This window comes from Hemitrygon akajei, chromosome 4 (genome assembly GCF_048418815.1).
Source record: "Hemitrygon akajei chromosome 4, sHemAka1.3, whole genome shotgun sequence".
Lineage (NCBI taxonomy): Eukaryota > Metazoa > Chordata > Chondrichthyes > Myliobatiformes > Dasyatidae > Hemitrygon > Hemitrygon akajei.
This window is the reverse complement of record NC_133127.1, coordinates 38626280-38737661: the sequence shown is the minus strand read 5'-3', so window position 1 is coordinate 38737661 and position 111382 is coordinate 38626280. Positions and strand designations below refer to the sequence as shown.

General features: G+C 42.3%; 2 protein-coding genes across 9 annotated transcripts; one reads left to right on the top strand and one right to left on the bottom strand.

The window, feature by feature from the left end:
• The first annotated feature begins 8315 nt into the window (after positions 1-8315).
• mttp (microsomal triglyceride transfer protein) lies at positions 8316-55563 on the top strand. The gene is made up of 18 exons (XM_073042409.1): positions 8316-8517; positions 13179-13366; positions 15934-16077; positions 27739-27846; positions 29747-29863; positions 31916-32055; positions 33034-33184; positions 33352-33509; positions 35435-35603; positions 37588-37695; positions 41310-41522; positions 42643-42854; positions 43566-43663; positions 45622-45743; positions 46713-46940; positions 48283-48407; positions 52178-52348; positions 53282-55563. Exons 1-18 carry the CDS (start codon positions 8457-8459, stop codon positions 53445-53447), a joined length of 2679 nt encoding a protein of 892 aa, XP_072898510.1. The 5' UTR covers positions 8316-8456; the 3' UTR covers positions 53448-55563.
• Positions 46866-107907, bottom strand: LOC140726264 (uncharacterized protein C4orf54 homolog). 8 transcript variants are annotated; one of them, XM_073042406.1, is made up of 3 exons: positions 102252-102323; positions 96905-101197; positions 46866-46964 (listed from the first exon to the last, which is right to left on the bottom strand). In XM_073042406.1, exon 2 carries the CDS (start codon positions 101091-101093, stop codon positions 96927-96929), a length of 4167 nt encoding a protein of 1388 aa, XP_072898507.1. In that variant the 5' UTR covers positions 101094-101197; positions 102252-102323; the 3' UTR covers positions 46866-46964; positions 96905-96926. The 8 variants fall into 8 exon arrangements, with proteins under 8 accessions (XP_072898507.1, XP_072898506.1, XP_072898505.1 ...); XM_073042405.1 differs by lacking the exon at positions 46866-46964 and adding an exon at positions 52257-52371; XM_073042404.1 differs by lacking the exons at positions 46866-46964; positions 102252-102323 and adding exons at positions 68752-74319; positions 107768-107907.
• Between the last annotated feature and the right edge of the window lie 3475 nt (positions 107908-111382).

Sequence of the window (111382 nt, the reverse complement as noted above, 5' to 3'; positions counted from 1 at the left end):
TTCATTTGCATTATCCACAGCCCTCCATTCCCTTCATATTCATGTGTCTTTGTAAAAGCCTTTAAGCTCCATCAAACTGTCTGCTTCCACTACTAACCCTGAAAACCCATCCCAGGTATTTACCACACACTGTAAAAAAAAAATTGCCCCTCAGGTCACCTTTAAACTTCTCCTCTCTAACCTTAAAAGTGTGTCCGCTGATGTTTGACATTTCTACCCTGGGGAGAAGATAATGACTGTCTACCCCATATATGTCTCTCAATTTAAAAAAAAACCTCTATTAGGTCTCCCTCAGTCTCCAACACTCTAGAGAGAACAACCCAAGTTTGTCAAAACTTTCCTTATAGTTTATGCTCAAATCCAGTCAGCATTCTGGAAACCTTTTCTCACAGTCTGCTCTCTCCACAGTCTCCAAACTTGCCTATAAGAGGTGCCCAGAACTGCACACAATACTCCAAGTGTGGTCTGAGTAAAGTTTTATTTAGCTGCAGCATGACTTTCTTACTCTCACCAATAAAGGCAAGCATGCCATGTGCCTTCTTTACCAACTTATGTAGCCAGTACAATATCGGATGACCAGTGACTCAAGAAATAATGTGTTGGAAACACTGATGAGCACAATGACCAAATTAGAAGAAACTTCAAAGGACTTTGGAGGCTTTAAAATACGTACATCAAATGGGATATTTTTCCTTGAAGCCCTCCGTTGGTTGGGATCGACAATGGATGTTGCATCCCAGCTGTCTAACTGATAATGCAAACCAATACGTACGCCAGGGCAGTACAACGTGGAGAGCAAGCAGTTGCCCACGTAGAAGGCTCCCCCTCTCCATGCAGCTGATGAATTCAAAGAAATGGCAGAAACCAATACAGTTTGGCACCAGTGGCTTCACAGGACTTGCCAGTCAGTGTTGAACTCAACATACGTCTGCCTTAGGGACTTCAGTTCCTGACTTTCCTTGGGGTTCACTCCCAAAGCCTTCCCCATGAATGGGTATAGCCACAAGGGTTTGATACCACAGTGTTCCTTCTCCTAGATGAGCTGCCTGTCATGGCTGACGAGCCCCATTTGCCCAGAGTGACTGGTTTTTTGCCGCCTGTAACCTGCCTTTGTCCCTTCTCCTGTCAGTTCAAATGGTTCTGCCAGGCTTAATAGCTAAGCCATGTGTGAAGGCCAGGAGCTGGACTTGGTTATCAGAGGCTATTTGAGATGGACACCATTGGGAGCATTTAATAGGTAGTGGGAGTTTATTCTACAGGAGTCAGTAAATACAGATTCTGTCTGTGCCTAACGGGTCATTATTCTTGAGAGTTAATACTTGTAACTGGATGGTTGTCAGTTAACAACTTGGAAAATTAGAATTACTGCAGGCATCACCACTGCCTGTTGTGGATATTTCAGAATCAGAATCAGAGGACAACGGTCTTAACACTGTAAACAGTTATCGGAATCAGTTCTGACAGTGGTACTGGGTAGTGAGAATCACTATACAATTTTGAAAGAAATACAAGTACAATACACTATAACTATCACGACATTCCCTTGATCCTGTGGCTCAGAAAGTCATGCAAACCTTAGCCATTATGATAAAGGAAACATGACTGGTTTGCAAATTCTACAAAATGATTGACAGCATACAAATAGTTATATCAAAAGTTAGATGAAAATTCACATTTAATGATCTCTCTGCACTCAGCAGATTGAGTTGAATGGATCTTGCAGATGTTAATACACACTGGTTATATGGAGCAGCACTATTTCACTGGAGTGTTGAATAAAATAATCCAGAACAAAGCCAGTTTTCTTCACCATTTTCTTGAATTCCAAACCGCCTGTAATTAAAGCAATACCCAATCAGTAAACCATTTGCAACAGATTCCTTGTTTTACTGCCACAATCAAACCAGGAGATCAATCATGCTTTAAAGAACAATGCGAGGGGGTTGGCTGAGAGCAGTAGCAGACATATCTAAAACTGAGGTGCCAACCTGGTGTTATTTAATCAGATTGAAGAATCCTTAACAAGTCTCACAAAGTTTGACTTAAGAATTGTAGGTTGGAATTACAACCCTTCCCACTAATGAGGGGATTTCCTAGAGGTGTTGCCTCAAGAAGGTGTCATCCATCAATAAGGACCCTTATCATCTGGAACATGCCCTCTTCTCTTTACTACCATCGTGGAGGAGGTACAAGAGTCTGAAGACCACATTTAACAATTCAGGAACAGCTTATTCCCCACTGCCATCAGATTTTTGAATAGTCCAAGAACCCATGAACACTACCTTGTTATTCCTTTTCTCTGTGCTATCTATTTTTTTGTTTTTCAACCTAAGGAAACTTTGCTGTACTTCTGTTTGAGGAATTGTAGTCTGGCTCACCAGACTGATTCCTGGCATGGTGGGTTTGGTACAAAAGTTTGCACTCTCAGGTTTAGAAGAAGGAGAGGCAATCAATATTGAAACCTATAATTCCCTTGGAATTATCTGTTGCGCTGACGTTTTTCCAATCTGGTGTGTCTAGAACCAGGGATAGCAATCTCAAAGTAAGGAGCTGACCATTCTGTGAAGAGATGACGAAATATTTCTATATACAGCAATACTCTCTTCTTTTTCTCTGTCTGTCTGTCTCTCTCACTCATCTCCTTTTTCTCCTCAATTCATTCTTTAAAATATTCACACAATCATTTGCAATTTATCAAGTCATGTGACACCCCTAATAATGATAAGATGTGAAAGATCTCCATTATAACATTACATAATATTGTAAAATCAGTGTGCGAACAATACACAGCAAATGACAAAATATATTTCTGCTGAAATCAATAAATTGATTGAAATTCTGTATTTTATGGTATTCTATATGATGATTTTACATTATTATATTATGAAATTTGTTTCTCAAGTCACAGCTGGAGGAGCTGAAACCTGTTTAAAAGCTGAACTATGAGAATTGGTTCCAGCTGATTCTGTCCTTTAGAAAGAAACCCAAAAGAACCCATAAAAGGAAAGGCTGTCAAACACCCAGTATTCAGAAAAACAAATAGTGCCAACAACAAAAGCAATCAAGTAAGCAACTGAAGATCACGAAAATGAGTCCACCGCCTCGAAGCCAGTCACCACTGCAGCTGATCCAGTAGCTCGTTAGTTGCAGGCCACAGCCTCGGTTCAGCGCAGAGATGAGTAAACTTCATGGAGTATCGAGTTGAACCGGCCCATCTCTCGCCTCTGGCCCCGATCTTTTCAATTTGACCCAGCGCATAAATTGTCCAGACCTAGGGTCATTCCTTGCTTTCGGATCTGGACCCTGCCACTTCACTATGCTCTCTGGCCCGGGCCCTGCCGCCCCATACCCGACATTTTCAATTCAGCCTGGCACTTAAATTGATCAAACCTCGGGTTGCTTCTCACTCTCGGACCCTTGCCCCTCTGCCTCACCTCTGCTCACCCTCCCTTGGTTCTGCTGCATCAAATCGCCTCCAAGCCTGCTCCAGCAATGGCCAAACATGGGCTCGTTCCCCGCTCTCAGGCCCAGACCCGCCACCTCAATTTGGCCCACACAATCCATGCTGTAACCATCCCGCACCTTCGGCACTTTACAAAAGAGTCCAGCAAGCCTGACATGAGTTGAGTTGGCAGGTCCGTGAGAGAGTTGGCTGTTCCACAGTAGGCTCACAAGTTGCTTCTCCACCGATGCTCGTGCCCTTGGGGTGTTAAGGGAGCTCTCCCAAGCTGCCTAGGTTCTGGAGCATTGCTGAGGAGATTCCTGCAGCCTGAAATGGTTCTGGGAACGGAACTGGGGACGTGGCTGATGATTTGGAGGGTTCTTGCATAAGATACTTGACAATACAGGGGGCCAGAGTGAAGAGGCTTTTGAGGTCAGTAGCATATCCTGGGTAGACAGCTTCTCTTTCAAGCTCTCTGAGAGGCGGTGATGGTAATGGGACAGCAGCACTTTCACATTCCAGCAGCAGTCTGCCATAAGGGTCTTGAATTCCACAGAGTCATGCTGCACTGAGCGTGAGCCTTGACACAGCAAAGTATCTGAATGCTGTCTCCCTTCTACTTCCAGGATGGTCGAAAACAAAGGTGCATCTCAGTGGTGAAATCCTCATAACTGTTACAAACAGGGTCTTACTGTCCTAGTTAGTGGCGGCACAAGTCAGAGCTCACCAAGTCAAGAGCGAGATGATGAAGGCAACCTTAGCTTAGTCCATAAAATACACAGACGGTTTGAGTTTGAAGTGCAAGACAGGCTGGGTAGGAAGTTGTGGCATCAGGTTTGGGATCGGTCAAAGTGTTTGGGCACTGTAATTGAGGGCTGTGAGGGAGAATGTTGACTGGAGCACAGTTGCTGTATTGAGATGGAGAGCTGGTTGAGAGTGGGTAGCAGATAGTCAATAGTTTCCTGCTGCTTCTGGATCTGTGCTCATTTTGACAGATGAATTCCTTTAGGCAACAAACTCTGCTGGGCCAATCACTGATTCACTCAGCCTGTCAGGAAATGTAGAGGAGGCTTGCCCAAAGCAGAGCAGTGGAGATAATTTAGCGATGAGTGATAACTTTAATAATAAACTGCAAAATAATAAGCCATGAGGGGCCATGGATCAAGAGAGAAGAGGTACTAAACGCCACAGGCAACAAGGTAACTGATGTCTAGGAGCAACTGGTTGAGGCATAAGATACTTGACACTCCAGGGGGCCAGAGTGAAGAGGCTTTTAAGCTGGTTCTATGAGTGAAGAAGGGCTGTGGATGAGAGCTAGGTTTAAGTAGGCTGCAGGTGATGAGTTGGAAACGCACGAGTTGGTGATTCCTGTTAGCTGTGTGAAGACTGGGAAGTGCCTGCCTGTGCAGGCCTGACATGAACTGCAATGTTGACATTTTTTCCCCCATACATGTTGTCTAACCTGATGGTATTTCCCAAATCTGAATTAGCTAAGAGCTGGTGAAGCTGAAAACACACCTGGCAGTGAACATAGAACACAGACAGTATAGCACAGGAATAGGCCCTTTGGCCCACAGTGTCTGTGTTGACCATGATGCCAGTCCAAGCTAATACAGTTGCCTGTATATGGTCTATGTCCCTCCATTTCAAATGGCTTGTTCAAATGCCTGTCTAAATACCTCTTAAACATTGCTATCCTGTACTGGTTCTGCAATCTAAATTTCATAGAATTGTCACATTGAAGGAAGCCATTCAATCCATTGAGCCTTTGCCAGTTCCTTGTAATCTGGTTATACTCTTATCTGTATTCTTTTGCCAGAGCATGCAATTACTTTCAAATGCTTGCCTTCCTTTTCAAATCTTTGTTTGACTCTGATTCCACCAGCCTCAAGTAATGAATTTTAGACCATAACCCTGTGCATAAATTCTTCTGTGCTTTGCTTTGATGTATCATCTGCACACAGATGTTAAACCAGGACAAGACTTGCACAGAGAGTAAAATGATGGTGAATAGCATTGTTGGACGAGAGGGACTTGGGGTACAAATAAATAGTTCCCTGAAAGTGGCAACACAGTTCGACAAGGTGGTATAGAAAGTGAATTCCAAACTTGCTTTTATCAAATGGGCATTGAGTACAAGAATTAGGACGTCATGTTAGGACATTGGTAACAAAGGTGTTGCTGGGACTGAAGGACGTGAATTATAATGAGAGATTAGATGGGTTGGGACTGCTTTCCCTGGAGTGAAGGAGGATGAGGGGTGACATTATAGGGGCTATAGATAAGATCACTTCCTTTGTCTCATAGTAGAGTCTAAAACTAGATGACATAGGTTTAAAAAGGGAAAATATTTAAAGGGGACCTGAAGGGTAAACTTTTCACACGGAGTGTGATGACAGTATGGAACAAACTTCAAGTGGTATAGAAGAAGCGGCAACAATTGCAACCTTTAGAAGACATTTGGACAGTTTAAAGGATAGGGAGGTTTTAGAGGGAAATGGGTCTAATGCTAACAATTTGGAATAGCTGAGGAAAGCACCTTCATCATCATGGACAAGTTATAGAGTCATAGCATAAGCCAGCACAGGAGCAAGCCATTTGGTCCAACTCGTCCATGCCCATATAAGCTGGTTCCATTTGCCTGTGTTTGGCCTATATCCATATATACTTCCATGCTGTGTAACTCTATGACTGTTATTTCTTTAAGAGATCATGAAACTGTAACTCTTGACACTCCGTCCAATTGCTTCTCTTTGATGTGCTTCAGTTGCTGCATGTTCAGTATGTCCACTAAGCTAGGCTATACTACCATTCAAGCCTGCTCTACCATTTATTAAAGTTTTGTTTACCTCAGTGCTGTTTTCTACGTAATCTCTGTATCCCTTGAATCCCTTAATATCCAGTTATCTGTACATCTCTGTTCCTGAGATATGGAGTGTCTTTCTTCATGCTCCTGTACTTCCTCCTTGAAGGTAACAATGAGAAGAGGGCATGTCCTGTGCGATGGGGGGGTCATTAATGATGGATGCCACCTTTCTGAGACGTCACCTTTTGACTGTGCCTTTGATACTGGGGAGGCCGGTGCCGATGATGGAGGTGGCTGAGTTTGCAACTTTGTGCAGTTTTTTCTGATCCTGTGCAGTGGCCCCTTCATACCAGATGGTGATGCAACAAAACAATGAGCTTTCACAGCTCTCCAAAGTAAACAGCTGCTAAGATTCACCACCCCGTGAGTGGTGAAATTGCTCCTCATCTCAGTCTTAAGTGGTTGATCCCTTATTCCGCAACTATGCCACTTTGTGTTGGACTCCAACCAGCAAAAGCATCTTCCTGGCAGCTAGCCTATCAAGCCTTTTAAGAAGTGTGTAGGTTTTTATAAGATCTTATTTCATTCATCTAAACTCTAGAGAATACAAACCCTTAAAAAGGATCTATCACCTAGAGGGGAATGAGTCCCTGGAATATTGTATCCAAAAGGATACCAGAAGGATTAACAGATTGTTAGATACCAAGGGAATTAATGGATGCAAGGTCACTTCTGGAAAGTGAGGCTGAGGTTAAATTAAAATATGTGATCGTATTTATTAGTTACAGACACAAGAAGCTAAAAGACATATTCATATATCTGCTTTTAATAAGATCTTTGTTTATTCAAATCTGGCCTCTTGGAAGTCCTGGAGTTTAAGTACCATTGACAGCCATACATTCAGTGTCACGGAAACAGGCTCAGGTCCAACTGGTCCATGCTAGTCAGGATGCCTATCTAAGCTAGTTCCCATTTGTCTACATTTGTTTATCTCTATTTAAACCAACAAGCTATTGAAACTCTACTGACCTTTTCCTAAACATCTCTGCCATGGGTTCATTCTTTATGATACTTCTTAAAACCAGCTTCTTTGACCAAGGTGATAGATGCCTATCTTCTTGTGTGACAGAGTCAAATAATGTAGATCAGTAAAGTCAGGACTGATAGGGTGAATAGGCCATGCTATAAGTTAAAACTTTAGCAGCAGACCTTGTTGATCTCATATCTACAGAAGCAGGAATAAGGCTTTGGAATAGTCATATCTAGAAGTAGCAAAAAAATGGATGAAGGCTTTACTGGTGGATGAGTTAAGGCAGGAGTGGTAATAGACAATAGACAATAGGTGCAGAAGTAGACCATTTGGCCCTTCAAGCCTGCACTGCCATTCTGAGATCATGGTTGATCATCTACTATCAATACCCGGTTCCTGCCTTGTCTCCATATCCCTTGATTCCCCTATCCATAAGATACCTATCTAGCTCCTTCTTGAAAGCATCCAGAGAATTGGCCTCCACTGCCTTCCGAGGCAGTGCATTCCAGACCCCCACAACTCTCTGGGAGAAGAAGATTTTCCTTAACTCTGTCCTAAATGACCTACCCCTTATTCTCAAACCATGCCCTCTGGTACTAGACTCTCCCAGCATCTGGAACATATTATTGGCGTTGGGCAATATTATGAAGGTGGAAACAGGAATCCTAATGAGGGTGCAGATATGTGATTAAACCACACTTTAAGGACAGATATGCATCAGAGTTTGTTAATAAACTTGCTTAGTTACTAAGATTCCAGGGAGAAGGATTAAGAGGGATTTGATGTCAGTTCCAAATAGTCCATTTCCCCTTTCTTTAGAACTGGACAAAGTAATTATTACTGTGGAAGACTTCAAGCTATCTCCTCTGGAGTGGCTGTGTGGCATCATGTTCTGTTTATCTGTGGTTCTGTCCCAGCTGATTTCTCTGACAGGATTAGTATAAAATCACAGCGGTTTAATGTTTAACCTAGGCATTCAAAACCAAACTCAAGTGGAGTTTGGAATCTGACCTCTCTTCCATCTAGATAAATGTTAAACCTGCCTTCACACACTTTACATCTAGCAGCCTTCTTCTCCGGACACATCTCTCTTTCTCTCCCTCTTTTTATATCTTTGTGGATCTTTAAAGTTGAAAATTCCAAGCATTCGTGTTTACTAGGTTCTGCTGTGTCGAAAGATGTCTACATTTTGGGTACTATTGACCCTTATTGTCTTTTCCTCTTTGACCTCTGCAAAAAGTAAGTATGTGCCCATCATGCCGATGACAAGGTTCTTTGCATGTCCTCTACACTTGTTCTGAATGTAACTGTGTATTCTTTAATTGGTCTCAATAACTAAAGAGGCAAGTTGGTCAAATAATAATTTATTTATTGAAGTATGGTGACTTTCTAGCTTGGTTAAGTACATCTCTCCTTCTACATTCCATCTGTAGTTTGGAAGAACTGAAAAGTAATTTGGTGTTGAGATAGGAGTGAAAAAGGTCAATAAATTAACTAGGATTTTTCTGAAATGTCGTTACCTGAAAACTGGTGAGAATGCAGACTTATTCCCATACAAAAGGTTGAAGCAAACAACAGAGATGTATTTCAGGGAAAGCTGGATAAACACTTAATGGAGGAAAGAGTAAAAGGATAAGGTAATTGTGGGGTTATAAGGTGGGAGATTTCTTATCTAGAGCAGAAATGTTGGCATGGATTAATAGGGCCAAATGGGTTGTTTTATACTAAATTCTCTGTTCTTTTATGTAATATCTGTGAAGGGTCTACACGAGATGAACAGTCATTATTATGTTTTAAATTTCCTTTCCTTCTAACTTGAGGCTACAGTAATCAATAATGATTTAAAGCAAAGTGAACTTAAACATGATTTAAGATTATAGAGTGTTAAAATTGGTTCCATTTTTATGCCAATTAGGTGTTCCAGGATTCTAAGATGTTTCTAAGAAAATTACTTACTTAATATTTGGTATAAGACTGTGCTAGAGAAAAAGTTTAAATGTATTAGCCTGGGATGGTCCTGGCTAAGAAAAGGCTCAATTATTTAAACAGAAAAGATTCTTGAAAGTAAATGAATTGAATTCCATGTTCTGTATTTGCTAACAAATGCCACGCTCTCTAGATTAAATGGATAAACTTGAATTTAGAGAAAAATAGATGCACAGGGTGTGTGGATTTATTTGCTTAGAAATGAATAGCCCTTGCAAACAGATATTGAGAAAACATGGAGGCACTGAATTAACATTTAATAGACTGACTAGTTTTGAGGTGTATCTTGGTTATATCCTTTCCTATGTTCACTTGTTCTTTTTTGCCTGTCACCCCTACTGGGACAAGGGCCACTGAAAACAGCTCGACAAAGTCCTCTATCCTGGGCCATTCTTTCAAATTATGACTAGATGCAGATCCTTCCTCTCCCAGGGATGGGTCGTTGGACCTTCTGTTGGTGCTTCTATAACACTGGGTTTTTATGGGATGGGGTTGTCAGCCTCATGCTCAACCCTCCTCCTTTCACAGCAGGACCTGGGGCCATCCATGGCAGAGTCTTCTTGTGTTCACATCCATTGTAAAACACATTTCATAAGTTTGTTATGCTGACATTCCTTTCTTTAACAATGGTCAGATATTTAAACTGCTGTAAGATAGATACTGCTCCAGTTTGTGTCGGAAACAATCTCAATAGTTTGTTGGAGATGTGGTTTGCTCTCCTTGTTAACAGCTTGAAAAGACCTTAGAATCATGGCATCAGATAAAATGAAGCCACTCAGCTCATCAAGCCTGTTCGAACAAGCTATCCGTTCAGTCCCTTTCCTCTGCTCTATCCTCACACCCAAGCCAATTGTTTTTCCTCGTTTGTATATATTCAGCTGCCCTAAATCTCCAGCAAGCATTCTTTTGGATGGCATCTTTCAAAGGTTCTATTACTTGTTGTAGGGTTCACTCCCAGTTTTGCTGCAGGTTGAAAATGTAGGTTGGGCGTTTTTGCAGAAATTTCAATCATTAATGAAGAAGTAATTTTCTTCACTTGCACAGAGCCCAATTAGACATATACCAATGCTGGGATTAATGCAGACACATTTAGGGACATGTTTGGGACTATTTGCCTTTCTTCTCTTTATCCTACCTCTACAGAACTTAGTTGGCTTTTAGACGTGTTGCTGTAACCATCCAACCTCCACCCTCACTCTCCCTCAATGCCAGCAGCCAGGTTGAGTTTATAAGACCAGTGTGTGCATGGTAGCTTACAACTCGGTGGAATAAGCACCGACATTTTGAAATTTCAGACAACCCTCTCTGGCTGCAAACACTCACCTGTCCATCTAGTTTCCTTCTCCCTTTGTTTACCATTCCCTCGCTCTTCCCCTCTCCCACCTGGATCCTTCTGCCCATTACCCCATCCCTATCTGCTTCACCTACTGGAATTTGTCCTACCCCTTTCTTGCACTGCCAAACTGGAAACCTTTCCTCTTCCCTTAGGGGTCCAACAACTTTTGTCTCTACAGATGTTGCTTGAACCCTGAGCCCTTTAAGTGTTCTGTTTTTTCTGGTGTATTATATTGATTGGGAGCAGACTGGCTTCAGGGTAGATGTGGGGCTGAAGGAAGATAGAGCCTCAGTCTAACTTTTTTTCCACTAAGTTTAAAATTTTTGCCTTTGATCAGAGTCTCATTTACAGGTTTATTTTTTTATGGACTGAAAATCTATTTTATGCAAAGAAGAGGGTCATTTGGCTCATATACCTAGTTCTGTTGCTTATGCTCCGTGCAAGCCTCTTACTGAGTCTTCATTTCACCCCATCATCTCTGTCGCTGGGGGAAAATTCTCTCCTGAATTCTGCATTAAATTTACTAAAATAGGGGCAGGGACACTCCCCACTTTAACCATTTCAATGGCAAATGTGGTTGGAGCAAGACTTCCTGGATTTACTTTGAATTTAATTTTTTTTAACAAGTAATTTTAAACCTTTCTACATTACATGATGCAGAAAACTATAGCTGTATATAAGCCTTAATCACAAGAGCCGAAGTCAAAAATGAGTTTATTGTCATTTGTACAAGTACATACACTATATGTGCTGGTGGGTCTCAACATTGCACTTCAACTTGTCCACTAAAACGTGGATTTGTAAGTGTAATTATGAGTCAGTGGTGCTAAATTTCATTCCAAAATTTTAATCTTGTGTAGAAGTTTGACCTTTGCACCTGGTTTTTATGGTATGTGACAACATGACATTCTGATAAGGAGCTGAATGGGGCAATTGTTCCATTCTGAAGATATTAGCTTTAAATACAATCAGTTTTATTTGGGTGAATAAGTATTTCACAGTATCACAAGTTTGATATTTTACCTGAAACAACAGATTCGCTCAGTCATCTTTAGGCAAAAGAGCTCTGGAAATATTGCGGTATGTCTAGGCAGCTATGGAATTTAACATCTTCCACACATGCAGTCTACCTATAGAATGATCTGTGTGGCTGATGATTAGTGGAGGAGGTCCCAAATATAACAACTTGCAACATTATAGCATCTCCAGCATAGTAAAACTTAGAGTCACACTGCATGGGAACAGGCTCAACCAGTCCATGTCGATTGTGTTGCCCAGTAAGCAAGTCCCACCTGCCTGCGTTGGTCCATAGGCCTCTAGATCGCTCTATCCATGTACTTATCTAGATAGCTTTTAAATATTGTTAATATACCTGCCTCAACCACTACTTCTGGCAGCCTATTCCAAATATGCACTACCCTTTGCATGAAGAAGGTACCCCTGATGCCCCTTTTAAATCTCTTGTCTCTGACATTAAACCTCAGCCTTTTGAAGGTACTTTCCAAAAGCTCCCTTGAACAAATGTAACACCACATCACATGGGAATTTAGTGCAGTGAAGAAAGAGCTTGGTCAAGCAGGTAGGGTCTTCAGGAGAGATAAAGTGACCAAGTGTTTTCAAGGAACAAATTTTAATAATTCAGATCCAGGCTGCTGAAGACAGTGCCAGCAGCGGTGGAGTGATTTAAAATCAAGGTGCACAAGAGGTCAGAATCACAATAGTTCAAGGGATTTTAAGGGCTGGAGGATACAGCAGAGGTAGGAAGGATAGAGACACGGAGGAGTTTGAAAATAAGGGTGGGGATTTTAAGTTCAATGTGTTGTAAATTGGAGTCAGTTTAGATCAGCATGTAGGTGGCAGAAGGGATTGGAGGTGCTGGAATGGTCGGGTCATTGGTGGTTAAGTCAGTGTATAAAAAGAATGAGTTTCACATTGCCTCAGTGCAAGACCAGCCTGATACCCAAAGCCATTACTTTACTGATAAATGGCTTAATTGCTGCCACTGAAGCTGTTTCCTCATAAATGCACACTTTGTTTTTACTTCCCAGGAAAGTAATTATTGTGATTATGACAGCAGCTTTTAGTTTAATAATCTTAATTCCTTGGTGTTTAAATCTGAAGCTAGTTGGTAAATTTGGATAAATTCGTATTCTGGTTGCAGATAAATAAGAAAGAGGAAGTTCATTAAGCTCATTCCAGGTAGACCTTGGTGCTCTCCCAACAACACGATTTCATCCTTGACCTTTGTACAATGATCACGGTGTAAATAACTCCCTGATTTCATTTATTTGTCTTTTATCTGCTTTAGCTTGTGTTCCTTTGTTCTACCCATGGAATCAGCTCACATCACAGAAAAAGACCATTGTGTCTGTGCTAACTCTGTTGAAAGATCTGAGCAATTAGTCTTACTTATTATACCTACAACCCCTACACCCACACCCTCCAACAGCTTATCAATTTTTATGGAATTCCTCCAATTTTGATCTCTTTACTGTTGAATCTGCTTCTGCTACCATTTCAGTGCTGCTAGGAACCCCATCATCCAGTATAATTAAATTTATTTTTTTCTTTTAATCAGAGCAGCAAGGTGGGCCAAGGTTTAATGGAGGGAAGATGTACAAATACCGTTACACTATGGAACTCCAGTTAGACAGAGGAGGAGGAGCTGTTGAAGAGACTGCAGGATTTAAGATTTTGTCCAAAGTCAACGTTAATTTGCTCTGGAGAAACTCAAGCAATGAAGATGACCAACTTATTCAAATAGCGGTATGTTTTGTTCATCAGTAATTAATGTCTTCTTAAGGAGGCAATTCAGTCTGACGTGCCAATTCATTCATTGGCTTTACATAGGGGAGACGGCAGCTGTGAAAGAGAGTGAAGAATATTGTAATCCAAACTCACTTCACCTTTTCTGTACTTGATCTTCACCACTTTCCCTTTCCAACAGCCTCTTGAAAATTTATCCCCATCACATTGAGTGAGAGTATTCCATTAACAAGTGTTTTCCAAGGCATCAGCATCATTCATGTGCCCTGGAATCTTCTTTCTAGTGAAGACAATTGCATGCAAATCAGGATAAATGCTTTTTGTTTGTTTCTTTGAACATTGTCCTAAGCTTGACATAACTTCCATTAATTTCAAATTCATCCCAAAGCTTTTCTCTCTTGGCAGATTCGGTTTGGTAGATGTCATAGTTCTATGTTACAAGACAGGTAGTCTAGGCCCAAAACAATTCACAAAAGAACTCAAGATCAGTTGTTTAAATGAACTTTAATTGGAAAGCCAAGTTGGCCCAATCTCTTGTCAAATGACAGACAGTCTTGTCATTCCAGAAATCAGTCTGATAAACCACTGCTGAACTCTTTCTATGTATAATTTCTTAGGTAGGGAGGTCAATTCCAGGAATGGGTTCATCAAAGCTCTGCATAATTGTAGCAAGATGACTTGTTCCTGTACTTTTTGTGATGAAGGGCAACATACTATTTCTTAATTGCTTGTTGCAATTAAACTTAGAATCTTGCATGTTCTTTATTGTCCATATCATTCACATATGTCCTCTGTAGTATCCAGGACACCCTTGATGTCTCAAAAAGGTGCCATCCTTAATTAAGGACCCCCATCACCCTGGACCTACCCTCTTCTTATTGCTACCATCGGGGAGGAGGTACAGAAGCATGAAGGCACACACTCAACGATTCAGGAACAGCTTCTTCCCATCTGCCATCTGAGTTCGGAATGGACGTTGAAACCACGAACATTACCTCACTACTTTTTTATTTCTATTTGTTGCACTACTTAATTAACTATTTTTTTATATTTATTTATTTATTTATTTATTTATTTATTTATTTATTTATTTACTGTAGTTCATATTTTTTCTATTATTATGTATTGCATTGTACTGCTGCCACAAATTTAACAAATTTTATGACATATGCCATTAATATTAAACCTGATTCTGATATATTGCAATAGCTGTACCCCTGCAGTCATTGTCTACTAATTTGAGTAAGTTAGAAACATTGAAAACATACAGCATAATACAGGCCCTTCGGCCCACAAAGCTGTGCCGAACATGTCCCTACCTTAAAACTACCTAGGCTTTACCCATAGCCCTCTATTTTTCTAAGCTCCACGTAGCCATCCAGGAGTCTCTTAAAAGACCCCATTGTTTCTGCCACCACCGGCAGCCCATTCCACGCACTCACCACTCTCTGCGTAAAAAACTTAACCCTGACATCTCCTCTATACCTGCTCCCCAGCACCTTAAAACTGTGCCCTCTCATGCTAGCCATTTCAGCCCTGGGGAAAAGCCTCTGACTCTCCACACGATTAATGCCTCTCATTATCTTGTACACCTCTATCAGGTCACCTCTCATCCTCCGTCGCTCCAAGGAGAAAAGGCCAAGTTCACTCAACCAATTTTCATAAGGCATGCTCCCCAATCCAGGCAACATCCTTGTAAATCTCCTCTGTATCCTTTCTATGGTTTTCACGTCCTTCCTGTAGTGAGGCGACCAGAATTGAGCACAGTTCTCCAAGTGGAGTCTGACCAGGGTCCTTTATAGCTGCAACATTACCTCTCGGCTTTTAAAATCAACCCCACAGTTGATGAAGGCTAATGCACCGTATGCCTTCTTAACCACAGAGTCAACCTATCTATCTACCTATTTATTTATTTCTAATTATTTATTATTTTTTTCATTTCTGCTCTATTTCCAATCCATTAACCAATTTTCTGTAGATCCTTTACAGAAAACATTATAATTGGGAAAAAAGAAATGGCAGGGCATTGAACAGTATTTTAATTCTGTTTTTACACAAATAACTTTCAAGAAATGCTAAAGAATCAAGATGAAATACTGTTTGTGATAACTTACAAGTGAACAAAAAAACACCATAAAATTGTAAAATCTTAACCTTGGAAATATAAAGATGTTATACTTTCCACTAGTGGTTCTTTGGAACCCTAACTATTTTGGTGCACTTGCTAGTCGTTTTCCCATTGCCCTAATATATTTCCTCATCAAAGCAATTCCAGTTTCTTATATGAAGGACCTATTAACCTATTTCCTCTGATGCTCTCAATCAAAAACTGCAGGAGCTCCAAGCTTTGGTGAAGCATTTTGATTTTGCATTACCAGTACTCTCAGTTTAAAAGGGATAATCGCCTTTTGTCTCTAATGGTGCAGGTCTATCAACTGCTCTCTTTTGAGGGTGGTGGAGCCAGATATACAGGAGACGAGATTGTTGGCACTAGTACCAGGGACTATGGGTGACTTATTCTCCCTTTGTCTTCTTCAATTTAACTGATATAAAGCTTCCTTTTCCAGGTCACTGATGTCAAGCTTGAAAATGTGAGTGAACGGAGAGATGACAAAAACATCTTTAAAGGCACCAGTGGAGAAGAAATCCTGGGAAAAAGTGACCTAGCCACCTTGAAGAATCCAGTCCTTGTCCATTGGGTCAATGGAAAGGTACAATCACTACGTCACTTTTTGGAATCACCCTGAGCAGATATACCTGCCTTCAAGTCTGATCTTCCTCTTTGGGCATGAAATAGCAATGTTTTACTTGTATTACTTACTTCATTGCATTCTGTTAAGACTTATGTAGTATTTCTGGCTCTTACCAACACTTCATATTCTTCACTCAACAGTTTATTAATCAAAAATTATTCTCTGCAGTGAGAACACTTATTTGCAAGGTAATTATTGGCAATTTCAGAGGGACTGGAGAGTCGAAATCTGCTTTCCTTGGAATAAAGAAGGTTAAGAGATGACATAACTGAGATATACAAAATTGAGCGGTATGGATAGCGTAGACTGCAGGAAATATTTCCTCTTATCAGAGGTGGATATAAATAGAGAGCAGTGAATTAGCAGAGTAGGTGTTTAGAGATTTAAAGGGATCTGAGGAGGCCTTTATCACCCAGACAGGTGATTACAATGCCCTAGAGAGTGCAGAGTCACTGTCAGCATTTAAGAACTGTTTACATGAGCACTAGAAGGTTACGGGCAAAGTGCTGGAAGTTCAGACTAAGAAGGATGGGTGCCCACATGTCCACATGGATGTGGTGGCCCAAGTGACCTGTTTCCATGATGCATGACTCTGTTATCAACTCTTCAGTAACAGACACCGAATTATATCTTGTTATGCTCTATGATTATTAGAGGTGAATGAAAGATATTGTTAAGAAGTTGAATATCAATGTATACTGAGAATTCAGGGGGTTCTGCAGATGCTGGAAATCCAGAGCAACGCACATAAAATGTTGGAGGAACTCAGTAGGTCAGGCAGTATCTATGGAAATGAAACAGTTGACATTTTAGGATGAGCCCCTTCTTTACTACTGCGGGAAGATGCTAGAATAAAAAAGATGGGGAGATTGGCGGGGGAGGGGAGGAAAAGGACATCTAGCTAGATGGGTGAAGACAAGTGGGTAGGAAAGGTGAAGGGCTGGTCCTCCTTTCCCTCCCCCCACCCCACTTTTTTTTCTGGCATCTTCCTCCTTCCTTTTATCCTGAAGAAGGCTCTCGGCCTGAAACATCGACTGTTTATGCATTTCCGTAGATACTGCTGACCTGCCAAGTTCCTCCAGCATTTTATGAGTGTTGCAGTGTATGTTTAGAAGTAGGTCAAAGTTCAGCAAAGTGATTTATCTTTGTACCATCTCCTTGGAATTAGAAGATACTGGAGTCAAGTCCTTCTCCAGAGGCTTGAGCACAGAAATTTAGATTGGTAGTAACTGTAGTAACTGGTAGCAACTTAGGTGAGTGTGAAAATGCTGTGGTATTCTCGAAGGCAGGGGAGCTTCAAGCCAATCTGTATCAATTCATTATTATATTGCAGTTTGTGAGAACTTATCATGTGCATTTTGGGTGCTACATTTTCCACATTACACCTCTGACACATTCATTGAGTACTTAATGGGCTCTAAAATCACGAGCTTCCGAAACTAATTGGATAAAAAGCTGAAGGAGGAAATGATATCGGGAAAGGGCAGGGAGCAAGTCTAATGGATTGCTTGTTGGGCTCAGGTTCCATGGGTTGAATAGCCTTCTGTTTGTCAGGTTCTCATGTTCTCTGTGACACAGAAGAGCCAAGTCCATCATCCTTGCCAGCTCCCAGAGCAGTTCTGAGTTAGGGGTGGCATGGTGGCTCAGCACCAGTGAGCCAAGTTCAACCCTAACCTCCGGACCTGTCCATGCGGAGTTTACACATTCTGAATTGGTTTTCTCTGGGTCCTTTGGTTATTTCCCGTATCCAAAGACATGTGAGTTGTATGTTAATTTTTTAACTATTAATTTTCCTTAGATTGTAGGCAAGTGGTGAAATTTAAGGCAGGGTTGGGATGGTGGGGGGGGGGGTGTGTGGTGGGAGCAGCTTGCAGAAGTCATTGGGAATGTGGAGAGAATAACATTGGTAAATTAGAGATAAATTGGTAAATTGGTTTATTATTGTCTCTGTGCAACATGGTGCCGATGAACCATGGCGAAGATGTACAAACTACGTACAAAACTATGAAATGCACCCTTTTGAATTACTCTTACTGAAATCTGCAGCACGTAGTTTCTCTTTAAGCAACGTACATTTGAACTGACTTAACAAAGTACAGATTACACAATCTTTTGAAGGACTTGGCAGACTTAACTCTCAAGCAAGTAGGTACGGCACCGTTAAGCGGATGAAGGTTCATCGACATGGACAAGAGCAAGGCTGGGGGTGGGGGGGAGGGAGGGGGACTCCAAGCCAGGCTGAAACGCAGGGTGATGAGGCCCCCTCTACCCAGCATCTTGTTAGCAAACGTGAGCCGCTGGAGAACAAAACTGACGACCTGAGGGCAACGTTACTGCATTGTGAGGAAATGAGGAATGAGGATGCCAGATATGCCGATCGGACCAGAAGGCTTCTCGATACACTGGTTGGACTGAACTGGTGAGTCGGAAAAAGCAAAAGGTGGGGCTGTGTGTGCTTCATGATAAACTCTCCGTGGTGCTCCGACGTGGCACTCATGATCCCCCCGATCTTGAACATCTATTGATCAAATGCCGACTGCTCCGTTTAGCAAGACAACTCCCTTTCATGATCCCGGCTGCAGTTTACATACCACCAGAGGCCAACTCTAATCAAGCACGTGAGATACTCATGGTGCCGTCACCAAACAAGAAGCTGCCCACCTCAGCGCATTTCAAATCATTGTTGGTGATTTCGTCAGGCTTGTTGAAGAACTTCTTGGCCAATTACAATCAGCATATAACCTGTAACACCAGAATTCCTAACACACTAGAACACTGCTGTACTAAGATAAGGAATGCCTATTGTTTCATGCTCAGACCATTGTTCAGGAAATCTGATCACTTGGCTGTCCTACTCCTACCTGCACACGGGCAGAGGCTAAAGGGCAAAGCTCCAGAGATTAGGATGACAAAGAGATGGTTGCGGGAGGCACAGGAGTGGCTATGGAATTGCTTCGAGTGGGTAGACTGGGCTGTGTTCAAGGACTCATCTGTGGATCTGAATGAATACACCTCGGCTGTCGTGGACTTTATAAAAACAGTTGTAGACGGGTGTGTCCCCACAAAATCATTCAGAGTCTTCCCCAGTCAGAACCCCTGTATGAACCATGAGATCCACAATCTGTTGGGGGCCAGAGGCATTCAAGACTGGTGACAAAGGAAGTTACAAGAGGTCCAGGTACGATCTCCGGAAAGACATTTCAAGGGCAAAGGGGCAACTCCAGACTAAACTTGAATGAAAACAGGATGCTCAACGGCTATGGCAGGGCTTGAACACCACCACCTCTTACAAAGTAAAATCAAGCAATATAGGTGACAACCAGGCTTCATTTCCAGACCAACTCAATGCCTTCTACGCTCACTTTGACAGTCAAAACATGGATGAACCATCACAAACTTCCACAGCCCCCAATGACAAAGTGAATCTAGTCTGTGAGAGAATCCTTGGGGAAAGTGAAGCATCCAGCCCAGATGGGGTGTCTGGCCAAGTACTAAAGACCCATGCTGACCGACTGGCTGGAGTGTTCACTGAGATCTTTAACCTCTCACTTCAGCAGTCTGAAGTACCCACCTTATTCTAGCAGGCTTCAGTTATACATGGTAACCTGCCTTAATGACTATCGTCCTATAGCACTTACATCTATAGCGATGAACTGCTTTGAGAGGTTGCTGACGACACATATCAACTCCAGCCTTGGACAGCAAAGGTGCATTCATCAGGGTGTTCTTTATCAATTACAGCTCAGCCTTCAATACTATCATCCCCTCAAAACTAATCAATAAGCTTCAAAACCTAGGCCTTAATACCTGCTTGTGCCACTGGATTCTTGTTATGGTCACTTGCAGACCCCAGTCAATTTGGATTGGCAACAACATCTCCTCCGCAATCTCCATCAGCACAGGGGCACCACGGGGATTTGTGCTTAGACCCCTGCTCTACTCACTTTACACTAATGACCATGTGGCTAAACACAGCTCCAATTACATTTTCAAGTTTGCTGACGACACCACTATCATTGGCCGAATCAAAGCTGGTGACGAATTAGCATAAAGGAGGGAGATTGATATCTGGCAGAGTAGTGTCACAACAATCTCTCACTCAATGTCAGCAAGATGAAGGAGCTGATTATTGACTTCAGGAAGAAGAAGCTGGAGGTCCATAAGCCAGTCCTCAGCAGGGGGCCAGTGTTGTGTCTATGCAATTATACAACAATTAAATAAAAGCATGCACGCGGGAGATGGCTTTAATTGGTGTATTCACATCGCAGCAAGAGAGAGAGAGTGAGAGAGCGATACGCATGCGTAGGCAACAGATCAATCAGCATACGAGGGGTGATTGATATGTTCGTGGCCTAAGTTAGAAGGAGTCAATTTTAGAAAACCTAGAAAGTTTGAAGTTAATAACTCATCTCCTTCTATCATCCCTGATGAGTTATTAACTTCAAACTTTCTTCATAATCACTCAAAGAGTTGAACTGCATGTGCATATAAAGACAGCTGTATAACTCATCTCCTTCTACTTTAGGCCACAAACTTATCAATCCCCCCACTGTGGACACTTTCTGGAGGTCCAAGATCCGTATGTTCCACGACTGCTGGACTAAGTGTGTAAATGTAGGAGGGAACTATGTTGAAAAATAAATGTGCTAAGTTTCTAAAATTGACTCCTTCTACCTTAGCCCACAAACTTATCAATCACCCTTCATAGGTAAGTTATCAGCCCATACTCTAAAAGAAATAGATCCACACATTACAGCCAGCATCTTTAAATTCCTTGGTGTGATCATTTCAGAGGATCTGTCCTAGGCTAGCACATAAGAGCAGTAACAAAGAAAGCACGTCAATACCTCTACTTCCTCAGGAGTTGGTGAAGATTCGGCATGACATCTAAAACTTTGACAAACTTCTATAGATGTGTGGTGGAGAGCATATTGACTGGTTGCATCACAGCCTGGAATGGAAACACCAATGTCCTAGAATGGGAAATCCTATAAAAAGTGGTGGATACGGCCCAGTCCTTCATTTTAAAGCCCTCCCCACCACTGAGCACATTCATAGAGAGGAAGGCAGCATCCATCTTCAGGGACCCCCACGACCCAGATGATGCTCTCTTTATGCTGTGCCATTCGGAAGCAGGTGCAGTGGACCCAGGACTCACACCTCCAGGTTCAGGAACAGTTATTATCTCTCAACCATCCGGCTCTTGAACCAAGGGGGATAACCACTCAATTTCACTTGCCCATCACTGAACTGTTCCCACTGTCTATGGATTCACTTTCAAGGACTTGTCAACTCATGTTCTCAAGATTTATTTACCTGTCTGTTTGTTTGTTTGTTTGTTTATTTACTTACTTTTGTATTTGCACAGTTTGTTGTCTATTGCAGACAGGTTGTCAGCCCTTTTTGGGTTCTGACTTTCATTGATTCGAATACGGCTATTGGATTTACTGAGAAAAGCAAGAAAATGAATCTCTGGATTGCTTATGGTGACAAATGTGTACTTTGACAATAAATTTGCTTTCAACATTGAACTTTGAACCTGTATGGAAGTACATTGAAAAACTTTGTTTTGCTATCCATGCAGATCATTTAATCAAAATGGGTCAGGATAAGATTTATGTAAATATGGGTGCCTGATGGTCAGTGACAACTCGAAGGGTTGAAGGGGCTGATTCCATTCTGTATCTGTAAGTCCAAATGCAAAAATCCCATTTCTCTATTTACTTCACTATAGCCTATTCTTTCACATGTGCCTATTAATGCCCATCTCCTCCTTACCCCTTTCTGCACCCTCTCCCATCCTCCGACTACCCACCTATTCTATGGACAGTTTACAGTAGTCAATTGAACTAATAACTAAAACACCTTTTGAAGGATGGAGAAATATGAAGCACTTGAAGGAAACCTGTACAGCAATGCAGAATCGGCTGACTCCATACAGACAGCGCAGAAAGTCAGAATCTCACATAGGTCACTGAATCTTTGAGCCACTGCAATATCTACAGTGCCTCTCTGTTACCCTTCTCTTCTGTACCACCCTCTAGGAGCATTTTGAGAATCTATTGTGGTTGTAAAATGTACCATCCAAAAGAAGGTCTTTTTCTTTAAATTTCATGCCAAATGCCAAATCAGTGTTACACTTTTCAATTTATGTCCAGGTTTTCGTATTCGCTATGACATAGAAGAGACATAGGCAGCACCCATCATCCTTGCCAGCTCCCAGACCAATCCTGAGTCAGGGATGCCCAGAGAACAAAATGCTGGGACCGAGAGGTCTTGAACATCTGTGAAGGAGTTATTCAAAACAATGCGGATAAGACAGTTCATGTTACTCCTTGGAATATAGAGCACATCTACTAGGATGCCTCATCAGGAAGGAGGCTATGTAGCATCCATGCCAGGAACACCAACTCAGAAAAAGGTACTTCCCCCAAGCAGTGAGGCCGGTCAACTCCATCGCCCACTAACTCACCACTCCACATCCCCACCATCACTACTTTATCACTTCCTGCCAGAATCACCTTGAACACAGACACTCCTGTGCCTAGCATCACTTTATAGCCATACAATCTACCTGTGTATATAAGCTATCTTAGGTGTTAATATTTATCGTGTTTTCTGCTGTTGTGTTCTTTATCTTATTGTGTTGCATTCGATTTGGAGTAACAATTATTTTGTTCTATACACTTGTGTACTGGAAATAAACAATCATGAAACTTGAAGTCATAATTAAGAATGAAAAAGGAGGAGTTTAATCCAGCTGTCAGGAAGAACATCAGGGTAACGAGAGTGGTTAAGAGTAAAAGGCTGGCCAGGGAGTTAGTAGATCCCCTTAGAGATCAGCAGGGCTGTCCGTCTCAAACTGCAGGAGCTGGTTGGAATTTTTGACAAATATTTCTCTTTGGTGTTTACTGAGGAGAAAACTATGGTTGCTCAAGAGTTAAGGGAAACAAATGGAGATGTTTTGGAAGGTCATTCATCTTAGCAGTGAGAAGGTATTTACAGCCTAACTGCATTAAGATGGATAAATCCCAGGACCTGACCAAGTACATTCTTGGAATTTTGTGGGAGGCTAAGGAAGAAACTGCAGAGGCTTCTGTGATGCACTTCCTTAAATGTTAGACTCTGGTGAAGCTCCCAAAAACTGGAAGGTGGCTAATATTGTTCCATTGTTTAAAAAAGGGTAGCAAAGACCAGCCGGCAAATTACAGGGCAGTCAGCCAGACAGGAGGGAATTCTGAGGGATAGGTTTTATGAGCATTCAGATAGACTGTATCTAATTAGAAGAAGTCAGCATGGATTTGTGTTCAAAGTCATGCCTGACAAACTTTTTAGAGTTTTTTTGAAGCAGTAACCAAAAAGCTAGATGTGAGGAGGACAGTGGATGCTTTCTGTTTGGACTTTAGCAAGGCCCTTGACAAGGCCCCACGTGGTCTGCAAGCCTGTAAGGTTATGCCCATGGAATCCAGGGAGAGCTAGTCAGGTGTATTCAAAATGGGCTCGGAGGGAGGAAGCAGAGGCTGGTGGTTGAAGGTTGTTTTTTGAAATGGAGGCTGGTGACTAGTGGTGTGCCACAGGGGTCAGTGTTGGGGCCCTCATTATTTGTTGGTTATATAAATGATTTAGATGCAAATGTACAAGGCTTGATCAGTAAGTTTATGGATGACATGAAATTAAGTAGGGTTGTTGATAGTGAAGAAGGTTATCATGGGTTACAAGAGGATCTTGATCAGTCTGGGAAGTGGACTGAGGATGGGCAAGTAGATTTCAATACAGATAAGTATAAAGTGATGCATTTTGGAAGGTCAAACCAATGTACAACTTATACCATGAATGGTAGGACACTGGGGAAAGTAATGGAACAGAGGAATCTAACAGTACAAGTGCACAGTTCATTGAAATTGTTATCAAAGGTGGACAAGATGGTGAAAGACATTTTGCATACTAGTTTTCATCAGTCAGGACAGTAAGTGTCAGAGTTGGGACATTATGTTGCAGTTGTGTAAGTCATTGGCGAGACCACACTTGGAGTACTGTGTAGTTTTTATCATCCTGTTCCAGGAAAGATGTGGTTACACTGAAAGGTGTTCTGAAGAGACCTACGAGGATGTTGCCAGGACCAGACAGTCTGAGTTATAGGGAGAGTTTGCCAGTCAAGGTGTTTATTCCTTGGAACACTGAAGAATGAGGGGTGACCTTGGATCAATTCTTAACAGTTTCACTAGAAATCTGTCATCAGTGAGCTGTTTACTGTTGTTAGGTAACCAGTAGTACCTTGATCTCCTGGTCATTACATCACCAATCTGATCAGAGAGTTGATGCAATAATATCTCAATTTAGAATAAACCAATGAGACTGTGACACATAAAGCAAAGACAAGCTGGATTTGGCAGACTCAGGCATTCAAAGTTCGTTCTGAGATTTACTGCCAGTGGCCAGTAAAGGATGAGCTGTACAGTTACTAGTGGTGTTAAAGGTTATTTCAGTGCATTAGGCCACATTTCTCAATATATACTGATCCCTTGACTTCAGTGTTACTCTAGATTCTCTGGTGTTGAAAATTGACCCCAGCACACTATTTCAATTAGAAAAAGAAATGTATTTTATTTGTATGCTGCATGCTTTCACATCAGTTACAATAGAAAAATATGACCAAAGGAGATGTAGGCAATAAAGGTTCTATTGCCAGGTAGCATGGGAAGATGGAGTTTTGAGCATCAAATGTCACATGTGCTAGCGCCATGGGACTTTTCACCTCAATTCAAACAACAGAGTGGCACTTACTGATAATGTCCATATCTATTTTCCATCCCTAGTTGCTCCTGAGCTGAAGAAGCACTGAAATTTTGTCAGTCATAAAATTGTGTGTAGAGTCACCTACAGCTTTGAGCATATAGAGATAGCGTATCTCCTTCCCTGAAGGATTTCAGTGAACCAGATTTTCTTTATGACATTTCAATATTTCCACTGTCACTATTACTAAAGTTATCTTTTTATTCCAGATTTGTTTAACTTCTCCAGCAGCTTTGATGTGATTTGAATTAGTGTGTCAAAGCTAGTTTATCACTGTGCCACTAAATTCCCAATGAAAGCTTTAGGGATGTGGCCAACTAGAGTTGGTAACATGACGAACACTGGAGTAAAACTTTCAGCTTTGCCATTACATTAATCAACAGAGGAGTCAAGATGGGGTCTGATCAATCTAAATTTCCTCATCCAAGGACTCTTACCCCTGTCCCACGATTCCAGATTCAGGTTGGCTAATGCATGAACTGCACAAGGTGAAATTGCTTGATGCTAATTTTGAGTATAGTGTCGTGTTCCTAACGACCTGATCCTATGTGACTTGACAGGCTGCACTTATGATCTTGTTTAATGGTAGAAGAAGTGAGTTGCTAAATCAGTTTATTATTGTCACATGTATTAAGGGGCTGTGAAAGCTTTGTTTTAAGTGCCATCCATACAAATCACTTCATCACATCAGTCAAACAATAAGAGAAAGCAGAATAAAGTATTACAGTTACAGAGAAAGTGCAGTGCAGGCAGACAATAAGGTGGAAGGCCTTGATGAGGTACATTGTATGAGGGGGGCCTTTAATAGTCTTACAACAGCAGTACAGAAGCTGCCCTTGAGCCTGCCGGCATGTGCTTTCAGACCCTTGTATTGTCTGTCTGACAGGAGGGGGAAGAAAAGAGAATATCCAAGTGGGATGGATCTTTGGTTATGTTGGCTGTTTTACTGAGTAAGTGAGAAATACAGAGTCCATGCTATACAGAGGAAAACTGAGGGTTTTCAGCAGCTTGCCAGACACATGTACTCAAGGGTCTGTGTAACCTGTTCCAACTAAAATTTATTATGTTCCCCTGTAAGAACTTCATTCTGAATAGTAAATAATTCTTCAATGGATTTCTGAGATAATTGTGCCAGCTGTAGTGAACAGACTGCTTTGGTAGCACACACAAAATGCTGGAGGAACTCAGCAGGCCAGATAGCATCTATGGTGAAGAGTACAGTTGACGTTTCTGATGCACCATCAATAACTCACTATGAGACGTAAGAAGCGAGATATCGGCTTTTATTGACTGGAAGAATGAACAACACTACATCCTGGAGAATGAGGCCGGGCTCAGGCCTCAATCGCCTTTATACAGGGGTCTGTGGGAGGAGCCACAGGAGCAGTCCAGACAGGTATATGTAGTTCACCACAGTTTCAGGCTGAGACCCTTCGGCATTTTATGTGTGTTGCTTGGAATTGCAGCATCTGCAGATCTTCTCTTGTTTGAGGCTGTTTTGGAACTGAGATTTACCAAGCTCAGTGCCTTGTGGGATTGCTTACTCAGCGCCTGGGTGGTTGTACTCTAACACAATGGTGCAATGCTTGATAAGGTGTTAATTGCACGTTTAATAAGGTTTAGCTGAATTGTTGGTTAAAGTTCAAAGTCTTGGCTCCTAGAGTGTGCTAATAGCAGATTGACAAACGTGGAAGTTCAAAAGACAAGTATCTTTTCTTCCTTATTTTCTTTAGACATAGACGGAGGCATTTCTACCAATTACATCCCTGACAGGTCAGAGAATAATCTCATTCTCCCACTGATTTTGCCTGTGACCTATTCTCCCCACAGTCCCATCAACTTCCCCCGCATACAACCACCAGCCTGTACTCGAAGCAATGTAGCCTTTTAACCTATGATGACTTTGGGAAGTGGGAGGAAACTGGAGCACTCCGAGGAAGAATGTGCAAACCCCTCGTGGACAGCACCAGAGGTCAGGATTTAACCCAGATTTCTGGAGCTGTGAAACAGCAGGCATCTTCCTGTTACATCATATTACTGCTACATTTTAGTAGCCCCAATTATATCTGATAGGTCCATCTTGTTAGTTGTCACATCAAAGACCCCTGTAAATGGGGGTTTGTCCTCAAGTCTTTTTATGAATTGTCCCTTTTGCAAACTCCCACCTTAATTCCAATCAGAATTCACTGGAAGAAGTTACCGCTTGATCCCAGTCTTTCCTCACGTTTGTGGAGATGGAATTGGTGAGACAATTATGTAACCAAAACGTTATCAAATTTTAAAATTCATTACAGTCTAGAGTGGGTGGCAGGGTGGAGATATGTCTCTACCAAAGGAGGTGCAAGGCGCTCCTTTCACGCTAGCCTGACCCTAGAATTCTCATTGTTTTGTTAACACTTCAGTGAAGCAATGTGAGGTGATATTACAAAGAAAAATGGGCTTTTGTTACATAATTCTCCAAGATGAAATCCAGCTGTGACATTGGTTTCCTATTGTGGGAGAGTCTAAGATCAGAGGATACAGCCTCAGAATAGAGGGGCGTCCTTTTAGAACAGAAGTGAGGAGGAATTTCTTTAGCTAGACAGTGGTGAATCCGTGGAAGCCTCAGGCAGCTGTGGAGGCCTGGTCTTTATGTATATCGATAGGTTGATTGATTCTTGATTAGACAGGGCATGAGGGATACGGGAAAAAGGCAGGAGATTGGGGCTGAGAGGATCAGCCATGATGAAATGGCAGAGCAGACTCAATGGGCCAAACGGCCTAATTCTGCTCCTATATCTTATGGTTTTATGGTTAACTGCTTCTTCGATTTTTTTCATTCTCCAGGTGAAAACATTCTACTCATTCTCAAATGAGCCTGTGGTGCTTCAAAATATCAAGAGAGGTCTAGCCAGCTTGTTCCAAGTACAATTCATGTCTAGAAGTGTTACTGAGGTAAATATTTGATGCAATGTTCTATATATTTTTGGAATTGTGGGTTGGAGTAGATGGGAGGAAATCTTAATTGTCTGTGGATGCTTGAGCAATTAATGTCAGTTAAATTTGAGATTATTGTCATACACACAAGGTACTTGTATGCGTAGATGCAATAAAAAACTTGCTTTGAGCAGCATCATAGTTACATAGCATCATATAAGTAACATTGGCAAGAAAAACATAAATTTTACACAAATTTTTATACAAGAAAACCAAATTAGAACAAAAAGCAAAGTCCATTATAGTGCAAATTGATAAAGTGCTTATAGTGTTGTTAAACTGTAGTGATAAGGGTTTTGCCAGTTGGTTCAAGGACCAAATGGTTGAAGGGAAATTGCTGTTCTTAACCCAGATGGTGTGGGACCTTCCACTCCTACCCAACAGTAGCTACAAAAAGATGGCATAGTCTGGATACTGGGGACATTTGATGGTAGGTGTTGCTTTCTTGAGGCATAGTCTTCCACAGATGCTACCAATGATGGGGAGGGATGTGCCTTGATATACTGGACGGGGTCGACTACTCTCTCCCTGGTACAGCTATTCAAATGCACAGGAGTGTAGCTTCTTACATTGACAATGAACCCGTCAGGATTCTTTCAGAAGTACAGTCGGCCCTCCTTATCCACGGATTCCATATGCGCGGATTCAACCAACCGCGGATCGGGAAAACCCGGGAGTTCTCTCTCCAGCACTCATTGATTGAGCATGTACAGACTATTTTTTCTTGTCATTATTCCCTAAACAATGCAGTATAACAACTATTTACATAGCATTTACATTGTATTAGGTATTATAAGTAATCTAGAAATGACTTAAAAGTACAAGCAGACCCTGGGTTATGAATGAGTTCTGTTCCTGAGTCCGTCTTTCTAAGTCGGATTTGAAGTCAGAACAGGTACATCCGGTAATATTTAGCGTCAGTTAGTCAAACGTTTTTCTTAGTATTTAGTACATATTTTACCTTTCTATGCATATAAAACACTTAAGAAACATATGTATTTCAATAATTTAACCACTGCATTGCTTAGTAATAATTGTAGCTTTCATCAGGGCAGGGCCTTTCACATGCTCCGGTAAAATTGTTCCGATCGTTGACCGACTGCAGCCTAACGCTTTTCCAATGACCGATGGCATTTCACCTCTTTCTGATCGCTTTATTACTTCCACCTTGTTTTCAATCGCGATCGTGATTATTTTCGTGAACAGAAACACTGCGAATTCAGTGCTGTGACGCCAGGTCCTAATGTCCACCTCACAGAGACATGTTAAATAAAGTCCGGGGTTCCGCTGGGTCCTAAAAACCACCACACTGATACATGTTAAATAAGGGACTTGAGCATCCGCAAATTTTGGTATCCGCGGGGGATCCCGGAATCAATTCCCCGCGGATAAGGAGGGCTGACTGTATATCTGTAGATATTTGTAAACATGACAAGTCAAACCTGCTTTACCTCCCAAGAAAGTAAAGTCTAAAGGTTTGAGAGATAAATCTTATGAGGATTAGTAGGTGAATTAGAATGGACAATCAATGTCAAATAACGTATAGAAAAAGAAAACGGGGTGGGAACGGAATGGAGGTGGTATGGAGAAATTCGTCATCTATCACTCTACTGGTACGCAGAGCAGCTGTCAATTGCAATCTGCTTCCATACTTCAATGGAAATCCGTTCACTTTCTGACACTGAAAATGTACACGTTAGCTGAACTATAACAGAGTCCACACTGGGTTGTTGAAAGACAAGAACTCATGATGCCTGGGCTTTCTCTTTTTAAAAAATACGCACTTTCCCTCGTGTACAGCTTTTCCCCTTTGTTTCATTGTCATCCACATTTCAGTTTCTGCTTGCTCAATCTCCAGGTTGATATCTCCGGAAAGTGCAGTGTTGATTACCAGGCACGCGATGACCAGGTAACCAAAGTGAAGAAACTGGACAGCTGCAAGACGTCACAGAGAGGATTCACCAGTCACAGCAAGGTCAGTGTCAACAGCATAGCTATCTGCTGGCTATAAACATGAGAGGTTCTGCAGGTGCTGGAAATCTTCAGCAACACACACAAAACATTGGAGGAACTCAGTAGGTCAGCCAGAATCTATAGAGGTGAAGAAACAGTCAATGTTTCTGGCTGAAACTCTTCATCAGGACTAGAAGGGAAGAAGCCAGAATAAGAAGGTGGGAGGTGGGGAAGGGGTACAAGCTGGCAGCTGATAGGTGAGACCAGCTGAGGGAGAAGGCGTTTTTATCTGTCTCTTGTGTTTTTGATTTGGTATCTAAGTATAACACCTGGTGTATGTACAGATACAAAAGCTGGGAGTAATTTATATAGAATAGTGTCAAATTTAGAACACAGGAACTAAAATTCAGCACATCAAACTGATGTTTATTCTATAATATGCTCATTCCCATCTGGGACACTCACCACCTGGAACATGCCCTCTTCTTGTTACTACCGTCAGGGACAAGGCACAGAAGCCTGAAGGTTCACACGCAGTGATTCAGAGAGTTTCTTCCTCTCTGCTTGGGATTTTTGAATGGTCTATGAACTCATGAACACCACTTTATTATTCCTTTTGTTCAACTATTTACTTATTTTGTATTTGCACTGTACTGCTGTTGCAAAACAACAAACTCATATCACACAAGTCCAATAAACTTGATTCTGATTCACTCTCACTCTAGCTCACTCTTTACATCAACAGACATTTCCATTCTTTTCTACCTCTTGGATTTATTCAGTTTCCCCTTAACAGCTTTTTTGAGTTTGCAAATCCCAGGTTCCCACCATTTTCAGGGTAAAGACAATTCCTTTGAAGTCATTGTTTTACTTATTAGTAAGTTGAGATTATTGTCATGTACACAAGTACAGGGAAGTACAAGTGCAATGAAAATCTTGCTTGCAGCAACATATTGGCAGCAGGCACATGGATATTGACAACAGACAGAACATAAATTATAGGTTAAATCAGAATCAGTATCAGATCATTATCACTGGCTTACATGTTGTGAAAATTGTTGTTTTGCAGCAGCAGTGCAGCGCAAAGATATAAAATTACAAAAAATAAATAAATTGTATAAAAGGAAGGAATGATGAGATAGTGCTCATGGACTGCTCAGAAATCTGATGGCAGAGGGGAAAAAGCTCTACTTGAATCACTGAGCGTTATTCTTCAGACTCCTGTACTTCCTCCCCGACGGTAGTGTGAGAAAAGGGCATGTCCTAGACGGTGAGGGTCCTTAATGATGCAGACCACCTCCTCTTGAGCATGACCTTGATGGCGGAGAGGGTGTACCTGTGACAGAACCGGCTAAACTCTGCAGTGTCTTGCAGTCCTGTCGTTGGAACCTCCATGCCAGGCAGCGATGTAATCGGTCTGAGTGCTCTGAGCCATACCATGAATACAGTACTGTGTGAAAGCAAGAACTTCGGCAAAAAAAAAATCCAAAGGCAAGTCACAGTAATGCAAGAGGTGGCCTATAGTGTACCATTGCAGAGGTAGTCTTAAGGGTGTGTTAAAGGATGCAGCTGGCAGATGCACAATGTGCCAAGTGTTATCCTTGCTGTTTAATTCTGCTTTCATGATTTTTTAAATGTTTTCAAAGAAGCTCAGGGAAATTTAATCAACACTGAAAAAAATTAACTGCAGAAATTGCAGGTAAAAGTGGAGTTATCTGTCAACGTCCAATGTCATACAGGCAGAGAATTGTTAAGGTGGCCTTAGCTTTGTAAAGTAAAGGCAGTTATTTTCTGCTGTAGGTGAGAGGCAAAGTGTAAGTTCCATGGAGAATCTTTCTTCTATGTTGGGGTGTAGGACTTGGCGTATGTGTGGGTTTGAGTGTAGGAAAGAAAATTTATTTTTATCTGATTGCAATTAGCACATTTCTAGTTAATAATGCCTTTGACCTGAAGAATTATTATACAGTTATTTTGAAATTACATCATTTGAGAATGATCTGAAGCAACACTTAAGGACAAGAGCATGAAAAGCTTTACAGTTGTATTATAATGCTGCACTGATTTTGTTTTCCAGGTTTTAGGGGTTACCACAACATCACAATCAGTGAGCATGTATGTATTAAAGAAGAATTTAATTCATTCAGTATTATCTGAGGAGCATCACCTGATATCACTAAATCTACGACAAGAACTTGCAGCCAAAATTACATCAATGTAAGTACATTTTGTTAATATTTAGTCATGGAATTCAGATTAAAAATGGTCAATATTAAAAAGAAAGACTTGAACTTCTGTAGTCTCTTCCATGATTCGGAGATATAGTTTGGTAACTTCCAGCCTATCAAGCCCATGCTGCCCAATTAACCTACTAAGTGTTTTGGAATCTGGAAGGATACTGGAGCACCTGGATGAAACCCAAACAGTCACAGGGAGAATGTACAGACAGCGGTGGGAATTGAACCCAGGTTGCTGGTGCTGCCATATTGCCCAAATGAATCATTCTCAGTCCAAAACCCCAACTTACACCCAATGCAGTCACTTCTGCAGAGTTACCACTGTTGGTTACTATATGTGTCAGAATTTAGGTTCATGTATTCTAAAAGTTTTGTAAAGCTATATGAAGTCTAGATTGGTAAATTGGTTTATTATTGACATGTGCACTGAGGTACAGGGAAAAGCTTCGTTTTGCATGCCATCCATATAGATCATTCCATCATATCATTGCATCAAGGTAGTACAAGGGGAAAATAATAAGAGATTGCAGAATATGGTGTTTCGGTTACAGAAAAGGTGCGTGCAGGCAGATAATAAGGTGTACGGCCATAATATGGTAGATTGTGAGGTCAAGAATCCATCTTACCATACAAGATTGGCCAGAAATTTCTGACCATTGTACAACTCTTACTTGTGGTAAATGAAAAAGAGTCTTTTATGTCATTTTTGTATATTGAAAAAATGGAAAGCTGAACATGCATATCAGCCATTACACCATGATGATCATAAAACAGAAAGCACAAAGGTGGTCATCAAGAGAACAGTCTAAGATTTCACTTTTTCGCTCAGCGCAGCTGCTGCCTGACCTTGTGTGTTTCTAGCATTAGTTCTATTGCAGTAGTGCAATTCTATTCACGTACTGTAGTCAGAATGTTCGGTAGGCATACCTGCAGTAAAACCAGTTCTTTCTTCTTTCAGACAGAAGTTGGAGTTTCTGACAACTGAAGCTGGACCTAAAGAAATCCAAGGAGATCAGATTAGCAGTGTTGTTAATTCAGTGAATTCTGAATATGCCCCCATCTCTCTGATCTCTGGAGTAGTTAAAGCAAAATGCAAAGGATGTCCTTCAGTAAGTGGTGAAGCTGTACTTGTGGCTTAAAATTATTTTCTGCTTTCAACAGGGAAATTGCCAAACAAGTATTTTTCGGCTGGCCAAATTCATATAGAAAGCTCTTGAATAGGATACTAGTCTAATTGGAAAAGATTAATTCAATCCATCACTCTCTGTGTTTGCAGCTTGTTGAATACTGGCAGACTATTCGTAAAGAACTAGAGCCTGACAACCTTGCAAAAGCATCTGCCTCCAGGCACTTCATATCTCTGGTTCATGCTCTGAGGAAAGCTAAGAAGGAGGAGATCCTGCAAATTCTGAGAAGTGAAAGTGATAGCAGACTGTGAGTTGTACATTTCCTTTTGTTGATGCAGATGATGCTAATGTTCTTATAAAAACAAAACGCATTGTGATGAATTTGCGCTTCTCTTCCAGAATTTGGCATGTTGAGGTTTTAGATTGTAAATTCATCACATCCAAATCATGTGTGAGTGTTGTGCAGTTCCTTTAGCTATCTTCTCCTGATTACTGTATTGGAATCCCATGCAGGCCTCATAGCTCCCTTCCTTCTTTTGTAACCTATTTCTATCCTACTGGCCTTGTATCTCGGGCTAAGGACGAGTTGGGTCCAATATGGAACGAAGACCTGGGTTCGTCCTGCAGTAGAGAAGTGCAGGAATGGTAGTCAAAGAGGGGACTGGAAATACTGTGCACATCCACAGAGTGACAAACTGTCACTGTTCATCAGAACTAGGGGAAGTTAGAATGTAAACTTGTGGGAAAGGTGGTTAGCGGAGGTTAGAGGTTGAGGACGACAGAAAAAATAAGTGGGGGGGGGGAGATATCTGTTGCAGGTGGAGAGGTAGGAGAGATTGTACGGTTTACATAGTGGTGTGGTAAAGACCAGCAAACAGCAAATCTTAGTTTGGGAAGAGATGGATGAAATCTGAAATTACCAGAGGAAATGGGATGAATTAGAACCACCTAAATGTTGGAAATGTGAGATGCAAGGTAGGAATCACTGATTATCTGAAACCTTTGAGTCACTGTTGTAATAACTTGATCTGCAAAACAATTTTTTTACTGTAACTCAACAATTATGATAATACAACCATTTGGTTCTTAAAGCACCATGAACAAAGTTCAAAGTAAATTTATTATCTAAGTACATACAGTATATGTTACCATAAGCAACGCTGAGATTCATTTTCTTGTGGGCATACACGATAAATCCAATAACCATAATAGAACCAATGCAAGACCACACCAGCAGGGTGGACAGCCAGTGTGCAAAAGACAACAAACTGTGCAGATACAAAAAAGAAAGAAAACAAACAAATAAATAAATAATGAATATAAATAACATGAGATGAAGAGTCCTTGAAAGTGAGTCCATAGATTGTGGGAACAGTTCAGTGATGGGGCGAGTGAAGTTATCCTCTCTGGTTCAGGAGCCAGATGGTTGAGGAGCAATATCTGTTCCTTAACCTGGAGGTGTGGGTCCTGAGGTTCCTGTACCTTCTTCCTGATGGCAGCAGCAAGAAGAGAGCATGGCCTGGATGGTGGGGGACCCTGACGATGGCTGCTGATTTCCCGTGACAACGCTCTGTGTAGATGTGCTCAATGGTGGGAGGGCTTCACCCATAATGGACTGAATTGACCCACTCCACCTCTGATCCCCGGATAGCACAGGCTCATGGACTTCGGTTTTCCCCTCCTGGAGTCAGTTATCAGCTCCTTGCTCTTGCTGACATTGAGTAAGAAAGTATTGCTGCACCACTCAGCCAGATTTTCAGTCTCCTTCCTATATGCTGATTTCACACCACCTTTAATTTGGCCTACGACCACTTTTGATCTCTTTGCATTAAAATGGACTTTAAAAAACTTCTACTTGCGTTCTTCCTTGTAAAGATTGTTTAATTTTTGTTTTTCTTTTTAATGCTGCTTATTTGAATGTGCCTGTGACGTTGCTGCAGGTGAGTTTATCATTACATTTGTGCAGTGTGTATATGACAATAAACTTGACTTTAACTGTCACAGATTGAATGGAAATGTTCTGCAATGTAATCACCAGGCCTGTGGTTGGTTTCTACAATATGGCAAATGCCATTTACTAAACTTAAGAGTACACTCATTTTCTTCCAGATTATTCACGCTGGATATAACATTAAGGTGTGCCAGAAAGGGAATTCACTATCAATACCTCTCCTAACAAAGGTCTTTAAGCAGCTTCATTCATCTGCTGCCTCTTGTGTCTCTCTCTTACAGCCCACCGTTGGTCGATGCTGTGACCTCTGCTCACACCGTTGCTTCTTTGGCAGCAATGTTGGAATTCCTGGATTTCCGAAATGACAGCAGCTTCATCCTGCAGGAAAGGTTCCTGTATGCCTGTGGATTCACCTCTCATCCCACAGAAGAATTGCTCAAAGCCTTAATGGTTAGTAGTTTCAGTCAAACAATCGCTTATCGTCAGATTATCAAGGTATCAGCATGAATGCTCTTTTAAATTTGCCTTCGAATGATCTCCTTCTGTTTGATAACAATGGTTTATAGGATGAGGGTGCTCTGGAGTTATGTCCATTGTTCAGTTGGACAGCATGGCTAACCAAAGTTGTGGAGTATCAAAGAGTTGGCTCAGCAAATGAGACACTCCTGCTTGCTTCTCCCTACCATCACGAAGCATCAAAATAAATGCAGAATAAATTAGACAATATCCTCAGTAAACATCCCACATGATTCCAGTTGAATAATTGATGTTACCGAAGAACAATCAGCACCTTATAGTATGAATCTGCAATCTTAGGAAATATAGAAACATAGAAAACCTACAGCACAATACAGGCCCTTCGGAACACAAAGTTGTGCCGAACATGTCCCTACCTTAGAAATTACTAGGCTTACCCATAGCCCTCTATTTTTCTAAGCTCCATGTACCTATCCAAAAGTCTCTTAAAAGACCCTATCGTATCCGCCTCCACCACCGTTGCCAGCAGCCCATTCCACGTACTCACCACTCTCTGAGTAAGAAACTTATCCCTGACATCTCCTCTGTACCTACCCCCCAGCACCTTAAACCTGTGTCCTCTTGTGGCAACCATTTCAGCCCTGGGAAAAAGCTTCTGACTATCCACATGATCAATGCCTCTCATTATCTTGTACACCTCTATCAGGTCACCTCTCATCCTCCGTCGCTCCAAGGAGAGAAGGCTGAGTTCACTCAACCTATTCTCATAAGGCATGCTCCCCAATCCAGGCAACATCCTTGTAAATCTCCTCTGCACCCTTTCTATGGTTTCCACATCCTTCCTGTAGTGAGGCGACCAGAACTGAGCACAGTACTCCAAGTGGGGTCTTACCAGGGTCCTATATAGCTGCAATCTTATAATCATTCAGGATCTACTTTTATAAATCGACCTTTACCTGTTCATCAGATATGTTTATAATCACATACAAGGCAGGTATCAATTGAAATTCCCAAATACCCTCCTTGATCCCTGTGGTTTGATCAATCAATTCAGGAAGCAGTGACTAATCAATCACAGGGGTGGGTGTAGAGGCACGTGCAAAATCAAAGTCTTCATAAATGCCTTCAAAAGTTGAAGTTTTGAGTAGAGGAGTTGGGATATTCTTTTGAAGTTGTATAAGACATTGACGTGGCCTAATTTGGAACACTGTGTACTGTCCTGGTTACCTACGTACTGGAAAGGTTTCAATAAGATTGGAGGAGTGCAGAGAGAATTTACAAAGATGTTGCTGGGATTGAAGAGCTGAGTTATAGGGCAAGTTTGCATAGGTTAGGACCTTATTCACTGGAGTGTAGGAGAATAAGGTGAGATTTGATGGGGGGGTATATAAAATTATGAGTGGTATAGATAAGGTGAATGCAAGCAGGCTTTTTCCACTGAGGTTGGATGCGGCTAGAACTAGAGGGCATGGACTAAGGGTGAAAGGTGAAATGTTTAAGGGAAAATGAGGGGGAATTTCTTCACTCAAAGGGTAGTTAGACTGTGGAATAAGCTGCCAGCAGAAATGGTGGATGCAGGTTTGAATTTAACATTTAAAGAATAGGTACATGGATATGAGGAGTATGGAAGGCTATGGTACAGGTGCATGTTGATGGGACTAGGAAGAATAACAGTTCAGCATGGACTAGATGGGCCAAAGGGCTTGTTTCTGTGCTGTAGTGTTCTATGGCTATGACCAGCACAGCAACCTAATACCTGACCAAATACAACTAGAAGTTATAGACATCATAAACCTAACCTGATTTCCAAGTAAGTTCATGTGCTCAAATAATCATTCTAATATTGTACATTTAAAAGTCTGCGTGCTGCATTCATTATTCTAACCTACTCTCTATTGAATAGTTACTATTTTCACTTTTAATGCTTAAGAGTTATTTGTCTTTCTTTTAATCCCAGGGTATACTTGATGGAAAAATTAAGAGTGCTGATATCCGAGAAACTGTTGTTATCATCACTGGGGCACTTGTCAGAAAATTCTGCAAGCAAGGACAGTGTGAACTACCGGTGAGCAAAGAGAATTTCTCTTGCATATTTGTAAATTCATTATTTGGAGAGAGTTGTAGAACCGTGGAGTTATATAAGATGGAAATAGGCCTTCGTCCCAACTCATCCATGCCGACTAAGTTGCTATCATTTGTCCCATTTGTGTGCGTTTGACCCGTAGCACTCTAAACTTTTCCGTGAACCTTTTTTCTATGTATCTGGCTAAATGTTTTTTAAATGGTGTATTCGTACCCACCTTCACCACTTCTTTTTGGCAGCTTGACAATTTACACACACCCTTGAGATGAAAATGTTGCCCCTCCAATCCCTTTTAACATCTTTCCTCTTTCACCCATGCCCCCTAGTGTTGTACTCCCCCTACACAGGGAAAATGACTCTGACCTTTCACCTTATCTATGCCTCTCATGATTTATAAACCTTTATAAGGTCATCTCTCAGCCTCCTATAGTGCAGGGAAAAAGGTCCCCATCTTTTGTGTCTCTCCTTATAAATCAATCCCTCTAGTAACATCTTTGTGAATATTTTGTGCATTTTTCCAGTTTAATTACATACTTCCTATAGCTAAATACCAGAAATGCACACAGTATTCCACGTGCAGTCTCACCAATGTCTTGTACAGCTGTAACATGCGACCCCAAATCTTGTATTGGATGCCCTGACCAAAGAAGAGTAGCATTTCAAACGGTTTCTTCACCATCCTGACTCAGTGAACTATGTACATGTACATTTCAAACGGCTTCTTCACCATCCTGACTCAGTGAACTATGTACATGTACATTTCAAACGGCTTCTTCACCATCCTGACTCAGTGAACTATGTACATGTACATTTCAAACAGCTTCTTCACCATCCTGACTCAGTGAACTATGTACATGTACATTTCAAACGGCTTCTTCACCATCCTGACTCAGTGAACTATGTACATGTACATTTCAAACGGCTTCTTCACCATCCTGACTCAGTGAACTATGTACATGTACATTTCAAACTGCTTCTTCACCATCCTGACTCAGTGAACTATGTACATGTACATTTCAAACAGCTTCTTCACCATCCTGACTCAGTGAACTATGTACATGTACATTTCAAACGGCTTCTTCACCATCCTGACTCAGTGAACTATGTACATGTACATTTCAAACGGCTTCTTCACCATCCTGACTCAGTGAACTATGTACATGTACATTTCAAACGGCTTCTTCACCATCCTGACTCAGTGAACTATGTACATGTACATTTCAAACGGCTTCTTCACCATCCTGACTCAGTGAACTATGTACATGTACATTTCAAACGGCTTCTTCACCATCCTGACTCAGTGAACTATGTACATGTACATTTCAAACGGCTTCTTCACCATCCTGACTCAGTGAACTATGTACATGTACATTTCAAACGGCTTCTTCACCATCCTGACTCAGTGAACTATGTACATGTACATTTCAAACGGCTTCTTCACCATCCTGACTCAGTGAACTATGTACATGTACATTTCAAACGGCTTCTTCACCATCCTGACTCAGTGAACTATGTACATGTACATTTCAAACAGCTTCTTCACCATCCTGACTCAGTGAACTATGTACATGTACATTTCAAACGGCTTCTTCACCATCCTGACTCAGTGAACTATGTACATGTACATTTCAAACGGCTTCTTCACCATCCTGACTCAGTGAACTATGTACATGTACATTTCAAACAGCTTCTTCACCATCCTGACTCAGTGAACTATGTACATGTACATTTCAAACGGCTTCTTCACCATCCTGACTCAGTGAACTATGTACATGTACATTTCAAACGGCTTCTTCACCATCCTGACTCAGTGAACTATGTACATGTACATTTCAAACGGCTTCTTCACCATCCTGACTCAGTGAACTATGTACATGTACATTTCAAACGGCTTCTTCACCATCCTGACTCAGTGAACTATGTACATGTACATTTCAAACGGCTTCTTCACCATCCTGACTCAGTGAACTATGTACATGTACCAGCAACACACACAAAATGCTGGAGGAATTCCCTCCTGTTTGTACTGCCCTCCAGTGTTTGCTCAGTGTTGCTCTTTGGTATTTGCTCCAGAGTTCGCTCAGTGGAAGAACAAGCTGGACCAGGACAACACCCCATCTACCATCAATCTACTGGCCATGCTCCTCAGAGACATGGGCTATATATTTTTATGACCCTTTTTTTCTGCTCTCAGAACCATATGTGCTATGTACCTTATACAACTTCAACATAACATCCTAACTCCTGTACTTCATACTCTGATTTATGAAAACCAATGTGATTAAAAAAATTCTTTATGAGCCTATCTACCTCTGACACCACTTTCAAGGAGCTTTGGATCTGTATTCCCAGAGTCTTTTGTTCTACCGTACTCCCCAGTGCCCTATCATTCACTGTGTAAGAACAACCCTAGTTTGTCTTTCCAAAGTGTAACATCTCACACTTGTCTGCATTAAATTCCATGTGCCATTTTTCAGCCCATTATTCCAAAGGTCCAGATCCCAATGCAAGTTTTGATAGTCTTCCTCACTGTCTATCATGCTCCCATTCGGTGACATCCACAAATTTGCAGATCCAGTTTACCACGTTATCATCCAAGTCATTAACAAAGGTGGCAGACAACAACTGGCCCAGCACAGATCCCTGCGGCACACCACTAGTCATATGCTTCCAGTCAGAGAGGCAGCCGTCTACTACCACGCTCTGATTTCTCCTGCAAAGTCTATGTTGAATCCAATTTCCTACCTCACCCAGAATGCCCAATGACTGAACCTTTTGGTCCAGCCTCCATGCAGGACTTTGTCAAAGGTCTTGTTGAAATAATTGTTGATAACATCCAGTTTTTTTTACTTCAACTTACCTGGTAAACTTCCTCGAAAAACTCTACAAGTTTGTTTAGGTATAAATTACCATGCACAAAACTAGATGACTATCCCTAATCCAGCCTTGCCTATCCACATACATATAGTATATTCCATCACAAACAAGCCCTGCTGAAGGGTTTCGGCCCAAAATGTCAGCTGTACTCTTTTCCTAGATGCTGCCTGGCCTGCTGAGTTCCTCCAGCATTTTTGTGTGTGTTGCTAGTATATTCAATCCTTTAGAATACCTTCCAAGAATTTACATCAGGCTCAACAGCCAATGATTTCCGGGCTTATCCTTACAGCCCTTCCTGAACAATGGAACAACATTAACTGTACTTCAGTTCTCCAGCACGTCACCCATAGCTAAGTATGTTTTAAATAGCTTTGCCAAGCCTCCTGCAATTTCAGCACCAGCAAAGGATACCTGGTCAGGCCAAGGGGACTTATCCACCCTACCTTGCCTCAAGACAGCATGTACCACCTCTACTGTGATCTGGATATGGTCCATGACCTCAGTACTGTTTTGCTTCAGTTCTATCAGCTCTATGCTATCTCCAAGTAAATGTAGATGCTAAAAATTTATTTAAGATCTCCCCCATCTCTTTCTGCTTTCTGTAAAACAGAACCCATTCCACACCTTCCTTAAGCTTCTGACGTGGGAAATAATTCAAAAGTTATATTACTGTGTATTTTAAATTTCATTATCTGTTATTGATTTTTTTTCCATTTCAGACAGTGATTAAAGCAAAGGAAATGATTCTGGAAGGGGCAGAGAAAGCAACAAAGGAAGCTGAGATTGTGATGTATCTTCTTGCTTTGAAAAACGCCCTCCTTCCCGAGGCAATTCCCACTTTACTGACGCATGCAGAGTCAGGCTCTGGTCCCGTCAGCAATATTGCAGTCTCGACTATACAGAAATATGAGCAAGCTTTCATCACAGAGGAGGTGAGATTCCACATCATTCTCATGATCATAGAATTGTAATGCTTAGAGGACCATTTGGGCCATCAAACCAATGCTAGTTCTAAGGAAGTGCCACCCCGTTTTGTCCAGTATCCCAGCCTTATCCTCATTACCCTGCAGATCTGTGCATGCCAAATGAACTCCCAATTGTCTATTAAGGTTCCTATGGGATCTGATGCCACCATCCTTTCAGGTAGCACTTTCCAGACCTCAATTAGCACCAACAATTTCTCTTTACTTGGTTCATTAAAGCACCTCATTATTTTGAACACCTGTTCAACTCTCCCTTAATCTTGGAGGCACAAGATACGCAGTTGCTGGAATATGAGCAAACACAGACTGCTGGAGGAACTCAGCGGGTCAAGCAGTATTCGTGAAGGCAGAGGGATGAGCGATGTTTCAGGTGGAGACTTTGCACCAGTTAAAGGGTCTCAACTCAAAATGTCAAGCGCCCCCCCTGCCTCTAACAATGTTGCTTGAACTGTTGAGGTCCTCCGGCAGTTGTTACTTCACTGCCTTATTCCTGCTTCTCTGTGCTACACAGGAAATGGTCTCAGATTCTCTGTCCAATTTACTTGTGCACACCAAATTCTAATCATCCACAAACTTGCATTCACCATTTATGATGCAAACCTGACCCTGAAGTAAGGATACTACAAATTGTCACCGTGAAGCACACTATCTCCCTCTATCCATTGCATGGCTGGTTTGAGATCATCTTGGAAGCTCAGTTCTTCAAAGGACACCTTCCCATCTTGAGCAGACAATCACAAAGAACACTGCATATTCATGAAAGGCCAATTTTTTTTGATTCATGCAAACCCAGCACTTATTGGTCATTCCTGACTTACACTTAAGACAATGGTGGACAGTTACTATCTTGAACCACCTGAAGTAAAGGTAGATAAACCAAGGATTTTGATCTGGCGATATTGAAAAATTGATGATGTATTTCCAAGTCAAGAGTTTCAAGAGTTAGAAAGGACCTTTAAGGTGGTAAAATTTTCATATACATGCTGTCCTTCTCCTTTTGGCTGGTAGAGGCTGTGTGTTAGGGAGGTGTTATTGAAGGAGCTCTCTGTCAAGTCTTGTTTCTAACCAGGTGAAAAAGGTAATGAACAGGATCTACCATCAGAACAAAGGGATCCATGAGAAGACTGTGCGTGTGGCTGCCGCAGATGTCATCTTTAACAACAACCCCTCGTACATGGAAGTTAAAAATATTCTCCTCTCCATCGGTGAAATGGCACCTGAGATGAGCAAATATTTACTCGCAAAGATTCAGGATGTTCTCCGCTTTAAACTTCCTGGAAGGTAGATGTGAATTCCATTGATTTGTAATTTGTGTTTTAACATGGCAACAAGTTTGTGTGATCTGAGTTGTGCAGACTGAAAGGGAAACGGCTTCAATAGACTCTTTCAAGAGGGAATTGGATAAACATCTGAAGGGTGGGGCAGTGGAGGGGAGGGTGACCTGGGGAAAGTGCAGGGGAGTAAGATTAATTAAAGAGCTCCTGCAAAGGGCGGAACATGACATGACAAGTACTCTCCTATTATACCCCCATGAAGCACCTTGGGAGGCTTTTATATAGTATAGACTTTGTATGAAGGAACATCCTATCCAAATCATTTTAGTAACCTTTGTCTGAGGCCAGCAGTAAAGTTGCTGCTGCTTTGACACTATAAGACAGACATTGTCTTCTAGTGACATCGTTGATCATTCCTCATAGTGGTGAGATCCTCCACAGTGAAGGAGTTGATATCAGGAGCCTAGTTTACATGGTAAATAAGATGCAAGGAGGAGGCTTGGTGTGATCTAGGCAGTGATATTCTCCTCGAGCACACTCAAAATAATAAATCTTTGCATAAGGTTCACGTGTTTGAGAACAGTAGTTTTCCTCAAAACGTTTTATAGATTATTTGTGGGTTTGGTCAGTATAACTAATTCTGCAGACCTTTTGAGATCCTGCAACTAGTAGAAATGCAAAGGTTTTACTTACTTTGTCTTTACTTTATCATTTGCAGTGAGGTGGTGCGTAAGGTTCTGAAAGACACTATTGTTCACAACTATGACCGTTTCTCCAGGATTGGTTCCTCATCAGCCTACTCAGGATACATGAAACGTATGTCAAAATATTTATACAACATCTTCAACACAGATGCTCAACAGGATTCTTGTCATTAGTATCGCCCAAGAACCAAACCAAACTGCAACGGTTTAATGACCCCCCCCCCTTAAAAGAGGAGTGTAAGGAAGGAGACTGAGAGGTTAAGTTGATAATTTGGGGATTATATCTTTGGCACTTAAAAGCTTGTCCATTGTAAGTGGAATCAATAAGAACATGGTTTTGTGTGTTTTGCTTTGGAATCATTAAATTTAGAGTATAAAAAAGACCAGGAGAATGGAGATCTTGTTGAGTTATGGGACCAAGGATATTGTAATGCTAGGGAGGGACAAGTTCACGGCAGGGTTTGGATTGGGGATAAGAATTTTGAATTTTAGTTAGGCAACTCTTCAATGTAGGTCACCAAGCAGAAGGTGAGCCTGATTTAGAGGACGGGAGATTGAGATGATTCCCTAGCACTGGAAATCAACAGTATCATTATATACAAACAACCTTGGAACCCAGTCAGACTAGTATTAGGAATTAAAACCAAAATAAAGTAAGAAAGACTTTAATTAAACTGCCTTTCAAGGTCATGGACTTTTGAAGTGCAGTTATTGTCCCCAGAGCTGTGAATATGCCATTTTGTTATAAATTTTGCTGTTTCCTCTGTGGTTTCTGCTAATCTCCTGCTTTTCAACCATGCTCTTACCAGAGCTTGCTAGTATAGCCAATAACCCACTAGCCCCGTCTCACCTATCCCCCTTTTCTCTTTATAGCGACTATCTTCTCTCTCCATTCTCAGTCCAGGTGTAGAGTTTCAAATCAAAACATCGGTGATTCCTTTCTCCCACATACACTGCTTAACCCACTGAGTTCCTCCAACAGATTTGTGCTCCAGATTGCAGCACCTGCCCTCTCTTGTGTCAACATTCATTCCACGTTGTGGCTATGAATGCTGGAGGCTGCATGGTTTTCAGGTCAGCTGAATTCAAGAGATCAGACGTATAGAGTTGTCTTTGGAGGAGCTTGCTCCCTATCATTGGGGTGTACAAATGGCCCAAACTGATGCAGTGACCAGAGTGTAGAAGTAAAAAGATCTGTAGCAGTACTGCATCAGAGGGAACATGACAATAGTCTGTTCCCTGCCCTCAACTAATTGTAAAATTGAAGGAGGGATGTAAAAACAAAGCAGAGATCACACCTGGTAGATTAGTGGGTTTAATAATAAATAACCAATTAACACCGGATCCTTAATCCCTTTGAACCTCGATCCAGCAGCACTGAGTAAATTAAGAGATAGAGGAGAAGCCCCAAGTCTCATAAACACTACAAGCAAAGGTACATGTGTCTGAGAGACATCAATGTCTGTGTAACTGCATCTGTGTGCATCTCCTGCAGGCACAGTTTTACTTGTGTGCAAGCAATGATGTAACAGCGCACACGCGCACGTGTGCGTGTGTGTAATGATGCATGCTCATGTATGAGCTGGTGTGTGTGTGTGTGTGTGTGTGTGAGTGTGTGAGTGTGTGAGTGTGTGAGTGTGTGAGTGTGTGTGTGTGTGTGTGTGTGTAAGCACATATGCTTCTATGTCTTCATATTTGTGTATGCATCTGTGTGGCAGTGTATGTGTACATAGCCTGTATGTGTTTATGGGTGTGTCTGCGAGTTTGCTCTGAGGAAGTGATGTCTACACTTATCATGGTTTCTTGCCTATCACCGCATTAAATCACACAGGAGAATATCAGCAGTTTGGGTTGGGGCAAAAGGTGGGACTGTTATCACCCTTGGAGCAGAAGAAGTCAGTGTCACAGGAAAGGGATGTGGAATCTAGTAAACAACTTAAGAACATTATCTTCTGGAATCATTGCTTGGGTTGTCTAAATTCTGTTGCATGACACATAATTGATCAGTGGCAGTTTGCACATTGTCTGTGCTGTAGGACAAGTTACCATGGATTTCTTTGTGTTTTTCAGAGGGCAGTGACTCCACATCCACATACAGTCTGGACATCCTGTACTCGGGCTCTGGCATCCTTAGAAAGAGCAACATGAACATCTATGTACTCAGCCAGGAATCACAACTGCATGCCACCCAGGTATATAGAATACTGTGGTTGCAACTGAGGTGGAAACCACATTCTATCCAGATGTATCAGGGCCTGGTATGGCAACTGCTCAGACTAAGACTGGATGAAATTGCAGAGTTCTGAGTGCAACCAGTTGTATCATGAAAACCAGCCACGCATTTCACTGAGTCTGTCCACACATTCTGCTGCCTTTGGAAAGCACCCAATAACTGCTTTCCAAAGTGGCATGGTAGCATACGGTTAGCGTTAACATTATTACAGCACCAGGGACCTGGGTTCAATTCCCACCACTGTCTTTAAGGTGTTACACATTCTCCCTGTGACTGCGGAGGTTCCCTCCGGATGCTCCAGTTTCCTCCCACATTCCAAAGTCATGTGGGTTAGTGGGTCGTATGGGTATATTTGGGCAGTGTGGGCTCACTGGGCTTGTTACCATGCTGTATCTGTAAGTCTAAACTGTGTTGGGAAAACAGATTCCTCCTCACCACGCCCCACCCCGTCTTTCTCTCCTCTCCCCACTTCCATTGGGCAGAAGACAAAAAGCCTGAGAAAACACAGCACCAGTCTCAGGGACAGATTCTAACTCAGTGTTACACGAATCCTGAATGGACTTCTTGTACAATGAAGATGAACTCTCGATCTAGCTCTTTACGGCCCTTGCACCTTGTCTGTCCACCTGCACAGCACTGCATTTCCTCTGCAATGGTAACACTGTATTCTGCACACTGTTAGAGCTTTTAACTTTCTGTACTATGCCTCTGTGGTTATGTGTGGAATAATCTGCAAAGGTTTTATCTCGATACACATGATGATAATAAACCTCTTGTTTATTGCATAAAAACCTCTTGTTTTTACAGAAGAAAATGCAGCTCACCTTTGATGCTGCCTTGAACTTGACAGTCTGTACAAGCGAACATTTTGCCATCATTGCATTAGAACAGCTTGGGTTACTGAGTCTGTTGTCACTTTCTTTCTCAGGTTGTCATTGAAGCTCAGGGATTAGAGTCTTTAATAGCTGCATCACCAGATGAAGGGGAGGAGAGCCTTGAGTCCCTGGCCAGCATGTCTGCAGTGTTGTTTGATGTCCAGCTCAGGCCCGTCACCTTCTTTCGAGGCTACAGTGACTTGATGGCCAAGATGCTCACCACGACTGGTGATCCGATGAGTGTTGTCAAAGGGCTCATTCTGCTCATCGATCACTCCCAGGTATCTGTCAGTCTTCACAAAGTTCTGGTTTAAAAATCAAGAAAAATTCTTAACATTTTCTTTCGATACGTAGGTCACAGGTCTTAACCAGAACATTGTCTTTAATTAATAATTTTTTTAAAAATTTAGATTTAAATGGATGTGTGCATCAATGGCATTTGGCTCAGAGCTGCTCTACCCAGTGACCCACCTATTTAACCCTTCTCTAATCACAGGACAACTTAGAATGACCAATTACACCAGTATGTCTTTGACATGTAGGTGGAAACTACAGCATCTGAGGAAACCCACGCGGTCACAAGGAGCACATACAAACTCCTTGCAGACAGTGCTGGAATTGAACTCTGAGCTTCGATGCCCCTGAGCTCTAACCGCTACCCGCTACACTACCATGGCTTACTATCCTCTGCCACGTCCTTGCGGCTATCACACAATGACACAGTCAGACTGAAGATTCTCGATAGTGCTCCTGTAGAAAGTTGTTAGAACAAGGGTGGGGAGTCTTTCGTGCCCCAATCTCCTCAAAGAGAGTAGACCCTGCTCTGACTTCCTGACGAATGAAGAGGTATTTTGGGTCCAGGTTAGATCGCCCATTATGTGCACTTCCAGGAACTTTGTGCTCTTCGCTCTCTCCACAGCAGAGCCACCGGTGTGCAATGGAGAAAGGTCGACCTGTGCCTTCCTGAAGTTCACAGTCATCTCTTTTGTCTTGTCCACTTTGAGACTCAGGTTGTTGGAAAATGGGGTTGAGAGGGAGTGTAAATTAACCATGAATAAATGTCGGAGCAGACTCAATGGGCTGAATGGTCTAATTCTGTTCCTATGACTTATGGTCTATAGTCTTATACACTGCAACTTCAATGTGTAGGAAATGTTTTTTTTAAGTGGACAGGATGGTGATCAAGCACTATGTGTAACTTACAGTGTGGAAACAGATCATTCAATAATTGAGAGAAAATGCTCCCGTTCTATATGAATCTCCTCCAACACGTAGGAAAAGCCCTGTGAATAACAATGACCTGCATTTCCGTAGTGACTGTAGCAGAGCAAGGTATTTCCAAGCACTTCACAGGAGTGTGTTCAGGCAAAAATGTAATGCCAGATAGTTCTGGGGTTGGGGGAAGCGAGAGAGAAAAAATATTTCAGCTTGGTGACGTTTCATCAGCCGATGTTAACTCCTCTGTTCAGGATGTTGCCTGAGCTGCTAAGAATCTACAGCATCTTCTGATATCATTTCAACTGACCAAAGGTGTGAAAATCTATTTTATCATTACCTCTAGTGTGAGGTTCACTTTGTCAATTTGAAGCAACATTGAAACCCCTCAATTTCTTTTCATTTCAGGCTCTCCCACTGCAGTCAGGACTGAGAGCAGCTGTGGACTTCCAAGGAGGTTTGGCCATTGATATCTCGGGTGGAATGGAATTCAGCCTCTGGTACCGGGAGTCTAAAACCACTGTCAGCAACCGGTATGAGGCTTCACTGTACCCTGCGGTCTGCTTTACATCAAGTAGGGTTTACTGTATTGACATAGGAACACAAAGCAGTTTGGTCCCTTGTTTCACCTTTCAAACATTTCACAGCTGATTGGTGAAAGGCCTTGATAGAGTAGATGTGGAGAAGATGTTTTCTATGGCGGGAGAGTCTAAGACCAGACAATACAGCCTCAGAATATAGGGGTGTCCTTTTAGAATGGAAATGAGGAGGAATTTCTTTAGCCAGGGATTGGTGAATCTGTGGAGTTATTTACCACAGGCAGCTGTGGAGGCCGAGTCATTGGGTATATTTAAGGCAGAAGTTGACAGATTCTTGATTGGTGCGGGCATGAAAGGATACGGTGGGGAAGGCAGGAGATTGGCACTGAGAGGTAAAATGGATCATCCATGAGGAAATGGCAGAGCAGACTCAATGGGCCAAATGGTCTAATTCTGCTCCTATCTCTTATAGTCTTATGGTCTTAATTTCATTTACTCTAATAAAACCTGTAATCCAGAAATTCAGAGAATTTATAGCACTGAAAAGGCCATTCATACTGTCAGACTTTTTGAAAGATTTGTACAGGTTAGTCCCACACATACTTGTGAGGAGAAAGCTTATAGAGGATTTTCACCCACAACTGCACAAATTAATTCTCGACAAATGTGTATATAATTGTCAAAGAGCCAAACAGCATAAAACCAGGCCCTTCAGTCCACCAAGTCCGTGCAAACCTTTGTGGATCATCTGCACTAATCCCATTTGCCACCATACCATTCTATGCTTTGCCCATTCAAGTGCCTATCTAAATGTCTCTAAACATGGTAATTGCATCAGATTCCACCATCTTCTCTGGCAGCTCATTCCAGTATTAAAACCTCCCCTCTGAACCCCTTTAAAACTCCTTCTTCTCACTTTGAGGCTATGACCTCTTCTTTCTAATACCATGGGGGAAAAAAATTCTAGCTCCCCTATCTAAGCTTATAATTTTAAATATCAGATCAGCTCTCAGCTCCTTCACTCCAGGGAAAACTTGCCCAACCTATCCAAACTTTCCCCATAACTAAAATCCCCAATCCAGGCAAGATTAATAAAATCCTCCATCCTTTGAAAGCTTTTTTTCTCAACTGTTGTGTTCTTGAAATAACATCAGCATTTGACGTGATATAATTCCGCCCCAGTACTCTTCCAGTTTTTACAACAATAATTTTAAATTCACAATCTCTGGCTATTGACCCATTTATGAGAGCAAAGAGTTTATTCTTGCTGAATCTGCCAAACAAATCATTTCGAGTTAATCTGCCCTTAACCTTCTCTGAACAACTCCAAATTCTACAGTTTTTCCACTGACCTGAGATCTCTCATCCTCGACACCAACTCGGTAAATCTCCTCTGCACGCTCTTCAGTGCCAAGACACAATCCTCTAGCTGAGGCCAATCCAGACTGCATTTACTACAGGATCTTAAGATATTAAGAAAGGTTGTAAGTGGTAGAATCATGGAGGGATTTGAAAGTAATGATGAGACCCAATTAAAGACCAGAAGCCAATGAATTCTGGTCTCATTGTGGACTTGGTGTGATGTACTGTAATTCCCCTGCTTATAAAACCAGAGATCTCGTTCAGATTGTAATCTGGCTGATCAACTTGATCTTCCTAACTCAGTCCTTTTGCTGAACAAAATTCTATTTGCTTTACTGTTGAAATTTCCATTAATTTCCACTGATTTCTGCTGCCTTTTCTTTATATGTGGGAGAAGTTCCAAATATCAGCCACAAATGCTCTCATTTTGAGGTTCTGCCTCCTTGGTCTAGACCATAGTTTCTCAACTAGGGTTCCATGGAACCTTAGGGTTCTGCGAGAGATCGTGATTCAAGGAGTTCTGTTTAGTCTATCAAATCGTTCAGTTATTTTTATAAGACCATCTCATTATATACACTCAAGTGGATACATGTCTAGTTTATCCAATGTGTTTTCATAAATTAACCCAATTTGTAGTTGAGCTTGGTGGAGAGCGTATTTTGAGTTTGTCCTCTATACCTGTATGTTTCTTTTGAGTATGTTTCCCTCATCTTACAGGGAACTGATGAATTAAAAAACAGATGTATCGTGGTTTCTGTGTGAATCAGTGTTCTCACTTCACTTTTTATTGGACTCAGCACCAATGTCAGTTTCCCTTGTGAGAAATTGGTAAATTGGTTTTTTTATTGTCACACGCACAAGGTGCAGTGAAAAGCTTCGTTTTGTTAGCTGCTTTACTGAGGCAGCAAGAAATTTTGAAAAAAAATCCATGGAGAGAAGGCTGGTTTTTGTCAAGCACTGGGCTGTAATTTTTGCGGCTGGTTGTAACACCTAGACTTGCTTTGATTCTAAGATGAGCTTCACACCATTGTCTTCACTCCTTAGTTTTGTTACCTCTAGACTTGACTTCATTACACTCTCCTTGCTATTCTCGTCTTTAGTTCTTCCCTAGTTTAAATTCAAACTCAGAATCTCAGTTTTCTACCTCATACCAAGTCCGTCCCACTCATCACTGAGCACCATATTTATTAGCTCCTGATAAGTTAGGCCAGTTTCAAAATTCTCATCCTCATTTTGGGACCCCTGCATGGTTTAATCTTGCAGTCTACAATCTTGAGCAATCTGAAGGAACTCAGCAGGTCAGGCAGCATCTATGGTGATGAATAAAGAATCAATGTTTCGGGCTGAGACCCTTCATCAGGCTGAATGCGAATACTGGCCAAGTGAATTTTTTGACAAAAACCTACAGTGGAGTTCCACATGCTGCACCTGCAAAGCTAACAGTATTGTGAAGGACCCCACGCACGCCTCAAACAAATTCTTCTCCCTCCTGCCATCTGGCAAAAGGTACTGAAGCATTCAGGCTCTCTCGACCAGACTGTGCAACAATTTCTTTCCCCAAGCCATCAGACTCCTCAATACCCAGAGTCTAGACTGACATCTACATCATTTATTATTATATTGTAATTTGTCCTCTACTGTGCCTATTGTCTTGTTTATTAATTATTGTACTGCCCTGGACTGTTTTGTGCACTTAATGTAGTCCTGTGCAGGTCTGTAGTCTAGTGCAGTTTTTATGTTGTTTTACGTAGTCTAGTGTAGCTTTGTGCTGTCTCCCATAGTCTAGTATAGTTTTGTGTTGTTTCATGTAGCACCCGGGTCCTGGAGGTATGTTGTTTCTTTTTTACTGTGTACTGTACCAGCAGATTATTGTCGAAATGACAATAAGCTTGACTTGACTTGTATGAAGATGGATTTAGAGGGCTCTGCTGACTGAGATGGACTACCGGAGCTCTGCCCACCAAATTGGAACATTGCTGAAATAAATTTTTGTCTAAGTTCCGCTACGGAATTCCGTATGGGGTTGGATTTGGACTGGACTGATGAAAGGTCTCGGCCTGAAATGTTGGCTCTTTATTCCTCTCCACAGACGTTGCCTGACCTGCTGGGTTCCTTTAGCATTTTGTTTGGATCTGGATCAGCACCTGAATTTCCAGCATCCACAGAAGCTTTTGTGTTTATGTATAGTATACAATTCTGCGTTTTTTATTACGCTTGCTTCTTAGATGCTACAGTAAACACCTTTTCAGCTCAGAAACACAAGGAGCTTAGCCAGTCTTTACATAAAAGAATATTATTTGGTATTAAGTACGAATAAGATGTTATTGAGTCCAATATTACATGGTGCACATTCATTGTTCATTGTAGCAGCCTAAACCCGACTTTTTGTATTTACCCTCAAGGGGTGCAATGGTCGTAGTCGGCAACATCGCTGTGGACTCGTTGTTTGTACAGAGCGGGGTGGAAGTGAGTGTGGAATCGGAGGCTTTGCTCGATTTTCTCTCCACTGTGAAGTTCTCTGAGTACCCCTTCCTTGTCTGTATGCAGATGGTCAAAGACCAGTTTCCTTTCAGGTGAGAAACAAACCAATTCCGTTCTGTCAATGAAAGAAAAGGTTAGAGCATAACCTTAAGTGATGTTCTAAAGTTATGAAGGGGTTCAGCATAGTAGCTGAAAGGGGGGTTTTCTTTACTTGCAGGTGGGACTGGAATTATGTAGGTACTAAAAATATCCAATAGTTGCTGATGAGTCCAACAGAGAATTCATAAGTGGGTTGGGAGGAAGTGGAACTCACCCCCATGCATGAAGCAGAAAGGAATAGAATCAAATGCCAGCTGGGTGGGAAGAAAGAGGGAGAAGGAGGTCCCAATTAATTAAACACCAGCATGGACCAGTTGGGCCGAATAGCCTGTTTCTGTACTAGATGGAAACACAGCATCCATATACAACACAGATGAATGCAGTAGATGGAGGAAAGGGGTTAATTTGTTGATTAAAATTGGTTGCCCTATTCTTTCATCCAATTGTCTGTCAGACTTGTAGAGGAGGCTCTCTTTTGTGCAGAATCTTTCCTCTGCGATCCAAGGCCTCAGAGCTTCACAGAGTTATACAGAATGGAAACAGACATTTTGGTGTTACAGATCCATGCCAAAGATGTCCTAACCACACCAGTCCCATTTCCTGGCGTTTGGCCCATTACCATGAGTAGTAGATCCATAGCTGCCATGGTAGAGTGTGGTGCAAATGGAGGTCACACTTTTCTTAGGAAAGGATCACAATATTAAGTCCTGGATATTAAGAGTAGAACAAGAAATACTGAAAGTAGTTAGCAGCCCAGATGGCATCTGTGGAGAAAGAAAGAATTAGTTTCTTGTTCGATAACCTTTTATGATACATAACCTTTCCAAATGCATGATCTTGATTGAATGTTTTGAAGAGTATAGATACACTTCTGAAATGTGGGCACCAAGGAGCTTTGCTAATATACAGTATGTCTGACTTTACAGGCAATTTGTGACCAAGTATGAAAGACTATCATCAGGACAATCATACATCTCTCGGAAAGGCAGGAAAATTGTGATACCTGGATCAGAATTCCCTCTCCACCAGGAAAACTCCGACATGTGCAGAAGGGTCTTTGCGACAGAGTCAAGCTCATCGGACTGGTTCTGAGATTAGAGAGGTGGGAAGGGGGGAAGATGAGAAGGGGTGATCTGTCACTTATGACAGACCCTACAAGGGGAAGATGCAAAAATAAAATAAAAACCAGAGATTGGAGGAAGCTGGCACCAACTGCCCAGCAAGTAGGAGGAAACGAGTCTGAATTGTTAAGTGATTCTAAATGTGGAAAGAGGTCTTCTGTCTGCCTGCTGCAGAGATCTTTAAAACCTTATGAAGTGAATAATTTTAACAAAAGTTAGTTTCAGGAAACAGACCCCCTTGCGTTCTTATCTTTCAGGACATCCTGATGTGCTTTACAATCAAAGAAACAATTTAAGTCACTCTTAAAACATAGGAAAAACAGTTGCCAATTTATGCATAGAATTTCCAAAAAAAAAGCAACAAGGTAATACCTTGATAATCTGCTTCAGAAATGCTGAAGGAGACATAAATATCGGCTAGGTCATGCCAAGTCTTAGTTTCTTTTACAGCTCACATTTACTGCTGTTAAATGGTTTCTGCTTCAGTTTCCTGTTGGATGTATCAGGTTAAAATTATTCCTTTGTCCAACCCTCCCTGCAACAAACAGATTGTGAAGAGCTGCAGTTCAGCAAGTAGTGACAGTGGGCCGAGAAGAAAACGCTGCTGGGATCACTCAGCAAGTCATGCAGCATCCAGAGAGACAAACGGGTTTGAAGATCTTCATTAGAACCGATGAAGTGGGAAAAGAAGGTTAACCTTATGCAAAACGGTGGGGGGTAACAAAGGAAGTATCTCTGATATGAAGAGACTTGGATTGCTTGAAAAGACGTGATCCTCATGCTTACAAAGAAAGCCTTCTGGTTAACTAATGAGCAGTTAGAGAGAGAAAACAAGCAGAGATAGATGGCGAAGCTGTGAAAAGCAGGTGAAACTTTACCTGAAACAGAAAGGAATTGGAAATTATATTCGATTCTTTTCAGGGGAAACCTTTCTGAGCCATCTGCTCATGCAGTATGATTTAGTAGCATGGAAGGAAACTCATTCAACCAATTGGATCACCCAAGATGAAGTAGTGGACTACCTTCCAGAGGGAATAGCCTCCCTTTCCTGTGCATCTAGGTACTATGTGGACTGCGTCCAAGGTCATTTGCAAAAGGTGAACATTGCCAAGACCCCAAACATGGACAAAGAAAGGTCCATATGAATTTGGGTCCAGTCAGAGACGATACCCTGAAAGTCTCTGGGATCAGTTACCTGGAGATGGTCCACTTTCCAAGTGGTAGTGGCACCCATTGGCCAGTATATTTTTTACCACCACCTGTTGGAGAGTGGAGATGACCTTCTCAGGCTCTCTACAAGTGATAGTGAAGTACAGTTCTGGATGAAGCCTGTGGATCCTTCCTGATCCACACTTCTCTCCTAGGTAACTTGAATCCAAAGTTGACAAAGACTTAGAGGGAGAACAGAATTTCTGTAAAACACACTGATAACTCCAAGAATGACATTTAGAATTATTTGTTCAATTCAGATCAATTCACTTTCCCTTTATGGCTGTGTGTGTTAATTTAATACCTTTGTGATATTTACTTTTTTATGTGTATTTAAAGGTTTTTTTAAAATGTAGGGTGAGATTGAACAGCTCACAGTCCAGAGGGTAAAACAGTTGTAAGTTCCGACACAGCCAATGATGTAAATGAGGGTGGGAGAAGGAGCATGGATGAGCATAGAAGAAATATTTAGGTTCGTCTACAGTAGCAACGTGTGTCAGAAGTGTTATTTACAATTCCAGTGACATTTTGTGGAATTAAAAACCATCACAGCCGGTGATTTCTGAACCAGGATTTCCTGAAACACTTGTCCTCTCCAATTGGACACAACTGACACAATCAGCGATCTGGGGCCTTTTAATTGACGTGACAGACTTTAGCTGGGCAAGTGCCTCAAGGATTTTTAAAGCATCTCAAACTTCACAGTCTTACTCATGCTCTTTCCATTGGTGAGACATCATTTTCATCATCGTTCATGACCAATCAGGAAACAGCAGACTCTTTTGATCCAATTGGGTGATTCTCATTTAACTAGCCCATCTCCAATGTTTTTATAACTAATAAAACCTAATAAACAAATAAAAACAATGAAAATAAAAGTATCATTTGTTTATTCTCTGTATGATTTCTGTCCCAATAAAGGGCTGAAGATTCACCTTTAATTCCTGGAGCTGGCAACTACAGCATTTGGTCACCTGAAGTTGTCAGGAATAATAGTTATGCACACACTAAGACTCAGAATGGAACTTGGAAAATATAAGCTGTGAACCAGAATTAAATAGAATTCAATAGTTTGTACTTTGCAATTTTTTTATAGCTGTTAAAAATTATTATTGCTGATTTGGTTTAACATTGTCACATACAGTCATAGAACGCTACTGTACAGAAACAGGCCCTTCGGCCCACATAGTCTGTACTGAACCATTAATCTGCATAGTCCCATCAATCTCCACCTGTACCATAGAGTCCCATAACCTTCACATCCACGTACCTATCCAAATTTCTCTTAACTGTTGACATCAACTTCATACCCACCACTTGCAGCGTGATCCACACTCTCACTGTCCCCTGAATGAAAAAGTTCCCCCTCATAATTTTGTCTTCCTCTATCAAATCTCCCTTCAATCTTCAATGTTCTAGGGAATAAAATCCTAACCTATTCAATCTTTCCCTTATAGCTCAGGTCCTCAGGTTCCAGCAACATCCTTGTAAATTTTCTCTGCACTCTTCCAATCTAATGTCCATGTAGGTGGACACCAATTAGACCTCACTAATGTCTTTTCAACTTCAACATAACATCCTAATTCCTGTACTCAATACTTCGATTTTTGAAGGCCAGTGTGCCGAAAGTTTTCTTTACAACCCTATCTACAGGCACCTATGATGCCACTTTCAAGGAATTATGGATCTGTGTTCCCGGATCCTTCCATTCTACCACACTCCTCAGGGTCCTACTGTTCACCATGCAAGTCCTATCCCGGTTTTTCCTCCCAAAGTGCACCACCTCACACTTACCATAAATTCCATCTGACAGTTTTCAAGCTGGTCATGATCTCACTGCAAACTTTGATAGCCTTCCTCGCCTTCCCCCAATCCTGGTGTCATCTGTAAATTTGATGATCCTGTTTACTATATTATCATCCAGGTTGTTGATACAGATGACGAACAGTAAATGACCTAGCACCAATGCCTGCGGCACACCACTAGGCACAGGCTCCAGTCAGAGAGGCAGTCATTTACTCTGCTGTCTGGCTTCTCCTGTGAGACCAATGCCTAATCCAATTTACTACCTCATCCTGAATGCCAAGCAACTGAACCTTCTTTAACTTGTCAAATGTCTTTCTAAAGCCCACGCAGACAACATCCAATGCCTTGCCTTCATCACCTTTCTTGATAACTGCCTTGAAAAATTTTATAGGATTGGTTAGACATGACCTATTACACAAATCCCCTTTGACTACTGTTAATCAGTCCCTGTCTATACAAATATGTTTATCTCCAATCCCTTAGAATACCTTCCAATAATTTATCCACTACTACTGTTAGCATTACTGATCTATAATTTCCCTACTTATCCTTAGAGCCTTTCTTAAACAAGTGAACATTAGCTATCCTCCACTCCTCTGGCACCTCAGCCACAGCTAAGAAACATTTTAAATATCTCTGCTAGGGCCCCTGAAATTTCTGCATTAGCCTCCTACAAGGTTTGAGAGAACACCTTACAAGGGCCTGGGGATTTATCCACCCTAATTTACCTCAAGACAGCAAACACCTTCTCCTCTGTAACCTAGTAGGGTCCATGACCTTGCCGCTCACACCTACAGACTCTGTATCCATCTCCTAAGTAAATACAGATGCAAAAATTCCATGTAAGATCTCTACCATCTCTTTTGGCTCCATGCATAGATTCCCATTCTGATCTTCAAGAGGACCAATTTTGTTCCTTGCTATCCTTTTGCTCTTAATAGTGTATGTCTGTGAAACCATTAGGATTCTCCTTCACTTTGTCTGCTAGAGCAACCTCACGTCTTCTCTTAGCCATCCAGATTTACTTCTTAAGTGTTCTCTTTATGCACCTCCTTCTTTTTCTTAACCTCAATATCTCTTGAAAACCAAGGTTTTCTAAATGTTTTATCCTTGCCTTTTATTCTGACAGGGACATACAAGTTCTGTACTCACAATGTTTTACATATGAAAGCCTCTCACTTACCAAGTACACCTTTGCAAGAAAACAATGTGTCCCAACTTACCTTGCTAGATCCCTTCTGATACCATCAACACTGGCCTTTCTCCAATTTAGAATCTCAACCTGAGAACCAGACCTATCCTTTTCCATAATTACCTTCAAATGAATGACATTATAATCACTAGATTCACAAATTTATGTCACCTGGCCTGTCTCATTCTCTAATAGGAGATCTAGTATCACACTCTCCTTAATTGGGACTTCTATATATTGATTAAGGAAAGTTTCCTGAACACAGCTGACGAACAGCTCTTCTACAGTATGGGAGTCCCAGTCAATGGGTGTAAAGTTAAAATCACCTATTATCACAACCTTATGTCTCTGGCAACAGTCTGCAATCTCTCTATACATTTGCTCTTCTAAATCCCACGGATTGTTGGGTAGTCTATAATATTGCCCCATTAATGTGGTCATACCTTCCTTCTGCCTCAGGTCTACCTATAATCTCTCACTTGACAAGCTCTCCAGTCTGTACTAACTGAGCACTGCCTTGGCATTTTCCCTGACTAGTAATGCTACCCCTCCTCCTTTAATCCCTGCTGGTCTATCAAGCCTCAAACAATAGAACCCAGGAACATTGAGCTGCCCCACCATAAGTCTCACTATTGGCTACCATGTCATAATTGCACATGCTGATCTATGCCTTAAGTCTCTGCCTTTCCTTCAATATTCCTTGCATTGAAATATTTGCAGCTCAGAGTATTAGTCCCACCATACTTGACCTGTTAGACCTGAAGAAGGGTCTTGGACCAAAACGTCAACTGTTTATTCTTTTCTATAGATGCTGTCTCACCTGCTGAGTTCCTCCAGCATTTTGTGTGCATTGCTTTGTACGTAGGCTTAACAACATCATTCTCCATAACTACTCCACTATCTGTTCTTGTGCTCTGGTTCCCATCTCCCTGCAACTCTAGTTTAACACCACCCCAGCCACTCATGCAGCACTAGCAAACCTTCCTGCTAGAATATTAGTCCCCTTCCAGTTCAGGTGCAAACCATCCCTTCTGAGCATGTCAGTTTTATATACATGGAGACAGATCAGGTAAGTTGTTAGCCAATCAATTAAAGTCTTCAATAGTTAGCAGACAAATTACAGAGATTTTTAAGATTGACGGCTTCAAGACTTCGGATCTCTCTGAAATTAATGATACTTTTAGAGAATTTTATTCAAGGCTTTATAGTTCTGATTCCTTTTCAGATGACACATTAATGCACAGCTTCTTTAGTAAAATTGATATTCCAGTACTTTCTGATCCTACCTTGTCCCAACTTGATCAACCCATTTCATGTGCCGAAATTGCCGAAGCTATTGCGGCTCTTCACTCTGGTAAAACTCCAGGACCAGACGGTTTTCCTTGTGAATTTTATAAAACCTTTTCTAAACTACTTATACCTCAATTATCCGCTGTTTTTTCTGAATCTTTTAAATTAGGTAAACTTCCGCAATCCTTTTATCAAGCAACTATTTTGCTTATTTTGAAGAAAGATAAAAATCCTGCTGAATGTTCCTCCTATAGACCAATCTCCTTACTTAATGTAGATACTAAAATTCTGTCTAAAATTTTAGCCCGCAGGCTTGAAAATATTTTACTGTTCATTATACAAGAGGATCAGACTGGATTTATTAAAAACCGCTATTCATATTTTAACATTTGGCATTTATTAAATGTGATGTATTCCCCCTCTAACAAGGTTTCAGAATGTATATTATCTTTAGACGCAGAGAAAGCCTTCGATAGAGTGGAATGGAATTATCTATTCAAGACTTTAGAAAAATTTAAATTTGCACCTAATTTTATTCATTGGGTTAAACTATTATATCTCTCACCTACAGCTCAGGTTCTTACTAATTCTCAACTCTCTAAACCATTTAACCTATATCGAGGTACTAGACAAGGCTGTCCCCTTAGTCCTCTGTTGTTTGCTTTGGCTCTAGAACCTCTGGCCATAGCACTCCGTAATTCCAAGGATGTTTCAGGTATCACCAGAGGTAATACTATTCATAAAATTTCTTTATATGCAGATGATATTTTACTTTTTATTTCCAATGTGAATGACTCCTTAGCCTCCACTCTTTCTTTATTCTCTCAATTTTAGTTGATTCTCAGGTTATAAGTTGAATTTATATAAAAGCGAATTATTTCCTTTAAACAACCAGATACCAATAAACACCAATCTTCCGTTTAAAATTATGACTAATCAGTTTACTTATCTTGGAATAACTATTACTAAAAATTTTAAACATTTGTATAAAGCTAATTTTATTCCATTACTGCTATTTAGTAAATGGTCTCCTCTTTCTTTATCCTTGTTAGGCCGTATTAATTCTATTAAAATGAATGTGTTACCTAAATTCTTATATCTTTTCCAAGCTTTGCCTATTTTTATTCCAAAGAGTTTTTTCGACTCTTTGGACTCAATTCTCTCTTCTTACATATGGAATAATAAACAACCCCGGCTGAACAAAATCTTTCTTCAAAGGAAAAATAAAGATCGTGGTCTAGCTTTACCTAATTTCAGATTCTATTACTGGGCAACTAATATAAGGAATATCACATTATGGTCATATTATATCAAGAAGGACGACTGTCCACCATACAGATCATTTCATTACAATAACTTCTTGAGGGAATGTCAAGGGAAAACAAAAGCATAATGTAGAATAAAGTGTTACAGTTACAGAGAAAGTGCAGTGCAGGCAGACAGATGCAAGTTAGCCAATGAGTCCCAAGTTACTTCTGAAATTTCTTGTCTGTTCTGAAAGGTGAGCAAAGACTGAAGCCTAAACAATAATATTGAAAATAAAACAGTAAACTTTAAATAGCTAGAATTAAAGCAGGGAAACAAAAACTATAGGTAATGAAGAACACTCTATAAAACATTAAAATTAAACACAGAACATAGGCTATTACAGCTCAGTACAGTCCCTATGGCCCTTGACGTTGTGCCAACTTTTTAACCTACTCTAAGATCAATTTAACATTTCCCTTCCACATCGCCCTCCATTTTTCTTCTATCCATTTATGTAAGAGTTTCTTAAATGTCCCCAAAGTATCTGCCTTTACCATCAAACCTGGATGGTCCTCCACACACTCATCACTCTGTGTAAAAAAATCTTACTTCTCTCATTCTCCTCTATACTTTCCTCCAGTCACCTTAAAATTATGCCCCCTCCTATTAGCCATTTCTACCCTGGGGAAACATCTCTGGTTGTTCACTCCAATAAAGGATGGCATACACAGGACTTTATTTTATAACTACGCTAACTGTAATAAAATGAGATAAATAAAAAAGATTGGGTAAGGTATTAGCATAATTCAACAGCAAGCCACAGCAGGGCCATTGAGGCTGAGTCACCTCCACCTGTTCCTGTCAACCTATGAAATCAAACTCGTTAAAGTCGAGTTTATGGTCACATGCACAAGTACATTCGTGCACAAGTGCAAAGTTGTAAAATTAGTCAACTCCATCTTGGGTACTAACCTCCACAGTATCCAAGACATCTTCAAGGAGCGGTGTCTCAGAAAGGCGGCGTCCATTATTAAGGACCCCCATCACCCAGGACAAGTCTTCTTCTCATTGTTACCATCAAGAAGGAGGTACAGAAGCCTGAAGGCACACACTCAGCGATGCAGGAACAGCTTCTTCCCCTCTGTCATCTAATTCCTAGATGGACATTGACCCATGAACACTACTTCACCTTTCTATTATTTTTGTTTTTGCACTATTTTTAATTAATATACATATATATACTTACTGTAAATGATCTACTTTTTTATATTATCATGTATTGCATTGAACTGCTGCTGCTAAGTTAACAAATTTCATGACATATGCTATTGATATTAAACCTGATTCTGATCTTGAAAAACTGGCAGCAGCATCACAGCCACATTGCATCATATGAATGGCATTTACAAAAACATACTGTAACTTAAACATAAACTATACACAATATGGTTTTAATATGGCATTTTGGTGCATACAAAAGACAGGATTAAGGTAATATATATTTACATTTTCTTTGTAAACTGATAAAATGAAATTGGAAATTGGTAGCAATCTTTCAAAATTGGAGGTAAAACTAGAGGGCATACATTTAAGGTGAAAGGGGAAAGGTCTAAAGAGGACCTGCGAGGGATGTTTTTCTACAGTGTGTGGTAGGTCTGTGGAAAAAGCTGTCGGAGAAAGCAATCGAGGTGGGTAGAGAATCAGATTTATTATATGATGTAAAAATTATTGTTTTGCAGTCGCAGTGTACTGCAAAGTCATAAAATTACCTTAAGTTAGAAAAATACTTTAAAAAAACAATAACTAGGTAGTGTTCTTCAGTTCATGGAGTATTCAGAAAATCTAATGGCAGAGGAGAAGACGCTGTTTCTGAATCATTGAGTGTTTCTGAATCCATACCTCCTCCCCTATGGTAGTAACGACAAGAGGTACAATTACAATGTTTAAGACATTTAAACAGACAAGTGGGATTAGTTTGTATCGATATCCTGGCCAAGATGGACGAGCTATGCCGAAGGGCCTGCTTTTGTTCTCTATGACTACAATTACGGCATACTGGTGTGAAAAGTATCCAGATAACTGTTAGAACAGATGTGTTAGTACAGCAATGCATAGTCCTTTCTTTAGAATGGCTGTTTATTCATTGGGGTCTTCCTATCAGCAGAGCCTTGTATATCATTCTCTGCCTCTTGTTTGAGTCGCTTCCCTGTAAATATATTCTGCCTTCCCATTCAATATTCCATAAGGAGTTAGATGATTAAGCCCATCGAGTCTGCTCTGCAATTCAGTCATGGCTAGTTTTTTCAATCCCATTCTCCAGCCTTCTCACCATACCCTTAATCCTTTACCAGTTATGGACTTATCGATAACTTGGTCTCCATAGCTATCAGTAGCAACAGATTTCACAGACTCACTACCCTCTGACTGAGAAAATTCTGTCTCAGCTCTGATTTAAAGGGACATCTCTTCATTCAGAACCTAGACTCTCTTGATGGAAATATCCTTTCCACATCTACTTGACTCAGCTTTTCAGAAGGTAGGTTTCAATAGGATCCCTTCTCATTCTAGAGATGTCAAATGCTCCTCATTGATTAAGCCTTTCTTTCAAGGGATTATCCATGTGAAACTCCTTTGGACCCACTCCAGGGGTAGCACATCCTTCTTTACCTAGTGGCTCAATGTTGCTCACAATTACTGTGTGGCAATAAAATCAACAACTTCATCAATCACTCACATTTTTGTCTAGCTCTTTATTACAGTTATTAGTGATATTGATTATCTGGGAAAGTGGGACAAAAAATGACAGATGGAGTTTAATTCTGACCGGTGTGAACTGCTACTTCTTGGCAAATTAATCCAGAACGGGAAATACATTGCAAATGCCAGGGCCCTGGGGAGTGCTGTTGAACTAGGGATACAAGTACATAATTCCCTAAAAGTGGCAACACAGGTAGGTAGGGTGCTGATGAAAGTGCTTGGCATGCTTTTCTTCTCTGCTGTAGCATTGAGAACAGAGGGTTAGGACATCATGTTACAAATGTATAGCACTTTAGGTAAGCTGCACTTTGAGTATCGTGTGCAGTTCTAGTCACCTAGCTGTAGGAAGGATGTAACTTTCGACCACTATCTTCTGTCTTCTATGGACAAACTAGTTCTGAATCCAAAAGGCCAATTCACCATGGATCCCATGCACCTTAATCTTCTGGATGAGCCTTCCATGGGGAATTTCGTCAAATGCATTACTAAAACCCATGTAGATAGCATACTCATCTCTATCTTCAGCAATCATTCTCATCACCTTGTCAAAAAATTCAATTAAGTTAGTAAGACTTGACTCGCCCAGCCCTGCACAAAACTACATGGTTCTCCCATGGTATTCCAGATGCTCATAAATCTGATCCCTAAGAATTCTTTCTTGTAACTTCCCTACCACTGGTGTGAGGCTTACCAGTCTATAGTTTCCAGGGTTATTGCTGGTTCTCTTCTTGAATAATGGAACAACATTAGCTACTCACCAGTTCTCCGGAACTTTGCCTGTGGCTAGACAAGACATGAAGATATTGGTCAGGGCCCCAGCAATCTCTTGCCTCTCTGAATAACCTGGGGTATGTCCCATTAGTCCCTGGGGACTTCTCCACCTAAATGCTATTTAAGAGATCCAACACTACCTTCTCCTTTACCTCAAGAAGCCCTAGCATATCAATAAACTCAGTACTGATCTCCCTATTCTCCATGCCCTTCTCCTTGGTAAGTACTGATGTTAAGTAAACTACTGTATTTCTTTATCTTCCTGTGGGTGCCTGCAAGAAGATAGTATATGGTGACATGTACATACTTTGATAATAAATTTACTTTGACTTTGAAGTGGGATTAGTAGGGATGGGCATGGTGATTGGCATAGACACAAGGTCTATTTCTCTGCAGCATAACTGAGATTATCCTCCTTTTTCATCCCTATAAAGGACATGGTGAAAGTGCACCCATACATGTTAATTAATGAATTCCGGAAATCTCACCTGATTACAAGCACTCATTCTTAACTGTGAGCATCAGTTTGGTCTGCTCCAACAATTATTTTCTCATGTTTGAGATAGGAGGTCCCCAAGGTTGGCCTGGTTAAAATATTCCCACTCCTTCAGACCTTTGGCTCTTCTAACCCAGATTATGTTTCAGTGGAGCTGAGGGCATTAACGGGAAAGTTTCCTGTTACAGAGCAGTGCCAGGAGTTCTGACATAGATACCATTGCCTTAAATATCCTTGTTGCCACTGGCCATCTGAGGACACCAGTTTGCTGATCAGATGTTCAGAAAGTTTTACAGTACCTATTATCTTTTTCTTGCACTGGTAGCTGGATTTCTCAATGTCGTAGGTTGCCTCCAAGGACGTTGATAGTCTCCAGCCTGCTAGCATGAACATCCAAGTCCCTAACTTCAAGTAACCACTCCTTTGTGTTCCCATTTTACCCTTATCCCATCAACCCCATCATCCTCAATCTGCCCACCCACATATCCCTCCAGTTCCCCTCCTCACTTCCTTCCCTTTATTCTAAGGTTCACTATCCTCTCTACTAAACCGTAAGACATAATAAATCCAGATTCATTTGCACAAAGCAGGATTAGGCTATTTGGCCCATCAAGTCCTATCCTATCAGATTCCATCTACTTCACATCCACCTATCACCACACAGCTTCTCACATCATTTCCACTCTTCTCCCCTTTTCCATAACCCTATTATCACTCTCACCTGGATCCTGCAAGTCCTTGCTCCACCCCTCAACCCCCATTTTATATTGGCTATCTCCCCTTTTTCTTTGTCGTCCTGATGAAAGATCCTGACCTGAAATGACTGTCCATTTCCCTGCACGGATGCTGCCTGACTTGCTGAGTTTCTCCGGCAGTTTGTGCGCTGAACCAAGTTATTTGCTGCATTTGTCCCATGGATCAAAAATATGAGGGCTCAATGGAAGATATATATAATTCATAAATTTACAGCAGCTCCCAAACCTGCAGCCTATATCAGCAAGAACAGCAGCAGCAGGCACGAGGAAAGCTGCCACCTACAGGTTCCTCTGCAAATTGCATGCTCACCCAATCTGTTGCAGACTTGAATTGCAATTAGGATAATCATCACTGACTTATGTGGTGTGAAATTTGTTGCTGCGGCAGCAGTGCAAAGGCATAAAATTACTATAAATTACTAAGAATGCAAAGAAGAATAATAATGAGGTAGTGTTTATGGTTCATAGACACTTCAGAAATCTCATGGCAGAGGGGAAGGAGTTGTTCCTTAATCATTGGATGAAGATCCTGTACCTCCTCCCCGATGGCGGTAATGAGAAGAGGGCATGTCCCAGATGGTGATGGTGCTACTTTCTTGAGACACCACCTTTTGAAAACATCTTCAGTGGCGGGGAGGTCAGGGCCTGTGATAGAGTTGCAGCCTCTTGTGATTCAGTGCTTCAGAGCCTCCATACCAGGATGCGGAGCAACCACTCCATTATTCATCTACGAGGGACTGAGTTACGGAGAGAAGTAGAGCAGCGTGTGACTTTCTCGTTGGAGCATAGGATCACGAAGGTTGAGCTTATAGAGGTGTATAAGATCATGATGGGCATACATAGTATGTACACAGCTTTTATTTCCCCCAGGCTTGGGAATTAAAACTAGAGGACACAGATTTAAGGTGAAAGGGGAAAGATTTAATAGGAACTTGAGGGGTAATTTTTCACTAAGGGTGGTCAGAATATGGAACAAGCTGCAGAGGAAGTATCAGGTACGATAAAAACATTTAAAAGCTACTTGGACAGGTGCAGGATAGGATAGATTTAGAGGGATATGGGCCAAACACAGGTAAATGAAAATAGTTTAGATGGAAATCCTGGCTGGTTTGGACTAGCTGGATTGAAAGACCAATTTCCATTCTCAACAGTGCCATGACACTGCCATTGCATCATTGTCAATCCAGTGTAAAACCCAGAGCTTTTGCCCTTACACAACTTTGAACAAAATCTTCATCGCATGAACCTGAAATTTCTCAAGGGAAGCTTAGGATGTGAAATAACTCAAAAGAATTTCAGGATGTATATCGTATACATTCCTCTGACATTAAATGTATGTATTGAGACATCTTGGGGAGTTGACAACAACCAAGAAATTTAACTGAACCAAACATGCAGCCACAATAGTGAGCAGAGCAGAGTGAAGTTCTGGGGAAAATGAAAAGAGGCAATACACACCAAAGGAATTCAGGAAGAGGGACATCTGGGGGTATATTTAAATAATGGCAGGATGAAACAAAACGAGACAGTAGAATTCAAAGAGCAAGGAAGTCATGATGAACTTTTATAAAGCACTTACTCTGTGTAAGTGGAGTGTTGTGTGCAGCTCTGGGACATACAACAGCACAGCACAGAAACCGTCCCTTTGGCGCATGGACTGTTCAGAAATCTCATGGTGGAGGGAAGAAATTGAATCATTGAGTGCAAGTTAACAGTGATTGTACCTCGAGTATTTTTGTTTTGGCTGCAAAGTACCTTGTGGTGTCTGAAAGGGATGTTACAAAATTCAGGGGTATTTTGCCTTCCGTTGATCACTTCCTTTCATCTGTCTGCATAATTGTTTGAGAGGCCTACTGCTTGCAAGGAAGAAATCGTAGTTCAGTGAGTTCAGGTTTCATCTTGCTCTCCTGTCACTCACTTCAGTTTACATGTCAATTCCACCAACACCTGCTCTGGATTCCAGTGCTGGCAACACGGCTCAGTACCTTAAATATCATCTTCAGCCTGCTTGAACTGTCAGCTAATTCTTCCTGTAATTCACTTAGCTTTACTCAAAAGAGTGAAGCCTTTCTGTTCCATGTGCACAATGACTGGTTCATTTGGTTTCTGCTTTGTATCAAAAGCTCAAAGACAGATCAACCTTGTTGAACTGACTGTAATCAGGTCAACTTGTTGGCATGTGTCACTAAAACATCTTGACGAAGGAATGTAAGATAGGATGAAGCAAAAAAAAACGTCAGCAGGACCATTCCCTTAAAACTCAACTAAAACCAAAATGTATTGACACTTTGATAGACTCCTTATGTTAGTTTCATTCTCCTGTTCTTTTCCTACTGCCTTGCAAATATCCTTCCTTGGACTGTGTAAATCTACCACTCTTAGACCATAAAACATAGCAGCAGAATTAGACTATTCAGCCCATTGCATCTGATCTGCCATTCCATCTTGGCTGATTTATTATCCCTCTGCCAGTCTCCTGCCTTCTCCCTGTAAACTTTGACACCCTTACTAATGAACTTTTGCTTTAAGTATACCTACTGCAGCTCGTGACAATGAATTCCACAGATTCACCACCCTCTGGCCCTAGACTCCCCCACTATAGAAAACATCCTCTCCACATTTATCTAAGCCTTTCAATATTTGATAGGCTTCAATGAGATCTCCCCTCATTCTTCTAAATTCCATCGAGTACAGGCCCAGAGCCTCAAGTGCAACTCATGTCATGTTAACCCTTTAATTCCTGGAATCATTCATGTATCTCTTCTGGACCCTTTTCAATGCCAGCACAGTCTTTCTTTGATAAGGAGCCCAAAACTACCCACAGTTATGAATGCTCTCACTAAATCTGCTTGCTCCACCCTTTTAGCCACTTCCCTTCCAGCACTGTCCTTTGGTTATGGACTCTTCTGGAATGTCGATTCCCTCCCCAGATGCTGCCTGACCTATGTGCATTTTCATTGTTTTCTGTTTTCACTTCTGCTACTGGAAACAGTTTCTCTGTGCTTACCTTGTTGAAACTGTGATACTTGGAACAGGACTGCAAAATAAATACTCCAGGGAGAACGTTTTTATTTGCTTCTCCTAATAACTGAGGCTCATCTTATGTCTTTGGTTTACCGTGGAATTTGCTTTCATTTCTCTTTAACTATGGCAAATCCTGCACAAGAGCTGCAGTAAGATGTTGAAGCTTGGTTTCTCTACCTGGGAACAGGAGCTATTGGACATGATCTTAGGGTGACTATTAACACTGGGACAATAAGAAATCTCTTCACCCAGTTCATGGATCTTTCATTGGAGTCTGTCAATTTTCAGTCTTCATTATACTCATTCATTTAATATGTTCATTGGATCAAATGTCCTTTTCCTCCTTCTACTTAAGTTCTAAATAGAAATGCAGGGACTCTGGTACGGCAGAGAACCCATTAAGAATGATCTCCTGAGAAAGAAAAGTCCAGCATAACAATTTACAGTGACCTACTTCACAATTACTTCATTAGCAGTAAAGTGCTTTGAAAAATTATGAGTTAATGGTAAACTGTATGACTTTGCTGCGTTAATTAAATGTTCCAAACAAATAATCTAATAGTTCATTTTTTATACTTTTTAGCATACATAAAATTTTAATTTCCTTGGTTAAATTATCAATTTATTCAGCACTGATTTACCAGAATATTTACCTTGAGGTATGACTCTATGACTTGATAATTCCATCAACCTAATGAATAACTGCAGAGAAGAAGCAAACAAAATAAACTGTCACTGGAAAATTACATGAGTTTTATTAGGCAAATCCAATACATACAAATCATTGGCTAATACATTAGTTTCCATATTGGCTTTATAAAGGGATATGAAACAATCCATCTATTAACACTTTAAAAATACTTTCCTTTTGTGCAACACTGGACTAGTGCAATTTCCAGTTTTGTAACAATGTCTATGTTGCTTCATCCTTATTATGAGAACTTTTCAGGCTGATTTTCCTCTGTCCACTTTTGCAGTTAAATTCCTCTTCAATTTCATTTCCTTTCATGTCTACCCCATTCGTGCTCTCAAACCAACTGCTCCTCTCTCCGCTGCTTTGTGTTCAATCATCCCATGTTAAACTATGGTGGCTTCACAGTTGGGTCACAGCACCAGCCATCTTCCTCGCATCTCGTACCACCTTCTCACATGCTCTCACACAATTTGCATACTTGGGGAAACAATGTAAAATACTAGACAATATCAAACTTCAACAGTGCGACTGCAGAAGGCAAACATGACAGAATTCAGCTGGGTGGAGGGAGGGTGTACAAAAGTATATCACAATCCACCCAGGGCAGTGGTCTTGTACTTGAGGTTTTAAGTAATTCACTGAAAGCACCAAGGTGACGGAAAAGAATTAGAAGAAAAACATAGGCAGTTTTAACAAAGTTTTGAGCCTCAGCAGCTTCTGAAATTTGACAACAGTTGTGAACAGTTCACATTCCACACAAATAATGTAACATCTTAAACCAGACAGGGGCAGTGCCAGATTTGGAACTCCCTCCTTGTTCAACTGACTGAGCTGGTATTTGAGCCGCTTGCCCTATCAGTTTACAAATACTTCAGAGTGGTGTCAACAAATGTGGAATGGAATGCAGTAACGTTGTGGCCAAAACAATGTGTGTTTTTTCTCCCCCTGGTGTTGTGCAGATCTTTCCCTGAGGATGTAACATTGCAAACTTTCACTTCTGTATACTCTTTCACAGCCAGTTCAGTTGCAAGGAAGTGTTGGGACATTCTCCTGCTCCACTGCTGAGGTTTTCTAGACTGCAAGGGGCAAGTCAGTATACAGAAAGTCAGGACACAAACTATGACAACACCGATGTGATGTTCTCTCTTAAGGAGTATGGGTATATATGCAAATTTCACTGCTTTAAGAGATACTTTAAATAGATGAATAGTATCATTAATAATTATTGGGGCGTGGAGAGATGGGAGTCTTTCCCTGGTGGTAATTCCCAAAGAACATCCTTGCTTTGAATTAGAAAATTGAATGGGTTTATTACAGGGAACATCCTACCCATCTGATTTCTAAGGACCCAGGAAAATTCCTCTTCTGTTTTCGCTGTCAGCCAAGAACTACTCTAAAAAAAAAAAGGAAAAACTGCAGATGCTGGAGATATTAACTATAAATGATGAACATTGGTAATACTCGGGCAATGTCTGTGGAGAGAAAAAGATCTGATGACCTTTTGTCAGAACTCCTCTATTTGAACTTCCCAGAGCAGAGAAGTTGATCTGGTGTTCCTTTTCCTTCTGTGCTTTTCAAAGAAACGATTACTAAATTGAATTTGAAACCAAAAAAAAAAAGGAATTCAGGTAGATATAGAAGATGAATGTTCAACCTTCGTCCAACTTGGCTTGAGGGATCTCCTGCAGTCCAGACACAAAACATTGGCTTGCCCTGAGCTGTGATGAGTTTTCCAAAGGAGGTAAATTGGGGGTGAAGGCAAAGCTCAAGCACCTCCTATTGACACTCAGTGACATTTCCATCACCCAGTCTCCAACCGTCAATATGGATGTCACCAATAACCAGAAAATCAACTGAAATAGTCACCAAGTGGCCACGATGAATGACTTACCTCCTAAGCTTTTCCCTCCACTTGCCTGGATGACTGCAGTTCCAACAAATTTCCAGAAGTTTAGCGCCATGCAAGATAAAACAGACTAATCCAGGTGAGTCTTTCTGCCAAGCTAAACATTTGTTCCCTCCACCACCAACATATAGTGGATGTTGTGCATACCAGCTAAAAAATACACATTGCAAACTCACAACCTCTACCACTGTGAATCAGAAGGGTGTCAGGCACCCACAAGTTCTCGAGTCACATACCATCCAGACTTGGAAAATTATCACTGGTCCATCAAAGATACCAGGAGTTCCTTTCTGAACTGCACTTAAGGATTGCGGTAATTCAAGAAGGTGACCTACCAACATCTTCTTAAGGGCATTCAGAGATGGGAAATAGTGTAGATAAGGACAATGGATAGCATGGGTTTACATGGAAAATGTCTGTTTTCTGTCAATGTTTGCAGTCCAAAAATGTTCGCAATCAGTAATTATAGAGAAAGAAATTCCCTTTTATTCACAACATTTCATTTCATCCCCAACCACTGTAATGTTAGCCTGAGACATGCACCTGTCACTGCATAATTTTCAATCCCTTGCTGAGGATCTCAAGGAGTAAAACCATCAGAGAAATTGTTGAGTGACAGCCAAACTTTAGACAAGAAACTATCTTGATTACTAGTTAGCAGGAACCACTTGAAGACTGGCCAAATCCTATCATTAAAAAAAACACAACAGTAAATAAGATCTGTAAAACCCAACACTTAACTTTTACTGCCCTTTATCCATAGAGATGTTTCCTGATCTCCCCCAAAAGGCCTTGCCCTAACTTTAGAGCCACACATTTTATACTAAGTGCTAAATGCTAAGTGCATTCTGGAGGAACGTTGTCTCATTTTTTAACTGCATTGGATTTGTGGTTTTTAAATGACAATAAACTGAATCTGAATCTGAAATGGAGTGGGATATTGAAATTTCTGCTTTGTGACTTTGAAGTACATAAAATGTTTGTTTTGTGCCATTTGGACTACTTCATCTGAAAGTGCATATACTATGGGCTAAAACGGTAGCAATTTATGTTCCATAACACCACAGTTCTACATTTGTGTTTATCTAACACAGACAAAAGAGGGAACAACTGCTTATGGGCCTGTCAAAGAGGGAGGTTGAAAAAGCATCTTGGAGGAGGAGAGTCAGGTACAGAAGTTAGGGAGTAAATTCCAGAGTTTAGGGCTTTGAGAGCCAAAGGCAAGTCCAGCAGTGGTTAAGAATTTGCAATCAGGGATTATCAATTAGCCTGAAAGATGTATGCAGGATCCTGGAGCCTCGCAGAACAAGAGTGGATTAGAGAGAAACACTTAAAATGTTACCACATGTAAAGAGGGTACTGGGCCTATCAGGGTATCTCCTACCCCTCAAGCATTTTTACAATGCCCTGTTGATGTTTACAATTGAATGTTCAGCCTCTGACATTTCAGTCAATGCATTCCAGATCATAGCTCACTACAAAAAAATCTCCAGTTTTCTCATGGCTGTATAATTGATGCCTTTAAACTTTGGTCTCTGCTTACTGATCCTTCTTACACCACAGGACAGTGTTTCCAGGTTTATTCCATCAAAACCCTTCCTACTTCTGAGCAGCTCTATTAACTCTCCCCCTTATCTTCTCTTCCAAGACCAAACACAGCTGCTTCAGTCTCTGCAAGGCTGAAGCCCCTTGTCCACAGCACCTTTCTGAACATTGATGCTGTGTCTGAAACCGCTGGACATTTTTGAGAGACTAATTCTCAGTACCACAGCAAAAATACAGGAGATGGACTGACTGGTCAGTTTTATTGTTACAGGTTGATTTGCGTTAAATAGCCAGAGGGATTTTAGGGATCAGCCAAGAGCATTTGAAAATTCATTGAATTTGTGGGATTTCCCTGCAGATGTTCCTGGGAAGGGAAGTTGGAAACCAACCTAATAAACAAATTGGAAATCACCCAAATCTGAGCGGTGGCTTCCGGACAAATCATACATGAACGTTGGGAATGTCTGTCTAAGAAACTGAGCCCCAGCAAAGTGCTTTACACAAAGTGTGCAGTGAAACAGGTGTGCCTGTTAAAAGGCAATGCCCCAACACAATCTCTACCACTCACTGACTGTCATTATTGTCACCATGGGGACAAATGAAATGTCTGCTGGAGAATTACTGGCTACAGAAAGGGGTACACAGAGCCTCTCATTGCCACCAAGCATCTGAGTATTTCCAACATTCATTAAAAAAATTGAGTAAGTTATTGCCTTACTGGTGACATAATATGTAGCTGATATTTCTCACCTGATACAACAGTAGTGCAAATAGCATTGATAGAAACCCTGAGAAACGTTGGAAATGATGTAAACAGGAAGGCTCTGTATCTGACCACACATTCCCTGACAAGCTGAGAGGATCATCCATATACATAAATACTACTATGGACTATGAGACTACAGTAACCAGGAAATCTGAAATTGTAACCTGAAATGCAAGCATTAAGATATAGCTGTATTCTATATGCACAGTATTCTGTGCTGATTGCTTGGAAATCCTGATTTCAGGCTGCAACTTAAATGTAGATTCCAGCTGGGTGGTTAAAGCAAATGTGTAAATGAGATTGGTTATAATAATATTACACTTCCAGCACAGATCATCGCAATATATCCTAATAAGTGCACCCAGAGGATTGACTCCCTGGTTAGAAAGCAAGTTGTATAAGTGACTATAATGATAAAGAGCAAAATGGAAAGGGTTTGCAATAAAATACCAAGGCTACAATTTTCTATCGTTACTATTATTGTGGTTAATGTGTCTGACTTTATTCTTATCTGTGGTTGGGACCCATGCAGTTTACACCATTTCAGCGTTTGAAAATGAACACTGAACCATTCATGGAAACCAAATGCTAACTCAATTGACTTTTTTGCTTAAAATAAAGTTAAGCAGCTTCAAGCAAAATACTTCCATACGATGAGGTGAAGTAATCCCCAAATAGTGCCAAAGTTGTGATAAAATGTGCATCTAGTTATTTCTAGAACAAGGTCAGAGAACTTGAATCAAAGTTTAATAATCTAAAATCAGACAAGGGACTCTGTGAACCAGAGACACATTCTGTACAGTTCTCTTGCTAAAGATTGATGCTTTGAAACTTCTATAAAAGTTTGCACGGTTGAGGTATGGACCTGGGGAATCACTATCAAGCAGACAACATTATCCTTTACTTTCTTGTTTCTTACAGTTTATCAGAGAAAATAAATAAGGTTTTGACTGCAATAGTATCTTCTTGAGTCCTCTGGCATTGCAAATACAGAACAAGCACACTTTTGGGCAGGATCACTGAGTATTGCTGAATGTTCAAAAGCAGGACATTAGCTTATCAAGTGCTCACTGCATTGACCCTTGTACAGCTCAAGTGCTGTAACACACAAACTTTACTCCATTTACAAGCCATTTTTAAAACTGTGTTGAGTGAAAACTCAGACATAGCCAGTGTTGGTTGTAAGCATCAATGATTTGGCATAAAATAACCTTTGTATATGTTTCCAAAAAAAAGGGAGCTTGGTTTTATTCTGAACAGTAATGCAATTATAGTAAACACACATAACTACATTTTAGAATAGGAAAATATTAAGGATGTTTTAAAAAAGTTTCCTTGCTTTGCAAAGCAATCTTCTTACAAATTTCTTCATTCTCATCTCCTCCTAGACAAACATAGATAATACCAGAATTAGTCTCAAAAATTACATAGCTACATGCATAATCTGTTATTCCACTTAAAAGATATAAATAGATAGACGCCATGAGGCCATAAATGATAAAGAATAGCCAAATATTATACCACAGGAAGAAATCATCCAGTCCAGTGCAGCCAGGACAACTCTTTGGCCAAGTGATCAATTTGTTCCTCATTGTCTTGTACTTCCTCAGTAAAGCAGCCAACATAACCAAAGACCCCACCTATTCCAGACATTCCCTATTACCCCCTCCCATCAAGCAGAAAATACAAATGCCTGAAAGCCCATACTAATAGCCTCAAGGACAGCTTCTATCCCACTATTTTAAGACTATTGAATTTCTCCTTGTTTGATAAGGTGAAGTCTTGACCTCACAATCTACTTTGTTATAGCCTTGCATCTTATTGCCTGCCTGCACTTCACTTTCCCTGTGACTATAACCATTTTATCCCGCGTTCTATCATTGCCTTTTCATTTTACTACCTCAACACACTGATGTGATGAAGCTATTTGTATGGATGGCATGCAAAACTAAGTTTTTCACTATACCTGGCGCCTGTGACAATAATAAACCAATTTACTAACTTTTTGTCAGTGAATTATCCAATACTGTTTTGAAAGTTCTAATTGTGAAGAAAAATCATCTCACCAAATGACCAGGTGCTATCTAGCTGACAGCATCGCCAAGCACCCATGCTCCAGCCTCCATGGAGAGTGGATCTTTCAGTTGCCAGCCATTTTAATGACCCTTCCCATTCCCACACCTGCCTGTCTGTCCTCGGACTTCTCACTGCTGGATTGAAGCAAGCTTGAGGAACAGTACCTCATGTTCCTCCTGGGTAGTCCACAATCTGATGCCATGAAGACTGAATTTTCCAAAGTACAGTAAACTCTCCCCACCTGCCCCCTTTCTCTCTCTCTCTCCTCCTGGTATACCAGTTTGTCCTATACAGCTCAGCTCCCATTACCCAGTTTTTTCGCTCCTCCATCAGCCACACACTCCTCCCACCGGGACCTCTTCCCCTCATGTCCCCAGCTCCCTCACTTGGTTTGATGCTCTACTTTCCTCTCCCATCAGATTGCTTCATCTTCAGCCCTTTACTGCATCCACTTATCACCTCCCAGCTATCTCCATTCTCCCCTTCTCCATCTGCCGATCACCCCCCTCCTTCCCCTTACCTCTTCAGACTGGCCACCTTACCCTTCTCCCTCAGTCCCGGTGAAGTGCTTGATCCAAAATAGCAGATGTCCAATCCCCTTCATGGATGCTGCCTGACTCAATGTGTTCACCCAACACTTGTGCGTTCTGTTTCAGATTCTCCAACCAGTGCAAACGAGTAACGAAAACAGGAAATGCTGGGAAAAGGTCACGTGGAAAGGGAAACAGAGTTAATGTTTGGGGTTCAAGGTCAGTCCTGTTGAAGGATCTCTGAAACGGAACATTAACTCTGCCTCTTTCTCCACAGACACTGTTTGATCTAGGATGCAGAACTGGGCAAAGAAGTGGCAGATAGTGTTCAACCCAGATAAGTGTGAAGTGATTCATTTTGGTAGATCAAATCTGAAGACAGAATATAATATTAATGGTAAGACTCTTGCCAATGTGGAGAATCAATGAGATCTTGGGGTCTGTGTCCATAGGACACACAAACCTGCTGAACAGGTTGATAGTGTTGTTAAGAAGGCTTATGGTGTGTTGGCCTTCAACTGTGGAATTGTGTTCAAGAGCTGTAAGGGAATGTTACAGCTATACAAGACCCCACTTGGAGTACTGTGTTCAGTTTTAGTCCCCTCATTACAGGAAGGATGTGGATGCTATAGAGAGAGTTCAGAGGAGATTTATAAGGATGTTGCTTGGATTGGGGAACATGCCTTATAAGAATCCTTGGAGTGATGGAGGATGAGAGGTAAACCAATAGAGGTGTATAAGATGATGAGAGGCATTGATCGTGTGGATAACCAGAGACTTTTTCCCAGGGCAGAAATAGCTAGCACGAGGGGACATAGTTTTAAGGTGTTTGCAAGTAGGTACAGGGGGGATTGTCAGAGGTAAGTTTTTCCACACAGAGAGCGGTGGGTGTGTGGAATGCACTGCCAGCGACAGTGACAGAGGCGGATACAACTGGGTCTTTTAAGAGACTTTTAGATAGGTACATGGAGCTTAGAAAAATAGAGGGCTATGCAGTAGGGAAATTCTAGACAGCTTCTAGAGTAGGTTAAACAGTTGGCACAACATTGTGGGCCGAAGGGCCAGTAACATTGCTGTAGATTTCTATGTCCCATGATCTGCTGGACGTTGCCAGCATTTTTGCTTCTATTTTGGATTTCTATTTGTAGACTTTTGAATTTGTTACAAAAAACTTATTTAGTACAACCTGACTGATTTGTGTTAATGAGGTGCACTAAATATTTAACATTAATCTCTACTTGCCCCAACTTCTCCCCACACTCCTCTCATTAGCTGAAGTCCTGAGTCCATTCCAGTAAGTCTCCACCACATTCCAAACCCTTGATGAGATTCATAACATGACATACATCTAATTGGATGCAAGTGATCTTGCCAGAGCCAAATGTCTGATATATAAAGTTTAGAACTGCCACTTGTAGTCTATTTATAAAGTTCTCTATTCACAACGTGCTTTAAAATAAATACCCTCAGCAACCTGTCCTGCCCCCTTCAAAAATCTGCCTGTAATTTGATCATTTGTTTCTTTGTTCGTTTTTCAGGAGCAGATGTTTCTGAGTCTGTCCGTTCTCATTGTTAATTATAAACGTTCCTTGCTCTGGTGAGACCTGGAGCTGCAGCATGTGGTGCAGATATCTTTGACTGTGATAGTCCTGAGGAGTGACCTTCATATGCTTTACTCGGAAGCTGAGTAAGTCCATTAAATGGTGAATGATCGTCAGCAAGTGATCTGCCAGAGACACAGGTTTCCATGGCAAAGTAAACAAATCTCACTTTGTAACTGAGAGCGGATAAAGATAGCCTCGCTGGGCATTCAGACAAAGACAACACCTTCTATTAACACAGTGCCTTTAGTAGAACAAAAAGGTTCCATTGTTCTACAAAGTTATGTGTGCCATCAGAAACTGACGGTGGTCCACAGAAGGAGATGTTGATTCAGATAACCCAAGGCTTGGTCAGAGAGAGAGAGGAGAAGTAGAGCAGTTTAGGAAAAGAATTCCAGAGCTTAGGGCCTAGACAGCTGATTTCTCAAAGACTTTGCTCCACCAACAAGTTACATTAGGAATGTGGTGGAATACTCTTAACACATTCAAAATGCTGGAGGAACTCAGCAGGCGGGGCAGCATCTATGTAAACAGTCGACATTTCAGGCCGCGGCCCTTCATCAGGACTGGAGAAAAGAAGATGAGAAGTCAGAGTAAGAAGGTGAGGGAAGGGCAGGAAGAAGTACAAGGTGGCAGGTGATGGATGGTACTGGGAGAGAGGGAGAGGGGTCAGGCAAAGGGCTGGGAAGTCAATTGGTGAAAGAGATACAGGGCTGGAGAAGGGAGAGTCTGATAGGAGAGGACAGAAGGCCATAGAAGAAAGAAAAGTGGGAAGAGCACCAGAGGGAGGTGATGGGCAGGCGTTAAGTTCAGGTGAGGAAACTAGAATGGGGAATGATGAAGGAGAGGTGGGGTGGGGGGGGGGGGGGGTGTCAATTATCCGAAGTTCGAGGAAATCGATATTCATGCCATCAGTTTGGAGGCTACCCAGACAGAATATAAGGTGTTGCTCCTCCAACCTGATTGTGGCCTCATTGCAGCAGTAGAAAATGCCGAAAGTGTTTATGACCTCAGTGTTGGACCAGACATGTCAGAATGGGAATGGGAAGTACAGATAAAATGGGTGGCGACTGGTAGATCCTGCTTCATGTGGTGGACGGAGCGTAGGTGCTTGGTGAAGCAGTCTCCCAATCTACGTCGGGTCTCACCGATAGACAGGGAGCCACACTGGGAGCACCAGATGACCCCAACAGCCTCACAGGTGAAGTGTCGCTTCATTGTAAGAACTGTTTGGGGCCCTGAGTGGTAGTGAGGGAGGAGGCGTAGGACAGCTGACGGCATGAACATCGATTTCTTGAATATTTGGTAATTACCTCCTTTCAACATTTCCATTTTCCTCTCTCACCTTATTTCCTTACCTGTCCATCACCTCCCTTTGGTGCTCCTCCCCCTTCCCTTTCTTCCATGGCCTTCTCTCCTCTGTTTCTCCAGCCCTTTATCTCTTTCACCAATCAACTTCCCAGCTCTTTACATCACCCCTCCCTCACCCGGTTTCACCCATCACCTTCTATTTCTTCCTCCCCACCGCCCACCTCCTTACTCTGACCTCATCTTCTTTCTCCAGTCCTGATGAAGGGTCTCGGCCCAAGACATCGACTGTTTACCCTTTCCATAGATACTGCCTGGCCTGCTGAGTTCCTCCATCATTTTGTGTGTGTGCTTGGATCCCAACACCTGCAGATCTTCCCTTGTTTGTGATACTCCCCCCTTGCCTGAGTAAATGCAGCTCCAACAACATCCAGGAAACTTAACAGTACCCAGGACAGATCAGCACCTCATCTATCACTCTGAACATGCATTCTCTCCACTGCCAGTAAACAGAGGTTGCAAACTGTGCCGCTGATAAAATGCACTGCAGGTACTTGCCTGGGTTACACCACTGGTACCTCCTAAAGCCAGTCAAGAAAGACAAGAGCATCAGAAAAAGGGGAACAGCACAGGGTCCCTATTACACACAACCCTGACCAGGAAATGTATCACCAAGTCCTTCATTGTGGTTGAGTATATCCTGAAATTCCACACCCCCCCCCCAACACCATCATGGCCTTTTAAGAGTACTGATTCAAACAAGCATTTCATTTCCAACATCAGAACAAAAATATGATACAAAAAAAGATAACGGACTATAAATATATCTAGGAACATCCAGGAAAGGAACTAAGTAATTTATTATTCTGAGCTTTTTGTGAGTGGCACTCGGATCTCTGTCCTTCAGTTGATTCATTCCAACCCAATTGCAGCAAAAGGTCACTGGATCCAACTCTCAATACAGTGGTTAGCTGCAGAATTGGTGAACTGCAGAGAATTGGAATCTCCCTGGAGCAGGGAAGAAGGTCATTTAGTCCCATCCATTCTATACTAGCCCTTAGTGGAATATAATCTGACATTCTGTTCTTTCCTAGTGTCCTTTAAATTACTTTCCCTTCACGATTTTCCTTTTGAATACCTGTTTCTACGATCCCTAAGTTAACATGTTATTTCTCACACCTCTCCTGTCCTTTTACCCAGGACTTTGTGTATGTGTCCCTTGGTCATTGAACCATTCACTAATGAGAAGAACTCTGTTGTTTATCTCATCTATCCCAGTCTTTATTGTACACTATAACCAAATTGATCACTTAGCACTAAAACAAACTCTTTTGTTCTAATAATGTTCTTTTCTTGTGATGTTGCTGCAGCTAAGTTTTTCTTTGCATCTGAGCATGTCTGTACTTGTGCATGATTTTCACCCCTGTCAAAACCCCTCTCAATCATGTTTGCCACAAGAATCATAATCAGGTGTAATATCACAAGCGTAAGTCATGAAGTTTGTTAACTTAGCGGCACCAGTACAATGTAATACATGATCATATAGAAAAAAACAAATAAGTCAATAACAGTAAGTATATATATTAAAGTTAAATAAAAAATGCAAAAACAAATAATATTTTAAAAATTGAGGGTTTGTTCATGGGTTCAATAACTATTTAGGAATTGGATTTAGAAAAAGGAAAACAATTCTGGTTTATATATGTACACGCATAATGGAAAAGCTAACGCAAAGTCAGGTGTGTGTGACCTGATTTTGCAATAGTGTGCGCATTACAATTTGTTGTTAGAGTGTGTTTATATGCATGTGTAATGATGCAAATTGTATAGAAAAATATGCATCCACCCAGAGAGGCAAATCTGTTCACCTGGATGCAGCCCATTCCATTCTATTACATCTAGAGTATTACAAACCAATGCACGCATTCTTTTGGTCTGGTCACACCTGCTTCCAATAGGCATCAATTACACCCTTCACCCTGGGGTAAAGATACTGATGGTCTACTCCATCTAAGCCTCCCATAAACATATAAACTTCCATCAGATCTTCCCTCAGCCTCCACCACTCCAGAGAAAACAATCAAACAATCCATGTTTGTCCAACCTCGCATTCTAGCACATGTCCTCTAATCCTGGTAAACCTCTTCTACATAACAATGGGAGGACCAGAAAGGAAAGCAATATTCCAGATGCAGTCCAATTAGAGTTTTATGAAGCTGCAACCTACAGTAACTTCCTGACTTTTGAACTCAATGCCTCAACTAATAAATGCGAGCATGCCATATGCCTTTTCTGAACCATCCTATCAACCTGCGTATCTGCTTTCAGGGAGCTATGAACTTGGATCCCAAGAATCAGAATCAGGTTTAATATCACTAGCATATGTCACGAAACTTGTTTGTGGCAGAAGTACACTGCAATATATAATTTTAAAAATCTATAAATTGCTATTAAAGTATATATATGTCACCATATACAAACCCTAAGATTCATTTTCTTGTGGGCATCCTCAATAATCTATAGAATAATATCCATAACAGAATCAAATAAAGACCCCCCCCCCCCACTCCCAACTAGGGCGTTCAGCCAGAGCGCAGAAAACAACAAGCTGTGCAAATACAAAAAGAAGAAATAATAATAAAAAATAAGCAATAAATATCAAAAACATGAGATGAAGGATTCTTGAAAGTGAATTCGTAGGTTGTGGGAACATTTCAATGATGGGGCAAATGAATTTGAATGAAGTTATCCCCTTCGTTTCAACAGCCTGATGGTTGAGAGGTGGTAACTGTTCCTATAACTGGTGGTGAGAGTCCTGAGGCTCCTGTACCACCTTCCTCCCGATGGCGGCAGCAAGAAGACAGTCACTGGCATATGGTGTGAAATTTGTTGCTTGTGACATCAGTACATTGCAATATAATGGTGAGAGAGGGAAACATCGACTGTTTTATCTTCCGCAGATGCTGTGAGTTCTTCCAGCATTTTGTGTGTGTTGCTTGTAGTAATTTTCATGTCTGACATTGCACTGCTGCCACAAAACAACAGATTTCACTACTATGTCAGGAATAATAAAGCTGATTCTGACTCCGGCCACTCAGATTACGACCTGCTGGATCACTGAAAACTGGCCGGGGCATCACAACTCCATTATTAAAGATAAAAATGAAACGTGTTAAATTGAGTAATCTTTCTGGTGAAGCCCTTTGTTTAGACTGCACACAGGGTCATTTGAATTGAAGCTGAAGATGGCAAGATGGCAGAAATGGGAAAATTTAGAAAAACCTCAAATGCTTTATAAAATCTTGTCATTAGAACATGCAGCTACTTGTGACAAGTGACACGAATGAGGAATGCTGACATAACAATTTATAACTGGGTGCAGAGAAATTTTGAAAGGCTTTTGGAGAAAGAAAGTTTACAGAAAACCCTTACAATATTTTAAACAGTTTTAAAGACAAGTTCCTTATTTTTCATCTGCTTTGCCAGCTATGAGACTCCTTAAGGTCAATGATCTATTTTATTTAATTTTGTTCTAACCTATTTCATACATTGCCCACTTCAACAAATATACAATGGATTCCACTTAATTGAAGCACCCACTTATTTGTGATGACTCTTAAAGCATAAAAACTAATCGAGAAAATTGCCAGGATTCCCTTTGTTTATTTGGAACATTATACCGCTTAATTGGGACAGGAGACCGTTGCCAAACAGTTTCTAACTAGTGCCAGTAATGTACTGTTAGATGCTACACTGTGCTCAGAGTGAACAGTATTTAAATAGTGTGTTGCATGCGATTGTATTCAATACACAGTTATCTTTGTCATTGATAGCTGGCAAGAAACAGCAGTAGGACAATTCTGAACTGTTTTGCTCATTGCAAAAAAACCAGGAGCACAACGAAGATTTTGAAGGTATTGACAATCATCTTGAATATTAAAATGAAAATGAAGATTAGGAGGATGTAATCATCGATAGCACTGTAAGATGGCAGCCCATTATCAGCACTAGGCGCCTGCACTGATTTTGTTCATTGCATACAATTCCTCCATTGATAACTATTGGTACTATTACGACTTATTGCCTGTCATGCTGCTGGAATTTAGGGCAGCAATGAAGGTCTTATCTCTGACGGTGCTCAGGGCTTCCTTCATTATGTCAGTAGGTTCCTCTCTGTCTTCACTACCGTCAGACATCCTAGTTGGAGACTCAGGAATACCATCACACTCAGATGTATTCTTCATTGCTGCTTCTGTAACAATTTTGCTTTACCAGTCAGGGTTGTTAGCCCTGAACTGAACCCCCAAACCTGGAGGACTGATGGGCCACTCTGTGTGTGGTCTCTATGCTTTGACCTGTTTGGCATGGGTGACCATACCAAGAGCCAAATCTTAATAAAGCGCTGACTCCAGCCAATATACGTCTCTGGGTCATTGAGGCATGCAAGCCTCCAAACCCTATGACAAGGTTGTGGACCTCTTGGAGGACTGTACTACTATGGGTAAGGTTCTTAACTTGTTCTGTATTTCATTTAAATACATAATTTGTTACTCAGTTTGTCATTTTCCTACCTTTTTAACTATTTACTTGAAACTTTGGCTAATTGGGCCAGCCTCTTAATTGGGCCAAAATGTACTGGTCCAGATGTGTCCCAATTATCCAGAATCCACAGTATTTATGAAGTGTTCAGTTTTCAAAAAACAGATAAGTTATATGTTCATTTGATATTTTTCAACTGACCTGCATTAAAGTGGTTACGTTACCAAAGTAATAAAGCAGTAATGGGAATCGACAATCCAGATATTAAAGTTGAAATCTCACCTTAGCAAAGTTGGAACTCAGGTAATAGAGAACAGAGCAGTACAGCACAGGAACAGGCCTTCGACCCACAATGACTGTGCCAAACACAATGCCAGATTAAACTAAACCTCTTCTACCTACACATGATCCATCTCCCTTCCAATCCAAACTCCTCTTAAACATCAGCTTCCACCACTACCCCGGCAGTCTGTTCTAGGCTAATAATCTGAAACTTTTACTAACTAACAATTGGCCTTAGTAAACCCAACCAAAGAATTACCAGATCATAGTAAAAATCCACCTGGTTTACTACTGTCCTTCAGGGAAGGAAACTTACCTGTATGCTTTATAAATGACTCCAGAGCACAACAATGTGTTTGATTGTTAAGTGCTCTACATGGTCCCAGCAAGTCATCCTGTTGTGTCATAAATATAACATTAAAGCAGATAAAGGATAATAATGATGAATCACCTGGCAGCTAATTCATTCTCAACCTTCCCACTCCAACCAAGCTCATCTTGCAAACTTTTCCAAACTTTTTCCTTAACTGGGGGAGGTGTCCCACAGCCTTGTCAAGAAATAGGCTGACATAGCGGTGCTCACAGAATCACACCTTGCAAATGATGTGCTGGACTCTTCATTGCTTAAAGGCACTGAGTGCAAGAGTTAGGATCACAATGGACGTAGACCAGGGGTGTCAAACTCATTTTAGGTCACGGGCCGGATTGAGCAAAATGCAGCTTCATGCGGCCGGATCAGTCGGACGCGTGCGAACACAGCTTTCGTTGCCTCCGTTTTTTCAGCCTGCTCTCATGTGTCTCAGTCTCTGCTATAACTACAAAGTGTTTCACTTTACAAATTCCGTTTCTTATGAAGAAGACTGCCGAGCAAGACTGCCGAATAAACACTAAAGACCCTGAAAACCTGGTACCTGAATAAACTCAGCATTAGCCATGTCATACGCCATAGGCGCTTCGATTACTGGGGCCAGCTTTAATAGTAATTAGATATTATCTCGCGGGCCAAAGATAATTCCACCGCGGGCTGAATTTGGCCCGCGGGCCTTGAGTTTGACATATATGACGTAGACAAAATGATTGTTACAGTCTTTGTCCCCAAATTGGGGAGTCTTAAATTATATGGTATGGATGGAAGAAAGGAAAATTTAAAAGGGGACATGAGGGGCAACCTTTTCACACAGAGGGAATGAGCTGCCACAACTGTAGAGACAATACAAAGTTTAAAAAATATTTGGAGAGGTACATAAATAGGGATATCGAGGAGCAGATAGGGAGACAGATTCTGGAAAGGTGTAATAATAACAGGGTTGTTGTGGTGGGAGATTTTAATTTCCCAAATATTGATTGGCATCTCCCTAGAGCAAGGAGTTTAGATGGGGTGGAGTTTGTTTGGTGTGTTCAGGAAGGTTCCCTGACACAATATGTAGATAAGCTTACAAAAGGAGAAGCTGTACTTGATCTGGTGTTGGGAAATGAATCTAGTCAGGTGTCAGATCTCTCAGTGGGAGAGCATTTTGGAGATAAAGATCATAATTCTATCTCCTTCACCGTAGCACTGGAGAGGGATAGGAACAGACAAGTTAGGAAAGTGTTTAATTGGAGAAAGGGGTGACATGAGGCTCTCAGGCAGGATCTTAGAAGCATAAATTGGGAACAGATGTTCTCAGCGAAATGTACGGAAGAAATGTGGCAAATGTTCAAGGGATATTTGCATGGAGCTCTGCATAAGTACGTTCCAATGAGACAGGGAAAGGATGGTAGGGTACAGGAACCGCGGTGTACAAAGGCTGTTGTAAATCTGGTCAAGAAGAAGAGCTTAAGAAAGGTTCAAAACACTAGGTAATGATACAGACCTAGAAGATTATAAGGCTAGCAGGAAGGAGCTTAAGAAAGAAATTAGGAGAGCCAGAAGGGGCCATGAAAAGGCCTTGGCAGACAGGATTAATGAAAACTCCAAGGCATTCTATAAGATGTCAGAGAATAGGACCAATCAAGTGTGACAGTGGAAAAATGTGTATGGAACCGGAGGAGATAGCAGAGGTACTTAATGAGTACCTTGCTTCAGTATTCACTACGGAAAAGGATCTTGGCGATTGTCAACATGGCTTACAGCAGACCAAAAGGCTTCAGCATGTAGATATTAAGAAAGAGAATGTGCTGGAGTTTTGGAAAACATCAAGAGGGATATTGGGGTCCGAGTCCATAGGACACTCAAAGCTGCTGCGCAGGTTGACTCTGTGGTTAAAAAAGCAAATGGTGCATTGGCCTTCATCAATCATAGGATTGAAGTTAGGAGCTGAGACGTAATGTTGCAGCTATATAGGACTCTGATCAGCCTCCACATGGAGTACTGTGCTCATTTCTGGTCACCTTACTATAGGAAGCATGTGGAAACCATAGAAAGGATGCAGAGGAGATTTACAAGGATATTGTCTGGATTGGGGAGCATGCCTTATACGAATAGGTTGAGTGAACTCGGCCTTTTTTCCTTCGAGCAACGGAGAATGAGAGGTGATCTGATAGAGGTGTATAAGATGATGGGAGGCATTGATCATGTGGATAGTCAGAGGCTTTTTCCCCAGGGCTGAAGTAGCTAGCACAAGAGGGCACAGTTTTAAGGTACTTGGAAGTAGGTACAGAGGAGATGACAGGGGGAAGTATGTTTTAACACAGAGAGTGGTGAGTGAGTGGAACGGGCTGCTGGCAATGATGGTGGAGGCAGATACGATAAGGTCTTTTAAGAGACCCCTGGACAGCTACATGGAGCTCATAAAAGTAGAGGGCTATGGGTAACCCTAGGTAATTTCTAAGGTAAGGACAGGTTTGGCACAGCTTTGTGGGCTGAAGGGCCTGTATTGTGCTGTAGGTTTTCTATATTTCTTAATATGGGCTAAATGCAGGTAAATGGGACTACTAGGAAGACATCATAATTGGCATGTATGAATTGGACCAAAGGGGCTGATTTCATGCTGAAAAACTCCATGACTATATCACAATCCCCAGGAACGTTTGCCCAACCAGCAGAACTGACTCACCAGTGAGGTGCAGAGCAGTGGGCAGAAGACATTGTGAGTGTTCTCAGTATAGACTCTGGACTCAATGAAGTCTCCTGGAATCAGGTCAAAGGTAGCTAAGGAAACCCCCTGCTGACCACCCCTCACTGTCCTCCCTCAGGTAATGCTCCTCTATATTGAGCGACACTTGGAAAAGCACTGAACGCACTCTGGGTGTGGACCAATATGCTTGGCAGCACCATTAGCTGGCAAGCTGAAGGACAGAGCAACTGGTTTGGGTTTGCAACAGGTGGTGAGGGAACCGAGATATGGGCTAAACTTAACTTGGCCTACGCATCACCTATCCCTCTGTGCCAAATGCAACTGTCCTTGATAACGCTGCTGGAAGCCATCACAGCACAGACCTCATCCTGTCTTCACACTGAAGATACTCTCGAAACACACGAGATTCTGCAGATGCTGGAAATCTAGAGCAACGCACATGCACAAAATAACTCAGCAAGTCAGGCAGCTGAGGCCAAGATCCTTCAGCCTGAAATGTCAACTCTTTATTCCCCTCCATACTTTCTATGGTATTCTGTTCCGCCACTATTCTGCTAACTGGGAAAGATTCAGAACAGAGCTTGCAACTCCAATCTGAGTGTCTGTCGCAAGCAGATATCCACCGTACCACAATGTGCAGCCATATGGCCTCATCTTGCTGTTACTGTCACACCGGAGGACCAGGAGCAGTCCTGGTTCACCAAGTGCTGGAGGGCATGTCAGCAGCAGCAGGAGGCACAGCAAAAAATGAGCCGAAACTGCAACATTTTATCACAAGCAGAATGAACAAAATTGTGATAAAGATAGATGAGGATTCCACAACCAACAGGATAGGTCAAAGTTTTGCTACCCAACCACACCTGGTCATGAAGTGCAGTGGACAATTAATCAGCAAACAGGAGGAGACTGCAAGAACCGTGATGGTGGAGCCCAGAAGGCACGTGTTAAAGACAAGGTCCTGATGAAGGGTTTTGGCCCGAAACGTCGTCACTACCTCCTCCCATAGATGCTGTCTGGCTTGCTGAGTTCTGCCAGCATTTTGTGTTTTTGTCAAGAACATCATGATCGGGCAGAAGTGCTGAGTGCACAATCCTGAAAGTCAGTTTTCAACAAATTTGACTGGCTCCATATGATTTCTAAAAACAGCTGACAGTACTGAGTACAGGGCAGGATGACGTCCCAATAAAGTAATGACCTCTGCCTCCTACCAGGTAGGTTCAATACAGTTACAACACTGGCATTTGCCCAGCAATTACCCTGGTATGTCCTATTCACAAAGAACAGGACAAATCCTATAAGGTTAACTACCACTCAATCAGTCATCAGTATTGTGGCTGCAGATGGCTTTGACAGTGCTTTCAAGTGGAATTTACTCACCAGTAACCTGACTACCAATGAAGTGTTTGGATTTCATCAGCTCTGTCCCTCATCGTCACAGATGAGGACCAAAGAACTAAAATCCAGAGATTAGGTGAGAGCGACTGCTCTTGATACACTTCACCAAGTGTGGCATCAAGGAGTCCTGGTAAAAACTGAATCCAATACGCATCAGGGAGGAATCACACGCAAAGGAAGAAGACTGTGCATTTGGTAGAGGTCAAGCATCACAGCCCCCAGGACAACACTTCAGGAGTTCATCAGGGCAGTGTCTAAGGCTTCTTCATCTGCCTTGATCTTCTTCCTTCCATCACAGGTTTATAAGATAAAAATGTATGTTGTTCAATTCTATTTGCATTTCTTCAGCAAATGAGGCAGGCCACGCTCGCAAGCAACAAGACCTAGACATCTTACAGATATGGTTGAGAAGCAGGAAGTCACATCCATGCCTTAAGAGTGCCCCAAAGTGAGCTTTTCCATAAAAAGTAAATTTGACCACTGTTGCTGTTCAATGTTATTACCAAGTCCCATTCCCATCAATATCCTGCGGCTCACCTCCCTGATTGAAAATCCTCCTGCATCAGCTAGGTAAATATGGTTTCAAGAAAAAGTCCGAAGCTATGTTCTCAGGGCGAATGACTCACTTCCTAATATCCCAAAGCCTTTCCACCATCTGCCAGGAAAAATCGACGGAATATCTTCCACTTGCCTGAATCAGTACAGCTCTAACAGCACTCAAAAAACTCAACATCATCTAGGACAAAGCAGCACACTTAATTGCAACCTATCCACCACTCTGAACATTCATCCCTTTCACCATTAGCACACTGTGACTGCAGTACATACGATCTACAAAAATCTGCTGCAGTTACTGCCCTAGACTACTCTCAAGCACTTCTCAAATCCACTACCTCTAAAACAGTAGAGACAAAGGCAGTCAGTGCCTTACAGGTTCCCCTTTGAGTCACCACACACAACCCTGACCCGGAAAGATATTGCCAGTCCTTAAAACTTCTAACCAAACCCCATCACTTACAACTCCAACGTCTTCCATTGGGGTCCAACCTCAGCAATTTTGGGGGCAGTTCCTGATTTCCACTCACTTGTGTAGCCTGATTGTGGAAATGGTTCCTTCTGCTCTGGATTTGCTCGCTAAATAATAGAGTTTCGGATTCCATGACTTACAGGAATGGCTGTGTAACATCTGTCCAACCAGTTCAATCATTTGTTTCATTGTTTCTTTTGCCTGGATATGATTGCTACTGGCAAGATCAGCATTTATTGTCCAGGCTGCTGCAGTCCTTCTAGTGAATATACTCCCACAGTCTTGCCCAGGACTGAGTTTCAGAAACACGAATCCCCTTGAACGGAAAAAGTAGTGGACACAGCCCAGCCCATCGTAGGTAAAGCTCTCCCCACCACAGAGCACATCTATACGCAGCACTGTTGAAAGTAAGCAGCATCCATTATCAAGGACCTCTCACCATCCAGGCCATGCTCTTTTCTCACTGCCGCTATTAGAAAGGAGCAACAAGAACCTTGGGTCCCACACCACCAGGTTCAGGAAAAGTTATTACCCAGGCTCTTGAACCAGAGTGGATAACTTCACTCACCTTATCACTGAACTGATTCCACAACCTATGGACTCACCTTTAAGGATTCTCTAATCATGTCCTCAGTATTGATTACTTATTACTATTATTTTGTTTCTTTCATTTTTGTATTTGCACAACTTGATGTCTTTTGTACATTGTTTGTCTTTATGTGTAGTTTTTCTTTCTGTCTATATTATGTTTCTTAGTATTTACTGTGAATGTCTGCAAGAAAATGAATCTCAGAATAGTACATGGTGACATATATATATATATATATATATATATACACACACTCTTCGATAATAAATTTACTTTGCACTTTGACCCACTGCCAATGAAGGATTGGTGATGGGCTAGTAAAAGGTGGAGATAAATGGCCTCCTTTTGTACTTATAAATGTTGTCAATGAACTCACGTGGACAATAACATTTTTATCCAGGAGAAGCTCCATGGGTTGAATGGCCTGCTTCTATGCAGTAAATACTTTGTTATTCACACAGTGATCAACAACTTTATTTCAAATGTCAACAACTGCATACTTGGCACATATTCCAATGTACATGATATTCAGAAGGGCAAATAGCTTGGAGTTATTTTCAGCAACACAACAGCCCTGAATATGACTTTCGGTTTAGATTATATACAACAAGCTCATGCCTTAAATTACACAAAAATAAAATACACTAATGTATCGTGTGCAGCAACACAAGTGGGGATGTATGTAGGGGTAATATAAACAGATCTACCAGTGAACCAGCCCAGGTAATAAATCAATCAGGACTATACCAATCCATTATTTGTGAAAGTGCTAAACATCAAATGGCCCTCCTCAAACTGACATGAAAAATAGGAAAGGTGAGTCATTTCAGACTGCAGCTGTGCATATATAAGTGACAGTCAAACAGCAAGTCCCAGCTGTTCTTTGACTCATCATCTGTAAAGTTACATACCTAAAAGTTCACCCAGTTAGCAGAACAAGATAGTAATCCCATAGCATTGTATTCTTCCTCTGAAATACAGTTATATGTTATTACTACGTAAACCATTCCCATCTGTAGCACGTTACCTCTCCCTTACCTTAGCTGTCATCAGGTTTACTTACATCAGATTACAGTTGCTCCCAATGCCAATGCACAAGCACATTCTGAGATGCACTGTCTTGCTGAACAGCACATAATGATGTACCTCATTACAAGCTGGAACATCTCCCAAGTTTGCTCTTTCAGGATTTCTCCAGCTTCAAAGGAGCTTTCTCAAGTTTCCCGTCTTTTGGATGGGAGGTAATAAGCTACACACATTACATGCAATTGTAGCACAGAAGCAGATAAGAACGAGCAGAATGGAAGAGGACATCCAGCCCTCCAACGGACTCATTCATTCAAGGTCACGGCTGATTGTCTACCTGGCATCATTTTCTTACTCTATCCTCATAACCCTCAATTTCCTCAGTATTCAGAAATGTATAGATCTCGAGACTGAATAAACAAAACAAACTGAGCCGCATGGATATTTGAGGTAGAGAATGTCAAAGGTTCACCAAGTCTCTGATTAACAAATTTCTCCTTTTTTCAGGAGGAAGACTTGCCTCTTAATCTGAAATTGTATTTCTGGTCCTAGACTCCTCAGCGTGGACTAACATCCTCCACTGCCAACTAGATTTGTTTGTAATAGTTGTATTTTAATGGCTTTCTAGTTGTAATCTCTCCCACAAGAGGGAAAACTTTCCTTATTTCTACCTTATCAAATGCTCTAATAATCTAAATTTATGTATTATTCTCCAGATAGTTAATCAACCTGAAACATTCTCTCTCCTCAAATGCTGTTTCCAGTAATTTTTATTTTTATTTTGGATTCCTAGACATTTTGGTTTTCCAAAATTGTAATGTAACTTTATTTGCTTTTAAAATTCCAAGACACTTGGATTGAAACCAAAGATTCTGTTGGCCTTTTAAGTCTGTGACTCTCTTCTCCCAAAGCTGTTGAGGATGGGGAGAATTAAAACAATTCACAATGGATACAGTGCTTCAGCCCAATGACAACCATGGTGCCTACCCATGTAGTCCAAATTTCCTGCATTTGGTCCATTCACCTCTAAGGCCCATTTGTGCATGTCCCTGTCCAAATACATTTTTTAATGACACAACTGCACCTGTCTCAACCACTCCTTCTGGCATAAATTAGCTCCACATACTTACCACCCTCTGCATGGAAAAGTTGCTCCTCTAGTCCCTTTTAAGTCTTTCTCTTCCCCTTAGCTTTGGACTTCCCTATTTTGGGAAAAAGACACCTACCACCCCACCCTTCATGATTTTATAAGCCTTTATAATGCTATTCGTCATTCTTCTACATTTCAAGGAATGAAGACAAAACTTGGCAAACCTCTCCCTTTAACTCAGGCCCTCTAGTCTTCACAACACCCTTGTAAGTCTTTTCTGCACTCTTTCCCATTCAACTATACCTTTCTGATAACAGGAGGAACAAAGCCATGGACAGTACTTCATAGTCATAGAGCAACAGGCCCTTTGGCCCATCTCATCTGTGCCAAAATGTCTAGTCCCATCGGCTGACAAGTGGACTATTGCCCTCCACACCCTTCTCAATCATGCACTTATCCAACCTTCTCTTGAACAATGCAATAGAACCCACATCCACCACTTCCGCTGGCAGCTTGTTTCACACTTGCACCAGCCTCTGAGTGAAGAAGATCCCCCTCAGATTCAGCTTAAATATTTGATCTTTCACCCTGAATCTCTATGACCTGTAGTTTTAGTGTCACCCAACCTAAGTAGAAAATGCCTGATTGCATTTACCTTACCTATACACCTCATAATTTTGTAAACCTCAAATGTGGCCTCACCAACGAGTTACACAGCTGCAATACAATGTCCTTAACATTTATACTCAATACCCTGACTGATGAAGGCCAGCAAACTAGATGCCTTTTTCACCACCCTGTGACACCACTTTCAACAAACAATGCAATTATACTCATACGCCCTCTGTTCCATTACTCTCCCTAGTACCCTACCATTCATAGTTTAAGTTCTATCCTAGCTTGACTTTCTACCTTTTTGGCATTTTAAGTATATTTCACGATCATACAAAATACACATTTCCTTTTCTGGTTTCTGATGTGGACTATGTAGAGTTTACGATGATTTGTCTGCAGATTTTAGAACTGACGAATTTATACTGTTTTTATTCAAGAAATTATTGATTCACTATCTCGAATTCCAAAGAAGCAAAGGGCGTGAAGCGCAAAAGAACTGCTGGTTCTTTTAAAGCAGAATGGCTTAATTAAACAGTGGAAACTGCTACACCAAAAGCTCATGAGGTCAGGAGCATGCAGCTACAAGGAATGTTTATGTGCAATACAGAAACTGTCGTGAATTTTTGCGATGCAAAAGTTGCTGGAGAATTTGCAAGTGGGAAGAAGTGGAGTGATATTTGGAAATCTGACTTTTTAAAGCGCCATTTAGCAAGCAAATCACATACCGACAGTGTGCAAAAGCTCTGGCAAGAAAATCCTTCGCTACCCGCTACAGGCCTGCTACATATGTTTTGAGAGCGTGCAGATGAATGACAGCAAAAAGGATCAAACCCAGAGGAGATTAAAGTTCTAATTGACAGCGTTTTGCTAGCTGTTAAAATAAATACCTCTATGTGTAAAATTCAGTGCATACATGCTGTTGTCACTGAGCAGAAAATTGCACAGCATAAGATTTTTGCGCACATTGATCATTACAAATTAGAGGGAGCAATGAAGACTGATGCTATTTCTTTATTCTCTCATTACTATCTCTCCAGCATCATTTCCCAGCAGTCCAATATCCACTCTCACCTCTCTTTCACTCTTATTTGAAAAAGCTTTTAATACCCTCTTTTATATTAATGTCTAGCTTTTTTTCATTTTTCATCTTTCTAGGTCCCTGCACTCCCTTCAGTTCCTGCTCTAGGCTTCTCAGCCAGGATTAACATTCTTCCTGTCTTCAGAATGTAAAGCTTTATAAGATAAATGCTGTATTTCAATGAAATCTCTCTCATTCTTCTAAAAATCAAATACAGCTCTAGTCTACTCAATACCTTCGCATATCGCCATGCGAAATTGTCATTGCATTCTCTGCAGCATGTCCAAACTGAACACAATAGTCTAGGTATGGTCTCGCCAGGACCCCCCACAACTGCATTAAGGCACATTTTCTCCTGTATCTAAATACTCCCATAATAAAAGCCAACATCCCATTCACCTTTCTACTTGTTTGCTTCTTCTGTGCATTGCCTTCAGTAATAGGAAACTAGGTCCTTGTGAATATAAACTGAAATTATTAAGAAATAGGAGAAGAATTAGGCCATGTGGCCCATTAAGTCTGCTCTACCGTTTCATCATGGCTCTTTTACTATCCCTCTCTACACCATTCTCTAGCCTTCTTCCTGTAACCTTTAACAGCCTTTTAACACCCCTACTAATCAAGAACCTATCAATCACCACTTTAAATATATCCAATTATTTGGCCTCCACAGCCATCTATAGCAATGAATTTCATATTCAGCACCCTCTAGCTAAAGAAATTCCTTCTCATCCCTGTTCTAAAGGGAAATTCTATTCATAAGCATAGTCCAAACTCTATTTAACAACCTGCTTTTCTGCTAAGTGCAATGAAATAGACAATCTCAGATTGTTTCCATCTGCCATGTTCTTACCACTCATTCAGCTTGTCTATTTCATCATGAAGCCCTTTTATAACTTCCTCCCCCACTACCCACAATAAAACTGGGCTTTGTATTATCATACAATTTCTAACTCCCCTGCATTTCCAATAGAAAAGGATGAAGGCAAAGTCAACATTGAATTAAAATACCTTTGGAGCCCAGAGCTAATGTTCTGGGGTTGGTTTTAAATTTTAAGAGGCCACAGGATGTTTGACTCAGGTGAGTAACAACCTCCTGCAGGTTATTAACATCTTCAGACTTGAACCAATTCTAAGGCTGTAAAAAGTGAAGCTCCTGAAACAGTTCTCCAGGAGAAAAACAAACGATATTAGTTGGAGCACACACATTAGAACTGAAATGGGTGAAGAGAGAAAGTAATGTGTGATTGGGGGGGGGGGGGCATCAAAACAGAGAGGCACAAAACACACACAAGGAACTAGCAATAAGCGAGGCATTGAAATACTGCTGACCCCTTCCTTCAAGGAAGTATACAGCATGGCACTGTTGCAAATCCAATCACCTACACTTCAGAATTACAATCAGAGAAGTGTCTTTGTAAACTGTAAGCTAGGAGTTACAATGGCTAGCTAGTTCAAGACCCCATTAGTGGTGACAGTGATCTAAACCCTGGAGGGATTCTTGCTTTGTTCCTGGAGTCATAAAAGTAATACAGCATGAAACCAGGCCCTTCGGCCCAACTTGTCCATGCCATCCATGGTATAGCAGCAAGCTATTCCTGTTTGTCTGTGCTTGACCAATATTCCTTTAAGTCCCTCCTACCCATGTCCTTATCTAAATGTATTGAATGTTGTTATTCTATCTGCCTCATCCACCTTCTCTGGCAGCTCGTTCCAGTTACTCACCACCTTTGGCATGACAAAATTACTCTTCAGCAGCCTTTTAAATCTTTGTCCTCTTGCCTTAAATCTATGCCCTCTAGTTCTTAATTCTCCAACCCTAGGTAAAAGAAATGTGTACATTCATCATATCCATGCCACTTCTATTAGGTTATCCCTCAATCTCCAACATTCAGGAATCAAGCCTTAAACTCTTCCAACCTCTCCCCATAACTCAGACCCTCTAGATCTGGCAGCATCCTCATAAATCTTCTCCACACTCTCTCCAGTGTTAAAGATTTCTTTCTCACAACAGGGTGACAAAAGCTGTGCATGATATTCCAGGTGCAATCTCAGCTTTGTACAATCGCACCAAACAATCAAACTTCTATACTCAATGCGCTGTCTAATGAAGGCCAGCGTCACCATCTTGTCTACTTGTGATGTTTCTGTCAGCAAACTGCATGCTTGTATTAGACCATAAGATATAGGAGCAGAACTGGGCCATTTGGCCCACTGAGTCTGCTCCGCCATTTCATTATGGCTGATCAATTTTCCTCTCAGCCCCAAATCTCCTGCCTTCATGCCCCGACTAATCAAGAATCTTTCAAACTCTGACTTAAATATACCCAATGACTTGGCATCCACAACTGCCTGTGGCAACAAATTCCACAGATTTGCCACTCTCTGGCTCAAGAAATTCCTCTCAGCTCTGTTCTAAATCAGCTAAATCTATTCTGAGGCTGTGCCCTCTGGACCAATACTCTTCCATGATAGGAAACGTCCTTTCCACATCCACTCTATCAAGGCCTTTCAACATTCGATAGGTTTCATGAGATCTTCCCCCACTCCCTATTCTTCTGGAATCCAGTGAGTACAGGCCCAGAGCCATTAAATGTTCCTCCTATGATAAGCCTTTCAATCCCAGAATCATTTTCGTGAACTTAAATCCTTCTGTTCCACAACACTCCCCAGGGATCACACATTCACTGTACAAGCCATGCCCTGATTTAACTAATCACTTCCTGTGGTTACCTGCATGAGAACTGACAATGTCCACACAGTAATGGCTCCTGTCCAATATGTAACGGAAAGTTGTAGAAGTTCTAAGCAAAGAAGCAAGATTTAATGGGATAATAGGAGTGAAATCAGAACATTTGACAGGGGAAAATATGGGAAAAGGGCAACAAGCATAGTCTTGTGCAGCACATCGGCCAAGTTTATCAAAATTCAACATCTGGTATTATTTGCCCTTTAAATGTAAGTGTGGTCCCTTCAGAAGATAATGGAAATATAATTTATATGTTAAAGGTAATTAAATATTATGGCACGTCTATTAAGGGACTAATTCTTCTGATGAATGGACAGAGCAAAGGGGACAAACCCTTTAAAATAAGAGCCTCATCATTTTGAAAGCTATCAGAAAGCTCTCCTTTCATATCTGAGTGAGCAGACAAGACCACGGTTTATTGTCTCAACCAAAGTTATGGCACCTCTGGCAATGCAGCACTTTCTCAGTACCACCTAGAGTTCTGTATTCATCTCTGGAGCAGTGATCTCAGTCACCCACCCTGTGTCAGGCGCAGTTGCCCTCCATCACCCTAAAACACAGGCTCAGTTTCTACATACAGGTTGTTGATACTCAATTGTAGACCGCTTCCATTACATCCAAAATCTCAGGCTACTGGATTAACCTGGTCTACTGGGTGAGGAAAAGCCAATTCCAATTAAATAATGGGGAAATTTAACTGATTTTCTACGGTGTCAGTCACAATTCCCTGGCTACCAGCTCCATCCCTCTCGAGAAACGGGATCACATTGTTCATAAACTTACTGTCTCACCCTGAGTTAAGTTTCAGAGCACATCAGCAAGAGAGCTTATTCTGGCTTCAGTAATACTACTTGACTTCTAGACTACCGGTAGATTTATTTTGATAAACCCCTCCCCCGGGCGAATTTTTTCCACTGAAATATATTAATTAGTTTAGTCAAAGGTTTCAAAGTCAAAAAACAAAACATTCGGTAAGGTGAAAGGTTGTCTAACCAACTGACTACTTACATGGGGCATGGGAAGAGTCCTCTCATCTGTGCTCGACTACAAAACTCATGGTCGTTCCATCAAAGGAAGGGGGGGCAATGATCCGAGGTCCCTGCTGGGAAGTGATGCTGATAACGGGTTTCGCCTCCGACGGCCCCTTACAAACCCTGCCCGTCGTAGCCTGGCCGCTGGTCATGGATTTCCCCGTTGGGAAGTAATAGGGACTCTCCAAGTATTGGGGCTCGGTTTGAGGCTTCGGGGCGCTGCTGGCTTTGCCGGCCTCGCTGTACTCTGTGTCCGGGGCGGGTGGAAGGGTTGGCAGCATGGTTGGTGGCGGCGGCAGGAAACCAGGGTAGATCATGTAGGTGGGTCCGTAGGTGCCAGGGTTGATTGCAATAGGTGACATGGGCACCGGCATAGGGGCCACCGGTTGTTGAGGCAGCGGGAGGTCCACGTATTGCCCGGTCTCTGGGTCGTAGAGCCGCCTGCGGGCGGGCTGTACAGGCGTATCCACCAAGTAGTACTGGCCGGTGGCGGGGTCCAGCAACATCCTGCGCTGAGTCTGCGGCATGGGGAAATAAGGCATCGAGGGGCTGTCCATCAGAACGGGCGGCACCGGTTGTACCTTGCCTGGGCTGAGCGGCGGCGTGAGGCGAACGAGCTGAGCCTGCTGATGCTGGTAGACAACAGGAGGCGACGGCTCCCGGGCGGCGACGGGTGGCTTCTTCACCGGGATGGTCAGGTAGTTCTCGTGTTCGGGCGGCGGCGGGGGAAGGGGCGGCTTCTGCTGGGATGCCGCCTTGCAGGTCTTCTCGCTCTCCTCCTGAGCCGGACGTGGCAGCGTATGCGAGGGGCGAAGATCCGGCGGTGACCCGACCACAGCCTTCTTGCCGGCGGCCAACGGCGAGGGCTGCGGGGCTACCGGCGCCACGGCGAAGAGTTGCGGCATGACGCCCCGGGCGGCCCCGCCCGCCGCTGGCGGAACGGAAGGGAGAGTCGGCGGAGGTTTGGGTGGGTCTCGGTCGTGACATCGGGCGGCGGTGACGACGGGGGCGGGCGGTGGCTTGACAGCCGTGCGCGTCGCCTCCTTGGAGGGAAGGTGTTCCTGCTCGGCCCGGGGTGGTCCACCGCCGCCCGGCGTGACAACCGCACTCGAGCTCGACGACTCCTCGCTGGCAATTAGTGACAGCACATGACTGCCCGCCAGGGGCCCGGGCCCCGGGCCCTTCTCGTTCTTGCGCCTCCATTCGTTGTTGTCGAAGACATAGAGCTGCTCCATGGTCCGGACGGCCGCTGTCAGCTTCTCTAGCGCCAGCTGGTTGCTGCTCGCCGCCCTGGCGCTGCCGCCTCCTCCTCGTTTCTCTGCCGCCGGCGGACTCCCGACCGGACCCCGGCTGCCCGCCGCCTCGTGGAGTGGAAGGCGCCCCGACGCCCTGTGCACGAAGACCGAACCGTTCTTCATGGCAGGCTCAGCGTCCTCGACCTCAGGCCGGACCCCGGGCAGCTCCTTTCTGCTGACTGCCTGACACTTGATGACGATGGGCAGTGGGGCTCCGCTACCGCTACCGCCCCCGCCCCCTCGCTGCTCGGCCGCCGGCTCGACGCCTGGGCTCGGACCCAGACCACCGCCGTCTAGCGTCATGACATGGTAGGAGCTCTTGACCAGCTTCCTCACGTCCCTCACCTGGTGGATGGGCGCCTGCAGCTTGTGGATGTTGTCGCGAACATCGCGCACTGTAAAGGGTGGCGCGCGCACACGGCCATCGTCTGCGCGCTCCCCGCCCGCCGCCGGACACCTGCCATCGCTCGTCCCCTTGCTTGGGCCGCCGGTGCTGCCCGTCAGCTTGGGCGTCAGCAGCTTAGCGATGCTGAACGGGCTCTGCCCTCCGCCCTTAACGTTCCTCAGTCGGATCTTGATCTCGGGCGACCTGGAAGGGATGTATCCATCGCCACCAGCCGCCCGGATTTGCTCACCCTCCGTCACCGTGTTTTTGACGTTGGCCGCCAGCGGTTCGCTTCTGCCGCTGCCGGGAGCCTTATGGATGCTGGGCACAAAGAGGTGAGACATTTTGGTATCTTTGCAGTGCGGGTGGCCACCAATTTCCGCACGGACGCGCTGCGCCGGCTTGCTGCCGGGACCGGGCGTTCGCTGCTCACCCTCCTTCCACGACCTGAAAGCGCTGTGCTGACTCCGTTGCAATGTGCCCTTGCACCCGTCCCCGGACTCACCTGTCGTCAGCCGGGCGTTGCTTGGCGCAGAAGGGTGGTCACAAGGCGCAGCTTCTCCGCCGCTCTCCCCCGGGACGGGGGAAGTTTCCACGCTTCCGCCGGAAAGCCTGTTGGAATTCGGTTCCACCTCACGCTGCGACGGAGGCGCCTTAGGAAATTCGGCGGCAGATGGACTCGTTCGACCGGCGAACGATGTGTCGGTAATCTCCCCCCGCTCCATCTTGAGCTCCTGTTCGAATTGCATTTTCTTCCAGATGACATTTTGCAAGAGATTGGAGGCGAACCTGGATTTCTTCTGCGCGCCATCCATTGCCTCCGCTGTCTTGCTGATCCCCCTGCTGCTTTCGCCTCCCTCCTCCCTTGGCGTGCACTCGGTAACCTCATCGGCGCAACGCGATCCGACCACACCTCGGGCCAACTCCACTCGCCTTTCGCTCTCTCGCCTGCCTGAGATGTGCTCCTTGACATCGTATCTGAAGTTTAAGGTCTCGGTTAAAGTTATAACCCTGGATCCAATCTGTTCAAATTTCCCGGACAGATGCAGTTGCTTTTTGGAGGTTTGCTTGTCCGCCGGGTGTCCATGCTTCGCGTTAACGGAAGTAGGAAGGTGCGTTGATTCCTCACGTTGGTTTCCGCTTCCTTGCCTAACGCCTAATTTTGCATTTTTGGTCGGAAATTCAACCTGCCCTTTCTCGCCCGCAGTGTTGCGGCACTTGAGGTCGATGTAAGTGGCGCAGCGGTTAAGCGCAACGATATCGTCCGACGACTGCTCGGTTGATGTCCTGCAATCGGCGCTGAAGGTGTCGAGATATTCGTCACCGGCGCAAGCAAGGCTGCGGAAAGTCCGAGCCGTCAGAGAGCGCACTTCCTTATCCGCGTCGTCCAACTCGCTGACTACACTCGAAGTTCCACTGGAATTTCCAAAGGCTTTCCAAAAGGGTTTTGTCCCGGCGCTAGGAGGGGCACTGCGGTGAGAATTTACATCCTTAGCGTCATCTCCCACTGTTTGAGATTTGGTCTTGCACTGATTCCCCGATTCCAAGAAATTGGCGGCGGGTGAGTTTCTCTTTTCTTGGGCTGCATTCTGTTCGCCTCCGGCGTGAGAATCGGCCTGGATAGACAAGTGAAGTCGTTCGCCAGAATCTTCGTTCTCAGACCGGCTTTTCGGCGGACTAGTGTCCCGGACGCCGGTAACTGGCCGGATGGGGGAGACGGCTTCAGAAGCCGGGGGCAGATCTCCGGCGCCACTTGTGCCCAGAGGGGTCCGGCAACTTCCCTCGGATGTGTCGCTCTCGAAGGAGCTGCTATTTCTGCAGGAGTAACTGGCGCTGCTCCCCTCCTCATCCCAGCCGGCACCGAGCTCGCATTCGCCATCGTGGTCCAGTTCATAGAGCTGAATCTCATGGGTGCTGATGTAATGTGCTTCGTCGCCGCTGCACGGCTGCATATGCTCCCACAGCAACACGCTGGAGGAGGAGCTGCCGGCTGGGTCCGAGTTCGAGACCGGTGCCTTACACCCCGCTTGCGACCCCAGGCACGAGCGCAAATCTTCCGTGCCAGCATCGCCGTTGCTCGGCGGAGATTCCGCACATTCGCTGAAGCTCTCGTAGAAATCTGAGTAGCCGACGGCCGTGTCGTAACCCGAATGGTCGCTCTCGTCCGCCTGATTTTCCTCTGCGTCGGCGCAGATTCGGCGAGGGGTGCCCGAGCTCTGCCCCTTCCTCACCATGCTGCCCGCCTCTGAGTTCGCTCCGGACACTGAGCCCCCTCCGCTGTTCTCCGTGTCCTTTCGCCACTCCCTTTCTTCCCGCCGCCGCCTTGGCTCGCCGCCACCCTTTGCTGTCACGCCGCCAGAAGTCGGGCTCGGACGAGCGGGCAGCGGAGCTCCCAGTGCCCGGGGCAGACTCTTGCCGGTGCTAGTGTCCGCGCCATTCACGAGAGCGCTCCGAGCCGCCGCCAGTGAGAAATGAAGGCGAAGCATGAGCCAGCCGCGGGCTGCACAGTCCCAACAGTCAGGTCACCGCCCGGACATTTGGTCAAATGTCTCCACTCCCCAAGCCGACATCCCACCGAGCACAGGTCTTCCTAAAGAAAGCAGAAAGAATAGAATTTAATTATTGGAATACTGATCTGATCAAAAATAACGCCTGCTGAGTTAATTTATGCCAAAATCTTAGATGCACTCGGCTTTAAAAATATGTTTTTAGATAGCTGTGCAGAGTCGTGCAAAAAAATGAAGTTTTGCATTTTACCTTGGCACGCCTGGAATAGTACAGTTTGGTCTCTGTTGAATGGGAGAAATTGGACAGCCAATTCAGGATGGCCCGAATGGCCTTCCGTCCTGTGATCATGCACAGCTAATATTGCAATTCAAATTTCGGAGCAATCGGGTCTTCCGCTCAGTATTTGGACAGGACACACAGTTAGAGTCCGGTGACAATGGTGGGGCGAATTCTTTGGTCCCTCCCCCGGCGCTGCCTTCAACTTCCGTTAGTGCGAATTGAATCTCTCGCCGGCGCTCTGTGCTCTTGAGGATTCGTTTGATCGTTTCGAATCCAAGGGGGAACTGATGCTGAAGTCCTATCGCAACTTTTTTTTCCGGGCTCTTTCAAATGGAACAATGCTCCGCAAGCGCAGTTCAGGGGTGTCTAAAATAAGCCTTGGACCCAAGCGAAGCGTTACAGCAAAAGCGTTTCTACAAATTAAAATAAATTGAATCTATTTGCTCACCATGTTTTAAATAGCCGGATATTTGTCGATTAATTGTCTCCGCGGCTAGTTTTGATTGCCTAAATGCTATTCGGGCTTAATTATAACATCCGTGACCTCTGCAGGCCAAGCAATTCATTGTCTGCCAACACAATACCGCATCAAATGTGTTTCCGATTTGATACAATTTAGTTTCAAGGTATCCATTTTATTAAACAGCAAACTACAATAATACAATTTAAACCCCCGGATTTCAGCAATCGCAACTCAGCTAGTGTGAATGCCAATTACTATCTAATTGTGAACAGCAAGAGGTTATTTTACCTTCGATTAACAGTAGCAACGGAATGCTATCCTGGACATCTATCAATCAGATACACATGATACTAATCAGAAATACACACCATGTCTGATCGAGGGAAAAACTCACAGTGCCAATACTGAGTGCCGTTCGCTTGTGGCTGGGCATGAGTCCATTGCCTCCGGCGGATGCGAGCTGAGGTGGACAGTCCAATAAGTTCCACTCGGAGTTTCGCTTGGTTTTTGTTCGCGGCGCTTCATTGAACACTCTCACTGGGTCAGAACCAAAACTATTCATAGGCTATGCGTCAGTTATGCCGATTGAATAAAGTACTATTTTAAACTAACCATTACACTCGTTCGTTATGAGAATAAGATGGGGAAGGGAGGGGTGGTCGAGAGGGTCCTGCCAATGGGAGACTAAGTCGGGATGAAACAGGCTTCTGATATCAGTGTTTGAAATCGGTAGAATAAACCAGACAGAAAATGCAGCCTTCAGTTCCAGTCCTGGCTGAGGACATCCCAAACCTCTTTACAACCAGCAGTGTTTTTGAGGTGCGCCCGGTGTGCCGGTACAGTACATTGCCACTTTGCGTAAAACAGAAGCCCATACGCAGCAATGGGAAATAACCAGACCGTTCTTTTAGTGATGTTGGTTGAAGAGGGTGAAGGAAGATTGGATATGGCACAATAGGAAATCTCTTTCCCCATCTTCAAAAGAGTGCCTTGGGATCAAAGGACAACTGTTTGGCACGCCCTCAGGGCTGCATGGGAACGTCAGATACACGCACCTCACTTCAACCCTCATCAGAGGCAGGTTTTTTCCACTGAGGTTAGGGGAGAAAAAAAAACAGAGGACATGGGTTAAGGGTGAAGGGGGGGGGAGTTTAAAGGGAATATTGGGTGGGGGTGCTTCTTCACACAGAGAGTGGTGGGTGTGTGGGATGAGCTGCCACTTTTAACATTGAAGAAAAACCTGGACAGGTACATGGATGAGAGGTGTATGGAGGGATATGGTTCAGGTGCAGGTCAGTGGGACTAGGCAGAAAAATGGTTCAGCACAGCCAAGAAGGGCCAAAAGGCCTGTTTCTGTGCTGTAATGTTCTATGGTTCTATGAAATTCTTTGTTTTGCGGTAGCACCGTGTCGTGCAACGACATAGCAATCTATAAATTACAAAATAATTAGTGAAATAAAGGAATAATAAGGTAGTGTTCACGGGACCTTTCAGAAATCTGATGTTGGAGGGGAAGAAGCTGTTTCTGAGTCGTTTAGTCTTCAGACCTGGTACCTCCTTGCTGTTGGTAGTAATGTCCCGGGTGGTGAGTGCCTTTAATGATGGATACTGTCTTCTTGATGGTGGGAAGTGTTGCGCCCTTGATGGAGCTCTCTAAATCCACAACTTTCCACAGTCTCTTGTCACCCTGTGCATTGGACTCTCCATACCAGGCTGTGATGCCACCAGTCAGGATGCTCTCCACCATACATCTATTGAACCTTTAGATCTACTGTAAGCCGTTGATGGCACAACGAATCTCAAATCCTAATGAAGCAGAGCCACTAGTGTGACCTTTTTTGAGATTGCAACCATGTGTTGTGCCCAGATAGATCGTCTGAGATGTTGATGCCTAGAAACTTGAAGCTACTCACCCCTTTCCACCACTGATCCCGCAGTGAGGGCATGACTTTGATTTATGTAAGACAGGACTGCCCATTGAACCAGAAGTGACATGGGGGGAAATAAATTCAAAAAGTCATACATGAATTGTTATATTTTGTACTTAAATAAAACCTTTCCACGAAGCAGTTTTTTTTTGTGTAATGTAACCACAGAACTTCATGGTTGATGTCAAAGTAATATTGAAAGTAAGTATGCAGAGATATAATACAGTAATCAAATATATGCATGCCAAATTATATATATATATATATATATACATGATACACCCATCTTATGCTAATTTTATTTTTAAAAAACACCTGAGATAACACTATGCGTTGGAAGTCTGCAGAACTAAGGTGATTTTTGGGGCACTAAGCGATGTAATTTTAGAATTAACTACATAATTTCCTTAAATAGATATATTAGAAATAATTTAATGGGGTTTTGGGATCAGTTTTATTGGGAACAGAGACTGTCCGGTGCCGAGAATACACCCCATCCACTCAAATCAGTTAGACCCAGTGTTAAACAAGTGAAGAGTTCACTTCACTAGCAATAGATGCATTTGCAGACACATAATCGTCATACCAGATTAAAAATAAGGGCCACAGTTATGAAGGAGAAATCTGACCTGGAGAAGGATCTGCACTCCCCTCTTTCAGTATTACTGTGGGTGGACACGAGATGTAAGTTAGCTGGGTTTTTTTGCTTGCTGGTTGATGGGTTAGCAACAAGGCTGACAACAGGTGTGTTTTATACATGGAACGACAACCCGACTCTCACCACCAGCGACCAGTTTCCAGCCAGTCAGCCGAATATATAATGACATTGAAATAGCACGCGCGTGTACACACACACACACACACACACACACACACACACACACACACACACACACACACACACACACACACACACACACACACACACACACACACACACACACACACACACACACACACTCTTTGTTCCATCGATTTAACAGAAACCTGGGATGGAATGGGGAGTGGGAGAGGGGGAATGAAGAACCCGATGATTGTAGGAAAGTAGCTGTTCCTGAACCTGGTGTTATGCAGTTTGCCACAAACAGTTCTTCCAGATGAGGCAACACTTGACCTGCAAATCTGCTGGGGTCGTCTATTGTCTCCGGTGCTCCCAATATGGCTTCCTCCCCATTGGTGAGACCCATCGTAAACTGGGGGCCTGTTTTGTCAGGCACCTCAGCTCCATCTGCCCAAAGCGGCACTTACCGGTGGCCAAATATTTTAATTCCAGTTCTCATTCCCTTTCCGACATGTCAGTTCATAGCTCCTCAGGGTGGAGGAGCAACACCTTCTGTTCTGTCTGGGTAGCCTCCAACCTGATAGCATGAATATCGATTTCTCCTTCCGGTAAAAAATCCCTTTCCCACCCCTCTTCTTCTATTCCCTGTCCTGGCCTCTTACTTCTTCTCACCTGCCTATCTCTTCCCCCTGGATCTCCCTCATTTTGTTTCTCCTGTGGTCCACTCTCCTCTCCTATCAGATCCCTTCCTCTCCAGCTTTTTATCTTTCTGAACCACCTGGCTTCACCTATCACCTTCTAGCTATCCTCGTCCTCTCCCCCCCCCCACCTTTTTTATTCTGGTGTCTTCCTCCTTCCTTTCCAGTCCTGAAGAAGGGTCTTTGCCCGAAACATCGACCGTTTATTCATTTCCATAGATGCTGCCTGACCTGCTGAGTTCCTTCAGCATTCTGTGTCTGTTGCAATATAGTTTGCTGTTTGTGTGAATTGCTGTGTGCGGATTAGTTATCCCATGTCTCATGTTATTAGTTGCACAGGTGGCTTGTCTTTGGAGTTACTGCCGCTGACATCTCATAATGCAACTTTCTGCACATTTCTTCATATTACATTGCTTAGTCCTTTGTTGTTTTTACAGAAACTTAATTCCGATTCTTATCCGTACAAGCAACATCTTCAAATTGCTGTTGGTGCCGTCCTACAATCGTTTTAACCATTTATTTCCTAACTTATCAAGTTAGTTATCTGAGATTTGTAATCTCCCAGAAGTTCTTTTCCACAGGGTGTGAGGTCTCAAATCCCACTAGCTGCTTATCCTGAGTTCAGGTAGCTCACAGTGAGATAGTCCACAGGGCAGTACAGCTGTCTCAGTTATATTATCAATTGGGACTGACCAGGCTTCCTTCACGGTTCATTTTTGTTCTGTGGTTACTAACATCTCTCCTCTAGGCAGCACAGTGTTCTTCCAAAGCCAGATGGGATAGTTGACAAAGCCTTGGCTGCAACTCTTGATTATTTTCTTGGGTAAGGTCTTTTGTTGGGGAAGGGGGTTGTTTTGGTAGCCTGAGTAACTGTAGTGCCTTTGTCATGTGGAACACAGTGCAGCCAGTAAAATGTTTAGGGTGGTAGAGGGTATCAAGTGGACTCTTTCTGAATGATGTTCAACTTCTGGATAGTAGCTGTGACTTCACTCAGTAAAAATGTAACGTTTTTATCTTTTCCTTTCTACTCCAATTTTTATCTTTCTCCAACCTAACACTTTCTACTTTTATTTAAGTCTCACTGATTTGACAGGGACTTTGCCAGCTCTTCTACTGCAATTTCTTGTGTTGTTATTTTCATAATTGTGTAATCACCTCTGTTGTGGAGGTACCCTGTTGCTTGATCTGTTGACTCAAATCCCAAATGTTCATTTTGTTTCATTATCAACTTTCCTTCATGACAACCAAATAAAATTAAAGACATGCAAGAACAAATCAACTGTTAAATGCCAACTATAGCAAACTACAGCTTATCATAAACACGAGATTCTGCAGATGCTGGAAATCCAGAGCAACACACAAACAATGCTGGAGGAACTCAGCAGGTCAGGCAGCATCTATGGCAATGACGTTTCATGCTGAGACCCCTCATCAGGATGGGGATGGGTACCAGAATTACAGCCTGTTTTAGAACATAGAACATAAAACAGACATCTACAGCATTTTACAGGCCCTTCGGTCCACAATGTTGTACTGACCATGTAACCTACACTAGAAACTGCCTAGAATTACCCTACAGCATAGCCTCCTATTTTTCTAAGCTCCATGTACCTATCTAAGAGTAATATAAAAGACCCTATTGTATCCACCTCCACCACAGTTGTCGGTAGTGCATTTCTTGCACCCATCACTATCTGTACCTACTTCCAAGCACCTTAAAACTATGCCTCCTTGTGTTAGCCACTTCAGCCCTCAGAAAAAGCCTCTGACTATCCACACAATCAATGCCTCTCATCATCTTATACACCTCCATCAGGTCACCTGTCATCCTCTGTTGCACAGAGGAGAAAAGGCCAAGTTCACTCAACCTAATTACAAAGGCACATTGTCCAATTTGGGTAACATTCTTGTAAATATCCTCTGCACTCTTTCCATAGTATCCACATCCTTCTTGTAGTGAGGTGACCAGAACCAAACACAGTACTCCAAGTGGGGTCTGACTGAGGTCTTATATAGCTGTAATATTATCTCATGGCATTTAAATTCAGTCGCACAGTTGATGAATGCCAACACATCATACATCTTCTTAACAACACTGTCAACCTGTGCAGCACCTTTGAGTGTCCTATGGACATGGGTCCCAAGATCTCTCAGATCCTCCACACTGCCAAGAATCTTACCATTAATATTATATTCTATTTTCAGATTTGACCTACCAAAATGAACCACTTCACACTTAACTGGGTTGAACTCCATCTGCCACTTTTCAGCCCAGTTCTGCATCCTATTGATGTCCCGCTGAAACCTCTGACAACCCTTCAGACTATCCACAACACCCCCAACCTTTCTTTCATCAGCAAACTTACTAACCCGCCCTTTTACTTCTTCATCCAAGTAATTTATAAAAATTACAAAGAGGAGGGAATTCCAGAACAGATCCCTGTGGAACACCACTAGTCACTGTCCTCCATGCAGAATACAAACCATCCACTACACCCTTTACCTTCTGTGGGCGTCAGTTCTGGATCCACAAAATAAGGTCGTCTTGGATCCTATGCTTCCTTACTTTCTGAATGAGCTTAGCATGGGGAACCTTATCAAACGTTTTATTTGAAGTATCCTTTGTATCTTGCAGACAGCTTCTGATTTCGGGAAGACTCCTTTCTGAATATTGGACACAGATAAACAAAAAAACTTTGGAAGCAAACATTCATTTGCGATAGATTCACACGAGCACATTAATAGCACTGTATTACATTACATGACTGTCTTAAAGTGACAGATGCTAACATATGAAAAATGACTGGCTCCAACAACGTGCAACTTGTTGCTTAGTCAGGTATTCAGCAAGCCATGGATTGTAAATATATCTGGATTGCCAAGAGTAAAAATTGATTCAAACTCCAGTTCATCTTAGCCAGAAGTAACAATTTTGCGTAGTTGAGTAACTTAAAAGTTATGGGGAAAAGGCAGGTGGGTGGAGATGAGTCCATGGCATGATCTTATTGAATGGCGGAGCAGGCTCGACAGGCCAGATGGCCTATTCCTGCTCCTATTTCTTATGTAACAGCCCATCTGACCCTCTACCAAATCAGGACTGATATGAGTTTTATTATCAAACTATCTGGAAGCAATCTTAGAGAATTATACTTAATGGAAAGTTTAATTGGTAGTATATGAGTGTACTGATCTCTTTTTCAGCCCAGGAGTGTATTAGCTTTAAATCCATTTCTCCCTTACTAGAGGTCAATCTGGATCGTGCATGCAAATCTCTGAATTTGGGCTGTGAACTCCCACATACCTGACGAGGAATCAAGAGATTAACTATTGTCGATGGCATAGCATTTGAAGGGAGAAGCATCATGGTGTGAGTGAATGAGAGCAGGTACCAAGGATTGTTTATTGATGTTAACTAGAACCATGTTATACTACAGAGAAATAGGCCCTTTGGCCAACCATTGTCCTTAACTATGCTAGTCCCATTACCCTTGGTGAAGCAGCCAACATAATCAAAGACCCTACCCACTCTTGACATTTTCTCTTCTTCCTCCTCCCTCTGGGCTGAAGATTGAAAAGCCTGAAAGCACATAGCAGGCTCAAGGACTGCTTCTATCCCATTGTTATATGACTATTGAACAGCCCCCTTGTACAGTAAGGTGAACTCTTGACCTTGTTATGACCTTACACCTTATTGCCTGTTTGTTCTACACCTTCCCTGTAATTGTAACACAATATTCTGCTTTTTGTTTGTACTTTTCCTCGATGTACTACCTCGATGTACCAATGTGATGAGATCATCGGTATGGATGAATGCCTGCGAGAGAATGATTCATATAGCAGCATATACGTACTGTACTTCGATAGTAAATTCACTTTGACATGCAATGAAATGTTTTTCACTGTACCTCAGTACATGTGACAATGATAAAATAGCTGTGAGGATTGGTGGGTTTACTGTAAATATCAGTGGATAGATTGATTCCTGAATTGGAGACAATTGAGATTTAGCAAAGCGAGCAAAGTCTCTGAAATGAACTTGATGGCAGGGTAGAATTTGGTGGCAAAGGTAATAAAATCGATGAATTCTGCGCGGGTGCAGGAAGCAGCACCAATGATTCTCACGCCTATTTAGACTGTACTTCTTTCCATCCTGCCTGTGGTAAGGATACCCCATTCCTTGCTGCTACTCTCTCCATCTCCACTGTATCGCTCTCAAGATGAGGCTTTCTGTTTCCAGGACATCTGAAATGTCTTCCTTTTCCAAGAAACATGGCTTCCCTTCTGCTCTGGCTGCTATTGCAATCTGTTTATCACTGTTTGTCATACTTCTGCTCTCACCTCGCCTCCTCCGAGACAGAACAGAAGACAGAGTCCTCCTTACCCTTATCTTTCACCACATAAACCTCAAAATCCAGCATGCCCTATTTTGTCATTTTTGCCAGCTGCAACTAGATCATACCACCTGATACGTCTTTTCCTCCAAGACTACCTAGTTCACTCAGCTCACCACATCCAGTCCTCCCTTACCCCTGACACTTTCCCCTGCCCTCATAGTAGATGTAACATTATCTTTGCACCACCTCCCTCACCACCGTCTAGGGACCTAAACTCACCCACCACGTGAGGTAAATGTTCACATATTTCTCCTCCATCTTTCTATTGCTTTTGGTGCTCCTGATGGGGCCTCCTCTACATCAAAAATTTGGCAACCATTTCACAGAGCACCTACACAACGAGCATACTGAACTCCCCAGTTACAGACTACTTCAACTCCCCTCCCCATTCCCACACTAACCTATCCATCCTTCGCCTTCTCTACTGCCAAAACAATGTCCAACACAAACTGGAGGAGCAGTACCTTATATTCCATCTGAGTAATCTACAACATGGATTTTAAATTTTCCAATTTTGTTAAGTACCCATTGCTTTTTCCCATTTTCCACCCCTTCCCTCCCCACCCAATTCTTCATCCAATTCTCTGGTTGCCCCATTTCTAATCTCTTCACACCCTCCCCCAGAAACGCTTCATCTATCTTTGTCCCCTTCTTCCAAAAGCAACCACACTTGGGTTTTCCCCACTCTCCCACCCTCATCTGTTTCCAACTGTTGTTCACTTCTCCCTTCTTCTCTAATGGTCCCCATTCTCACCTCCTTTATTTATCAAAATCCAGCACTGCTGGTTCTGTTTCTCTCTGTCCAGCAACTGTCTCCCATCTTTACACCCCAACCTCCACTTGCTCAATCTGTTGTTTCTTTTTCCTTGCTCTTTTTCTGCCTCCAACTATCATTTGCTAGCCACAGTTGTCCAACTCTACCCCTCTCCCCCCTCTGCTACCTGTCATCTTACATCCCTCCTCTTGCAACCTCCCATCTCGCCTCTCCATTTTCAGTACTGATGCAGGGTATTGGCCCAAGAAGTCAACAGTTTCTTTCATTCCACAGATGCTGCTGGACCCACTGAGTTCTTCCGGCAGATTGTGTGTTGCTCCAGATTCTGGCATCTGCAGTCTCTTGTATCTCTAGGTAAAGGAAACGTTGAATACGTTATACAATGGAAAGGGTATGAAAATACTAGAAGATATAAGAACAGAAAAACAATAATTGACAGGAAACAACAAGCAAGTTGGAATCATTACTGGAAAAGAGAAGATTGAGGGTGATGCAAAAGAGATAATTTAAATGATGGAATGGGATTGGTAAAGTATGACAAGGAGAGGCTAGGAAGAAATCTGTATAGTAACAATTCTGGGGTTTGGTGTGCAGTTGGCACCATATTCCATGTTTAGTGTTAGAAGCTGGAGAAAATTCCCAACTGAATGTTACCTCTGATGAGGGAATCCAGACCCAGCTATCATAAATGGAAGTTGAAGATTCCTTGGTGCTTTGGAGAATGAGGGGTGACGTTATAAATCATGAAGGACATTGATAAGGTCACAGAGTCTCAGAGCGCCACTGCACCAAAAACAGGTCATTCAGTCCATCTACTAATGCCAAACTGTTTTTCTGCCTAGTTCCATTGGCCCGCACCTGGACCATAGTCCCCCATACCCCTTCCATTCAGGTGCTTATCCAAACATCTTAAGGTTAATGGTAGGAGTCCTTTTCCTAGTGTTGGGGA

Coding starts and splice junctions, on each gene's coding strand:
- LOC140726264 (XM_073042404.1), bottom strand. CDS start 101,093: ATGCTTCGCCTTCATTTCTCACTGGCGGCGGCTCGGAGCGCTCTCGTG.
- mttp (XM_073042409.1), top strand. CDS start 8,457: ATGTCTACATTTTGGGTACTATTGACCCTTATTGTCTTTTCCTCTTTG. Junction 33,185..33,351: donor AATGCAAAGGATGTCCTTCA/GTAAGTGGTGAA, acceptor CTGTGTTTGCAG/CTTGTTGAATACTGGCAGAC. Junction 46,941..48,282: donor TGCTCATCGATCACTCCCAG/GTATCTGTCAGT, acceptor TTTTCATTTCAG/GCTCTCCCACTGCAGTCAGG.